A 144,179-nucleotide genomic window follows, 5' to 3' on the forward strand; every position below is an offset into this window, starting at 1 on the left:
TCTATTATACTTCCTGGTGCCCCTGTTCTCTGCAAACTGTACATTATATTTTTTTTTTTCTTGCCCAGCTTCCTTCTTTTCTCGTAGATATACAAAAGAGTGACCACTAGTAACCACATGACAGAGTCAATATTAGGCTGCCTTGAAATCTCTCTTGCCAAACTCTTGAATATAGCCTCAGGCAGTTTTTTTTGGGGGGGGGGCAAGGGCAGAAAGTACATTCCTCACCAAAATATTACAAGAGTGGTCCCTAGGCCATTTACTAATATTCCTCTCCTCTGAAAGCTCTCATTGAGCAGAGCTGTCATCATCTACACTGCTCTGGGCACCACTCTCTTCCATTTTCCTACTAGTCTGGCTCATTTAGCTCTGCTGTACATATTCAACTTCTTTCCTAATCTAAAGTCCCAAAGTCCACATTCTGTCAACAAGCAGCCTCTCCAGGCCTATTACAGCAATACTCCACTCTCTGGTACCAACTTCTTTCTTAGTCAGTGTTCTATTACTGTGAAGAGACACCAGTTAATAGAAGAACAAAGGAGTCCAGGTTCTGGAGAAAGTCTCATGTCCCTTTCTTATTTCCTGAAGGAGACATGGGCTCCCCTTCAGCATAACTTATGCTATCATCTCTTCTTTCAATAGAATCGTTTCATCTACTGAGTGATCAATCAAAACCACAAACCTCCTTAACCCTGCTTTGGACTTGCAATGTGCAAGCCTGATATTTAACAAAAGTTTTTTTTTTTGGGGGGGGGGCTGGCTTATAGTTTCTGAAGTTTAGTTCATTATTATCATGTCTGGAAACATGGCCACATGCAGGCAGACATGGTGCTATAGAAATAGCTGAGGGTTCTACATGCAGATCTGCAGATTATAGGAAGACAGAGACTGTAGGCCTGGCTTGAGCTTTTGACACCTTAAAACCTATCCAGTGCCTTCTAATCCTTTAAAATGGTGCAACTCCCTTATAACTAAGCATTGAAACATACGAGCCGCCGGGCGTGGTGGCGCACGCCTTTAATCCCAGCACTCGGGAGGCAGAGGCAGGCGGATTTCTGAGTTCGAGGCCAGCCTGGTCTACAAAGTGAGTGCCAGGACAGCCAGGGCTACACAGAGAAACCCTGTCTCGAAAAACCAAAAAAAAAAAAAAAAAAAGAAACATACGAGCCTATGGGGGGCATTCTTACTCAAACCACCACACCTTCTAACAGTGCATGTGCCCTGTGTGTGGGCAGCTGAGGTCTACTTTCTCCAGGAAGCTTGGTGGAAGGGAAAGAGTAGGGTCTCAGAATGTATTCTAAGAGTCAGGAAGCTGACAGACATTGCAAATGCAAAGCAGAGGCCGGAGCTCAGTGGGTGTGATTGATCACTCACTAGATGTAACGATTCTATTGGAAGAAGAGACCAGAGCTAATGCTAGGCTCCTACAGTACCAAGCTGAAGGCAGCTCATGTCTCCTTCAGGAAATAGGAAAGGGGCACAAGACCTTCTCCAGAACCTGGGTTTCTTTGTCCCTGGAGGACAGTGATGACTATCGCATTGACTGTTTGCTCCTGGGCACAAGGTGGTGGAATTACATGTTGGGAAGTCTGATCTGTGTCCACGATCTCTGACAAAGATTTCACAGCACTCTTTTGAGGTAGGCTTGTCATTTACTACTTTTTTCTTTCTTTTTTAAATTGTAAATAAATACACCGTAGCTGTCTTCAGACGCACCAGAAGAGGGTGTCAGATCTCATTACGGGTGGTTGAGAACCACTATGTGGTTGCTGGGATTTGAACTCAAGACCTTCGGAAGAGCAGTCAGTGCTCTTACCCGCTAAACAAGTTCTGAAAGAATGAGTTTCAGGCCCTTTTGATTTCATTTACTACTCTTTAAGTGAAGCCAAAAGAGCCTGAAACTCATTCTTTCAGAACTTGCTTTTAGACTGCTGTGCTAGACATTTGCTGCTGTCCATGGTGGTACACACAACTGCTCTGAGCAGGCGGAATGCATGGCTTCCTACATCAGCAAGAATCGCCTATATGTGGAAAGAACAAGATCAATGCTATTCGAATACACAGTAGGTCTTGTCTGGAACTGATGAGTGGCCTGCACTTCCCTCTCCTTTGACCCAGCAAGTGTCCCTGAGTAGGAAATCTTCCCACTCTGTGATCAACAGAAGTAAAATGACATCAAAGACAACCGAGAGCCACAGCAGCTCAGATCATAATTCTAAGTAGGAGCCTGGGTCAGACTCAAGTAGGTCTCACTGATTCCCAAACATCAGAGAGTTGAACTAGAGTAGAGCAGAGCAGAGTCTATCAGGCTTGAGTTCCTATGTCAGTCTACACACCTCTGAACTAATACAAAGCCACTGAAGTACACACATGTGAGTCATTAGACACCAACTACAGTGAGTCTTTGCTTTGTGCCATTATATGAATGTTTCTTGTCCTTAGAGCTCTAAGAGGAAACCAATGGGTGAATTATGTGCCACTACAGGTTTCGTTTTGCATTCACTCAGAGTCAGCCAGTAGCAGCATCAGCATCTCTTATGTGGGTTTTCCATAGTTACTCAGAGTCTCGGGATCTAGTAGCTAGACAGGAAAAGTGAAGCTGCCACAGCAAGTTACCACAGCTGGACAGCTTAAACCACGGGAACTTATTCTTTCCCAGATAGAGAGGCTGGAGGTCTCCGAGGAGGATAGCATCTGTCTGACTCCGGCTGAAGCTCTCTTAGAGCTGCTGATGCTTTTACATCCTCTTGGTCTCCTCTTGGTGTATATTTATGCAAAGAGGTCACTTTCCCTACACGCCACAGGCAGGGGACCCTACATGCCTTTGTCTCAGGTCAGGAGGATGCAGAAGCAGCCAGCCATTTTGAAAGTTCACCATCTTCATTATCTAGCCATGGTCCCTTCCCTTATCTGTCTGACTACCAGAAAACCAAACTCTTAGCCCTATTATCTTTTGGATGTGGGTTTCAGGCCTTTGTAGCCAAAAGTTACCTGAAAGCTACTTGTTTAAGAAAAGCAATTTAAAAGCCAAAGCAGAAGTTCCTACAACCAAGCAAAAGAGTTGTAGACACACGACAAAGGCCAAGTTTTTGGAATTATTACTTTAAAATCACATCTATCCCAAATTAGTAGAAATAACTAGCAATACATCATTTGAAAAGTTTCAGGTAAATCATTAGTTGACAGTATAAAAGCCATAGGATTCAGTCTGTCGTGTATCAGACTCAGTAAGAAAAAGTTATCAGAGGATGCAGAGGCAGATCCTGGGGAGCCAGGTACCTGCCCCGGCCTCTGGGCCATTTCAAAGACTAACCAGAGTGACCGCACTTTCACCTCACAGCTACTTGCTCAAGTAGCTGCTCTATCAGCTCTCACCCAAACCAAGACAACTCTGTGAGAAAAGTCCAGGAGAACTGGCTGCCTGAGGAAATTCATGTTTGCCACCCCAGCTCCTGATTTAGGGTTTTCACACACAGACTTCCGGTCACATTTTCCTCTATTATTTACTTATTGTCCTGGTTTTCTCTAGTAAGAAAGCTCTGCACACCAGCCCCAGCTGCAAGCTCTGCTAGGGCTGTGGCTGGAAAATGTCAAGTGGGGAGCACGGTGGGACCTCTAAGACTCCCACAAAGGCCACTTTGAGGACAACAGGATTCCTGCAATATTAGCTCACCACAAAACCATCATCTAAATCAGAAAAGAAGTTCTTACCTTTCATCTTGCTGCCCTCCTGGTGGTGGCTACGCAGCACCTCTCCCTTCCTCACCCCTTTCAGGGATGCCTCAGCCACACAATCCTCCACACCTGGGCAGTTGTGAGTTCCTTCGGGCTGTGTGAGAACAGGGCTAGCTTTTGATCTTATCCACAGGGCTGTTTGTAAGCAGAGGGAAAGAAAGGAGGTGAGGTAACTCTACTCCTCGGGCAAGTGCAAATGGTTTAATTTTATCAGACCCTTGAATTCACAAAGGGGCTTGAAGTTCAGGTGGGTCCCTGGGGCTGTTCTTGGAAGTAAGAATTGGCCAGGGAAACCTAGCAGCTCTGTCCAAGAGGGGATAGGCATGAGAAAGAATTCAAAATGTACTGCTTCCTGTAGGAATGCCTTCCTCTTTACAGGCTAACGGTTGGGTTTCCCTGCAGAATGTCTAAGAAATTTCAGTGTTTACTACGACTTCATATTCCTATTTGACAGGCCTGGAGACATGCTTTTCTGGTTTTCTTTGCAGCACACAAACAAGACATTGGGTTGTTAGACATTTCACCAAAGCTGAGCATCCTGGAAGTTAGGGAGTGCTCTTATGACCCATGTGACAGTTGCTGGTTTTGGTCCTTCTGCAGGAGATATTTGAGGTCCAGGGGATCCAGGGAGTGGGAAGCAGAATGTATCCTGCCTCTTGAACTGAGAAGTGTGTTCTTCTATCAGGGCAATTCAGTGTCTGCACAGAACATTCTGGGCAAGCACTTGTTCCGTGGCTCATCTTAATACCACTCCCTGGCACTTATATTCCAAATAGGTCTGTCCATTCCAAGCACAGGCCTCTCTGAAGACAATATGCTTTCTGGTCTGTTTGAAGAGTAGATACTATAGAATATGCAGTCTTCCCATCCTTTCCATTACACCCTGCTGTGCCGGGTCAGAGAAGACCTTCGCCAGGAACTACAAGGTTCCGGAAGAGACCCTAAGTTTAGACAGTGAATGCCATCTGTTTAGACTGAAAGGCCATGAGGTGTGTCTAGAACACAAATCCTACATAGCCCTTCCCATTTACAACAGATATTTCTTTTTCAAATCTACATGCTCCCATCTCAAAGGGAACCTTGGTTCCAAAGGCCACCACAAGTGACCCAAAGTCATTTGCTTAAGGAGATTTCATATGATCAACATGAGATGATGGGGGTTGAGGGTAAGCCACTGTCTGCTCATGTCTTCTGCCTTATAGACATCCAGGCTTTGGGCTGCTGACCAAGGATTACACTTGATCCATGCCTTCATAAATTTTTACTAGAGCCATAAAATCTTTCTTAAAAGGGTCCCGGGTGCCTCCCATTCCCCAAATCCACATAACTGCCTGGTCCAGGGTACAAGACTGTAGTAAAGCCAGATTCCTTCTCCCAGTCCCATCAACCCTCAATGAAGCCCTGGAGGTGATTGTCCTTAGTTAGAATTATGAAAGAATTGGTCTGCTATTGATGTTCAAATTTCTTGGATTTTGGTGGATACTGGAGCCAAGTTTATCATAATGTATAGCAACCCAGAGAGTACCTAGGACAATGGGCAGCTGCCATGCATATGGAGACAAAACAGTAAAGGCAAAAATGACCAAGCTTGTCTTAAGGGTCAACACTTCTACCATTGTTAGCATTTCTTTTAGGCTCCACCCAACAATTACCTAGCAACAGTCAGGTACAGCATCTTGCTATAAAAGGACTATTTGGCCTCTCTCTCTCTCTCTCTCTCTCTCTCTCTCTGCCTCTCTGTCTCTGTCTGTCTGTCTGTCTGTCTGTCTCTCTCTCTCTCTCATAAGTTTGTGTGTGTGTGTATGTGTGTGTGTGTGTATGTGGTCTTACTCTCTCTGTCCTCTTCTTCTGTCTTTGTCCTCTCTCTTTCTGTCCCTCTCAGCCCCTTTTCTTTCTCTGTGTCTACTCCCTTCTTAACCACCCTTCTCACCCCAAAATAAATGTCATTTTATACTAGACCCCTGGGGGGGGCGTGTCTCAGCATGGGCCTGCTAAGACGCCCACTCCTGCCGCATCATGCCACCACATTACAGAACCTAAACCATAAAGTACAATGGTTCTCCATTGTGAAGAGCATTCTGGAAGTGGATGAATTGCTAGAGTACACCTGAAACGTTAATTTTTCTCCTGAGGGCTTGAACTGTAAAGGTAAGTGGTTGAACAAAATGGCAGCTTGTAAAATTGCCTGAGTAGGTGGTGAATATCAAACAGTACAGAGTCTAAGAAGAGCTAGAAAAAGTGGCGATTATTTACCCAGCCAAAGGCCCTTTCAAAATCCCAGTGCAGTTTGTGAAGAAGCCAGGTGGCTCTTGGAGAATAATCATGGATTATAGAGAGCTCAGTCAGGCCGATCGACATTTATTCCACTGTTCCCAATGATGTTCTTTTGATTGAACTACAGATCCAAGTAATGGGTGACTTTCTATACTTCATTAGACTCTGATAGAACATTTTTCGTATCCCTTGGGCTGCTGGACCTTGAGACCAATTTTCAGTCACTTGAAATAGTCCATAGTGGATCTTCAGAGTGCTACCTCTGGGTTACCTTCACAGTCTCACCATTTGTCATGAGATAATGGACTGAGTTCTTGCTTCATATCCTTGCCACCCTCTGTGGGAAAGTTTCATTACATAGGTAACATAATACTAACCTCGCATGTCTTCACACATTTGGAAAAACATCTAAAAGACATACAACATGCTTAAAGGGTGGGTGATCAGTCCACACAAGGTTCAAGAGTCAAACACAGCTGTAAAATTCTTGGAAGTATTATGGTCTGGGAAGACATATATGGTAACTTACAAAGTTATTGAAAATATTTTACAACAGTCTTATGCCTGTAAATGTAAAAGAATTTCAGATAGTCATGGGGATCCTGGAGTATTGGTAGGTGGATTTTCATAGTCTAATCTGCTCAAGTTGCCAGTCCTTGGCATAACTTGTTAAATGGGGGTGACTTGTAGGATTGAAATAAAAGGTAAGAGGCTTTAGAGCAAGCTAAGATTCTGATATAACAGGCCAAACAGCCCTTGTGCCTCATTCCCCCGTGTTCCTTAATGTTAGAAATTACTAGAAACTCAAATGATTTTGCTTCAAACTGTGGCAAAAACAGGATTTTTTATCTAAGTCATGGCAAAAGAAAGAACCTCTGTCTATAGTGCAATATCATTATTTTATTATGAATACATTTATTTTGGGTAATAAGATGGCTGAGTACAGGTAAGTCACATGACACTAAGCCTGATGCCTTAAATTCAATTCCCAGAATCCACATGGGAAGGAGAAAATCAGCTTCCGAAATTGTCCTCTGAGTGCCACATGCACAATGGTGTAAGCAAGTAATATACACACGCACACAGACACACACAGCAAAAATACACACGCACACAAACACACATAGCAAAAATACACACGCACACAAACACACACAGCAAAAATACACACACACACAAACACACAGCAAAATTTAAAATTAATAAGAAAATTTAAAGAAGAAAACAATTTTTAAATTTTGTAAGAAAATAGCTATCAAATAGAAAAAAGGAATATTAAAAGTTATAGAAATGAGATTTTTTTTTTAGTAAAGAAGTTTAAAGAGAATGCTTTTAGATTTAAAAAGATTTTAGATGACAATTTTGTTTTAAAGATTGTTTCAAAATGGAAATAAGAAGGTATGGGGGCAAAACTAGAAAACATAACCATGTTACAGATGATGTAAGGAAATTACAAAAAAATTATGAAAGATAAAACTTAAGAAAGACAGAATGTGTGTGATTGTCTTCATTATAATTAAAGCTTATTGCTTTGTGAAGCTTGTCTTGAAATTCTTCCCTGAAGAGAAACATCAGATCTGGTTTCATCTGCGTCAAAGTCACCAAGGGATTAAATGAACCCTTCAGGCTGCTATGACTTCTTGCTTGCCACCACTGCAAGTTGCATCAAAATCCAGAAGTTCTCCGGTAGCCTTCACCTCAAGGACAGTGCGTGGGTGGAATAAGGGACGATGTCACAGCTGTGTCTGCTTATATTCTGTCTCTGTATGTTTGCCACTGCCAGAGATTTTGACTCCGTTGAAGCTGCTGACAGCGTAACATGACTTCCTGGCCCCGAAGACCTTTCGTCAGCCCACTTCTCTTCTGAAAAAGCCTTGAGAAATTCCAGACACCCTTATTATACAGACCCATCTGCACCCCCATCCTGAGTCCTCTCTCCTGCATTAAATTCTACCACAAATGCTTCCCATACAGTGTGAAGGAGCAAGAGAAGTCAGATTAGAGCAGACAAGGCTGGGGGTGAGGAAGGGGTCAAAAGCGCCCTGTGGTCTGGGTTAGAGAGGACCTCGGATCCCAAGGGCCAGCGGCAAGCTCTGGGAAGGGCAGGACCAGGTAAAACACCTACCAATTTCCTGCTAAGCTTGAATTTTAAATAAGCATCTTTTTTTTTTTTGTTTTTGTTTTTGTTTTAGACAAGCATGTTTTACATATTGTATTCAGATATGCACAGTGAAGTTTTTTTTTTCTTTAACTGAACTTTAAATTTTAACTGCTAGACTCCCTACTTTTTTCTTTCTTTCTTTCATTCTTTGCTTTGTTTTTGTTTGCACGGCTGAAGGCTGAATTCCTAGCACCCTTATACCTCAGTGAGGACCCAGCCCACATGGTGACACAGGGTGTAGTGGGTGGCAGCCGGTGTGTTTGCAGGGTGCTGTGTGGGGCTCTCATTCTCTAAAGCTTTCCACAGTATTATTGGGAGGTCCCGTTGCTGTGTTTTATAAAAAAAGAAAGAACCAGGAATATGTTTAGTGGAGGCACGGCATGTGGTGTGGGGAAGGGAGTGAGTGCCTATGCAGGCCCATACTGGGCCATCCTTTCCCCCTGAAGTACCAGCCATAGGACAGATATAGTATAGAATAGAGTTTATTTAAGGCGTGGGAAGGGGAATTGAGGAGGGAGGGAGGGGGGAGAGAGAGAGAGAGAAAGAGAGGAAGAAGAAGGAGGAGGAGGAGGGGGAGGAGGAGGAGGGGGAGGAGGAGGAGAGGCTGACCATGAACAAATGGGGAGAGGGGAAAGGGGAATGTGGAGAGAAAGGATAGAGAGGGAAGAGGGTAAGAGAGTAAGAGCTTAAGGAGGGGGCAAGCAGCACCTTTTATAGTGAGTCAGGCATACCTGGCTGTTGTGAGGTAACTGTGGGGCGGAGCCTAGAAGGAATGCTAATGCTTGTTGCAATTATTTCTGAGTTTTGCTTCTGAGGGGGTTCATGATCTTCAGCAGAGAGGACTCCCTGGGCTCAGGCTCTGTGTGGGTGCTTCAGAAATTCACAGGCACAGCTGTGTGTGCCGAGAGGGCAGAGGAAACTGCAGTCAGTTTCCTCTACCTTCCTCTACCACCTAAGGACCACAGTAGCACCAGTCCTCTCCTGTTCCTGGCTTTAAGAAACAAGTGAGACAACAAGAGATGGAAAAACTGAAAACACTGGGGGTGGGGGGAACCAAGCAGGAGACACAAATCTCCCCTAGATTGTTGTTCTGTCCAAGGGCTGCACAGAAAAGCTGGGCTGCCCAGGACACAGGCTCAACAGGGAGGGTGTTTATTATCACAGGAGATCCTTCTACTACACTGGTGCTTGGGGCACTCAGATGGGTAAACAGGGGCCTTTCCAGGACTTTTCGCTTAACTTGAAGTCACCAGGCTCCACCAAGAACTGCTTCTTTCCCCCCAGCCCTGGTCCAAGATCCAGGAGACTTTCCTGAAGCCTGCAACCTTCGTTCTCCAATGAGCACTTTGCGCTGGCACGACTGTATCTTGGCCTATGCATTTCAGTGCTTTGCTTCAAACAGGACCATGAATCTGGACACTAAATACGGTAGTGGACACCAGAGTCTTTACCTATCTGAAAACTGACTCACATTCACTCATGCACGTGCTCGTGGCTCGGCGTCATCTTGAAAGAGTGTGGCACTCAGAGATGGAGATGCCACTGGATGCTGGGTCTCCACTAATATTTTCATATGTCATGGAGACATTGAGCGGTACAGGAGGAACAGGCAGTATAATAGTACTCTTTAGAGTGTGGGCAGACCGTGCACAACACGCTAAACCCCTGAGCAAATTGGTTTACTGGGTGACACTCCAAGGGGGCACTAATTTATTAGTGACAGAGCAGCACAACCATGGAACAAGCTTGGAGTGTAGCTGTGTGGTCCAGGTTACATCCATTTCTGACTTTTGGCATCTGGGGGAACACAAAACTGTTTCCTGTTTCCATGCTTGGAGAAGATGTGTGTGGATGCCAGGGCTCCCACAAGCAGTCAAGCCAGACATATTCCATCCCCCTGGTGGCTTTTCTGGAGGTAGGCGGTGGACAGAGTGGCCAGTGTCCTGACATTTCTCCCATCTATGACAGACACAAGTGCTGCCTCTTATGGAACAATGTGCACACTGTCTGCCTCTTTTTGTTGTGGTCTGAGACATTGTGGTCAAATATTTTTGTGTCGTTTTTCACAAAGCTGAGAGAGTTCTGGGGAGTCCTTTGTACTGTGCACTTCAAAGGGAATGCCCACAGAATGCTCATACTGCATAGAAATCTAGAATAGAGGAGCACCTGCCGCCCCTCACATAAAGTATTCTCAGCTTCACAGGCCGTTCGTTATAGGTGCAGAGAATGCAGGTTTAACGAGGCTTGCCCCTTTTGCTTCTGAGGCAAGTTGGGCAGGTCTCCCATTGTCAAGAAAGAGGGAAAGTTGAAGTGTTCATGCTGCACTCTGAAGGAGTATGTGGGACATGAGGAGGCTCTCTGTTAACTAATCCTTGGCTCAGCACACTCTCCTCTCCTCTCCTCTCCTCTCCCCTCCCCTCCCCTCCCCTCCTCTCCTCTCCTCTCCTCTCCTCTCCTCTCCTCTCCTCTCCTCTCCTCTCCTCTCCTCTCCTCTCCTCTCCTCTCCTCTCCTCTCCTCTCCTCTCCTCTCCTCTCCTCTCCTCTCCTCTCCTCTCCTCTCCTCTCCTCTCCTCTCCTCTCCTCTCCTCTCCCCTCCCCTCCCCTCCCCTCCCCTCCCCTCCCCTCCCCTCCCCTCCCCTCTCCCCTCCCCTCCCCTCCCCTCCCCTCCCCTCCCCTCCCCTCCCCTCCCCTCCCCTCCCCTCCCCTCCCCTCCCCTCCCCTCCCCTCCCCTCCCCTCCCCTCCCCTCCCCTCCCCTCCCCTCCCCTCCCCTCCCCTCCCCTCCCCTCCCCTCCCCTCCCCTCCCCTCCCCTCCCCTCCCCTCCCCTCCCCTCCCCTCCCCTCCCCTCCCCTCCCCTCCCCTCCCCTCCCCTCCCCTCCCCTCCCCTCCCCTCCCCTCCCCTCCCCTCCCCTCCCCTCCCCTCCCCTCCCCTCCCCTCCCCTCCCCTCCCCTCCCCTCCCCTCCCCTCCCCTCCCCTCCCCTCCCCTCCCCTCCCCTCCCCTCCCCTCCCCTCCCCTCCCCCCTCCCCTCCCCTCCCCTCCCCTCCCCTCCCCTCCCCTCCTCTCCTCTCCTCTCCTCTCCTCCCCTCCCCTCCCCTCCCCTCCCCTCCCCTCCCCTCCCCTCCCCTCCCCTCCCCTCCCCTCCCCTCCCCTCCCCTCCCCTCCCCTCCCCTCCCCTCCCCTCCCCTCCCCTCCCCTCCCCTCTCCTCTCCTTTCTTCTTCTCTTCCCTTTTCTCTTCCCTTCCCTTCTCCTCCCTTTTCCCTTCCCTTCCCTTTCCCTTCCCCTTCCCCTTCCCCTTCCCCTTCCCCTTCCCCTTCCCCTTTCCCTTTCCCTTTCCCTTTTTTCCCTTTCCCTTTCCCTTTCCCTTTCCCTTTCCCTTTCCCTTTCCCTTTCCCTTTCCCTTTCCCTTTTCCCTTTCCCTTTCCCTTTCCCTTTCCCTTTCCCTTTCCCTTTCCCTTTCCCTTTCCCTTTCCCTTTCCCTTTCCCTTTCCCTTTCCCTTTCCCTTTCCCTTTCCCTTTCCCTTTCCCTTTCCCTTTCCCTTTCCCTTTCCCTTTCCCTTTCCCTTTCCCTTTCCCTTTCCCTTTCCCTTTCCCTTTCCCTTTCCCTTCCCTTTCCTTTCCTTTTCCTTTCCTTTCCCTTCCCTTCCCTTCCCTTCCCTTCCCTTCCCTTCCCTTCCCTTCCCTTCCCTTCCCTTCCCTTCCCTTCCCTTCTCTCTGTGTCTCTGTCTCTGTCCCATCTCTGTCTCTACTCCCTTCTCAACTCTCCTTCTCATGCCCCCACATAAACTTTACTCGACCTATTGTTTGGCTGGTACCTCAGTACTGGCCCACTGAGGTACCTCCACCCACCACACCATACCTGGGCTCTAAAAAATATACCCTTGACTTTAAAAAAAAAAAAAAAAACCAAACAACAACAAAGGTCAATAACCAAGCTCCCTTGCTGTTTATACAGGTTCTGCCACTTGGGCCCAGCGAGTGGTACCACCATCCCGCCTGTGAGATTCAAACATGGCCTGGCCAAAGGACATGATGTCAGAGAAGAAATGGCGCCTCAGAACTAGTTAAGAGGCATGCTGTGAAAGAGCAAATGCACTTCAAAGCCATCAGCAGCACTAAGATACTGCGAGTCTCCCCCCTCCCCCACCCCCATCCCTTTACCACCTGGCCACTGCTGCCAGGGCATCAGAGATGCTTCTGTTGCACAAAGGCAGGCTGGAACACCCACCAGATGACACCCTAATCTTTTCCTTCTGTAACAGGGACTGTACAACCAGGCCTCCCTCCTTTCACAGCATGTTCTTAATCTTTGGAATTTTCATGGGGGAAATAATATTTTTGCCAAGAGATAGGGAGCAGAACATAGGTGGACATAGGTAGAAATGGACCTATGGTCCCCCTCTGACTTATACCTAAGCTTCTCTTTTACTTATAAAAGCTAAGTGAGCTTATAGAAAAATCAGTCAATAAGGGTGAAGAAATGTGTCCCTGTTCCACCACTCCACACAAGAGATGCCAAAGGACAGGTCTGATGACCTGCTGTCTGTCATCTGGGTAGACTCTCTCAGCTGTCTCTCCCTGCTCACATGCAGCTCCCTACCTGCACTCAATCATGCACAAACCATTAGGCCAGCATCCATTCATGTGTTACGCATATCCCACTCTTCATTTTGTCTTGACCCTCATTATGCAACAAGTTGCCTGGGCTGCACATGTAGAGTGTATAGAAGACAGATTGTAGGCAGCTCATTAGAACTACACTGAAGCAGCAGCAGTCTTCCTTGCTATCCTTGAGCCAGGAACTGCCAGGTAGGTAGGTAGGTATAGGAGGGCCCTATACATTGATATGTGTGGAGCCCTGTGTCACTCTGCCGCAGGAAACAGGCTCACAGCCACAGTAGATGTCCTGATGTTAGATGTACGTGATCCAGCACAGAAGGTGTGGTCAACAGGAACGGGAGCTCTCATAGAGAGTAGTTTGGGCCTGGAGAAGTCCAGTGGTAAGACCTCACTGGCCTCTGATCTCTGACTCCATCCCCAGGGATGGAGAATGGTTAAGCAGAACGCTAGCCCCAGGCTGTGCTCGCCCTGGGATCCTTCAGTTGGTTGTGTTTATGAGCAGGAGATCAGAGCCCATTGTCCTGACTCATAACTCCTGGTAAAGCTTGGATATTAGAACTGAGATGGGGAGAGAAGAGGTCAGGATATGGCAGATTTAGAAGTAACAGCAGGAGTTAGTCAATAACTAGGAACCCACTGTGGTACCAAAGGAATGGAGGTGGAAGAGGCTAGGCTCCTGGGAGCACCTCATATCGATGTGTATTTGTATGTGTGTGGCATGTGTGAAAAACATGTGTCATGTCCATGTCAACTATGTGGGGTATGTGCGTGTGGACCATGTGGTGAGCATGAATACATACATGTGTTGAATGTTTTTATGCATGGTGTGTGGACACATGGCATGAGGTACAAATGTGTGATGTGTGCTTATAGTTGTTCATGTATCTGTATAACATGGCTTCCCTTTTCACTTATGAAGTATGAAGGGCTGGCTGAAGCAAGCCTTGGCAGGGGCAGGGGAGGGGGCAGGGGAGGGGGCAGGGGCAGGGGAGGGGGCAGGGCGCTCCCAGGTCATAGTTTGTTCCCTTGAATGTCTGGGCCACAGCAGGGAGGAACTCTGAACACTCAGTGAGGAGCTGCTTAATACAGAGGGTAAAGAACAGAGAGGATGGGAAAATGATTCACATTCAGGCAGGAGAGGAGCCTCTGTGAAGCTGTTGAGGAGAGAGGCGGTTGCTAGGGATCAAGGAGGAGAATCAATTTAGAGAGATCGAACTTGTGAGAGAATTCTGTGTATGTCTAATTCTGATGGATAAGGACAAAGTTTCTTCCTCTGAAAAGGGATGAAGTGCTGGAGAGACCCAGCTTAAATCTGTGGGCCACAAACGTAGCCTCTGTGGGGCAGTGTGCGGCCACTCGGCTTTCAACAGGCGCTGAGCATCTTGTGTTTCTCCCATAAGCCGTTGCGCTCCTTTCCTTTTTTGCAGTAGGCAGAAATATTTTTAACATGTGCAATACTATTTATTATTATTGTAGCTTCTGGTTGTATTATATTTAGACCACTATGATTCTGCACAACAAAAACTTCTCCCATTTCTTTTCTAGCCCTCTAGGTTGCTACCTGCCCCCACCGTACCCATAGGATTTAAACCTGCGATCTTCCTAGAATTAATTCTGATTGAGTTCAGTCAAGCTTTGTCATATTTTTAGAAAATTATCAGCTTAACACCGTGGCAAGGAAAATCCTGCAGTACTTTAAATATCTTCCTTACATAATTTGAAAATTCTGTATTTTCCAGTTACTTGTTTGCTACTAGCATATTTAAATGGCACATCAGAGAAAGTTAATATCTGATAGGATAAATTCCTTTATTACTTCCTCCTGTTTATAGAGTTGTCATATTTATTCTTGGCTATTTCTTCTCAGACACTTAGATTTAGTCTGTCTGCTTAAGGAAAAAAAAAATCCCTTAATAGGTGTTGCATTAGTTATGTCAAAGGATGTTGCAAAAATGGCTAAGTTGTCTTGTATCCTAACTCTGTGTGTCCCTTAGAAATACTTCAAGTCTGGCCTGTGGGTCTCCAAGACTTCTTCTTAGTTATAGTCTTATCCCTTTAAGATCAGTGGATATTCCATTTCTGAGCCAGAAGACTTCTGACTTTTCTAATTTTACACCTGCTAATTCTCTCACGTATTTTTTTTACAGTTGCCTCCCTGGAATTATCCAGATATATAGTGCAATAATCTTCAAAGGACCCTCACTTTTCCCATTTTCCACCTTTGCCCTTTCTTCATCTTTTTTTTCCCCCAAGGAGAGCACACTCCGGTGTTCCCTTCACATGAGAGCATATGCCAGGATCCCACAGCACACCCTTAAATCCTTAGCAGCAGCAGCAGCAGCAGCAGCAGCAGCAGCAGCAGCAGCAGCAGCAGCAGCTGCAGCAGCAGCAGCAGCAGACAGAGAGACTGGGTAGACCCTGACTTCATCTTGTCTGTCAGTGTCTAACTCTGAATGATCATGCTGTTGCTCTTGCTTGTTCTATTAAATAGTGATTCTACAAGCCTTTACCAGTAGGTGGTCTGGCTTTCAGCTGTGAGATGCGGTTTGCCAAGGCCTTATGCAGGACTTTACACAGCTATTGAGACAAGGGCTTTTAGAAGGTGTCTTTTAAACTCATCTCTTGGATAGAAATGCCATGCTAGCTCAGTAAGGAAACTTGAGGCTTTTTGTCTGTGTCAGAAACACCAGGAGTGGAATCAGAGGAGATAACATGAAAACTGAGATTTCTCATTCCTCATACTAATGATCGGAGAGTGAGTATGGTTTATTTGTTTGTTTGAAAATACAGGGTATCATGTGACCCAGACTGGCTTCAACCTTACTATATAGCCAAGATTATCGTGTACTCACCCTCCCTCTCTGCCTTGGAGATGGATCTTTTGTGAACACCTACAGAAATTAAAGTGTAAATGATGTGAAGAAATTTGTCTTAGTCTAGTTGTGATAATGTGTAAACTAGGAGTTGGTAGAAATTCCAAGTTTGACTTATTCTCACATCCATTTGGTGCCCGACACATTTGTTTTTTGGAAGTTGTTTAAATATATTTTAATTTAAATGATGCTATTTAGGTTCAACAGTTGCAATGATAAGGGACTTGACTGAATATGCAAGTCTTTGAGGAAGGTGATCGACATATTACGAAATGAGGTTCTTACAGGCTTAGCTAGGCGCTGAATAGACGTCTGGCTATGGAGGAAGGAACGCTGAAGACACAAAGGGTGGTGTTAAGGTCAGAAGAGGTCCTTTGGCCTTGGAGGACTCAGGAGATAGGAGAAAAGGCAGGCCTCTACTAAACTGGGGAAGGACAAACTGATAATATGGTCTGTGAGGCCCAGGTCCTGATTGAGATCTGGGCATTTTCAAATGCCACAAAGAAGCTTTTTAAAATAGATTTATCAAGATTCTGGAAGTTGTGATCACAGGGAGATACTTTAGGAATATGAGGCTTCAGGCAGTGAAGGAATGACACCATTCTGAGACATGGCTTCTCCTCATCCTAAATGGTTACTTACTGGGGACGTCTGGAAAACACTGGACAAAGAGGCTCCAGAGACCCCAAGCAGAGCTTGGACCAGTCTGTGGTTCCAGTTATGTGAGAAGCTGGGCAATTAGACCACAGCTGTCTAGCCTTTCCTTCTGATGGAGATGCCAACAAATTTTGCCCATTGAGATGAAACAACAAAGTGGTCCCCATGGTCCTATGTGCTTAAATGTACCCTACATATTGGCCAGTTTGCTATCAGAATGTGCAATGGCAGAAGAAAATAGACTTGAGACTTTGTGACCCTTGATCCCCAAATTTCTAATAAAAAAAGAACAGAGAGAGCCCACTTTGACTCCGACTGTGTGCTAAGGTGACAGTCCTATGCTGGGATTGCTGCAATATAAATGGGGTGGCTTATTATAAGGTGTGGTTCCAATTTCCTGACCCTTGACAGAGGCCTGGAACTGCTAGGACCATAGCAGAGCCCCCTCCATCACTCAAACTAAGCAAGGGATGTTTCCCAGGACTGACTGTTGTTAATAACAGCTTGTTTGTCCCCCCCCCCCCCCACGCCAGATCCAACAGGGTGGGGGAAGACAGATGTCCTATCATGAGGCAGAGCTGGGATGGAAGGCCGAGACTCCACAGAAACAGGCCAGTGCTGGAGCCAGGCCCAGTGAGCCCTTGGGAAAGAGAGGCAGACCCCTGCTTTCAGATTCATCAGCCCCACCCCCAGCTGTGCCTGAGTCGGGGCGGGGACAGTGGGTGGGGTGCTAGGGAGAACAAACAGGAATGCTTAGGAAAGAAGCTCACCGTGGACCCCACCCCTCCTCCAGCCTGTTCCCCTTTGCCTGGCCTCTCAGCTCACATGTCCCTCCAGCTTGCCCCCCCCCGCCCCGTCCCCTCGGCCTCCCCCAGCCCCATTCCAGAGCACAGATAAAAGTGGAACCTGAGCAGCAAATGTTTGTGGTGTTGCGCCAATCAAGGGTTCCATCACCAAGGTAACGGGCACACTTCACAGCTCTGTGAACAGATGGCCAGTGAGCAACAGGCAGCATATGTTCCCGTGAGCCCTGACACAGGCACAGATGGAGGGTGGGCAGGAGGTGGGCCTGGGACATAACCTGACATTTCCTTGTCTCCCTTCTCATTGGGGTGCATTGTCAGAGGGCACTGACTGAAATTAGCGTTCTGGGGTTGCTGTATGGCTACCAACACCCCAGTGCAGCTTTGGTCTTGCTTAACCAGAGGCCACATCAGTAGCCACGGGAGCCACCCCCGCCTCATTTAGCAGCTGTTGCTTTGCCTGTCTGCGTTTCCAGCTTCTAGTTTATGTGGCTGTTTACAGCAGAAATCACACTTTCCTTTGTGAATAGGATCAAGGGAGAATTAACGGTGTCCTGAGAGGTGGCAAGAACTTAAAAGTTGGAAATAAGGTCTCATGATTGTTGAGTACTGGCTTGTATGACTCAGTGACCTCAGCTTCCGGTGGCTCAGGCACTCTCTGCAAATGCTGACTTTCGTAATGGCCAAATGAGATGTTAAATGTTTCTCTCCATCATCTTGAATATGGGATTTGTTCAAGGGGTCTTGGTAAAGAATCAGTAATACAGGTACTATTGTACGGCTATTTCATACTGGTGTGCTCCACCGAGCCTTCAAGGATACATCTCTAGGTTCCCACAGCCACCAGCTAGCCAGCTCTCACAGTCTCTATGTATCCACCAGGGTTGGTGAAGGATTGGACATGGGGCTTTGCAGCCACTAGAGGTGGAACTTTCTCCTTGGACTCATGACTGCAGAATCTGCTAGCTTTTGACCTAACAAAGCTCAGTGGGCAGTGTCCCTACGACTTCATTCTGTCCCTGGTCTCTACTCTCAGGTCTATTGTAACATTGACTGGATTCATGAATTTCCTGCTCATTTGAAACCAATACCTGCAGGACTTTTCCTCTAGTGACCCTGGCATATTAGTTGGGTTTACTATTGCTGTGATGAAATACCATGACCAGAAGCAACTTGGGGAGGAAAGGGTTTATTTAGCTTATGTATCCTGAATCAGAGTCCACTGAGGGACACCAAAGCAGAATGCACACCATGTGGGTACCTGGAAGCAGGCGCTGTTATCTCCTGGTTTGTTCTTCCTGACTTGGTCAGCCTGCTTTCTTATAGAACCCAGGACCACCAGCCTGAGGATGGTACTGCCACACCAATCACTAATTACAGGCTTGCCTACAGTCTGATCTTATAGAGGTGTTTTCTCAGTCGAGGTCCCCTCCTCTCAGATAACTCTTAACTTGTGTTAAATTGACATAAAAAACTGGCCGGGCCCCTTAGGCAATATCCACTGTCTCTTGCCCACTGCAGGAATGTCAACAGTAGTTATCAGGCTTGAGAAGGGCCTAATAACCTGTTAATATGCCTTCAGATTTCTGTTTCTCAACACACGATAGAAAAAAAAAAACCTGCATGAATATGTTATCAGGAGGTAGACGGAAGAACTCTCAATAGTACTTTCCATGAAGATCATGTGGAAAAGGGGTCAGAGGGACTAACTCATTTTAGTTACTTGGCAGGGACGAACATTCTGTGTCAGTTGGGATATATGCACCTCCTTTAACCCCCTCCCCTCCTGCCCAGTATTGGGGATTGAACAGAGCTGTTGTGTAAGCACGACAAGCACTCGCTGCTGACCCCTTTCTCCTTTTTGAGAAATGGTTTTCCTAAGTTCCCCAGGCTGGTCTTGAACTCCCTCCAGAGCCCAGGCAGACGGTGAATTCGCAATCCTTCTGCTTCAGCCCTCTAACTAATTATAATTACAGACCTGAACCACCAGGCTTAGCATATATATGGGTTCAATTTCTAACACCCACATGGCTGTTTAAAACTGTCTTTTAGGGCTGGAGAGATGGCTCAGCAGTTAAAAGCACTAACTGCTCCTCCAGAGGTCATAAGTTCAATTCCCAGCAACCACATGGTGGCTCACAACCATCTGTAATGGGATTTGATGCCCCCTTCTGGTGTGTCTGAAGACAGCTACAATGTACTCATACACAAAATAAATTAATACCCCCTGCCCCAAACCCAACCCAAACTCAACCCAAAACTAAATACCTGTCTTTTTATCCAGTCTTAGGTGAGCTGATGCCCTCTTCTGGTGTCTGGGCATCAGGCATGCAAGCAATACAGACGTACAGACAAGTAAAACAAAAACAAATTCACCTTTACCAAAAACGAACCCACTTTACTGGTGTTGCACACCTGTAATCCTATTAGGAGGCTGAGGAAAGAGCACTGTGAGTTTGGCCTCTGGCCAAGGATTACAAAAATAAGCAAAAATTTACATTTTGTATCCCCACAAAATGGCCTGTCATAAATTATCTCTTCACTTCCTCCAATATTTTTAGAGTGATGTTTTGATTCCTTTATCATTTCCTCTTATGTGGACTCTGCAGCTAATTCATCTGCTTTCTGTAGAAATTACATTTATCTTCCCAAAATCATAACAACCCAGTCTGAATGTGCCCTGTAAATTATTTCTTCAAACATCACATGGCCAGTAACAGATTGCACTTGTCTTTCAAAGCATATAGGAAAAGCAGAGTTGTAAATCAAAATTACAATAAATTTAGCTTTTGAACTGCCATGTAACTACCTTTACTGGGGGGTCTATAGTTCTTCATTTGGTTTTGTTACGGCTGGGCTTCATTTCAATCTGGGGGACTGTCTTTTGTGTTTCTTCCTTTAAAGATTTTAAGCTGTTTATCATTTTTTTATTACGTGTGTGTGTGTGTGTCTGAAGACAGCGCATCCTTGCCTGAGTTGGCTCTCCTTCCACTGTGCCTGCGTAGGCATCTGAGGTAGGTTCTCAGGCTTGCACCAGGAAGTGTTACCTGCTGAGTCAGCTCACTGGCTCATTTTGCATTTCCTACAAGGCTGGTATGATGATAAAGGAATCTCTGTAGCTTATGCTTACTGGGAATACCTTAACTTTGTACTTATTTCTAGGAAGATAGGTTTGCCTGATAAAAAATTCTCAGTTGACAAGTTTTCTCTTACAATAACTTAAAAAAGTGATTTGTGTGAATGGGCCCGCTTGTCTGCATGTGCACCATGTTCATGAAGTGCCCATGGGGCCGAAGGCACTGGATCTCCTTGGTACTGATGTCATCACAGGCAGTTATGAGATGCTGTATGTGGGTATTGACTGCTGTGCCACCTCTCCAGTCTCTCTTTTGCATTTTGAATATATAAATGTATCATCTATTTCCCAAGACTTCTTAAAAAAATCATTGATAATCTTGGGAGTCCTTTGTATCTGAGAAATTATTTCTCACTTGCTATTTTAAGATTCTATGTTGCTGGCCCTCCTAAGTCTCTCTAGACGTGTCCTGTTTTCTTTTTTTGTTGTTGTTATTGTTTTGTTTTTTTGTTTTTGTTTTTTCAAGACAGGGTTTCTCTATAGCCCTGGCTGTCCTGGAACTCACTCTGTCTACCAGGCTGGCCTCGAACTCAGAAATCTGCCTGCCTCTGCCTCCCAAGTGCTGGGATTAAAGGCATGAGCCACCACTGCCCGGCTGTCCTGTTTTCTTGGACATACACATTCTTTTTTTTTTTTTAAATATATTTTATTACGTATTTTCCTCAATTACATTTCCAATGCTATCCCAAAAGTCCCCCATACCCTCCCCCCTCTCCCCCATTTCCCTACCCACCCATTCCCATTTTTTTTTTTTTTTTTTTTTTTTGGCCCTGGCGTTCCCCTGTACTGGGGCATATAAAGTTTGTGGGACACACACATTCTTATTTGGGGGAGCTTTGAACATTTTCTGTGCTCTGTGCTCCTTCTCAATTTGTATTCTAAGTTTTACAACAATCTTACAGCACAGTGGAGCCTCTGGTGGTTTGAATGAGATGTCCCCCACAGCCTCAGACACTTGAGCACTTGGTCCCATATATATATATATATGGTCTTGGTTTTATTCATACATTTCTTAATAGATGTTATTCACACCTCTTTTGGAGTTGTAAGCATCTTTAAGGAAGTCTTGTCCTATGACTCTGATGCGTTGATTTCTTCTGGGACACTTTATCTATCTTTTGAATACACTACATTTTCTTGATTCTTTGTATGTGTAACTTAATTGATGGAAATTAAAAATGTTGAGTCATGAAATTACACCTCTGAGAATCAGTCTTTTTTTTTTTTAAAGATTTATTTTATGTATGTGAGTACACTGTAGCTGTATAGATAGTTGTGAGCCTTCGTGTGGTTGTTGGGAATTGAATTTTTAGGACCTCTGCTCACTCTGGTCAACCCTGCCTCTCTGGTCAGGCCTGCTTGCTCCAGCCAAAAGATTATATGTAAGTACACTGTAGCTGTCTTCAGACGCACCAGAAGAGGGCGTCAGATCTCATTACAGGTGGTTGTGAGCCACTATGTGGTTGCTGGGATTTGAACTCAGGATCTTTGGAAGAGCAATCAGTGCTCTGACCCGCTGAGCCATCTCAAATCAGTGTTGACTTTTGGGGTTTGAAAGGTATCTTGGTGCTGCGAGTCAATCTGAATGAAAAACCGGGAGCCTTTTATTTTATTTATTTATTTATTTATTTATTTATTTATTTATTTATTTATTTATGTTTTTCAAGACAGGGTTTCTCTGTGTAGCCCTGACTGTCCTGGAATTCACTCTGTAGACCAGGCTGGCCTCAAGCTCAGAAATCTGCCTGCCTCTGCCTCCCAAGTGCTGGGATTAAAGGCGTGTGCCAACACCACCGGTCCCCGGAGCCTTTTATATTCCTTTGGGTCTCATCCTTTTCCTGACCATGTATGACTGACTTCTAAATTTGCCCTTTACACTAGGTTGCTTTTTTTTTTTTTACACTAGTTGAATGTTATGATCCTTATTTTATATGCATGGGTATTCTGCCTGTGTGCCTGCCACATGTGTGCTTCGAGAAGTTCTTGCTGGCTACTCCGTGGGTGCCAGGAACAAACCTGGGTCTCTGGGAGAGCATCCAGTGCTCTTAACTATTGAGACATCTCTCCAACCCCTAATTAATCTTTATCTACAGGTTGTTTTAAACCTTGTGGAAGTTACTTAAGCTAGGGGAGTTGACACATGATGGCCAGCCTCTGTGCCTGCTTCTCAGGAAACCAAAACAGCAGTTGCCACACAGCACCCCACTATTTGGAGGGCAAAGTGTTCTGTTTGTTTGGCCCTGGCAGTCTGAACCAGAAATGTACACGGGGCTGTCCCTGGCTGAGTAACTGAAGTAGAAATTAACCGCACTGTACCAAGCAAGCTTATCTTGGCAGCCAGCTTCAACACTTTGACAAGTGTGATGGCTCTCAACTGGAGATAAGGACATCCAGAGTGACCCGATTTATCTCCTGTGATATCACTGGCCCCCAATGAGTTTTATTAATCTTTATGTGCATCCGTGTTTTGCCTGTATGTGTGTGTTTGTCAGATCCCCTGGAACTGGAGTTAGACAGTTGTGAACTGCCATGTGCTGGGAATTGAACACAGGTCCTTTGGAAGAGCAGCCAGTGCTTTTAACCACTGAGCCATCTCTCCAGCCCTGCAGTGACTTTTTAAATGTAATACCTTTATTAGTCCAAAATAAATTTGCAAGCGATTTCCTTGATAATATTTTAGAATGGCAAGATAATTGATATGAGCAAAGACTTGTTTTTATCTTTTTGTTGCTGTTTATGCTATGTTCTTATAGGCAGAAAATGTGATTTTAGTAAATTAGCTTTTTATTATTTTGTCTGAGGTTTACTTTGGGGCCTAAATCATAGTTATCCTATGAACTACCCACATGTGTTCAAAAAGAATATAAACCAATTCACTCCTCTGTTTCTATTAGAGCACACTTACTTATTAACGTGTTCAAATGAACGTCATTGCTTTTGTTGTACCTGACCTGTTCGCTGCTGGAATGAATGTGCCAGATTTATCTTGCATTTTACTTGTGTTTTGAAATTGATTCCAGCATAGAATGTAAGTGGCTTTTCTTCTCACCCCCTTTCTAGTTCATATTACAAAACATTGACAGATAATATAAAATATTGTTTTCTAAGCAAGAAAAGGCAGTGTGCCTTTCTTTTTGTCTCACTCTGAGGCACCTGTCACTTTCCTTGTAACAGTCAGTCTATTGCTTGTCGGTTTATTTGCTTTTACAGTTCAGAACTGCTTAGTGGCACCTACCTGCACATTTCACGGATTTCTCTGCCCAACGCTGGGTCATACAGTCTCTGCATTCCATGGGATGGAGCTTCAAGCTGAGCACACCCATTTCCTCTTAGAAAGGATATATATGGGTCAAATTTTTGATTCCTGAAATTGTGTTGATTTTTTTTCCCCTACTCTAGGAACAGTGATTATAGGATTCTGGACTCAACATTATTTTTATATAATGTGATATGCCTGCTAAAAAAGGTAAGAGAAGGCTTGACATAAAAAGGCAGATATGATACAGAGGGCTGTCTGGGCCACAGAACAGGACCTTGTCTTAAAGGAAAAAAAAGTTAAGTATGAGTTTAAAAAATGTATTTTTATTTTATTGTGTATGTGGAAATTCTATCACAAGACTTGACTGGAAAACAACGTAAGCAAATGTCACTGGAAAAGCTCTAAAGGTGATAAATATTCCATCAACACTGGCTTATTTAAACTTGTGACTGACGGACGCACGCATTTTATTGACAAGTGTTGGGATGCAGCTTCTGTGATGGAAAACAACTTAGAAATAGACTTTCAACTTAAGAGATCAGAATCTTAATTAAAAGTTACACAAGTAGACAGCAAGGAAACAGGATTTCAAACGGCAGCAATGTTTGAAGAGGACAGTGTTCGAGGGAAGGACCAGAAAAGCCAGCTCCAAACTAGGCAGCAAAGTCATGACAGCTACAAGATCTGCAGACACACTATGCTTAAGTCCTTCAGAAGCAGAAGGAAGCTGAACAAATACAACCGTGTTCAAATGCAGGCGATATACCTATACCTTTCTGGTAAACACAAGAATCTCAAGGAGAAACGCAAGGCCTCTGCACAGCATGGTTGAGCCAGTGGTCTGGGAAACTGTCAGCGTAAAGGTGACAAGGAACATTTTTAGAAGCTTATTAAAATCTTAGACAGGAGCACTGAAAGGATACATCTTCCAGTGACCAAAGTGCTTGCATCTCCTGAGGGAACTAAGTGTCCCCAGAGATGCAGCAGGGCCATAAGGGCCCTGGACAGGCCCAGATACTCTTGGATCCCCAGTGGAGATGGATAAGTACCTCAAAGAGGATCTTACTTTTTAAGCTTAACCCACTATGCTTCTTTAAAAAAAAAAAAAAATCCCTTTTTTTTTTTTTAAACTTATTTCATCTTTATGGGTGTTTTGCCTGCATGCATGTCTGGGCATTACTTGGGTGTCTGCTTCTCACAGAGGCCAGAAGAGGCTTTCGATCCCCTGGAACTGGAGTTTCAGACAGTTGTGAGCCACCGTGTGTGGGTGAGGGGAATCTGGAAGAGCAGACCCTGTTCTTAACCGCTGAGCCAGGTTTCCTCCAAGCAGAACCAACTCGCCCGCAAGAGAGCAAGAATTTATTTAGTTGCTTTTTTTTTTTTCTATCTAAATACTTTGTGGATCAAGAAAAAAAAATAGATGAATACTTACTTTTGTTAGATTTTTCTAATGAAAAAGTAATTTCTGACAGATTGTATAGCTATTAGATATCATGGTTGGTGGTCTGAATGAGAATGGCCCCATAAGCTAGTATGTTTGAAAGCTTGGTCTCCAGTTAGTGGAAAGGAATAGGAGGAGTGGCCTTACTGGAGGAGGTGTGGCTTTGCTGATGGAGGTGTGTTGCTTGGGGGAGTGCTTTGAAGTTTCAAAACCCTGAGCCATTCCCAGTTGGCTAGTCGTCACCTGGCTCCTGTCATATACCCCAACATGATGGACATAGACTCTACCACCCTATGGAACTCTAAGACCCAAATTAAATGCTTTCTTTTGTAAGTTGCTTTGGTCACAGTGCCTTTTCACAGTAACAGAAAAATAAGGAGACATCATGAGTTCAAAGACTAATGATTTGAGGAAACATTTTCACAATTTAATAGTAAGAAAATGTTTGGAATTAGACTCCTGCTAAGGTCAGGAGAGCATTCTCAATGATAGTGTCAAGTGTTCTGGATCATGGAGTCAGGAGCAACCTCTGAAACAAACCAATGGGATATTTTTATAGTTTGTGTAGGAGAAACCTCTGAAAAGCAATTTTTCCTTCCTTTAAAGGGTTGCCCCGGTTGCTGTCCTTGTTGCTGAGACTGGAAGGCAGAGTCCGGGCATTGATCCTGTTTCCACACGCTTCTGGAAGAAACAAACATCTTGGATTAGGTTGGTAGATCCCAATCCGGAAGCTGGCCCATGTGACATATTAACCACTTGGCCCTCAGCTTTAAAGACAGAGCATCTACTGGTTCACTGAGAGGCTGGGAAGGACTTTACCTGTACAGCATCTAGTATCTTCTCCAGTGGTTACGTTCATGCTGTCTGCCCCCTGTACCAAACAGAGATGAACACCAGAGTAAGAAGAAATGTCTCCAAACACCAACTCAAAGAAGTGGCACGGCTCTCAGCACGCATAAAGACGGATTGCTGAGCTGTACTGGAAGACAGAACATTTTTCAGTTGTGACCACCTGTCATTAAATTTTGCTCTATAATTATTCCATTAGATGGAAGCAATTAATTAGGAGGCATTGCTATTAGTAGAAGGAAACTGTCAAAATTGTTTCTCTTGGTGCCAGTTCTGACCATCTGCAGGACATCTAGATGTTTATTACTGCTAATGACTTTGGAAATGGAAATTCATATGCAGATGGCTCTCAGAGGACTTCCTGCCAAGCACAGAAAAAGCAATGTGTGGCTTTTCCAGGGCTGAGCACACAAGTGCCCCAACCCCACAGTGTAGCTGGCCACTTCCTGCCTCTGACAGACACGGGGGTTGGGAAGGGGCTTGGAGCAGAACTAGCCTTGAAGGAAACAGAGTTTCCACATCTTAAAAACAACCCTTTTTTGGTGGAACTCAGGACTCGCTGTGAGTCCCGGCCAGGACAATGCCACATAGTGAGATCCTGGCTCAACACCACCACCACACTTTTCTGTAAGTCTTGCTCCGGGCTTTCTTTGGTACCTGGAAGTGATGGCTTTAGCATGCACTGCCTAATGACCCCTAAAGTGTGAGGGTGACAACCCAAACAGGTGTCCAGATGAATACAACCTTCAGCACCTCTGCTGCCATCCAAGCTCTCACCCCATGGTTTCCTAGTGTGCAGGCCCCTCTCAGTCACCCTGAGAAGAGGGAGAGTGAAGAGTCGCATGAAGTTTACAGCTCTTAATGGAATGTAACACATTTTTCCTCACCAGCTGGGCTAAATAATAGCCAGGGACAGGTCAAAGCTTCAACTCAGGCACCATTTGTTCACAGGGTGACTGAATTGGCCCTAGACTTTGATGTTGACTACCTGTGGGGTGCACCCCCACCCCATCTGCCAGGCCATAGTCCCTGCAGTGACCCTGACGGCTCTCATTCACGCAGTTATGTTATTATTGCATGTTGTGAACATGTGTCGACTATGCCCACGGTGAACACTGCCATTTTGAACATAAGCATTTTGAGCCTTTTCTAACATGAAGAGTTTTGTCTATTTTTTTTCTAATCTTGAAATAGTAACACCTTTCTACTTTATATGTTGTAGAAATGAAAAAGTATTAAAGTTAGGGAAACCCCACTAGGAAAATGTGCTGGCCCAAAACACAAGCCCAGTCATGTCACCAAAAAAGTAGATTGCTTCATCTTTAAAACAACAACAAAAAGCTCCAATTAAGGACCAACTGTACAAAAGAGCACATAAGCAAACTGTGTAACACAGCAGTAGCAGCAGGTGGCCTGTGGACTTTCTTCCACACGGGCAAGGTGCCAAGGAAGCTCTGTCCTTGCACACACACTGCCCCTAGCTGCTTCTAGACTCACCTCTAGCCATTGAGTCTGACATCAATCCAGCACAAGGCCACTCAAACTGGCCTTTTGGTCTCAGGTCCCTAGAACTTTTTCTAACCCAACCTTCACAATCAAGACTGTGATTATGTTTCTATTATAACCCACCCCAATAAAGTGGCGATGTCCTTCAAAGTTCCAAATCTCAAACCAGGGCCCAATGTCTATGTAGTTTTTTGGGCCTTAACTAATGTGGCCAGTGCCACATTTCAAATGGGATTCTCTGGTCCTGAAGCTAGATAATACTCCCAATGTGTCCCGTTTAATGTGGCCACACAGGTGGAGGGTAGCAGCCACTCCTGGAAATTTCCAGCCTGTGAATCGGCCAGTTGTGTAAAGAGATTTTTGCTACTGTTCATTATTCACTGGACAGGATTAACTGTCCAGGATCTGTGTGCCCCGCCCCCAGGGCTGCACATCTGGAACTGTGATGATGACCTCACAGTGTTCTTTTCTGGGTCAGAAGAACTGCTTATTGGTTTTGACTATGTGGCCTTTTCTTTATATGTGTAAACAAAGGCTTTAAGACATGTATGTCAGAAGTGAGATATCAAAACCTTGGTGTTTATGGATGTGGTCACTGGATTTAGAACAATAATCCTAGGGCACCTGATGGAAAGTGTGACATCACTCACTGAGTCCAAGAGTAAGACCTGCATTTTTACTGCTCCATGGAACTGAAGAACCACCCAACATGCATGCATCCAACATGCATGCAAAGTGAACCAACGCAGAGTGCATACAATCAGTCTGTTTCATTAAGCTGGTGAGTTCCAGGGTTCCAAAAAGGCATGACAATGCTGGGCTACAGGACTGTGGCTCAGAATGCAGATAAGGGGCCAGGAAGTAGCCTCATGTAGGATACTGAGGACATAAGAGTCCATGGCTCAGGGAGGACCAAGTCCTGAAGGTGCAAAAGATCCAGAAAGAAGTGTATCTTCCCAGGCCAGGCCACGGCTGAGTCCACTGATGTGTGTGCGAAAGCTGCAGACCAGCTGGGTTGAAAACTAGGAAATGAGAAGACGTGTGACATGCATATAAAGAACTAGAAGAGTAGTGGCTGCTGCCCTGGGTTCTTCACTATGCTCCCAGTCCTCCTTGGTAGTAGCTGCTTTTACAAACATGAATGGAGCAGTGCCCTTGAAGACATCTACAGCTTGGATAGGATTACCTCTGAGGAGCTAGCTGTTCTGGGGACCACTGACGACCAGCCTTCCAGCTCACCCATGGGAATTCTCATCTTAGAATTCTGACTTCTCCTGACCTGTGGTTTCCTTCTCAGGGACAGGCCCAGCAGGTTACCACCATTCTGTCACCTCAGTCTTACTGCCCTAAGACCTGTATCCACTCTACATGTAGCTAAAGGCTGCTAGCCTTATATCACTGTCCACAAGGATACCGTCACAGGCATCCTGGTGCCATGAAGATAGGAGTGGGACAGATGCCATGACGTCTCTGGGCTATTGGAAATGCTGAGTGATGTGGGATCCAGGGTGGACAGACCTCTGGACTCAGAGAACATCTGTCCTAGGGAGCAACTGTATTATTTTCATCTATGATGACATGCTCAATGCTCTCCAGAGGATGTGAAGAAATGAATACCCTTAATGACCAACAACCCAAAGGAGGATTGATTCCCCTAGTGTATCTGAAATATCTATATCCCTGTAACTTCTGCCATGGTACTAGCAGTGAGAATAATCAAATTCTTGTGACACTTTTTCTGGGACAGGATTCTGCGGTATGAACAGATCTTTGTAGGACTGGTGTGGGCTATGAGATGGTGGTCACTGTCCTAAGAGTGGAAGGTGAAGTGACTGAGACTCAGGCTACCCAGGGAAGACTGGCATGGGCTTGGCTCTATGGCACCTCTGGAAATAGTACCTTTCTCAACCACCAACCATGAATCAAAGAATTATAACCCTATAGAGCTACACGTACACAGACTTACTGATGCCAGCATCTGCCTGACAGAGAACAAGGAGACAGGACAGTGCCTGGACACAGTCATCAGACACAGTCTGAGTGTGAAGATTTGAGAACACTGGTGCTATTCTCCTGTAGCTGGTGAGGATGCTAGCCTCCCTAGAGAGCTACTGCCTCTTACTGCTCATAAGTGTGCAGTTGTCATCTGGTCTAGCTCTGAGGTTCTGGACATGGGAATGGGACAATGGCAAGCCAGAGAGGACAAAAGGAAAGCATCCTCTTCCACAGCATACTCGGCAAGCTGGCCTGCTGCTGGCAGGGAAGGGCAGGCTGAGGAAACAGTGACATGTGCAGGGGAGAACCACCACTAGAGATTGGCTGCCTTAGAGGGGCCAACAACGTTCCCCTCAGTACAAGGGCAGTAGCCTGACTTTCAGCCTGATGCCTTGCATCAGAATTCAGGCTGCCCAAACATTACCAGGGTGGAACATGCAGATGGCCAGGCTTAGGCCTGGATCCTACAGGTAACTCAAGTGGCTAAAGCCATGACCAGTGTTACAGTCGGCGTTATGAGAAGACCTATAGATGCTCATTACTTTTGGTGGCTGTTAGCTTTTTTTTTTTCTTGAATTTTTTTTTAATTTTTAATATTTTTTATTACATATTTTCCTCAATTACATTTCCAATGCTATCCCAAAAGCCCCCCATACCCCCCCCCTTCCCTACCCACCCATTCCCATTCTTTTGGCCCTGGCATTCCCCTATATTGGGGCATATAAAGTTTGCAAGTCCAATGGGCCGGCTGTTAGCTTTAATGGATAGCTATCTAGTCAGATAGGTAGCCTTTCCCCTTGCCATTTTTCTGGACAAGCATCTGTCTGGGTCAGCTCAGAGTTGTGGGGCAGCTGGTTATCGTGGCAGGGAGCCCTAGGAATGGTTTGTCCTGGAGAGTTGAGGGAATTTCAGCGGGGCCACCACAGGCCCTAGAAGTCAGTGAGAGGTAGGATGTGGAGAGTACTCTCTGTAGCTAGTTGTTCAAGGAAACGGAAAAGCCAATCCAAGTCTGCAGTGACAGAGCCTCTCTCCCCTGCCCCTTGCCCCCTCCCCTCCTCTCTCCAGGGAGGAGCCTCTTAAAGGTGTCCACAGGAACAGAACTATTGTAAATGACACAGCAGCTTCACCATTTGCTCATGTTCTGTCTACAGCCTGGGCACTGGACATGCGTACTGTTGTCTACAGCCTGGGCACTGGACACACGTGCTGTCAACAGCCTGATGAGGCCCTTTCTCAGCAATCTGAGCAATGTGTAAAGCTGCACACAGTTCACAAAAGTTAAGTCACATTTGCGTTTCCATAAAAGGACAAAACCATAAATTTTAGGTAATTTCAGTCAATTACCAAGTTTAGCTCTGAAGTCTATAAGGGATTTGAATTTAAATACTGATGAGAGGTTCTCTATATATTTAAATGTAAATAATTACATATTAAAATAAATATAGTGTGATTTTCAATACATCTGCACAACACATAAGAAGCTGCACTTCCAACATTATAAATGTAATCCACGACATGGAAGATGGAGCATGGAAGATAACATTACTATTTAAACCCTCTATCCACAACCTTTTGAAAAATCTTTGAATAAATTGTATAAAAAATGAGTTTTTAAGAGATGAACAAATGGGCAGAAAATAAAGCAGCAAGGCGAGACATAGCAGCATTGAGCGAGATCAGTGTTTATCTCTATCCCATTAGGAATTAGGTACGCTAACATGCTGGTTTGTTTTCTGATTGTAACTGTTTTGAAACACAGGGAAGGGTCTTCAGCACATGCCTAGTGTGAAGGGATGCAGTGCCTGGAGCACGCAATGGCTGACGTGGTAGCCTCTTACCTGAACCCTGGTTTCTCCATGACTGCCCAGAATGGCCATGTGTGGAGTCTGTCCTGTAGGAGCTGTAGCCCTGTCTCCCTTGCCTCCCTGTGGGAACATGGGCAACACATCAGCACATGGCCACTCACTCTGTCTCACACTTAATGGTGCAGCAAGTGACAGCAAGCCAGGGGACGTTCAGTGTGTTCACAGCAGCAGAGTGGACCTGGAGGACCTCCGAAGGCCGAAGAAGAGATGCAGCCAATCTGTGCTGGGAGCTAAATGGCAGCCTATGACAGAACTAAGAAGTAGCTTACCATGTGCCTCTGGGATCTTGTTTCTCACCCAGACTCCTTCCCAGAGGCAACAACTGTCAAAGATCATTCCTCCAGCAGGGAGGCCCACTTACAGTTGCTTTAGGTAACACAATGATATGGATGCTTCTCCCTTGAGCATATTCCTGGGATGTGGTGTGCTCTTCTACGCTCCCCACAACTGCATGAACACATTCCTTTTACACTCTGACGTCTTCCTTGGATCACTAACTTCCACTCATATGTGCGACCTTGCACGTGAGGCATCTTTGTTTCATGTGCTCCACAGGAGGATGAGTTCCTGCCATAAGTGCCAATCACCGACTCCGGGGTGGGTCTGGTCACTGTGCATTTGGTCAGGAACCCCCAAGCACAACACATGTATGATATGACCTTCAGAGACTGAACTCCTCTTCTGTTTGGAGGCACTGTGGCCAGAAAGGATAAGGAGCCACGCGCCCATACCACTAAATTCACCCAGCAGTGACCAAGAAGATCACAGCACAACAGACTGATGCCTGAGAGGACCCAAGGATGCTGGCACTTTCCCCAGGGCCACCTCTTGTCTGGGGCCCGGGACAATCCATGGGCCATCTCCTGATCCCATTTTCTTCCACTGTCAGAGCAGTCACTATCCTGATAAGAGCACTTCAAAACCTTTAAAAGCGCCCCAATTTGTAATGGATATAGACATCAACTCTTTTAAATGTAGTATTAAGAATTCTGTACCCAACTCCAATTGACCTTCCTTGCTCTTCCTCCTGTTGTAATTCACCCAAATCAATACCCAGTCCTCCCCAGACCTTACTCACTGAGCAAGGCCTCCTGACTGTGGCTGCTGACAATCGGCCTATTGGGATGCCCATTACTGACACCCTCGCTGCAGAGCTCCTTGGATGTTTAGAGCCCATTGGCAGTGTGGAACTTTGCAGGAACTCCCAAGTACAATAGATGTTTGATATGACCCTCAGAGGCATGGACATGTGTCATGGACAACAGTGAAAGAAGACTGTCCACTGTTCAGCATGGTGGGAAGTGCTGTGTAGATGGCTGAGTGAGAACCTTGAAAGGCATATCAGAAATTTAACATCTTTCAGCAGGTCTCATTTTAGGTCACAGAGCTCTAAGTCATTTTACAGTTCTTTTTAAATGCTTTCCTTTTGAGATAATTTAATTGTGACATTTCTCTCTTCCTTCAAGTCCCTCCCATTTCCCCCTCCCTACTTGCATTCAAATTCATGACCTTTTTTTTTCACTGTTATTCTGTACATATATGTATAGAACATACTGAATTTTTCTTTGTTATGTCCCTTTGTTATGAGAAAAACTAAATCTTAACTTTTGTCAAGTAGACAAATACTACCCATATAGTCTTTAACTGGGGGAATTGTGGGAATTCTCCTAGGGAGACATTAGGGAAAGAGTTCTTTATTCAATTAACAAATGAATCCTTTTTGAAATGTTTTTCCTTATGGGACCAGAATTTAGGTTACCTGACGACAGCCCAGTCATCTTCATCTGTCATAATCTTATCATTCTCTTTTCAGGTAAGTCTACCTGGGCCCCAGCACTTTAAGTGACAGGAAGAGAGAAGCAGCCAGCCCTTGCCCACCTGTGTAAGGAGAGTCCCAATGTGTTCTGCCTACGATGCGTCGGTTCTCCTTGGAGCAGGCCTTGCAGACCACTGCCTTCAGGTTATGGAACTTGGTGAGCCACGATCTCTGCAAACAGATCAGATGAAAGAGTGGGATTGAACAGAGCAGGGTGTGAGGTGGCAGTGGTAGGATTCAACCTACTAGTAGTCTCTGTCCCCACATCAAACAGTGTAGAGTCATGCTCTGCACCAGGCGAAGAGGCTCTGCGTCTCTGCATTACCATGATCTGAAGAGGGTCTCAGATGACTGTTCCCCTCATGAGTCCCCTGGAAATGGCAGCAAATACCTATGATGTCTGCCTCTATCTTGTGTAGATTCAACAGTCATAGCTAAAAACTACTCCCCTGACAATCTACGAACACCGAGTGGAGGTGTTGGGGTCAAACACCAGCAGCAGACGGGGGTCTGATCGTTAGCTGTTCTGGTAGCTTCTTGAATTACTAGTCAAATTTCATCCTAGATAATTCTTTTAAGTGGGCTTGGTGTGAGATGGAGTGCTCAATTGTGCATTTTGAGGTACATAGACAAGGATAACTGGCAGCGGTGTTCCGGGGCTGCATTTTCTTCCGCCACGGCTGCCAGAGTCGCACCCAGATCTGAGGGAAGGGCTGCCCACTTGTTCTGCTCCTCTGAGTTCTAAACACTCACAGACCCGGCCACACCCTGGAACTGTGGTGAGAAATGGTGACGGCGACACATTGCCAAATGTTTTCCCTGTGGTGTGAAAACTTGGGAGTGTTTTATCTAACAGATCAGCATGTTCTCTCACAATCACACCGCCTTCTCATCCCTGTGGGTAAGAAAACATTCCAAATGAGCTTGGCGGGAGGCCTCATTTGGAAATCTTCCAGGAATCATGAAGCAATTCTACTGAGAAGGGCTGAGTCAGCAGTCGGGGTCCCCAGGCCATGGGCAGCCTTTCATAGCAGAAGGGTCTCCCCCAGCTAGTCTGCTGTCTGGGGGAACCCCTCTATAGATGGTGCAAGCCCTCCTCTCAGCTCATTCTCCCTACAGGAGCCACTAGCTAGATGAACACCAAGTGCTGCTGCTGAGCACGCCAACCTCATGTGTGGAGAACAGTTATGGAAATGTAAGCATGGTCCTAGCAGCTGTGTGAGGTGATGGGGGTGATGCCAGAGAACATGCCTGCTTTCCTAAAGCTTCCTACAGTGAGATGGGCAGACCTTCCAGGCTCATTACAGTGACTGACTTCAAATGTACTTGTTCCAATATACAAGAACCAGGACTCACATTTTGTTCCAAAAGAACTTCCACGGCATATCCCTTTTCAGACTGCAGGTACTTCTGATGGAAAAGCTTGCCATCAAACACATTCCAGGGCATAAACTCACTTGTTGTCCAGGGGAAGCCACATGCGCTATTGACTAGTACCAACGTGGTGAGGCCACGGACGAGGAGGGATCCCAGCTGCACAGCTCTGGAGTTAATGTAATCCAGCTGTGGAGACAGATGTGCACCAATAGCTCAAAACAGAGAGCTCAAGGTAGAAGTCAAATGTGAGAAACAAAAAGATAACTCAAGGGTCGATGCCTGCGAAGTCCTGAATAGGATGCTTGGCCTCCTGACGCTTCTGAATGAAAGAGGCCTGACAAGCAAGCTACACCAGAGAAGGATGACAGGAGCCCCTCCCATCGCCCACGAACACACCTCTGTTCACCATCCACCCACTAGGGCAGCAGGTACTCACATGGGCTCTCTCGTTACACAGATCCAGAATAGTCATTCTGGTTGTAGTGGTTTGAATGGGACCAGTTTCCATAGACTCTTTAAATTTGAAAGCTTGATCCTCAGTTGGTAGAACTGTTTGAAAGGGATTAGGAGGCGTGGCCTTGTTGGAGGAGGAGGTGTGTCATTGGGAGTGGGCTTTGAAGTTTCAATAGCCCACACCATTCCCAGTCTCCCCCCACCGCTGCCTGCCTGCCTTGGCCTTGTGGATCATATGAGCCCTTAGCGACTGCTCTTGTGCCGTGCTCCCTGCCTGCTGCCGTGCTCCCCACCATGATCATCAAGGACACATCTGTCTTGTCTCAGTGACAGAAAAGAAACTGAGACACTGCTCTAGGAAAATATGGGCTATCACAAGATGTGGCCACCAAGTCAAACTTACAAGATCACCTATTGTTAGGTTTATTCTCCTGAAAAACACAGGAAGAGAAGTTCCCTATGTTTTTAAAAATCATACTTCATCTCATTTCAATTGAATACCATTAAGAATAAAATGCCACATGGTAAAATCTCAAAAGGTGCCCAGGTTTTGACAAATTAAGAATGTCTTGCCTGAGCTCTGGAGAGATGGTTCAGTGGTTAAGTGGCTGCTCTTCCAGAGGACCTGGGCTTGATTCCCAGCACCCACACGGCAACTGTCTATAACCTCAGCTATAGGGGGTCCAAGGCCCTCATCTGGCTTTTAAAGGTAGAGTACAGAGGTGTGCATGGTGCACAGACACACATGCAGGCAGAAGACTCATACACATAAAATTAAAATAGATAAATAAAAAGTCTCAAAAAGGAGAATCTCTTGCTAACATGAAATACTTCTTTTCTTTGTAAATTCCATCTGTACATTCAACTTTCTTTGTTGTTGTTCTTTATGCGGCATAAGGTTCCACATCCCACAGGAAGCCACGCGTATTCCCCTGGATCTGTGATGCTGACCATGCTGCAGGCATCAACACTGCAGATGTCCAAGAAACCCCATTGAAAGGGGAGCACGAGTAAGCCAGCCCCTCTGGGCATCTATTTTGCTCACACTGACCAATGCTACCTTGAACACCATGACATATCTAAGAATTAATAAAACCGAAAAAAAGGTTAGAGAGGTGATCATTGTTTTAACCATTTTAATACACAAGGCCGCACTTAAATGAATTTGACAATTATTTTAAAAACTATCGGAAGTACAGTGGTGCACGGCTGTAGTTCCAGAATGGAGGAGGCTGAGGCATGCTGACTGTCACAAAGCTCATGACTCCCCGGGTCTGCGTGGTGAGTTCCAGGCCAGCAGGGGATACAGTGTGAGACCCTGTTTCTCTAAATAAAAAGTTGCTTATTGTGAGCCTGGATCACGGCAGACTCAGCCTTTAATCCTAAGGGCTCAGCTCCAGCTCCATAGACTGTTTATAAAGAGGTCTGGCTCCGAGACGCTCATTCCTTAGACAGAGCCACTAGGGGATACTTTGTAGGCTCTGATGGGGCTCTTCACTAGTGTAAAATTTCCATGCATGGGCTGCAGAGTCTACTATGAGCAGAACTGAATTTAACGAACTATTCTCAAAGCCCATTAATACCCGATTTTCCTTTCATCAACTCTATGAGTAAAGTGAGCAGACGTCCAGAGGCATAAGGTCTTCTTTCATGTGTTTTTTATCAAGGGTACAGTCTCTGGGGGAGGGCTCTCTATGTAGCCCTGGCTGCCCTGGATCTTGCTATGTAGATCCTGCCTCTGCCTGCCTCTGTCCCAGGAGCTGGGATTAAAGGCATGCACCACCACACCTAGCACCAGGGCAAGTCTGGACCTACAGATCACACTTCCGTTTAACTTGTACCTAGGCAATTCAGCTTAGTAAAACAGTTTTGAGGGTATTGCCTTCATAGCTCAGTTTCTATGTGCTCACTGGTAATACATGGACACTGACTGAATTCTGTATGCGGGGCTGTCATCCTGTTTTGTTTTCGTTTTGCAATTCCCTCAAGACTTTCCTTTTAGAGGACTTCTGGATAAGACGGCAGAGCAGAAGCCACGTTGGATGCAGTCACTGATTACAATTTGGGAATTAAAGGGAATATGAATATTTTATCACTCCATCTGCTACTTTTCCAAGCCTGAAATAGATTTGATCAACACCTCAACCAGCCTCTCTACCAGGGGACCCGTGGGACCCGTGGAATACGATGAATGGATTTGCTGCTGCCACTCAGACAGCGACTCCTACCCCTTCCTTCCAAAGCAGCATTTCCTGTAAGCAAACTGGGCTGAAAAACTCCTACCAGGAAATCTACCAAACATGCGGTGGTAAAAATGTCACATAAGCAGTTCCTGGTGGTTGCTACCAGGAACACTGTCAACACTCCAAATGAGGAAATGCAAAATTTCTGAGGGAGCTAAACACAAACTCTCACAGTGCTTTGGGTACAGCTCCCCGTCCCGTGGGAAGGCAGGAACTTTAGCTGCACCAAGTTTACCTCAGCTCTCCACAGCCAACAAAACAGTTAAGAAAACTCCATTCACCAGGGGGAGCTGGAAACCCACAGCAGAGAAAATGGGGCCATTTAAAACCAAAGGGAACACAACCTAGACCAGAACCAAGGGGACAAAGCGGCAGAGCAGCCAAGGAGAAGAAACCAACACTTGGGCTCTGCTCACATTTTCTTTTATGACAGACCACTCAGCTCTCCTTCCCCACGACAGCTATTCCTTATCTACATAGCACAGGCATGCATGGTAACAGGCCAACACTGGCCCCTACATAGGATGGGGAGGCACGGTAACAGGTCAATGCTGTCCACTACATAGCACAGGGAGACACTGTAACAGGCCAACTCTGTCCCCTACATAGCAAGGGAGGCACTGTAACAGGCCAAGGCTGTCTCCTACATAGCCCAGGAAGGCACGGTTACAGGCCAACTCTGTCCCCTACATAGCACAGGGAGACACTGTAACAGGCCAAAGCTGTCCCCTACATAACACGGAGAGGCACTGTAACAGGCCAATGCTGTCCCCTACTGTTCATATTACACATTCTTACACTCTTCTTTCTTAACCTGTTCTTTTCTTTTAAATCTTCCTTTCTCTCTTCTGATGCTTATTCCACTTGGTTCTACATCTCTGAAAGCTGAGAGGCTGACTTGGTTTACAACCACTGAGTATATATATTTACTTTTTCTTAGTCTACAACTAATCCAAAGCCCCACATATCCACCCCACTTCCCCCTTTGCCCTGACTATCACCAGGCCTATTCATGCCCCTCTCCTCTGCTTCCCATCGAGTGGCCTAAGCTTACTGCTAGGTTCATGGTGACTGTCCAGCTCTTTTCTACTTTGCATCCATCCTAGCAGTATTAGTATTCATAGTACTGCCAGGGTCCATTCACTTTCTACACTAATCCCTACCTAGCAAGTGTGTTCTGTAGTTACCTGCAACTCCATCACTGGAGTGGTGTAACTACTGGAAGTATAGTTCCCAACCCACAGGGGCAGAGCATAGACTGAGCCTGGCGCTTAGAACAACAGTCTAAGAGATGAAAACATAGCTATAGTACAACCCCTCTCTTCCAAATACTGCAAATGTGACCACTCAGAGAAGAGAGGCAAGCTGAATTCACAGAAAACAGCCAACACGTCTTATCTTAACCTGTACTCTGATCACAGATGGGCAAATCCCAGGGCAAGACCACAAGGAACATGAAAAATCAAGGCAACTCATTTCCAGAAATCATCAACTGCATACTAATGACTCATAACTACTGTTATTTAGATGAAACTCTGGATGTATGATTGAAGAGAATGATTATAAATATGGTAAATATTATGAGGAGGACTCCAGTATTTTCTGAGAACACAAACAGGCAACAGAAAGGAATAAGACGCCAATACACAACATGAAAGGAGAATAAGAGATAAATACTGAAGAAAACCTAAACCAGAATGGTAATGGAATGAAAAACACAATAGGAAATCAAAGTCCAGGGGGTCGTCAGCAATAGAATGGATCACAAAGACACGGACTATCAAGGTACGAACTCTGCTCCTTGGTGGGGACCCAGGGTCTCCCTAGATTTCTCCCAACACCCCTCCCTTTCAATTCTTTCTTCTAGCCCATCTCCACTCCTCTGTGACATTCACAGATCCACAGTACCACTTTCTACAAGGGAGTCCCAGTGCCCGCACTAATCTGGGGCCCAGGAGGCAACCTTGACTATCCTATCTGTCCTCCATTGCAGCCTCTCCAGAGCTCCTTCAGTCCTGCTGAAGTCTGCAGCAGGAGCCCTTCCTCTCACCCCTGAGGACTCACTCCACCTCTTGGTGCAGACCTACTTCTTTCCCACTGCCCTCTTCAGCCTTTCATGCCCTCTTCATGGTTACATCCATGGCTGTGGTGACTGACCGTGACTATACCTGTAAGTGCATGAGCTGGGAGGTTGATTTTCCTTGGAGGCACAAGGCCTGAGCGATAAATGCATGCAGATCTTCCAGGGAAAGAGTGTCCACCTGAAAAGCACAGGAAAGGGCCAGCGTGAGTATACTGAAAACAAGCAACGCTTTTTATAAGTGGGTCTCAGTTGCCAAATATGGGTGTGTTTATACACACAAACACACACACACACACACACACACACACACACGAAAATGCACAGGTGTACATACAGCTACACAGTGAGTGAACCAGTGGCATGGGAAGATGGGGAGAGCAAGCCTCTGCTCTCGTCATCCACAACTCTAGGCCACAAAGCTCTCAAGTGGGGCAAACACTTCTGTGTAAAATGTACAAAACAGATGGCTCGGAGGCTGAGGTGGGGTACCCACGGCTAGCGGAACACCCAACTTCGACAATCCTGGATGTAGCCTATCCTTGGATCCCAGCAACATAACTCGGGCCCCCCCCCCACTCTGTGGAATCAAAAAGTCAAAGTGTGGGGGAAAAACCCAAATGGAGACAGCGAGAGATTAACTCGGCCTTTAAAGTAAGTTATGTGATGAGGAGACCCAAGGACATGGTGTCTCTGCCCACTCAGCTTCACACACTCCTGATGCTGACACTGCCTGCGCTTAGCCACGATGATAGTAGTCGTCAGTGCCAACTCTACTGGACTTTGGATCACTCTGGAAACATGCTTGTGGGTGTGTCTATGAGGGTGCTTCAGCAATGTGACCTGCTGTCTCTGACTTCCCTGTTGCCCTGCCTTCCCCACCATAATGAACTACACATCCTCAAACTGTACAAACCAGAATAAACCCTTCCTCACTTAGCACTGCTTCTGTCAGGTGTCTGATCGCAGCAATGAGAAAGGCGACTAACCCACGTGTCTAGTTAGCTGTCCAGTGCTGTGATGAAACTGTGTCACCAGAAGCAGCATGGGGTGGTGGCGGGGCATTCGGGGCATCATCAAAGGAAGCCAAGCATCCAGTGGCAGCCAGGAAGTGAAAGCCATGGAGGGTGCTGCTTACTAGCTTGCTCCTATGGCTTGCTCTGCCTGCTTTCACATAGCATACAAGATCACTGCCCCACCCCCACCCCAGGAATGGCATCACCAACAGTGAGCTAGACCTCCGCCCCCTCCCACATCAATCAAGAAAATGCACCATGGGCTTCCCCACACACCAACTTGATGGGGGGATTTTCTCAATCAAGGTTCCTTCTTCCGAAATGACTCTGGCTTCTGTCAAACTGACATATAAGTGGCCAGCACAGTGACCGCACTGGTAATCAACTAGGAACAATATGCTAATCACTCATGCAATTCTACTCTTACACAAGAGCTCTTCTGAGGGAGGAGTACATAGTGGCAGCAAAAACCAGGGGGGAAACAACAGTGACAACCCACTGGTAAAATTTAACCAAGATCACCTGGGAAATAAAATGCTTGCATGCCTCTGTCTGATAAAATGGTCCCTATAAACCAGAAAAAATATGGGCTTTATACCCCCCCTCACCCTGAAAACCCCCTGGAAAGATACTGTACAGGGCTTGACTCAGGTACGAGCTACCAGTCACAGGTCACGAGTCATGGAGATCTGGAAATTCAGACCTGCCACTCTCCTGTTCCATGTTTATTTCAAAGGATGCACCATTATTAGACAAATCCTGAAGACACAGGACTTATGACAAGGCCAAGCACACATATAGATTATAAAATCCATGAGCTGCCATCTCTGCTTAGACTGAGGTCCACTGGTATGTAATTTTACCCACAATTAGTCGCATTTGGAGTCTGATTTTTTTTTTTTTTTTGGTTTTTCGAGACAGGGTTTCTCTGTTTAGCCCTGGCTGTCCTGGAACTTACTCTGTAGACCAGGCTGGCCTCAAACTCAGAAATCTGCCTGCCTCTGCCTCCCAAGTGCTGGGATTAAAGGCGTGCACCACCACGCCCGGCATGACACCAGCCAACTCTCATTTGTCTTTTCTCACAGTTAACTAAGCATGATTGTTAATTTGATGGGATTTAGAATTAACCATTGAAACAAACATCTGGACATGATTGTTGGAAGTTTCTAGACTGGGTTAGCCAAAATGGAAGAACCAACCCCAATGTAGGTGGAACCATTTTGTGGGCAACAGTCCCAGGCTGAATAAAAACAAGAAAATACGCATAGCACCAGCATTTATTATTCTACCCATGAATAGGATCAACTGCCTTGAGCCCATGCTACCATGGCCTTGCTGTTCTCCCTGTCATGATGGATTTGTCCCCTCAAACTCTGGGCCACAGTAACTTCTTTGCTAATGTGGCTTTGGCCAGGGATTTTACTGTACCAATAATCAAAGTAAAAACTATAATGCATGTCCAAGATTTCCTCAAACCAGACACACCCACATGGTGGCTCACAACCAACCGTATCTCCAGTTCCAGGGAATCTAAACCACTCTTCTGACCTCCCTGGGTACCAGGCACATAGGCAGTGCACACAAACATGGGACGGGTGGAACAAAACACTCATATACTTAAAATGAAATATTTTTAAAAAGGCAATTTAAGTTCAACCATATAAAATTATATTTTATGATTTATCCTTCTAGGTTTGCCACAGTATTCTGAGAGAAAAGTCAACACTGTGAACAAATATGTACACCACTTACTTATCGATACACTAATCCCTTGCTGTGAAAAGTCCTGACTTGTCCTCTCCATGAGCACCTTGAAGGATTAATTGTGTTCTGTGGAAAGAGACCACGGGACCTGGCCATAGAAACACGTGTGCACAGCACTCCGGGAAGGTAAGGACAGAGACAAAGGGCTTTCTATATCATACAGAACCGTAAGCTTAGCGTGTACCTGGACAAAGAGGTAGATCAGGAGGCAGCACAGCGCTCTCAGTGGGCTCTCAACTGCTTGCAGCTCTTCTCTTGAGGAGGAAAGGTTGAAGCAGGCTAGCAACGTGTCCAGGCGCCGGGCCTGCGCTGCTGGCTCTTGGCTCAGCCACAGAACTTCCAAGCTAGGTGTTCCTCCTAAAAAAAAAAGAAATCCGTACAGCATGATCGTAATACACTTTTGGAAGTACAGTGAAGAATGGTTCATCTCTTCCCTATCTGATTTACGTGGGCACTCAGGGGTTAACAGAACCAGAGGGCAGAACGCAGCTTCTAAGTTTCAAAGAAAACAGACTTTAAGTGCCAGCACAGACCCACTCAAGACCCGGCTGATAACTAGTGTGTGTGTGTGTGTGTGTGTGTGTGTGTGTGTGTGTGTGTGTGTAGGAAATGGGGTTTTCACCTGTGCTCACGCTACACACCACACTGAGGAATGTTTTTCAGAAAAGACAACCTTCCCTGGAAGGACCTAGTAACAGGATGGTATGTTCTAGGAAAAGGCCACCCACCTACCCCGTCTGTCAGTTAGTTAGCGCTAACTAACTCCTCTTAAATGGGTGGTTTCAAAACCTTTATGTTCAAAAGACTCAGTTGTGGAGACTCTGGGATGTATATAAAGCTCCTGATCTGAGAGGTCTATGTGCCAGTGATTGTGCATTCAAAGATCCTATAGCCTGAGATGCACGTTTCCAAAACCAACAAACAAAAAGGCCTAAAAGGTAATTTTTAGTGTTCTATTGCTATGTTATGCAGGCCCATCGAAACAATTACTAAACTTTTGAAAAAAAGTTAACTTTCCTGTTAACTTGACGATGACAAACCGTCCTGAATACGGGTGACAAACAGTGGCAACGCTACACAAACATGAAGGTGCTGGCCCTAAGAACTGAGGCAGCACCTCTCCAGGCAGCTGTGGGCACTGATTGAAAGTCCAGAGCAGCCAGGGTGAGACATCTCACATGTTCACCATGAAAACAAAGCACAGAACCAAATGCTCTCAGAAGCCAGGGACTCGGAGGAAACTCCTTCTCACCTCTTCCCACCTCAGAAGCAGAGCGACATAGTAAGTCACTTGCTGTCCTGAAAAGGCTAAAGTATTTCATTTACCAAACACGTCTTCTCTTATTAATTTTGGAAAGAAGGCCATTTTCTCTGAGAGAAAGAAAATGCTTTATGGAACTGTCCTCTGAGACATGGGTACTTAAGGACCCCCCCACACACACACTCCAAGGTCAGGGTGGGTGTCTGAGAGCCTGTTAGAAACTGCTCCCAATGTGTGTGAAGGGTTGCTGCCTATGCACTTGTGAACGAAGAACTGTTTTGTGTTTTAAATGGTTGAAAGGGCAATCAAAAGAAAACTGCTATTTCCTGGTACAAGCAAATATAAAATTCTAACGTTAGTTCAATGTTCGTCTAGTCTAACTGGAAGCTTGCTCTGCACCCTTGTGCACACATTATCTGTGACTTCTTCCAATTTGATGACATAGGTAATAAATAACAGAAAGCCACAGGGCCCACAAAGCCAACCACACTTACTGTAAGACATTAGAAACAAAAGACTTGCTAACAGCCTCTGATATAAGGGAAATGCTACGTTTCTACTATCATAGTTATTTCAAATATTAAAGTACCTAGAAGAGAGTCTTTTAAATTATAAAAGTCAGAGGTTACAAATTCCTAAAAAACAAACAAGCAAAACCCTTCCACCTTTCCACCCAGACATTACAGTATTTAAAACACAGAGGAAAAACAGCATGGAGACCATCGTCTATCCCACCAGAGCACCAAAGTAAAGAGTGAGAGATTCACTTCACTGCTCAAGACGGTAAAGGCCATTTCTTCATGAAAATGATACTTCTGCATACGTCAGAGTTTAATATTAAAGAAACCCGGCGATTTGTGAAATATATCCAGAATTGGAGATGGCAGAAGTGGTGAGCAAGGGACTCCCAGGCTGAGTGAGTGGTGACCATTTTCATTCCCAGCCTTCAGTCCCTGGAGTTCAGGGACTCAACTCCAGGAGACAGCTTTAGATGTGGAGGTGAAGACTGAAAGTGGCTGACAAGAGAGTGCCCTGGGGCTCCTCAGCGGTACCGTGCTGACCAAGCATCCAGAGGGCCTAGGTTTGAGCCTCAGCACTAAAATAAGAACAAGTCAACTCTTAATTTCTTCACTTCTTGTCACAGAAGTTTCTGATCACTATGTACTGATGTGTGTAACCACTGGTACATTTATACTGAGCAGATCCATAAAAATGACTGCTGCCTGGGAAGAGCTCGCAGCAAACAGATTCTCCATCAGGTGTAGTGGTGCACGCTTTGAATCTCAGCACTTGGGAAGTAGCAGAGAGAGGTGGATCTCTCTCTGTGAGTTCAAGGCCAGTGTGGACAGTCTAGATAGTCCAAGACAGCCAGGGCTACAGAGAGAGCCTGTCTCAAAACAGCAAAAAGACTATGCAAGCAAACTGAAGTTTAATAATGCAAAGATTAAGGGCTAGTGTTTAACCTTCTGGCAGTCAGGTGCCTAACATGCAGAAGTCCCCAGGTTAAATCTCAGTTATGAAAAAGAAATTTAAATTACTTCAGGTCAAATGGAGAAAAGGTGAACTGGGGAAGGGGCTCTGAGGAGGTTTCAAGAGGAAAGGCAGGCTCATTCGGCCTGGGCGCTGTTGGAAGAACATGGCTTCTGGAATTGTAGGCAGACAGCAATGAGCACGTGCTAAGACCCTGTCCCTTCCTTCCCTTATAACCAAACATCATGTGCAGGAGAGCAGAGAGTCCACTGACAGTGGGATCACCTGGTGCTCCCTTTGCTGAGAGTCCAGACACAGTGGGATCACCTGGTGCTCCCTTTGCTGAGAGTCCACTGACAGTGGGATCACCTGGTGCTCCCTTTGCTGAGAGTCCAGACACAGTGGGATCACCTGGTGCTCCCTTTGCTGAGAGTCCACTGACAGTGGGATCACCTGGTGCTCCCTTTGCTGAGAGTCCAGACACAGTGGGATCACCTGGTGCTCCCTTTGCTGAGAGTCCAGACACAGTGGGATCACCTGGTGCTCCCTTTGCTGAGAGTCCAGACACAGTGGGATCACCTGGTGCTTCCTTTGCTGAGAGTCCAGACACAGTGGGATCACCTGGTGCTCCCTTTGCTGAGAGTCCAGACACAGTGGGATCACCTGGTGCTCCCTTTGCTGAGAGTCCAGACACAGTGGGATCACCTGGTGCTCCCTTTGCTGAGAGTCCAGACACAGTGGGATCACCTGGTGCTCCCTTTGCTGAGAGTCCAGACACAGTGGGATCACCTGGTGCTCCCTTTGCTGAGAGTCCAGACACAGTGGGATCACCTGGTGCTCCCTTTGCTGAGAGTCCAGACACAGTGGGATCACCTGGTGCTCCCTTTGCTGAGATTCCAGACACAGTGGGATCACCTGGTGCTTCCTTTGCTGAGAGTCCAGACACAGTGGGATCACCTGGTGCTCCCTTTGCTGAGAGTCCACTGACAGTGGGATCACCTGGTGCTCCCTTTGCTGAGAGTCCAGACACAGTGGGATCACCTGGTGCTCCCTTTGCTGAGAGTCCAGACACAGTGGGATCACCTGGTGCTTCCTTTGCTGAGAGTCCAGACACAGTGGGATCACCTGGTGCTCCCTTTGCTGAGAGTCCACTGACAGTGGGATCACCTGGTGCTCCCTTTGCTGAGAGTCCAGACACAGTGGGATCACCTGGTGCTCCCTTTGCTGAGAGTCCAGACACAGTGGGATCACCTGGTGCTTCCTTTGCTGAGAGTCCAGACACAGTGGGATCACCTGGTGCTCCCTTTGCTGAGATTCCAGACACAGTGGGATCACCTGGTGCTCCCTTTGCTCACACACAGTAGTATCACAGCAGCTACATGACAGAGCAACTGAAAGGACAAGGGTTATTTAAGCTCACAGCTTCAGAGGAGTTCACAGCATTACAACAGTGACCCGAGGCAGCAGCTTACTCACACTGCAGCTACTCACACTGCCACCCACAAGCTGTAGACACATGTCATAACCCGAAGCAGGGAAGACCCGCTGTTATAGACCCACTGTTTCAGCCAGACCCTACCTCCTAACGCACTCACAGCCTTTACCACAGCACCACGATCCAAGGACCAACTGTTGGAAATATGAGCCTGCAGGGAATTTCAGATTTAAGTCATAACATGTGATTTGTGGAGAATGTTCAGAAGCAATTACAGACCATCCACGTGACATATGCTTCTGACAGTGGGTACTAAGCTGGGAATGAGACAGACCCAGTGTGAGCGTTTAGCGAGCTCACACATGGGCTAGGGGAGCATCGGAAACTGACCAAATGATGGCTGCTATCGCAGAGTCTTATCAAGAGAGTTCTGTGAAGAAGACAGATGTGAGCTAAGACTGAAGACAGAGGCGTCAGCTGGGGCGAAGAGACACTCAGGGATGGCAAATGTCTCAGGCCTTTAGGGTGGAGTCCTGGGAATGAAACGGAGGTGAGCACGAAGGGAGGTTTGTAATCCCATATGTGAAAGAGGACTCTGGCTGAAGTGGGAGTGCTGAAAAATCAAACCGGACACAGAGGTGGGAGGGGGACAGACACAGCAACCCCAAGGGAAGCTGAGATGGTATTCTCTGCACTGGCAAACAGAGGTGCCCACTTCAAGTATGGATGTGCAGTAGAGCCTCCTCACAGGGACCAGGATTGTAGGCAGCAGAGCATGAGTGGACAGGCTGTCTCTGTGGTTCCTGGTTTCCACTGGCTGTGGCCTCACTGGTGGGGTACCAGCAAGGAATAGACACAAGCATGGAATGGGGCTTCATTCTCTCCTCTCAGACCTGGGTCTTTTTGTAAGAGTAGCAACCGCAGTACAACCTGGTAATGCATAAGTACGGTCCTCAGCCCATCCTGCTCTACACACCTAGAAAATCTTGGCAGTCAGCTAGCAATTTTGTTTTTGTTTTGTCTTGTGCTCATACCAGGAGATTCTGATCCATGTAAAGTGTGAACACCACCAGGCATCCTTTAACCCCTTCACCACGTACAGGCCATTAGAAACTGGTGCTCGAGAAGCCTGGAAATGTAAGAGATTACAGAGAGCCACCAGGGCGCAAGACCATACACCAAATCTCTCCTTTAAAATTATTATTATTTTTAAGGTATGTGTCTGTGCTTGTGTGACTGCATGGAGGAGCCCATCAGCGTCTATGGAACTGAAGCTACAGACTGTTGTGAGCGTCCATGTAGGTGCTGAGAGCCAAGGCAGGTCTCCTGTAAGAGCAGCTGTATGGCTCTCTTAACTGCCAAGCCATCTACTCAGTACCTTAAAAGCAATTCACCCTACCTCTCCCTCCCTCCTTCCCTCTCCCTCTTTTTGGAAGGACAACTTTTTATAGTATTTACGTTCAACAGGAAACTCAGCACTGCACATTTAAACCAGTTTGGTGGAAAAAGCTCTTTGCCGGTGTCTTTTCCAGTTTGCCATATCAAGGCACAGATCTTGGACCTAGGCTGTTGCCTCTAGACAGATCTTGTCACATCTGCTCCTGTAATTAGTCCTGATAGCTTCCAGCAGCTTAGCTAGGGCTCCTTTGTCTTCTGATTAACTTGTGTGAAGGCAATGGTGGTGGTCCAGTGCTCCAGGCTGGCTTTCTCCTTGATGATCTAGTAGGAGACACCACCGTCTTGCTACCCAGTAAAGGCAGAAGACGAGGACCGCAATGGGATCTATATCCCAGGCGACCACCACCAGCTCATACTTCCTGTTCTTCAGGAAGGTGGTAACAGTGCTGCCCCCTACTCAAAGGACAGGTGGTCTCTCAGTGGCGTTGTCCCCTTAGCCAGCAGCTTTTGTCTCAGCATGAGACAACAATTTTGCTGCTGTTTTTCTTGCTGTCTTTGGCTTGCACTTGTGGGCGAGCCTGAGAAGGTGAGTAGGTGTTGGACGGTCCAGAGGCGGGCTGTTAACTGCAGGAGGTACCTCAGCTACTTAAAGGCTTTGCCGTTGCAGCTCAATGGGGCGAGATCTCTTATCCAAGGCCAAAGTTCTCAGGCTTTTTTCCAAACAGGATTCAAAAGCAGGCCTCCTTTTGGCCCCCTGCTTCTCTATAGCAACAGCTGCAGGGGCCGCATTCTTTTCCTTGGTGTTCTTTTCTGTCAGCATCTTGGTGGGGTGGGAGAAATAACCCCAAATCCCTTAGTGTCAGAGAATTTAATTTCTAAATGTAATCAATAATTTGTCTAGTCAATAAATGCCAAATGTCCATGTAGGAGATAAAAGGTTTTAGTCTCCTCCAGGTTATGGGGTCCCTCTGGTGTAGCTATATGAAGGCTTTGTCACAGGGCTTTTCTCAACTTCCTCCCATAGGTCTTTAGTTTCATCTTCACCAGGGCAGGGTGGGGCGTGTTTTGAAGGACACCTAGATGAAGTCTTTGTAATCATAACTAACTGGTTGCTGAGACTGCCCCAAAAGAGAGGAGATTTTTAGTTTTAACTAAAAATTGTACTTTAACAAGGAGTATGATTAACAAAACAAAAAGGGGATCAGCTCAGGAGAGCAGTTTGCTTACGAGGGAAGTGTACATATTCACTCTTGTCCACCGATGGATGTGTACGTGTGGGCACAACCACGCATGCGCACACGCTTTCAGGCACTCATTCTCTCTCAGTTCATATACTCACATCCATGTTCTCGTCTAGAGTCTGGGCTAAAAAAAACCAGTGTAGAAGCAATGGGACCCCTACATTTCATGTATAAGAAAAGGGCAGCTGGGGTTTATACCCATAGTTCAGAGGCCATAACACACACCTCGTCTCCAGACCACAGAGGGAGAACATCAGCTTCAAAATCTGATTATTAATGTGGTAAAAGTCTGCGTGAACAGTAAAAACCAGGTAAATACGCTTTAGGAAGGATGTAGTTCCAGAGGCCACTGCTGAAGCCCGAAAGACACATCTAGGGGGCTACAGTGAGGTTCCCCAAATAAGCACAAAGCAATGCCCAGCTTGTGTTCTCACAGCTGTAAACACAAGTTCTTATATGTGAATAACACGAGATGGGCAAACATGAAGATGAGAAACCAGCCTCTCCGTACTCCTCATAAGCAAATTAACAGAAACAAGCAAATTAAAGGTCAGAGATTTGTAGTTATCTTTAAGGGTTTTCTCCTTATTTATTTCTAAGGTGAAAAAAAAACCAATAAAACAAACAAAAATCCCTCCAAACAAATATAGAACTGTCCGTCTTATGTCCACAGAGGATAAGAAATGTGAAGCCTGGTTAAAGAAAGGCAGTAAAGAGCACCCCATACCCACATGCAAGTGAGTCTTAGCTGAGTACATTTCAACCATCTACTTCTCATAATTAAACAGTCTTCATATCTAAGTGCCCAGATTGCACTAGAACACTGACTTCCATCTATGCACAGCTAAGCTGTCTAGTTTTATGCTTGCTTGGTACCCTGTTTCTGTCTAGTGCATTCGAAACAGTCACAATGGATATAAAAGGTGTAGGTGCAACCCTGGTCTTGTAATACACATTTGTGACATTTATTTGACAGCTTCCCTTTGTTTTTATACATGGTCCACACCAATTTGTCGAGGGATCTGCAGAGACAGATAACCTCCCACGTGCTTGCCCGTGTTTGGGACACAGAAATCTCTCCTGACCTACTCAGGACAGGAGGAACTGAAACAAGAAAGTGGGAGCAAAAGGGTTAAAAACAGAACCTTTCCCAGCACTTGGGAGGCAGAGGCAGGCGAATTTCTGAGTTCACGGCCAGCTTGGTCTACAGAGTGAGTTCCAGGACAGCCAGGGCTATACAGAGAAACTCTGTCTCGAAAAACCAAAAACCAAAACCAAAACCAAAAAACAGAGCCTTTTCCACAAAATGTATGGCTTTACCTTCCTTTGCTCTATGGTGGGCTTCTCAGACTAAGCCCATGATAAGTCAGATGTCCCAGGTAGCCAAAAAGCACTGTTTACTTACTAAGTGCTAAACGACACTAACAGTTGTTCCAGAGACAACTAGCTATGTCAGTGTCTTCAATCAGCTTCCCTAAGCTTCTGGAATAAAGACTTACTTCTGATTCAAAAACAACACCGAGAAGAAACTGCCAGCATTTCAGGTTGTCTAGTTCTGGAGACAGGCATGGCTATTCTCAGACTCAACACCCAGGATTCGAAGACCATAAATGAGGTGGGGAGAAGCTGGAGAGGCAGCTCGTGGGGGAGAAGCTGGAGAGGCAGCTCGTGGAGGAACCTTACAGTCCTTAAGCTGGAGAACAAAACTAAATCCCTTTCTGTGTTGCCAGAAAGCCACCTTTCTCAAGGTATTGCCACGTGAATGCTGTGCACACACATGCGAGCACATAGAGACACAAGGGCCAAGAGGGGAAGACTGTCAGTGAGCTCTATGGAAGCAGCAGACCCACGCCTTCGCCCACTTGGGCCGCTTTAACAAAATACCACACACTGGGCTGGTTATAGCAGCAAAGCAGTTTCTCAACACTCAAGCTGGAAGCCGTAGAGCAAAGCACTGAGGGCCTGTTTCCTGGTGCAGACAGTGTGTCCCCATGGAGGAAAGAACAAGGAAACTGCCTGGGGTGTCTTTTTATAAAGGCACAATCCCACTTAACCACCCACCATTTCCCAAAGGCCCCTGCCTGTCTTGAACCATCGTGTTCCTGGCTCTGCTTCCAGGACCTGAGTTTGGAGGACACATTAGAACACAGTGAGCTGGGATGCGATTCCTTTCCTGTCTCCTTGTTGGCCAACATTTAATTCCTCCTCCTTCCTTCCTTCCTTTGGTTTGCTCCCTCCTTTTGGAACCCCCTCTTGATATTATTTTCCCGTTTGAGACCGTGTCTCATTATGCAGCCCACGCTGGCCTTAGACTGGGGTACTGACTGAGCTCACAGGCATGCCCATCACCTCCAACTCTCCTTCCTAAGTTTTAAGGGATCTCTTTTTTACTTTTTCCCCTGCAGTCCTCTATTTCCCTGTACTTTGCTAAAAACACCTGATTTCTTTTTTTATTTCGGGAAAGCAAAAAGGGAAAGGCCTTCAGAGAACTATAGAGATGACCCCTCAAAGTATAGTCTCGGGGGGCCCCCTGAAAAGTGAAGCACCATGAGGCAGCCAGTGAATGCTACCTTTGAAGAAAAGGAAAACTGACATCTGACATGGAGACAAGACGCTCCAGGCTACGACACAGCATCTTTAAGTTTTTCCTGATGACGACAGGTAAGGATGGCTGAAAGGTTCTGTCTAATTCACATGCTCTGTGAGGAGAACGCCTTCAAAGGCATACCTCAGGTAGCCACCTCCCCCAACCTGAGGCCCAACTGCCTAAGTTCCCAACAATATTGTCAAATTATGACTCTATCAATGGCCTAAGCCATCGATTAGGCCAGAGCCTTAATGGCTACCCGAGCAGGAGGGCATGAGCCCTCCAGAATCCCCCACCCCCACCCCAAAGCCAGAGGCAACGGCATGCATCTGCAACCCCAGGGCTGGGGACATGGAGACTGGGCAGTCTCTATAGCTCACTGGTCAGCAGGTCTAGTCAAATCAGTGAGTTCCAAGTTCAGTGAGAGACTCTGTCTTTAAAAAATAGAGTGGACACGGACTTAGGGAGACCCTCAGTGTTGTTAAGGATGTTAAGGTGATCCTCTGCATCCCTGCCTATGGAGGCTTTCAGGGCACAGGAATTAAAAGGAACATCAGCCAACGTGTGTGGTGGCTTGAAGATGCTTGGCCTGTGGAAAGTGGCACTATCAGGAGGCCTGGTTGAAGAAAGTATGTCACTGTGAGGGTGGGCTTTCATGTCACCTATGTCCCTATGCTCAAGCTCTACCCAGTCTGGAAAAGGGCCTTCTCCTGGCTGCCTTCAGAGGCAGTCTCCTGCTGTTGCCTTTGGATCAAGATGTAGAACTCTTGTCTCCTCCATGTCTCCCTGGATGCTGCCATACTTCCTGCCGTGATGATAATGGACTGAACCTCTGAAAGTATAAGCCAGCCACAACTGAAGGGGCTGCCTTGGTCATGGTTTCTCGTCACAGCAATGAAACTCTAACTAAAACAACGTGTAACTCTGCAAACAGAAAGTCATATAATGTATTCTTTCTTGAGCTGACATTCTAAAATGGATAGCGTAAAGCTCTACATACCTTGAATGGTCATCTGCAGAGGCCTAACTAGGTCTGGGTGCTTCAGGGAGTTACCGGGGTACACAAACCACTCCTTGACCACTGGGCCAGTGCTGGCTCCATCTGTGTGAAGACAATGGGTCAGTAAGTACAGGTGGAACACAAAGTCCTTGCACACCATTGGCCTTGTGACTTTCCTCTAACTCCAAGGATGAACACAACCATGCCAACAGCAGCTGCAGCATTTTCCAGGCCACACTGCTTTGTGAAAAGGGGTAAACAACAAAAACAGAAAACCCAGGGTCAGCTGAAATTTTACAGTAATTACTCACCAAACGCATAGAACAACTTTCATTTTTAAAAGAATAATGTAAGTTTTATAAGTGGCTTCAAATACTGAGTTCAAGACCAGAAGGAATGAGCTGGAGAGATGAGTTGGTGGTTAAAAGGACTTATTCTTACAGAGGACCTGGGTTCAATTCCCAGCACTCAAATGGCCACTCTCAAACACCCAAAGCTCCATTTTCAGGGGAACCTGACACCCTCTTCTGACCTCCACAGGCACTAGGTACACACGTGCACAAAGATATACATGCAAGCAAAACATTCATATATAAAATTAAAACACGTTTTTTTTAAGACCAGGAAGGACTGTCATAACCTGGCAGCAGTTCTTACTAAATGTTTTCACCACCATGGCAAGGGAGAGAAGGCAGCAAAGGGGGAAGACGGGGTGATCACACAGATGTGTTCACACTGGGCCTGGGAACAGGCGTTCACAGCACCTTTCCCGAGGAACAGCCCAAGGCTGTCTGTATCTAAACGAGCAACCTCAGTTTGGGGATGGACCCTCCTCAGGGACCTCCCTCCCAGCACTGCAGTTACACTGTGAAAACTCTTTCCTATTTAGCCTGCACTTGTTTTTCCTAGGACTATTTAAATATATAAGTCTGTTTATATTTCCGGTTTCTTGTACATATTTCCAGACGATGTTTGGCCTCTTTACGCAGGCAGGGAGAAGAGACACTGATTTCAACCACCTGGGAAGGGGCTGGCATTGGGCAGGAGTAAAGAGCAGTGTTAATTCTAAACCATTATTTCTGGGATGCTCCAATCTGATAGTAATCCAGGTTTGTTCATTTGGAGGACCAGGGCATCCCCTAGCTTGCTTGTTGAGGCAGGGTCTCTCTCTGTGGTGCTGGCTGTCCTGGCACTTGCTATGCAGACTGAGCTGGCCTCAAACTCGCAGAGATGGTAATGTTTCATGGCATTAATTTTTTTAAAAAAATTTATTTTATGTATATGTATATGGGCACACTGTAGCTGAACTGATGGTTGTGAGCCTTCATGTGGTTGTTGGGAATTGAATTTTAGGACCTCTGCTCACTCCTGTCAACCCATCTCCACCCCCAACTGCCGCTCACTCTGGCCCAAAGATTTATTTATTATTATATATAAGTACACTGTAGCTGTCTTCAGACTCGCCAGAAGAGGACATCAGATCTCATTACGGATGGTTGTGAGCCACCATGTGGTTGCTGGGATTTGAACTCAGGACCTTCGGAAAAGCAGTCTGTGCCATCTCACCAGCCTAGCATTAACCTTTCATGGTGTTCTCAAGTAGATTTGACAGACAAACAGAACCGGTTTTTTGCTTGTCCTGAGAGAAAGCACTCTCCTTCATGTCTCAGAATCCAGTTCCAGAGAGAACCATTGCTGAATCAGACCAACTGGCCTCCTCACCTTTCCAGTCCCCGAGTAGGAGTGCGTAGACGCGCTGCCGGACTGGGCGGTAGATAAAAGCTTGGCTCGGGAGCGCTTGGTCCAGCTCATCCTCTAGGGTGTTGCTGCACTCTATCTCCCCACTGCTCATAATGTTGTACACTAGGTAGCTTTCTGAGTGGACGTGATGCATCCTGGCAACCTGTTCAAGGATTCAAATGCAACACATTTCTCCTTGGAAAAAAAAAACCAAACTCCTGAGTTTTACAGAGAAACGGTCAACACCACTTATCAGTTTAAAATACGCAGACAGGGGACTGTGTAGTTCAAACACATGACATCAAGTGGCATTTATGTTTTGTTTTGGGGCTAACAAGTTCAAAACTTCACTTCATATTACTCTTCTCCTGGGTCCTCCAATCTAGCAATTCTATATTTACCTGTGCAGTACCTTATTATTCTGTCTGCTGGAGGGCTCAGCTCTCCCAACAGGCATACGCTCACCGAGTTCCTTAGATTAGGGCTGTTACAAAGGGCTCCTAACTGAGCTTCCAACTCCACGGCTTTCTAACATCCCACTTCATTACCCTCTTGGGCTCACCTCAATCATGACTTACCTGCTCTACAAACCTACCCCTCCTTCCCAACTGCATCCGATAACTCTGCTCACGAGCCTCAACCTTTACTTCTACCGAGCGGACTGTTATTAGAAGCTGTATCATGTGCTCAATTTTTCTCCCTCCCTCCCTCCCTTTTTTCTTATGTTTCATTGCATCTGGCTTCAATTATTAGCAAAAGCCATGGTCCAGCATACGCATTTGTTCTCTTCATATCACACAGGAGGCCAGAAGACACAATTTATATTTGCTCACTAAATAAGCAGTTTAGATCAAAAGGTCTACAATGATCTTCATGTAGGGTCTTTTTTTTTTTTCCTTGAAAAGAACAAATCTCATTATTGTGGGAATAAAGGTTATGCTCTGTCTACAGTATTACTCCAGAATTTTAAATCTAAACTGTCTACCAAAAGGCATTTAAAATGTCATGCTAGGATGACTTAGGTGATCAAATCTTTGGACCTAATTTATATGCACCTATGTAGATCTAATTATACAGACTCATCATTGAGATCTGAGACTTAATGACCATATTGTTGCTTTCTTTATAACACACACTTTATTTAAAAAGCCGCCAGATCACAGAGAGGTTTGAACGAGCTGGTACACAGAAAGCACTTAAAATGTCTGACTCCCTACACTATCAATGAACAGCAATGGTTGACTCAAGCCTAGTCAGTTACCTGTTCTTCTTACTAGACACATGACATAATGCCTGCGCAGCTGCTAGAGTTTCTTTAAACCAAAGCAAACCTACAACCAGGTTGTTTTTGAGATTATGGTATAATTAAAATGTTTCTCTCTTCCCTCTTTCAAAAGCCTCCCATACAACCCTCCCAACTCTTTCAAGTATAAGGCCTGTTCTTTCATTAACTGCCACTGTGTGCGTATAGATTTGCATATACGTGCATACTCCTAAATATTGCCTGTTGAGTCCATACTTACATGTATGTTTTCAGGGAGACCATTTGGCACTGAGCAACCAATTGGTGTGCCTTTCCCTTGAAAATGAGAAGCCAGCCTGAATGTTGGTGGTGCACACTTTTAATCTCAGCACTTGGGAGGCAGAGGCAGGCAGATCTCTGTGAGTTCAAGGTTAGTTAGTCTGGTCTATGGAGTAAGTTCCAGGACAGCCAGAGCTACATAGAGAGGCCCTGTCTCAAAAAAAAAAAAAAAAAAAAAAAAACAAAGAAAAGAAAATGAGAAACACTTTTAATGCAATCTCCAATATAAATGTTCATGGATTTCACAGTGATATTATTTAACAGCAAAAAATTACTTCTAATTTTTAAAAAAAAATTATTTATTTCATGTGCACAGGTGGGAGGGTGTCAGATTCTCCCCTGGAACTGGAGTTACAGAGACTTGTGAGCTGCTACAGGTGGTGGGAATTGAACTGGGGTCCTCTGGAAGAGTAGTCAGTGCTTTTAACCACTGAACCATCTTTCCAGCCCCACTTCTAATTTTTAATTCCCTCTTTCACTTCTGACTTTTTTGTTGTTTGGTTTTGTTTTCTGGCCACTCCTGTGGATATCTACCTTATCTGTATGACCAAGATAACAGGACTGTGGATCTGGCTCAAGGGTTTAGCATATGCTTAGCGTGAGTGCAGCCATGATGGCAGAGCTAGGCATGACTACAAAAGTACCTATTTCACAGGGCTGTTGTAAGAGTCGACTGAGAAAATGATAAAGCCCGTGTCTAGTGTGAAACTGCGCTCTTTGATACTTACATAATGTTAACTTACAGTTAGCCCAAGCTCCTAGCATTTACAGCTTTTAGAGTGTAGCTGCACCATATTGTTTCCAGGTTTTTCTCTCCTTGATCCCTAGGCTCCTGCCTGGATAGTTTACCTATATGCCTCACAGTGACACAAATTTTAATCACTGCATCTGTAGGGTTCCTACAACCCCACATTTGACTTATTCAAAGCAAATGTTGTCCTCCTAAGGGCCTGACTCCATGGGGGAAGCCTTCTCTTTACACCTTAACCCTCAACAGTCCCTCCTTAGAATCCTACAGCTCTTTCCCATCCTATTCACAAGACAGTATCAGATGTACTTATGAAATGGTTTCATAAATCTCCCTAACTAGACTCAAGAGGTTTCTCGTCTGTATCCTCCTACAGTCCTCTTCTCACGATCAAACCCGTTAGTAGGTACGCTTTCAATCACAACATTGTGGATGGAGGTGGGGGAGGCACAGTCACTTGCCTTTAAGATCTCAGACTCGGAAACCATGGTTACTTGCTTTATTTCAGGTTCCATATCCATGACATCTTCTTGTTTAAATTCAGGGTGTGTACACATGAGTGCTTCTAGGTTAAATTCAGTGTCTATTCCTGAAGGTAATTTTTGCTTGCTCTCTGGGTTTGTATATAGGGAAACTTCTGGCTTGGATTCGGAGTCTGTGCACATGGGAACTTCTTGTTTGGGTTCGAGATCTGTGCACATGGAAGCTTCCTGGTTGGGCTCAGGATCCATACACATGGGAACTTCTTGCATGGACTCGGGATTAGTACACACAGGAACTTCTTGCTTGAATTCAGGATCTATACACATAGGGACTTCTTGCTTGGATTCGGGATTTAAACTCACCATTTGCTTGTCTGTTATCATGCCTTTGGGTTTTTGAACTAACCATGGAGATTTCTGCCCTGGCAAAAGATATGAGGTTACTCCTTTATAAAAAAGAGCTTTGTTTGGCCCCAAGGGTAGCATCTCTTCTATCTTCTTCTCACCTTGATACAAATGAAGAACTTTGGCGATATAGTCTGAGACAGCTAAGATAACATTTCCTTTTTTGCCAGCATTCTCTTTCACAGAAGCATAGGATGACAAGCACTTGTACCGAAAGCTTTCAAACATGCCCTCTGGAGTGATGTCATTGCCAAGCAGACAGGCCAGCAGAGGAAGGTCTGCCACACGGAGGCCCAGGCTCTCACAGAGCTTCTCTCGGCAGAGCATGATGGTCTGGAGACTCTCTAGGCAGAGATCGCCAATCGAAAAGTAGGGGCAAGTGTCATAAATTAAGTAGTCAGTGTCTTCCCCAAGGATCCCCAGACAGTTGTGCTCGAGGCCATAAGAAGCCACCTCGTAGTCTGCCTCCTGTAATGAACAGAAAGTCTCCTGGCCCAGTGTCTTCAGGGCGAACCGTGTGAATATGGCCAGCCCGGAGGGAATGAAGAACATGTTTCTGCCTGGCTGGTCTCTTTTCGACTTGATGTAGTGAAAAATCTTGGATATCTCCCGGTTGTTTTTGAGTCTACGCTTTACCCACTCATCTCGCTTCCCTGGCTCCACCATGCCATCAAAGAAGAATATCAACTTGATGCCGGCAGAGGTGAAGGCTGCAACAAAATTTCTCAAAGCACAATAGTATTCTCTCCACTGGCCGCCGCAGACCCACGACTCTGCTGTGTACCAGTATCGGAGACAGCACATGGCGTCCACCACAATGGTAGGCGTACATCCAGGGTACTTGTTTCGGTGACGTTCTGCCAGCTCGTGGATATTGACTACGGTACATATGTGTGGGCACGTACTCCCCACAAACCCCTGCAAACCTCTTACACCCATAATTGGGTCCTATGAATCTGCAAAATAGAATAAAATAAATCCACGATTAGTAACTATGGCATTATTTCTAGACACTCATCAAAGCAAACACAGACAATATTTAATGTTCTAAAAAAATGTGTGTCACCAAGCTACCTGGTATACAGACTAGGGGTGTTTTCAACGGAAGACATTTACGAAGCATATATTGATTTCTACAGTGGGACTTTCACAGAGACAATATATGGGACAGTAGTCTTTTCAAATTTCACTTACTAGCCAAGGCATTTCTTAGTTAAACACAAAGAGGTAAAGTTTTTTATTTTATTTATTTCTTTGGGGGGAGGGAGAGGTAGGAGGTGGCATGCATACACGCTATGGTGCATGTGTGGAGGCCAGAGGATGAGTCATGTATGCAGTTCTCTCCTCTACCATGTGGGTCTCAGGAGCAGAACTCAAGCCACTAGGCCTGGCAGCGGCCATTGTCACCCACTAAGCCATCTCATCAGCCTGAGCTAAGTTTTTAAATGGGTAATTATCTCCTACCCAGGACTTAAGTAGAAGTTATTTTTAAAATCAAAACTATAGATCGAAGCATGGGTAACCTTCAAAATACTAACTTTTTGTTTGTTTGATAGAGTCTCACCATGTAACTCTGGTTCTAGACCAAGCTAGCCTTGAACTTACAGAACCCACCTGCCTCTTTCTAGTGAGTGGTGGGATTAAGGGACTATTCCATCACATCTGGCTTGACTTATTCTTGATAACTAAATGTAGCCAGACACCCTCCCTGCCCCCATGGAAATAAAGAGCATACTGACTTAATGCACATAAAATTCTAGTTCACTGAGAGCAAATCTGCAGTGATAAACATGGACTAGTGATTGTCATAAATAATAGTAATAATAATAGTATTAGTGATAATAATAAAAAGTTACTGCTTTGTAGAAAAGAGGCTGACATGATTTCCATTCAAATGGGAGCATTATTAAAGTTATAGCTGGGAAGGCAGCTGTAAGCAGCCATATGATGGAACAATGGATTAGGAAAGCTAGCTTCAGGTCCAAACAAGAGGTTCAATAATAGGAAGAGCATGACAGAGGTGACTGAAGCAAAGAACCAGATTGTTCAGTTCCCAGAATAGTAAGAGAACTATAGCCCCAAACCGTAGACGGCATGATGAGGTCTTACAGGAAGACAGAATTCTTTCTGATTACAAGAAACAAAGGAAGTTTCTGATTGCGATTTTGTGGCTCTGTGTGTATAAGTGTGTGTGTGTGTGTGGGGGGGTGTTAATTCCATACCATGTGACCAACCCTATTTGCCAGGAGTCATAGGCATGAAGGCACCGAATAAAAGTATAATTATTATTCAAGGTTTTCTTGAGATTTGGCATGAGAGGTGAGCTCCTTTCTATGAGACACAGCATGGGGTGGGTTTGTGGTCTAACAGTGGATACTCCTATGACCATGCTGATAGATATAGTTAACGTAAATGTTAAAACTTATCAAACTAGGTAAATGTGTCAAGCACACCCAATTAAGGTGTTAAAGAGAGACTGCATTAAAAATGTACTATACTAAATAGTTGCAACATTTGAGATAGTGACTCTATGAAAAACTGAAATATAGATACAAAATAATTCAAGAGTCAGAATTCTGAATGTGGGAAAGTATCACTGAAATTCTTTATTTAGTAAATTCTTATGTACTTACCTAAGTCTTAGTACATAAATAAAAATCACTCTTCAGGCAGACAATGTTCATCAATAGTAAAAAGAATTCCAAAAGAAACCTTGCATCTTAATGGTCTATTTTTCCTATTTTTTAAAAAATATGGCATCAACCCACTAAGTCCTTTGATAAAATAGTAACAACAACAAATCCTCAATATACAAAAAGCAACGCAAAATAATGCCTCTTGAAGACCTAGGACAGAGAGATTATCTCATCTTTAGAGTGTACTAACCAGTCAGGAGCATACAGACATGGACACACACACACACACACACACACACACACACCTGTGAAACAAACTTTCTGATGTATAGTAAAAGCTCTAAGCACCATCATACCAACAAAGAAGCTGTAAAAACTCCAGGCTTAATTAAAAAAAAAAGGCACTCTCACAGGACTATCGTTTTAATTTACTGGTTACTAATAGATACTAGCTCCTACTGGTAGAATTTGAAGTTGTCTTTAGCAATTTAGACATCAAAAGTCAGGAGGATGCAAATATAACACATTTTGTGTTAAAATTTAAACGAAGCCTTGCTTATATTATTATTAAATATGATAGACACATAAATTGTCTATCATCAAATTGTAATGACAATATTTGGGTTACTGTGGTACCGAGCCTGGTTACATGAATCAACTATCAGGGGATCGATTGATTGGATTCCTGGGTCTGGGTCCCACATTCAGGAAGTTGACACTTTCTGCTGCTACTCTTGTTTTACAGTGTAGTGTGAGACTCCAACATGCGGGCAAACATTCTGCCACATTCATCTCTTGAACAGGGTGGGTTTTGCCTTAATATGATACAACACAGAATGGATAAGGCAGACTTCATAAAGGGAACCTATGAAGACAAAGGCTAGACAGTACGGACAGATGCGAGCACACAGCTCGCAGAGGCTCTGTCGGTCTCTGCCTAGCTCTGGACTAAGCAGGACTCTCGCAGTTTACTGGGGATGGACAGACAAGTGTAAGTCTTTCCCACCCAGAGACTATATTTCTATTCAGTGAGGAAATGACACCTTTCCCCCAGCTCTTCACTGTGTGCTAGGATCCAAGAGACTCGTCCTAATAAGATACCAGTAATAGCCACACGGTTCATGCCAGTGATTACAGAAGCCTTCCCCATCACTCCCAACACATGTGTGGACAGACTGACAGGAGCTTCCATTCCTCCTCTGGCCTGGCACAGCACCAGTGTCTTCCACGTTTGAGCTGCTGCCCTCTGTTGTCATAAAGATGGGGGCTGGTGTCTTTTTTTTTTTTTTTTTTCTTGTCTGTTTCAAGTATTTTCTACTAAAGCTGCTAAGACAATGGGTTTCTTGATATATTCTTATTTTCCAGGAAGCCAGGCTCAGTATATTGCTTTGGCTTTATTCAAATGTTTCTGCTCTTCCCTTCCCCCCCATAATGGAAAGCCTGCTATTTTAACAGAGCAGGAACCAGTTCTTCCTAGCTTTTACCCTGTTAATTTCTCACACTGTGAACCACAAACTACCTCAGAAAAGTGGCATGCACACAACACATTTAGAAAAGGTGTGGGGACTTGTGACATTAGAAGATATCTGGTATCAAAAGGGTCTTCAATTGCTAGATATTCACAACACCCAATTCCTTCCTGGAAAGAAAAGGGAACCTCATAAGGCTCAGGAAGTTCCCCAAACTTATAACATTCATAAGGACCTGCCCCCAAATTACAAAAGCAGTAACTGCTCAGGAAAGAAGACTCTCCAAATAGCCTGGGGGGCCTGCGAGATTGTGAAGAGAGTTTCCTGGATGCAGTTTTCTTGAGTTCTTATTCATGCTAGAGTGGGCTTTCAGTCACCCACGTTCCTATAAAGAACTTCAATAAACATACTGGTTTGCTAAGCTAGACTTAGTTGGAATCTATTTTTTTGTTTTGTTTTGTTTTTTTGTTTTTTTGGTCTGTTGTCAGTGGTCTACCTGAGGTGAACAGGCATTTCTTTATACTTCCAGAGGCATCATCTATCACATAGCACACAATTAGTACATTCTAAATCAATCAATCAATCAATCAATTACCAAAAGACAGCTGTGGATATTAAGTTATTATTGTTTTTCTTTATTGTTAAAAGCATGTAATGAAGTTCTTTGTTCCCTAAAGGAGTTATTACAAGATGACTGAAAAAAAAAAAAACCAACATACAAATAAATTAGGAATTTTACAGCTAGACAACAGGCTAAGTCTTAATAGGCATATAAGAAGTAAATAGATGCTGAGACAAGGAAACTCTCCAAATAGCTCACTCCTACTCCTACAGCATAGTCGTCCTTGTAGGCTGCTCAAAATACAGCCTGAAAGCTCTGAGAATTCCAAACAGTAGGGTGGGCTTTTCTACCCTGAAATGTCTCCCATACGCTAGGATCAATGCTTATTTGGAAAAAAATAAATGAATAAAACCAGGGGCAGATGTATGTATTAAATGAGATCAAGAACCAATTCAGTTTATAGACTCCCATTATTGCCAGAGAGAGCGATGGAGAGAAATCACGCCTAACAATAAAATTAAAACTATTTATACTTGGTATTAAATTCTGTAGCAACAATTGATAGCGTTATGTGGAATGCATCCTTCTTACCAAGGTGGAGTCAGCTCAGAAAGTAAATGAAATTAGTATCTGCAACACAGAAGTTACAGTGTTCTACCCAATGACCAGGCCTTTCTTTCAAATACCAAGCACACCTTGAAGATGGTGGAAATGGGGAGGGGGAAACTGGGACAAGAACACTTGCAAAGCAGCAACATAAGATAAATAGCAAGTTGTAAAGGCTCTATAATATTCAGTCCGGAGATACTTCTTCTTCTTCTTTTTTTTTTTTTTAAGAATGCCAATTATGAACAGAGGGGTGTTGTATTCACAGTACACTGAAATCAAAGACTCCAAAGCCAAAGCTTGGATTCATGAACTTTTCATTATCAGTTCTATAAATATATCCAGACTCCAGTTCAGAGATAAGAGTAGAGTCTCTGAATGTGGAAAATAAATGATTTCAAATGCTCTCCACTTAAGTTTTTTGGGGGGCCAAAGGTGTTCACAGATATTAACGTCTGGAAGACTGGCTGAACAGTTTTTTTTTTTTTTAAACTGGGAGGTGCTATAGTCAAGGTGGGGGCAAGAGAAATAACGCATCTGTTGCTGGTGCCTTTCAAAAACAGGTAAAGAAAAAAGTAGCCAGGCGTTCGTACACTAACCTAATGTCAGTCGAGGTCAGGAGCTATCCTCTAATGGATGGGAGATAGGGAAAATGATGAGAGACGACTTGAAGACATTGGTCGTGGGTAATAGCAAGTCCCTAAGACGGAAAGATCTGAGAGCATATGTAGATACGCTGAAATCAAACGAATGGTCCCCTCCCCAGAGGAACTCAACACAGCTGAGGCCCAGCCCCTTCGCCTCTCCATCACTTAAGGTCCTACAACCTCCCAACCTGGTTTCCAGTTACCAGTTCTTCCCTCCCCAGCCGCTACCAGAGTCTGAGAGTCTACCTCGCTGGTCCTCAGTGTCCTGCAGCTGGGCTCAGGAAGAGTCTCCACCCCGCTCCACCTGCAAGTGGATGGCTGCCTCTCCCCTCCACCCGGGGAGGAACAGCCAGGAAGCAGAGCAGCCAGGATGCAGAGAAGACAGGCTGCGGAGGGGCGTGGCCACGGCGAGGATAGTAGACTTGATGCTGGAAGGTGTCCGGGGTAGGGAGATGCGACAGCAGAGATCCAGGGCCGATCCCCCAGCCTGGCCTACCCAAAGCTCAGCAGTGGCCGCAGACTGCGTCAACCAGATTTCAGACCCACAGTCTACGGCGTGCTCACTTCCGCTTCCGTTATTGAACTTCCGCCCGGAGAAGTGTCTGGTTAGACAAAGTGAAGCTTGTGCTTATATAACTGGAAGTAAAGGACGAAGAGACGAAAGGGATGTAGTACGCAAGCGCTAGAGCGGGAGGCGAAATGGGTGGTGCTCAGGCACCCAGGAATAAGGAAGCTTTAACCCGTTGCCTAGCAACCGGGGAATCGCCTAGGACGCCTGCCCGCAGCTGGATAGCCCGACCGGGAAAAGTGTGTTTGTCCCATAGGCTGAGTGGCGGCCTGCACCAGCACTGGGTGCCTTGCTCCGGTAATGCACGCACACAGGCTGCAGCGGATAGTCACTGGAAACCCTTTTAAATGCCATAGACCACAGCTTACAACCACGCAGAGTATGGGAAGCTGCGAGGATCCTGATTTGGTCTTGAATCCCCGTAGGAGTACCAGTACTGAAAGGCGGCACAGCTTGGACAAGGAGCATCAAGGGCTGAGAGTCCACTTACAGAGTTGTCATGGCAATAATGCTGGTCACTTTATTGGGTGAAGTGGCCATCCTTGTGGGCTAGATTCAGGCTGTCTAGTATTTTGGATGGAAATCTCCAATAAGCTAAAGCACCCTTTGTGTCGGTAGCCCCCAACTTGGGGTGCTGGAAACATTTGGATCTCAAGGTTACAGTTTTAGCTGTTGAGTCACAGCTTGTGTTAGCCTTATGGTATAGGGGTTCTCAGCCTTTAGCTTTACAGCTCCAGGATGCGTCCTCAGCTGCCAGAGGTAGCAACTCGGTGACTTTCTGGGACTCTTCTTAGAGCAGCTGGCGCTTGCATTCGGTAGTGTTTTATCTTTTGCAGTTTCTGTTCTCCTCTATGCTATACTTTCCCAATACTCCCGTAGTCCTTCACAGTCTTAGCACTCCATGGCCTCTACAACAGCCCTCTATTGGTTTCTGTTGGGTGTTGTACCTGTTCTTTATGCAACCAACGCAAGCTACCCTACCCATGATCAAGACTACAAGGAGGCATCAGAACCACTTGGAGTAAATTTTATTGGCAGCACAGGGGCAACTTGCAGGAAAAAAAAAAAAAAACCAAAGCGAACAACAACAACAAAAAACGTTCTCCTGTATACTGCCATTGGGCTGGGGTCACTGAATAGGGTGATCTAAGAGCCATCTCAAGGTGTCATGGTCAGTTTACCAAGGCCATGGCACTGCAGGGTGGTGGTTGATTGTAGTGGTTCCCCTGACTGAAGCAAAGTCTCTGTGGCATCTACAGTTGCCAGGAAGTCTTCTCTGGACATTGTTAGCTAGAATAGAGCAGTAATCATTACAGTTGCCCTGACAACAGGCTGAGGAACCTCCAGGGGCAGCTACTTGATTTATAGTTCCTGCTTGATTGACAAGTCCCAAGTCTCCACAAAAGGTGAGACTAAACCTGCAACTGCCACCACCCTTATAGTCCTTCAGTTCTTCAGGAGTGGCAGCAATATCATTCAGTCTTAGAAGGTTTGGGAATGGCTCCCAGTTGAGCCTTCATCTCTGCCTGTCTTGGGGTAGTGTCTCAGTATTTTAGTTACTTTTCTGTTGCTGTGTCATAACATCATGACTACAGAGTCAGCCACCTTCCCAGTGAGGAAATGTGACCGGAGCAGCTGAGAGTTCTCATCTCCACATGCAGGAAGAGTGAGAAGTGGGGATGATTTCAAGGTTTTAAAACACCAAAGCCTACCCCCTCCCCAGGGACAAACTTCCACCAACAAGCCATCAAATCTACCAGAGCTGTCACCAACTGAGGACCAAGTATTCAAACATCTGAGCCTATTAGGGGCATACTCATCCAAACCACTAGACTCGGTTTCTCCCTCAGGCAACTGATGCTCTAGCCTGATGACAGTTGACAGTATAGAAACCAAACTATTCAATATGTCTTGGTTGAATTTAGTACACTTGACACAAGCTAAAGTTATCTGGAAGGAGAAACTTCAACTGAGAAAATACTTCTATCAGATTTCCTGTAGGCAACTCTGTAGGATATTTTCTTGACCAATGATTTCATGGTGAAGGTCCCAGCTTACTGGTGGCAGTAGCACCCCTGGCCAGAGGGTCCTGAGTTGTATAGGAAAGCAGGCTGAACAAACCACAGGAAGCAAGGCAGTAAGTAGTATCCCTCCATGGCTTCTGATTCAGTTCCTGCCTCCAGATTCCTTCATGGCTTCCCTCAATGGACTGTGACCGAGGGTATATAAGCCAAATGAACCTATCCCTCCCCAAGTTGCTTTTATTATGGTGTTTTATCATAATAGTAGAAACCCTGACGAAAGATTCATGGGATATTGCTGTGACAGACCTGACTGTGTTTAGGGAATGATCATGGAAGGACTTTGGAACTTTGGACTGGAAAGCTATTGAATGCTCAGAGCTGGGCTATTGTGGGAACTTAGAAGATAATGCTGAGGTCAGAGCAGATGATGTAAGTCTGGCTTGTGAATTTTCAGAGGGAGGTTTGAATGTCTCTTTAGGATTCTGCCAGGGCCATTCCATATTTTTAATTAAGAACTAGGTGTAGAGAATTGGCTCAGTGGTTAAGAGCACTTGTTGCTATTGAAGGGGACCTAAGTTTGATACCCAATATACACTGGAAAACTTACCACAATCTATAATTCCAGTCCCAGGGGATTTGATGCCCTCTTATGAATTTCTAGGGCATCAGACAGACAGATACGTGTGCACACACATCCAAAATCGCTCATTTACATAAAATAAAATAATAAAAGAATCTGTGGTTCTGTTCAGCAGAAACCAAATAGGCTATGTTTAACAAGAGACCAAAACCATTCAAGTGAAACTTGCTTAGCTGGGACAATAAATACTGGCCAGCTGGTGCTGAAGGATCCTCCATGACTAAGAATTGACCAGCATAATTGAAGCAAGACCTAGGATGTGTTATATACCAGTGTCATCATATAGAAGTGCTGTCTAGCTGGGGTCAAGTACCTTGTACTAGCAGCTGAATTTGGTGATATATCAGAGTCTTCCAGCCTTCCAGTCTGGGCCAGTGCCCTGAGCAGACCTTGGGCATGAACTCCACAGCCAGTCCTACAACACCCAGAAGAAGTTCCACTCTCAGGCTCTCTAACACTCCCAGAATCACAGGATCAGAGGTGTCCTGAGCAGGCCTTGGGTGCTACATCTGCAGCCAGTCCCACAATACCCAGAAGAAGCTCCACTCCCAGACACTCTAACATGCCCAGGATCCCAGGAGCTTTGTCACACCAGGATCTCAGGGTCCCAGAAGCAGCTTAACTCCTCCCAGGAGCCCTGACACACTCAAGATCTCAGGATCTCAGGATCCCAGAATCTCAGAGACAGCTGAATTCTGAGTTCTGACACAATCAGGATCACAGGAAGGACAGGCTCCAGTCAGATATAGTGAGGGAAGGTAGCACTAGAGATAATCAGATGGTGGGAGGCAAGCATGAGAACATAAGCTACAGAAACCAAGGTTACTTGGCATTATCATAACCAATTCTCCCACCATAGCAAGTCCTGGATACACGATCACACCGGAAAAGCAAGATTCGGATCTAAAATCACTTCTCATGATGATAGAGGACTTTAAGAAGGACATAAATAACTCCTTTTAAAGACATACAGGAGAACACGGGTAAACAGCTAGAAGCCCTTAAAGACAATACACAAAAATCCATTAAAGAATTACAGGAAAACACAATCAAACCAGGTGAAGGAAATGAACAAAACCATTCAAGATCTAAAAATGGAAGTAGAAACAATAAAGAAATCACAAAGGGAGACACCCTGGAGTTAGAAAACATAGGAAAGAGATCAGGAATCATAGATGCAAGCCTCACCAACAGAACACAAGAGATAGAAGAGAGAATCACAGGTGCAGAAGATACCATAGAAAACATTGACACAACAGTCAAAGAAAATGCAAAAAGCAAAAAACGCTCCTAACCCAAAAGATCCAGGAAATCCAGGACACAATGAGAAAACCAAATCGAAGGATAATAGGTATAGATAATGAAGATTATCAACTTAAAGGGCCAGTAAATATCTTCAACAAAATTATAGAGGAAAACTTCCCTAACCTAAAGAAAGAGATGCCCATGAACATACAAGAAGCCTACAGAACTCCAAATAGATTGGATCAGAAAATAAATTCCTCCCGTCACATAATAGTCAAAACACCAAATGCACTAAACAAAGAATTTTAAAAGCAGTAAGGGAAAATGGTCAAGTAACATATAAAGGCAGACCTATCAGAATTATACCAGACTTCTTACCAGAGACTATGAAAGCTAGAAGATCCTGGGCAGATGTCAGACAGACGCTAAGAGAACACATGCCAGCCCAGGCTACTATACCTAGCAAAACTCTCAATTACCATAGATGGAGAAAACAAGTATCTCATGACAAAACCAAATTTATACAATATCTTTCCATAAATCTAACCCTACAAAGGATAATAGATGGCAAACACCAACACAAGGAAGGAAACTACCCCCTAGAAAAAGCAAAGTAACCTTTCAACAACCCCAAAAGAAGATAGTCCTTGTACTGGCTAGTTTTGTGTCAACTTGACACAGCTGGAGTCATCACAGAGAAAGGAGCTTCAGTTGAGGAAATGCCTCCATGAGCTCCAACTGTAAGGCATTTTCTCAATTAGTGATCAAGGGGGAAAGGCCCCGTGTGGGTGGTGCCATCTCTGGGCTGGTAGTCTTGGGTTCTATAAGAGAGCAGGCTGAGGCAAGCCAGTAAAGAACATCCCTCCATGGCCTCTGCATCAGCTCCTGCTTTCTGACCTGCTTGAGTTCCAGTCCTGACTTCCTTTGGTGATGAACAGCAATGTGGAAGTGTAAGCTGAATAAACCCTTTCCTCCCCAACTTGCTTCTTGGTCATGATGTTTGTGCAGGAATAGAAACCCTGACTTAGACAGTCCTACAAACCTAATTCCACCTCTAACAACAAAAATAACAGGAAGTAACAATCACTTTTCCTTAGTATCTCTTAACATCAATGGATTCAATTCCCCAATAAAAAGACATAGACTAACAGACTGGATACGTAAACAGTACCCAAAATTTTGCTGCATACAGGAAACGCACCTCAGTGACAAAGACAGACACTACCTCAGAGTGAAAAGAGTGGAAAACAATTTTCCAAGCAAATGGTCCCAAGACACAAGCTGGAGTAGCCATTCTAATATCAAATAAAATTGACTTTCAACTAAAAGTTATCAAAAAGGATAAGGAAGGACACTTCATACTGGTCAAAGGAAAAATCTACCAAGATGAACTCTCAATTCTGAACATCTATGTTCCAAATGCAAGGGCACCCACATTCATAAAAGAAACTTTAGTAAAGCTCAAAGCACACATTGCACCTCACACAATGATATTGGGAGACTTCAACACACCACTCTCAGCAATGGACAGATCATGGGAACAGAAACTAAACAGAGACACAATGAAACTAACAGAAGTTATGAACCAAATAACAGATATTTATAGAACATTTCATCCTCTAGCAAAAGAATATACCTTCTTCTCAGCACCTCACGGCACCTTCTCCAAAATTGACCATATAATTGGCCACAAAACAAGCCTCAACAGATACAAGAAGATTGAAATAATCCCATGCACCCTATCAGATCACCACAGACTAAGGCTGGTCTTAAATACCAACAAAAACAAAGGAAAGCACACATACACATGGAAGCTGAACTCTACTCAATGATAACTTGGTCAAGGAAGAAATAAAGAAAAAATTAAAGGCTTTTTAGAATTTAATGAAAATGAAGACACATCATACCAAAACCTATGGGACACAATGAAAGCAGTGCTAAGAGGAAAACTCATAGCTCTGAGTGCCTCCAAAAAGAAACTGGAGAGAGCATACACCAGCAGCCTGACAGCACACCTGAAAGCTCTAGAACAAAAGGAAGCAAACTCACCCAAGAGGAGTGGATGGCAGGAAATAATCAAACACAGGGCTGACATCAACCGAGTAGAAACAAAAAGAACTGTACAAAGAATCAACAAAACCAGGAGCTGGTTCTTTGAGAAAATCAACAAGATAGATAAATCCTTAGCCAGTCTAACCAGGGGACACAGAGACAGTATCCAAATTAATAAAGTCAGAAATGAAAAGGGAGATGTAACAATGAAATATATCTTAAAATAATTATTCTGCTTGTTGAATATTAACAGTTGAAAATATTAAAATCATTTCTACAAACATCATGGAAATATTGATAATTTTTCTCACTATGATTGAAATTAGCATTTTCTTAATGTTTAATTTCAAAGAGCTTTTGCTATTTTGAAATTTTTAAAATATACTTACTGATAAAATAATTTCTCTCCTAGAAACACTGATAATCTTTTTTAGGTAAACATAGACAATGTACACAGATATATAATGCATTTTAAATTCTCACTATGTCAGGTGATATCATATAAGGGCTTTTGAATATATTTCTTAATGATTCATTTTTAATATTTTATGCTGTTTTACTATGCTTAACTCCCAAAGAATATTTTATATGTTTTGAAACAATTTAGTATTTATCATTAGGTATAGGATCCTGAGTTGTGGATAGTATTAAATGTCCATTAATGATATTTTTAGGGTATGGAAAGATATGAATATAAAAGTTGAACACATTTTTATGTATTATTTGATTCTCAAAATACTCAATATTATTAATATGTTTGATGTATAAAATGCATTTAAATAATAAAAAATTAAGAAAAATATCAACATTAGGATTCTCTCCCCCCCTCCAGAAACGTCTTCCACATGGTACTGGTTTAGAAGGTATGAAGGAGTTATGGGGAACAGCTAAGGCTTAGCACTGTGAGAAGCCAGGAGAAGTGCACAGGTAAAGTTGCAGCCCAGTTCCAGCAAGAACCCAAGCATTTTGGACATGGCAGCACCGTAGATATGGCCACCAAGGACAACAGCAGCTGTGTAAGGCAAGCAGTCTGAGCATGAGAAGTGTACTATGTGTGCTGTGGCCGGCAGAGCTAGAGTCGGGGTTGCTCACACCCTTAGAGCCCAGGTGATCATGACTCCCACACATCTATCACTGACCGCTACACCTTTGGACTCGATTTTGTGTTGATTTGAATGTAACTGCGCCCTGATTTTTTTGCTCTTGGAGTAAGAAAATATTTAACTAGTTTCGATTTTACAGGAGCAGACAGTTGAGAGACTTTGGACTTTTAAAGAGTCGTTGTGTTTTTAAAGGGAACTTTAACTTTTTAAAGTGTTGAAAAATATAAAGGTGTGGAACTTGTAACGTTATTTATGTTTTATATTGTGATATTGATATTAACACGAGATCTTGGGGATAAACAAAAAAGGGTAGGTCTATGGTTTAAGAGTAATGTATTTGTATGTCAGATTGATAAAAGATCAATTACCCTGATTGGTTTTGTTTGTTTGCTAACTTAACACAAGCTAGAGTTATCTGGGAAGAGAAACTTCAATTAAGAAAATATTTTCATAGATTGCCTGTAGGCAAGTCTACAGGGAAGTTTTTGCTTAATGATTCATGTACAGGAGCATAGCCTGCAGCAAGGCCACCCCTGGGTAGAGATTCCTGACTTATATAAGAAAACCTATTAAGCATGGTATGGAAAAAAAAGCCAGTTCCTCCTCGGCTCCAGGTTCTGACTTTTAGTTTCTGCCCAGGTTTTCTTCAGATAGAGGAATGATATGAGAGCTGTACCCAAGGTGTGCAAAGACACAGCTTGGGCTGAGCTCAGAATGTCTCCTCTGTGCTAACTATCCCTAGGCCTAGGCCTGGAAGCTTGTAGCCTCTGTACAACCTCTGTACAGAATCTTCCATTCTGACTGATTCAATCTGGCTTCTCGCTGCTCCTCCCTGGACTGCTCTGCTTGGCCTCATACTAACTTTAGCAATATATTCCAGTCTTCTGGCTCCTCATTCTCTGGCTCATTCCGTCGTCATCTGTGTTTAGCTTGTTCTCCCTGCCTGTTTTTGTAAAACTGTCCTGGTAACACTGTCATACACCCCCATTCTCCTCTCTCTGAGCTTAAGTAGCCTCTCCTTCCTATGCTATACTCTCATGTGAGTTGGGCATATCATATCTCTGACTCATTCATCAAATCTTTCTCTGATTGGTCACTTTGTCACGTTTGAACATGGCTGCTTCCTTTTACAAATGAGCCTTACCTTGATTGTTAGAAGTTAAAGGTTTGCATTCCAGCCAGATCATATAGACCTGGAAGGTTTTTGGATGTGATCCCTTGTGAGAGCATCCATGTTGTAAGGTTAAATTCCTCTACAATGGAGTATAACCTGAGAGTCATAAGATGAAATAAACCTTTTCCTCCCCAAGTTGTTTTTGGTCACAGTGGTTTTTTTTTTTTAATTTATTTATTTATTTATTATATGTAAGTACACTGTAGCTGTCTTCAAACACACCAGAAGAGGACATCAGATCTCGTTACGGATGGTTGTGAGCCACCATGTGGTTGCTGGGATTTGAACTCCGGACCTTCAGAAGAGCAGTCGGGTGCTCTTACCCACTGAGCCATCTCACCAGCCCAGTCACAGTGTTTTATTACAGCAATAGAAACCCTAAATAAGACACAAACACTAAAGGATACTTTACTGAAAGATTTCACATGTGGTTAACATTTTTCGTCAGTGGACATTTCCTTAATTATTAGCCTCCATCATGCAATAAGTTTAAGAAAGATTGATTTCTGATCTATCTAAGTGGGGTCATGTACACTCAGGACATTCCCAGACTTATCCATTTCACATGCTCTGAGCTCTGAGTTCTTGATAACATACAAGTTCATTCATTTCTGTAGTTTTTGTTTGTTTGTTTGTTTGTTTGTTTGTTTTTTCAAGACAGGGTTTCTCTGTGTAGCCCTGGCTGTCCTGGAACTCACTCTGTACACCAGGCTGGCCTCAAACTCAGAAATCCACTTGCCTCTGCCTCCCAAGTGCTGGGATTAAAGGCAAGGTGTGCGCCACCACTGCCCGGCTCCTCTCTGTAGTTTTGATCTCACCTTTCTTCTCGACAATCAGGAGAGTATTTGTTCAGCCTCTTGAAAGACCTAGTGGGCTTGAAATCAATGTGATTGTTTAATGTAGACTCCTGACAAAATTCAATGATTGATAAACCAAATTGATTAAGGTACACCCCAAACTCATGTGTTCCTCCCAGTGGGAACTTTCTGGTCCCTCGTGAACTAATGAAGCCTCACTCAACGAAGTAAAGTAGGGAAAACAGTCTATTATTTCCTTTAGAACCAATGGTAGGATGAAGCACTCAAAATACATAATTAAATTCAAGTTATATAGTGGCTGCATTAGAGGGTTTGGAAAGACATCTTTCTGATAATCAAGTGTCATTCCCTACTGAAATTTTTCTTTCAAGTAAAATCAACAAACAGTGCCCAGAACTTGCTGGTAGGGGATGGTTGGGTTCCACTAAAAATATGTGAAGTGGACTCTAGTCTTAAGGAGTTAACTATGGTTGAGGACACAAGCAGACACACCAGATACCAGAACACAGTAAGGTTTACGATACTTGTGCCCCAAATAGTTCAGACTTTGAAATCTATGATGTTATCTGAGGTGCTTTGGAAGTGGGATACTTTGGAGGTGGATGGATCCTTATGGTAGATTTGATCCTGTGAGTCCTCTTGCCCTTTTTCTACCATTCAGGGAACAAGGTGAAGGCAAACAACATAAAACAGAGACCTGACCAGAACACTGGCACTCTGATTTCAGACTCCAATGCAAGGTCTTCGAGAAAAGCTTATGTTCTGTCTGCAGTACTTAGACTAGCCCCGGACCGAGGGCATGCTGAGGAAGGAAAAGGGACACAGTGGAAGGGTGGATGGGTTGTGGGAGGGTTTGAGAGAATTAGAAAAGAAAGAACCAATAAGTAAAAGGTATAATTCTAAGGGAGAGCTGAGGGTAAAACCTTGGGTGTTATGAGACTGAAACCAAGGGGACACAAATTCTCTAAGAAGGGGTGGTGCACAATGAGAGGCAAGAGGGAATTATGGGTAGACTGTGGAGGTAGGCAGACCAAAGTCCCATGCAACTGCCAATCTGACAGTCCTCATGTACTACCCAGAGCTTCCCAAAGCATTTGTCTCCTAAAAATACACAACCAAGAAAGAGAAAAACTAACAAAAATAAAGTTATTAGGAAAAATAAAACAAGCAAGGAAGAGAAAAATGTTATGCAAAATTATATCTGTCATTGCAGAAATGTTGCACTTATGAAAAAAGGACACTTAAAATAAGGGGAATTTTTTTTTCTGTTGTTATTTTTCTTTTTTGTTTTCTAGACAGGGTTTTTCTAAGACAGCCTGGGCTGTTCTGGAATTCAGAGCTATCAGGCTGGCCTCTAACTCAAGAGATCCACCTGCCTCTGCCTCCCGAGTGCTGGGATTAAAGGTGTAGGTTACTACCTCCTGGCAAAGGGGAATCTTGAAATTTAAAATGATAAATACACTTATTAATAAACTAATGTGTAAATAATGATAAGTAGGATGGCATCTCTAAGATGATGGAAGACAAAGAGACTGAAAAACAAAATACAAGATTAAAATGTATGGTCTGGTATCCAAAAATGGAAAAGAGAAAACTTTAAATGAAGGGAATAAAAACACCCAAGGAATCTCTCAGGAAAACCTCTCCTATCTGGAAGACTTGCTTTCATGTTGAAAATGACAGTCAGTGCTCAAAAGGCAAACTTCAAACGATCTATGCAAGCTACATCCTTACAAGACTTCTAAACACCAGAAACAAAGGATTTTGAGTTGCTGGGTATGTTGGCACGTGACTTTAATTCTAGAACATGACAGGCAGAGACAGGTGAATCTTTTTGAGTTTAAGAATGTCTGATCTACATAGTGGTAACTCTGTCTAAACCAACCAACCAACCAAATAAAATCTCTAGAAGAAGAAACACAAAGTTCCAATTTAAGAGACAGGAAGTCATGCGGACAAAGAAACTCTTCCTGAGCCCCCATGACTTGGATACAATGGAGCATTAGCCTTAAAATTCTAAAGAAAGCAATGCCAATATATTGAACCCAGCTGAAAACCAAATGAACCAGACAAAGAAACATTTAATGAAGCCCTCAGAATGCACAATACATTAGAACACTAAAGGGGATCTTCAGAATTTGGTAGTAATAGCTACAAATGGAAATCAATAAGGAAACAAACCAGATATGCATTGAATCCAATAAAGACAAACAATAAAAAATCCCTTATAACCACGCTTACACATGAATTCTAATTACATGGTTTTTAAAAAGATTTATTTATTTATTTATTTAATGTATGTGAGTACACTGTAGCTGTACAGATGGTTGTGAGCCTTCGTGTGGTTGTGGGAATTGAATCTTAGGACCTCTGCTCACTCTGGTCAACCCTGCTCGCTCCAGTTGGCCCCTGCTCACTCCGGCTAGCCCCATTCACTCAGTCTCTGCTGGATCTGGCCAAAATATTTATTTATTATTATATAAAAGTACACTGTAGCTGTCTTCAGACACATCAGAAGAGGGTGTCAGATCTCATTATGGGTGGTTGTGAGCCACCATGTGGTTGCTGGGATTTGAACTCAGGACCTTCGGAAGAGCAGTCAGTGCTCTTACCCGTTAAGCCATCTCTCCAGCCCTAATTATGTGGTTATAAGGTAAATACCAAATTGTAATTTAATAGGAAAGGATACACAACCACACAGCCTGTATATATAATCTGATAGTAAATTCTAATGGTAGCTGTGAGATTAGAGTAAGAGGAGCTATTGGACAGCCAAACTTTGGATGGAGCTTGGGGACCCTTATGAAAGAGTTGGGGGAAGGATTGTGGGACCCGAAGGGGACAGGAACTCCACAGGAAGACCAACAGAGTTAACTAACCTGAGCCCTTGAGGCTCTCAGAGACTGAAGCACCAACCAAGAGCATTCATGGGCTGGACCATGTATGTTCTTCTAGTTGGGCTGCTTCTCTGGCCTCAGGGGAAGAGGATGCACCTAGCCTTGCAGGGAGTGATATAACGGGGTCGGGGGATATCTAGGGGCCCCTCCAGTCTCTCAGAGAAGGGGAGGGAGGATGGAGAGACTGGGATGGGGGCAGCAATTGGGATGAAAAGTGAATTAATAAAATTTTTAAAACAAAAGAAAGAAAAAAGAGGGGGTGTTGGGAGCAGAGCAGTATGGTGTGGTCAAAGGGCTACTTTTGTTACAAATCAAGAACTACTTGAATTTTTAATCTATTAATGTGGTAAAAGAAAAACATTTGAACATTTTAAAGCGATTGAATCAGCAGCAGTAAGAGTAGTAGGTAGCACACTCTTACTCAAACTCCAACTTGTCTAAAGCTTACAAAAATTATTATACACAGTTGGGCCTGGTGATGAATGCCTTTGATCCTGGTACTCAGGTGGTGGGGACAGGTGGATCTCTAAGATCAAGGCCAGTCTGATCTGCAGGGCAAGTTCCAGAACAGCCAGGACTATATAGAGAAACATTGTTATTTGAATGTTTTATAGTTGGTAAAAGGTATCATCTAGGGAGACAACACCCTTCCTTTCTGAGAGACCATGCTGTGTGAGAGATTCCCCAGGACATAGGAGCTCATCAAAACGGGGCAGATGGAAGCCTTGGGTTGGGTAATAAGCTGAACCGTTAAATTATCCACACTTAGACCACCCCTCCCTCCTAATAGAATAAAACAAAGTCTCTTCATACACTAATAATGGAACCAGGGTTTTCTGTTACTTGCATCAAAAGTATCTGTTTCGGCTTCCACCTATGAAGGCATGATTCCAAGGGAACTTTTCCTCCCACTTTAAACCGCCACAAAGCTTGACAAAATTTGAAATTACCATATTCAGACATCAAAAACAAATGAGCTAAGACTAATGGCTGTCCCAATAGCTGCCTAGATCCACAGAGAAAAAAAATTAGTGAACAAAAGATTGGTTCTCCGAGATAAAAAGAGAGACATAGATGACCCCTACTAACAATGTCACAGTATTACCACAGACATTATCATAGTAAAGAGAATAAAGAATATTTAACAACTTAAAAGATGTGTGCGTGTGTGCATGTGTGTGCGTGAATGTTTTGCTTGCATGTATGCATATGCATCATGTGTGTGACCTGTACCTGCAGAGGCCAGAAGAGGGAGTCAGGTTCCTTGAACCTGGACTTAAGGGCAATTGTGAGCTGCCAAGTGAATACTAGGAATCTAACTCCAGTCCTCTGAAAGAGCAGCAAGTGCTTTTAACAGTTCTCTCTCCAGCCCCAACTCTTTGAACAATTTTAGACAAAATTTCTTGAGCCATATAACTGACCAAATTCAAAATAGAGCTGAGTATCCCTATGTGTATTAAAGAAACGGAGCAAAGCATTTCCGAGGAAAACAGTACTGAACATTGATGGCTTCACTGGCAAATTCTGCCATGCTTTTGAGGACGCATGATAATCTTGCACAAACCCTTTCAGGAAATGGAAATACACACGCACGAGCACACACACACACACAGCCTTTTGGAACTCATTTTATAGCTATTAGAGAAGCAGACAGTATGTCTAGTTTCAGATGGACTCTAAGCCTTGAGACTCGGGAATGAATAGCCTTCCACTTCCTGCCATGCCTGACCCCATCCCTGCCTCTGAGTGACTCTGATTTCCCATTGACCTGGTGAGCGGTCACGGGACTCCATCCATCGCTGAAGAATGAGGGATCACCAGCTAACAAGTGATGAGTGGCCACGAGGACCTTCATAACTGGAGAACAATGATATTCCTAGTCTTAACTTACCAGTGAGGACAGAAAGAGTCCCAGTCAACACTGGCCCGGGTCACAGTTGGGATCATAACTTAAAGTCAGCACCACATTCTTCCTGGCTAGCTTTTATTCTGAGAGCTCTGGGTGATGGGCATGCTCCCTCCCAGGCCTGGTTCTCATTTTCCTAAAAGAAAATATCACACTTGGAAAACAAATGTTGATGGTGGATCCAGGACTGTCCCTCTGTGCCTCGATGGATGCAGAAGAGCGAAAAGAGAAGACAGAAAAACTTAAATGTAACACGAGGAAGTATGTTGTACATTTTGTGATGGAGAAAATGTGCTGATGGAGGTGAAAAAAGTGTGGCCTGTGCCCTTTCTTTCCTCTCTAGTCCCTGGGCTGCTTTTTTGGGTCTCTTTCTCCCCAGCAGATTTACTGGAGTCGAGCTTTGCAAATCTGGTCTCCTAGCAGCCGAAGGCAGCCGAAGGCCCATTCATAAGACAATGAACAGAAAGGAAAGAAAGGGTTTGGCTTGTTTAAACTGCTTCTGTCTTCATTCACAGCCTGATGTCCCTGTGCATTGTGACATCTACAATAGCACTAAAAGATTCATTGTGGCCCAAAACAAATCAAAATGGAATAAGGGATGCTAAGATAAAAGAGTTCTGCAACAAAAATGTTTTTTTTTTTTTTAAAGACATCTGAGATTTATGTTACCTTTGGGCTGTATAGCCTATTGAGTAGTACTTTTAATAACCACTAGAGTTTAATAAACACAGAGATAAATGGGAACTCAGTGTATATTTTTAAAGGTGCTTACACAGGCAGGGTGAGTGCACGGAGTTGCTTTGGAAGCCTGTTTAATAATTATTGTTCTTTGTTTGCACAACATTTGGGGAACCACACTCCACACTTAGTATTCAGTTTCCTTTCTGATAAACACACCAGAGCCATGCTCATGTGGCAAGCAGTTTTCAGCGCTGTGCCTTCCATTCACCCCCTGCCGGAACCAACATTAGAAGGTGCAGTTACCCGGCCCAATACAGCAGGCAACAGGTGGAAAGTTGAATAACTTCACACGTTTTTTTTTTTTTTTTTTCCAGCGGAGGGGGTGGGCGGGAGGGAAGGCTTTTGGGAGCCGATTTAAGGATTAGATCAGATGTTATTGCTAGTGAAAAATTAAACAGCCCGGTGCTCTGGGGAGTACAGATTAATATATTTAGTGACTCTCTGCACACAAAAGCCGCTCATTGTGCCACGTCTGAATGCCTGTGAATAGGGCAGAGCATATGCGGCCTGTCACTGCAGGTGCCCACATCTGTTCTCCAGGGCAGATGCTCATAGAAAAGGGAGGTGGGGGAGGCCAGGGAAGCCTGGAGCACTAAAAGCTTCCTTGGTGCCTAGGCTTCTCTGGGGCATCTTGGGAGTGGCCTTTGGGTGCTGCTGTGTCCAACAGGGACTTCCTTGGGGAGGCCATGAACCACACGTGCTCACACAGCAAGCATAGCTCAGACCCTAGTTAAGCCTGAGAGCGCCAGGCTTTTGAGGTTATTGTTTAAGAAACTGTTGGGAGCCTAATCTTTAAACTCTCCCGCCCAAGGCCAGAGCCTGGGCAATTAGACACTGGGGAGGAGAGAGGACAGGGAGGGGAGCGAGTAGGGGTAGCTTGGAGACGATGTTATTCTGACATCGTTTGCACAGCCAGCTGGTCCTCCTGATACCAGGTGAGGTGAGAGAGCTGTGGCCCGGGCCCAGCTGCATGGAACCGGCACGACTTCGTCTCAAAGCTTTGTGACTCAAGTCGCACCCACATCAACAGGCCCAGCGACGGCCAGCTCTCTAGCACCGCCACCATCCAGAAGCCCCCAGGGGCGCTAACTCTAGTTGAGAGTCAGAAATGTATGAGCAAACTAAAAGCAACCCCTCCCCTGTTAGAGCCTTCTTCCCACAAACCCCTCACCCCATTGCTACCCATTCCAGACCAAAGGCCGCGGAAAGTTCCGAGCGAAGTGCACGCGTGACTCTCTTCGGCTGGCCACGAGCAGCTGCTAGGATAATCTGATCCTGGGACAAAGGCCCGCCCGCCCGGGCTGCAGCCGCAGGTAAACACGCGCTTTGTCATGGAAATCAGCGCAGGACAGCCCGGAGCAGACAACCCACGATTCCGAGGAAGGAGAGGCATAGGGGGAGGGGCCTCGGGTGGGGCGATCTGTCATCTGCGCGGCAGCCGCCAGCTGAGCCACGCGCCTCCCCTTTTCTCATGTAAATCAGCACATGCCTTTGCAACTTTCTGCAGCCGGCTTCCCAAGACCCACGCACCCCAGGGTGAGGTGTCCTCGGAGCGCATACAATGGCTCTGAGTTTCCTATCTAACTACCCAAAGGAAAATCACCAACTAGGTGGGTAGAAAGGGGCGGCAGCCGGTTCCATCAAAGAAGAAAGGGCTGTGATCCTACGGCATGACGGAGTTAGGACCCCGATCCTCTCTGAAGTTCACGGGGCGCCATGCCGGAGTCTTTTGGGTTCATTACTCCTTTTGAGTGTACTGCCCACAGAACGCAGAGGAGGCTAGGGCTATCGGTTCCACCTGGTGGGTGTGAATCTGAGGCTCGAAGTCTCTAGTCTAATTGGAAGCCAAATGCTGACTGCATTCAAGTGTGCACATGTCTGTACAAACATTAAAGTGTGTGCGCCAGGATTATGGTTGGCATGCTTGTAATCCTAAAATTCAGGAGGTTGAAGCAGGAGTACCTTGAGCTCCAGGCCAGCCCTGGCACCCTAGAGAGAATTTAAAAGGGGAGTTGTGCTGCGGATTTGGTTGATCACACCAGACAGGTGGGCCACAAGTACAGGCTTCCTTTCCACGTCAACGCAAGGACTCCCCCCCCCCCTAATATTTTAACTGCTTGTGATTCTAAAACTGGCTGAGGAAAATGGACAGAAGGGCTGTTGGGCAAGATGTGATACTAGAACTAATTAATACACAGGCTCCTCCTCCTCCTCCTCCTCCTCTTCCTCCTCCCCTCAAGCAAGCTGGCATGTTTGATCAACACCAGATTTGCTGCTTGGAAGTTTCAGTTTTGTTGTTCTGAACAAGGATCCTAATTCTTAGGACTAAGAGAACCCTCTGTTGTGTATACAGTGTTCAGTGGGTCTGAGAAAACACAAATCCCGCTCAAGTCTCCAGATTTGTTTACACAGGAAACTGAGCCTGTGCTGGCCTAGTCTGAAAACTGTTTGGGAGCTATGCATGGATACTGCCCTATCTGCAGCCACGGTTAACTCCGCATCTTGAGAACTGAGCCTTTTAGGTGTGTGCATGAAGGAGTTTGGTCAGGACTAGGTGACCTGTACTGAGGATGGGCACGTCTAATTCAATCGAATTGTGCCTGGGAGTTTTTATTACCACATGGACCAGTAAAATACAGAAAACAATCAGGATCAATAACAGACAGAACTCCAGATGCATTTGTTGTGGCTTTAATTCTGATTATTATGCAACCTGAGTCTGCCCTATCCACCCATTGCAATTATTCAGATTGGGGCTGGGGGGGGGGGGCATGTGGAAAAAAATCAACACTACCACCAGACAACAAATCCTTCCTTCTAGTCCTGTATCTGATGTATTCGGTGTCTTCTCAGTTCTAATGAGTCACACTTTGTACAGTAAATTTGCTGAAACATCAAAAAGCATTTAAAAGAAAGTTTCCTTCTTTCTTCCAATGGTGAAGGTGAGGATTTATGGTGTGTGGGGAGGGGAAATCTGTTGGCTAGGCCAACATTCAGGCAAATCTATTTAACATACTCTGGCTTAAGCTCCCTCCTGCATTTGGGGGGTTCTGAGTGCTTAGCTGTGGGAGTATAGAGACATGCAGTTAGGGAGTGAAAAAACGCCATTTGGTTCAGAGCAGATGGCTGGCTAGGGGGCTGATGGCGTCTAAAGGCGTGTCATCCCCCTCCCGGCTCGAATCCCTAAGGGCTCCCCTTGTCTTCCCAATCAATGAAAATTAAAGTGCAAAGAAAGGATGAATAGCTGGACCTCGAGTCTGTCCTTTGTTCCTCTCAGCTACTGGTACGCAGGAGTTAAACTACAACAGGCTCCTATAGAATCACTGAAGTTAAACAGTCTCCCCGTTAGCTCTGTGTTTGAAAGAGAAGGGAATAGGAACCAACTTAGGGGTGGACGATTGAGAATGGGGAGACAGGAGGATGAGGAGGAGGAAGAAGAAGAGCAGAAGGAGTAGGAGGGAGGAAAAAAAGAGCTTTCTGCTTGATTTCCCCAATACAGAATGGTGTGGCATAAATTAAGTTGGAAAAGAATGAATGCGTTGGGCAGGATTCTGATGGATTTTACGATGCCTTTCAGAACTGCTTTGCCACTGTAATCGAGAAATCTGTGCCATGTCAATTTAACAAATACTTAATACTAAGGGGGGTTTGTTAAAGATTTGGGACAAGTCCACCCCTCTCAAGGTCTAAGCCCTTGCGCGTGAAACTTTTCATTTCCAGTTTTCTAAACAGGCATTCAAACAAGCCTGGTTTCCACTTCCATCTTCTAATTAAAAGGTTCCTGATATTTCATTTCTTCTTGTAATCTCGAAGGCACAGAGGCATCTGCATCTGACCTTGTTTCTTTTCTTCTTTGAATTCCCTCTGCTGTAGGAACCCCCTCTCACCTGAGTCCCACTCCCAGTCCCAACAGAGAGCAGCTTCTGAGCTCTGAGAAACAGAGTTCTCAGAAAGTAACTTTCCCAGGAAACATTAGCTAGTGAAAAAGGAATCCTGACACTAGGTGGCAAGATTAAGTTAGGATTCAAGCTAGCCCAGCCTTGTGGTGATGTAGCAAATCCCTACACAGTTTACAAAGGACAGGGACTCTGTTTTCACCATGGCCATGGGGGTGTGCCTTAGGGGTGTCAGTATCTTTTGAAGCCTCCATTTGTTCTATAATAAACAGGTTTTTTTTTTTTAAAGTGGGATACAATCCTGCTTTTCTCACCTCAGCCTTGAGTATTATACACACGTTTTTTTTGTTAACTCTTTGATTGTCTGTGAGTTGGCGATGACGATGTGAAGTGCAGAAATTCCTGTTGATTCTGAAACTTTGAAAGTGTTTGGGAGACAGGGTAGCAGTAGGCAGGCTGGGTCATCAGAAAAGGAGCTGTAATTTCAGTTGCCAGATGGCCCAACACAGATGATTCTGCCAAGTAACTGCTTAGATTCTTGTTAGCAGTGTTTCTCTGGGCATGTGAAGGTTTTCCTCTCGTTCTGTGCATTATATACATCTTGCTCCAGATACTGGCCTAAATGATCAAGATACTCTGCCAGGACAGGGCCCATTCTCACCAACAGGACGGCAACACCTACAGTGAGGACACCTGTCAGGTACACCCTAGGGGCTGTGCTACAATCAAAGGAACTCTAGCTCCAAGAATCACACCTCGGGATTCTAATGAAGCTGCCTAGGTGGTGGGGGTGGAGTAAAGAGGCCCCTCCAAAGATGGGAATACACAGCTCATTGCATGCTCAACACAAAGCTAGGTGTTAAGTCAGAGACTATATCTCCATCTACTTTTCTCTGGAGCTTGTAACCAGGGGAGCCCTTTAGGTAATTCATTGTGATACGTGTGTCCTGGGCCCTCCCAATAAACTCATTTCCCTTAAAAGAAAAAAGAAAACAAAAGTTCTAGTGTCTGATGGATGTGTAAAAACCTAATAAGGTGACGGTTGTGTAAAGGTTATGTGTTGGGGGGTGAGGTGGGGGGAGTCTTTCAAACATGTGCCGGACATTGTCGCAGAGGCCGCGGCGTGCGCGGAGGGGAGCTCTTTCTCTCCGCATTGTGCAGAGAGCAGGTGCTGTCTGCATTACCATACAGCTGAGCGCACAAAGAGCCACTGATTCAGCCTCGCACAATAACAGACTGCCTTAATGACAGCCACGCGAACGACACACACCAAACTCACTTTTTACTAAGCAGAGGGAGGCCTGAGGGGAATACCCAGGAGAGTGGGACCGGACACCAGTGAAGGTGGTGTTGGTTGAAAATCTCCCGGGAGAGGGTGTGTACACCGGGAAAGGGGTAAGCTTAGCTTTTGGCTCTGCTGGCTCAGGGAATACACTATCCGGACCCCAATTCCCCATTTCCAGTGATCGTGGTCAACACGGAGACAGCAGCGCTCCGGGACACTGCGGTGTCTGGGGGTGTCCGGCCCGGATCGCTAGCCCATCGGTACTCTCCGAGGCTCAATCGCCAGGCTCCACCAGAGGTATAAGCGTGCCTAACCTCCCCAAACTTCCCAAACTGCCGGGGTGCTCTCGTCACCCTTTGCCCACCTCTTCAAGGGTCCCTTTCCTACCGGGCACCCCGCCCCCGCCCCCTCCGGGAGACTCCTCCTTAGAAAGAGGCTGCCAGGGAGGAGGGGCAGCAGCAGGGACGCGGGCCTCTAACCTCTCCCCGGTTCCTCAGTCCCTAGGACTGAACAAACGAGGAGAGCCTAGGCGGCTAGTGTTGGAAACGCCAGGGTCCGGAGGCCGCGTCCTGCGAGCGAGTCTAGCGGTGACCGCGAGTGGGAGGCGTAGGCCGCCCAGCGTGCCTAGGGTCTTCGGGCCTGTGGCGGTGGGGAGGTGGGCGACGCGGCCTCAGCTCCAGCTCCGGGAGCAGAGCGGTTCGTCTCCGAGAACGTTTTGCAGGAATGTAAATGAGCGGGTTTTGCGCTGGGGGAGGGAGGCGAAGGGGCGAGGGCGGAGGCAGAGAGGACTAGGGGGCGGGGAGGTGGGGGCGGGGAGGAGGGTTGCACATTTTACAGCTCACTGACCATTTGGCGATCCATTGAGAGGAGGGTTTGGAAAAGTGGCTCCTTTGTGACAGCTCTCGCCAGATTGGGGGGCTGCTCATTTGCATCTCATTAGTTATGCGAGCGGCCGGCAGGATTTAAGGGTGGCAGGCGCCAGCCCCGGCCAGATCCTCCGGCGTGCACCCGCGGTTACCCTGTCTGACCAGGGCAGGTCACGGGAGAGCACCGGTGCAGCACGGAGCCTCCCACGCTTCGGCCTCCGGTCCTCGGTGTGTGTTCTCGCATGGCATTGGCTGAATTCTTGAGGAAGACGCGAGGCTTGGCGATAGTGCAAGAGATACCGGTCTAGAACACTCTGGGAGCGGCAGCGGCCGCCGAGTGACGCCCGGCCGGGAAACCAGGGCGCGCGCCGCAGTCCTTGCCACCACCGTTCCCACCGCGCCCCTCGGGGCCCCGGATTATCGCCTCACCGGTGGGATTTCCAGACCGCCGCTCCCTAATAGGCCTGCGAAGGAAGCCACTGCAAGCTCTCTTGGGAATTAAGCTGAACATCTGGGCTCTCTTCCCTCTGTGTCTTATCTCCTTTCTCCTCTTTCCCTCCGCGAAGAAGCTTAAGACAAAACCAGAAAGCAGGCGACACTCACCTCTCCGTGGACTGAAAGCCAGACGAAGAGGAAACCGAAAGTTGTCCTTTCTCAGTGCCTCGTAGAGCTCTTGCCGGGGACCTAGCTGAAGGCACCGCACCCTCCTGAAGCGACCTGGCCCTGGTAGCACACCTGGAGCCGAGAGACGCCTTTCCGCCAGTGCTCCTCGGGTCATATAGACTTTCCTGGCATCCCTGGGTCTTTGAAGAAGAAAGAAAAGAGGATACTCTAGGAGAGCAAGGGCGTCCAGCGGTACCATGGGCCGTCGGAGCGCGCTAGCCCTTGCCGTGGTCTCAGCCCTGCTGTGCCAGGTAGGGGGCCGGGCGGGGCTGCTGCGCGGTGGAGGGAGGGGAGTCGGACGAGCCGATCAGCTGTCCATCCCCAAGTGACTCCGGCAGCGACGACCCCGAGAGCTGCCCGGCAGCGGGCAGCTCCGGATGGGCGCCGAGGTGCGCTCGGCCTCTGCGTCCTAGCAAGGGCCCGCGCGCCCCCGGGTCCCTCCGCCGCCGGCGCGACCTCACGCCCCTTCCCCGCGCAGGTCTGGAGCTCCGGCGTATTTGAGCTGAAGCTGCAGGAGTTCGTCAACAAGAAGGGGCTGCTGGGGAACCGCAACTGCTGCCGCGGGGGCTCTGGCCCGCCGTGCGCCTGCAGGACCTTCTTTCGCGTATGCCTCAAGCACTACCAGGCCAGCGTGTCACCGGAGCCACCCTGCACCTACGGCAGTGCAGTCACGCCAGTGCTGGGTGTCGACTCCTTCAGCCTGCCTGATGGCGCAGGCATCGACCCCGCCTTCAGCAACCCCATCCGATTCCCCTTCGGCTTCACCTGGCCAGTGAGTGGGCACCTGCGCGCACTCGGCTGGGCCTGGAGGGGTAGGGGTGGCTGGCTGGTGGTTGGCAGTGGGAAGAAAGCAAGGGCCACTGATAAGGGTTGGGGAATCCCACAAAGACACGCCTGAGGTCTTGACTTCTTACTGGGAACTGACTGGCAGTTGAGGAGGGGGTGTGGAACCCCAGAGGCTTTTGCAAGCCCTGGGCATTTCTCACACACCTCCTACTTACCTGAAAGGTAGAATGCTTCCCTCCCCTACCCCCAAAGTTGGGAGAGTTCTTGTCCCCTAGCTCTTAGGCCTTGGTTGGATTGCTACCAGTGCTGGGGCTGCTCTCCATCCTCAAGGTTCCACCCCCAAAAAACTAATGACAGCTGTCCTCTCCTCTTCCTGCACCCCACCTTGCTCCTTCCAGTACTCTCTCCCTTTTTTTAAAAAAAAAATACAATTTCCCGTATTAACATGTTTTTAAAAAAACCAAATCCACACACGGTGGGGGGGGGCACTCTTTGAAATTCTTCTAATTAAGGAAAGTGATGGGAGTTGACCTTCATTGGCATAGCACAGAGATCTGAGAGCCTCTGTACTTGGTTCTCTTTAATGCCTCCCCTCCTCCTTGAGCTCCTCCTCCTCCCACTCCTAGTCTCCCAACTCCTCCTCCTCCCCTTCCTCCTCCTCCACACTTCTGGTTATCAAGCCTCCTCTCCGTCTTCCCTAGGGTACCTTCTCTCTGATCATTGAAGCCCTCCATACAGATTCTCCTGATGACCTCGCAACAGGTAAGACTCCAAACCCCTAAACTATTCATTCTCCCCATTGATACACACTTTACCCACTCACCCCAGGCCTCTTATCTTCACTCTGCACCTGGAGTTCAGAGAAGAAGGGTCCTTGGCTTGGCAGCATCCATACCACTCTCTCGGTTCCTAGCATCTAGGTGTTATCATTACCAACCTGAGCATCTTCTCTCTCAGAAAACCCAGAAAGACTCATCAGCCGCCTCACCACACAGAGGCACCTCACTGTGGGAGAAGAATGGTCTCAGGACCTTCACAGTAGCGGCCGCACAGACCTCCGGTACTCTTACCGGTTTGTGTGTGACGAACACTACTACGGAGAAGGTTGCTCGGTGTTCTGCCGACCTCGGGATGATGCCTTTGGCCACTTCACCTGCGGGGACAGAGGGGAGAAGATGTGTGACCCTGGCTGGAAAGGCCAGTACTGCACTGACCGTGAGTCCTCTGGAAAATGACCCCTAAGGGTCCATTTATGGGGAAAGGCTTTGCAACAGGAGATGGTAGAGATGGTGCAGTGGGGAAACTGAGGCCTAAAGAGAAGTGTTTTGCTAAGGCTGATGGCAGTTAGGCTGGATTCAGGCATTTTAACAAGGGAGACCTTGTGTCTGCTCTAGCAAGCTGCTTTCCTTCACAGGGAGGAGTTCAGAGACAAGGCCAGGGGTCAGGAAGTAAGGCTGTGCTCTCCCTAGGGCCTTTGAATTAGAAAGGGAAGAGAGGAAGGAAGGGAGGGACAGAGCGGGGATGTGGAGGGCTCATTTTCCAACAGTTCTCCTTGCTGCAACAATGTCCCATTGGAAAGCCCTCCCTTTCCTCCACAGAGTTAGGGTGCCTGACCTGCCTACAGAAATCTGTTTCCAAAGATTCCCTGTGGTGTATTCTGTGTGCCCTGTCCTTTAGGGAATCCTTCAATCCTGGGGGCCGTGGAAAGCTAGCAGGAGTGCTGAGGCAGACTGCAGGGCTCCATGGCTGAAGGGCACCTTGTCTTGTCTAAATGAAGAAGAGCAGTAACTGATGTCCTATAATCCTCTTGCAAACCAGGGTACCAGGGCCACAGGGAGGACTACTGCTTTGGTTCTGGTCTATTTGTACCGCAGGGGGCCTCTCTCCAGCAATCTGAGGCCTCATCTGCCCAATCTGTAGGAATGGCATTTCCTTCCAACATCAGAGCCTGGTGAACTTTTGTTCTTCTGCCCTGCAGCAGTTGAACATTGGACTCTGTGAGGCCCAGAACCTCTGTTCATGCCTGGGGGAGGATATTGAGTCACTTTCTAGCTTTAGTTTTTGCCTGAGGATGATGGGGTCCACACTTCAGTAAGAGCCTGGACATATTGTTGCCTAGTTTCCCATATCCTTTGAGGCCCCCCTTCTTGGCCAAGAATTGGCTGTTTTCTTAAGAACTGGAGTTGCTGATCATTAATGAGTTTCATAACTGGGGAAGTAAGCCAGCTCAAAGCCTCAGCCTGTGGCCACCCCTGCCCCCCCCTACCTCTTTAGGCGCCTCTAACCTCCCACAGTAGCTTTCCTCTCTCAGGGCCAATAGTTCTAGGGTGGCTAGAAATCTAAACTTTTCTTATTCAAACACTGGGGTCTCTCCCCGCCCCTACTTACACGTGCCATAGATTAGATCTCTCTGAGGATAGGCGGTGGGGACACTGCCTGCTCCCATTGGTAGAAGGCTACGTGCGCACACGAGCTTGTGTGAGCGCATACACACATGGCTAGGGCCAGGGGGTGGGGTGGGGTGGGGTGGGGGCAGCATTGTTGTGCTGGGGCAGCTGCGGGAGGGAAGACACAATGGAGCAGCTGTCCTGCCCTGCACGCTGCACACCAGCTGTCCACTCTTATCTGCACACACACTTTCTGGGATATGAAGAGGTGGGGCTTTGTGCATAGAATTGGGAAGTGGGGGAGGAGGAGGGAGAAGACTTCTGACCCTCTTTTAGAAGAAAAAGGGACAGGGGTAGGAGTAGGGGCTTCTGAGAGCCCTTTTGTCCTGGACGCACTATGTTAAGAAGAATTCTCATTCCTTGCCTGAATGAAGTCCAAAGCCACCAGCCAGGGTGGGCTAGGCTCTGTGACCTGAGATCCACTCAGCTTGGACCTACAGAGTAGGTAGTGCTAATTTCCCTCAGTTCCACCTGGTGATACTGGGGAATCTCTGGGCTGGAGCTCTAACCTATGTTTTTATTTGTTTGCAGCAATCTGTCTGCCAGGGTGTGATGACCAACATGGATACTGTGACAAACCAGGGGAGTGCAAGTAAGTCTGCAAAGTTGTTTTTGTCCGTTCTTCTTTGTTTTTTGTTTTTTTTTTTTTGTTTTTGTTTTTTTCCTGTGAGACTTTCTATGTTGCTCAGGGGCCTTTCTATGTAACATGGGCTGGCCTTGAACTCATAATCGTTCTCAGGCTCCCTAAAGTCACCATGCCTGGTTCACCTTTTCTTCTTGATATATCTCATATATAGGCTGTAAAACACTCCAGGGAGTTAGTTGAGTGGGAGCTGTTACTCTACTGAAGGCCTGAAAATGTACGAGCATAGGTTTCCATTAACTTAAGCTCGTACATAATGGAAATATACAGGCTTCAGTTAAAAAGCTTGTATGGAAAATGAGATTCCACATCCATAATCCTTGTGCATGTGAAAGGCAAGCAGGGTACCCTGTGCCCTTCATCTGAGACTCTGAGAGGGGATGGCTAGGGGCAGGGGCAGGGGAGTTAAAGCTTTTAAATGGCCTGATGTCCTGCCTACTTCGAGGACCTTATGGTAGCTTATGGGTGCTGTGGGATAATTTTGGTGTGCTAGAATACCATGATGAATCTAGAAGGTGGCATGATCGTGTTTTGCTTCTTCCAGGTGCAGAGTTGGCTGGCAGGGCCGCTACTGCGATGAGTGCATCCGATACCCAGGTTGTCTCCATGGCACCTGCCAGCAACCCTGGCAGTGTAACTGCCAGGAAGGCTGGGGGGGCCTTTTCTGCAACCAAGGTAAGGCCCTCCTCTAAGATTGCCAGGTCTCCTCAAAGCAGCCCAACATAGATCCTTCCTGTATTTGACCTTGGGCTTCCTGTCCCCTTTCCTGTCTCCACCCGGACAGACCTGAACTACTGTACTCACCATAAGCCATGCAGGAATGGAGCCACCTGCACCAACACGGGCCAGGGGAGCTACACATGTTCCTGCCGACCTGGGTATACAGGTGCCAACTGTGAGCTGGAAGTAGATGAGTGTGCTCCCAGCCCCTGCAAGAACGGAGCGAGCTGCACGGTGAGTTGGGGGCACTGCGCTGTGCTGACTGAAGATGGTCGGTTTTAAATAAGATGTGTGGGTTCATAGAACACTGTAAGAAAGCCGCGTGTGGTCTCCTTGCGCAGGACCTTGAGGACAGCTTCTCTTGCACCTGCCCTCCCGGCTTCTATGGCAAGGTCTGTGAGCTGAGCGCTATGACCTGTGCAGATGGCCCTTGCTTCAATGGAGGACGATGTTCAGATAACCCTGATGGAGGCTACACCTGCCATTGCCCTGCGGGCTTCTCTGGCTTCAACTGTGAGAAGAAGATGGATCTCTGTGGCTCTTCCCCTTGTTCTAACGGTGAGGGGCAATGGGGAAATGTCTAGAGGACTGGCTCCAAAAGCAGGTGCACTTATTAGGGAACACATTGCTCTGTGAGTCACCTTGGGTTTGTGGATCCCCAAGTCAATTCCGCGAGGATTCAGGAGGAAGGAAGACAAAAAGGGGGGTTGGTGTCATACTCATAATGCAAGGAATGGCCTGGTCAGCAGCCCACAGCTTGCTCGGGGCCAGTTGTGTTTTGGCACATGTCACTCCTATCCATGGCTCTGCAAGCTCTGCTTAAACAAAGAAAGCACAGCCATGGTGTTTTGGGAAGGAAGTCTAGCTTCAGATGATAATTTGGGTACCACGTATGAAGAGGCATGCTTTGTACACCAGGAGCTTCTTGCTAGTGAGAGAGAGGTACCTAAAACAGACTTAGAAGGGAGGCTGAGCCAAATAGATGCTTTCCTGTCTTTCCCTCCTTTCCCCACTCCTTCTTCTCCCGCCTTCTGTATTCTGGTCTGTCTTCCCTCTTTTCAGGTGGTTTTCAGTTCTGACTTTTCACTAACAGCCAGTGAGCATGACATTCTCTTGAATTCTTAATTTCTCCACCTGTAACCTAGATCTAATACTGTGTTATCGCCTGTCTGGTGGTTGGGAGGTGAATGTAGTGATCAGGGAAAATGCTTTCTATAGTGCTGTCAACACACTGATCTAGAGCCTGTAATCTGTAAACTCCAGGGACTGGGACAGGACCATCAAGTTCCAGGCCACCCTGGCAAATCTAGCAAGACCCTGTTTGAGGCAGAAATGGGGGGACCATTGGTGATGTAGAGAGTTTGCCTAATATATGGGGGGGGGGAAGCTCTTACTGTTTCTATTGTGTAGGTCTCTACCTGGAGTTCTCCCCACAACCTTGGATTTGAGATTCTAGGCTATGTAGGACAGGACTAAACTGTCACTGTACCTGTGGTGTGTGTGTGGACTTACATGTGCTATGTCTGCTCGGTCTGTTTGGTGAACAAACTTCTGTGTGCCCAAATATGACTGTGCTTGCCCTTGGGTTCTAGGTGCCAAGTGTGTGGACCTCGGCAACTCTTACCTGTGCCGATGCCAGGCTGGCTTCTCCGGGAGGTACTGCGAGGACAATGTGGATGACTGTGCCTCCTCCCCGTGTGCAAATGGGGGCACCTGCCGGGACAGTGTGAACGACTTCTCCTGTACCTGCCCACCTGGCTATACGGGCAAGAACTGCAGCGCCCCTGTCAGCAGGTGTGAGCATGCACCCTGCCATAATGGGGCCACCTGCCACCAGAGGGGCCAGCGCTACATGTGTGAGTGCGCCCAGGGCTATGGCGGCCCCAACTGCCAGTTCCTGCTCCCTGAGCCACCACCAGGGCCCATGGTGGTGGACCTCAGTGAGAGGCATATGGAAAGCCAGGGCGGGCCCTTCCCCTGGGTGGCCGTGTGTGCCGGGGTGGTGCTTGTCCTCCTGCTGCTGCTGGGCTGTGCTGCTGTGGTGGTCTGCGTCCGGCTGAAGCTACAGAAACACCAGCCTCCACCTGAACCCTGTGGGGGAGAGACAGAGACCATGAACAACCTAGCCAATTGCCAGCGCGAGAAGGACGTTTCAGTTAGCATCATTGGGGCTACCCAGATCAAGAACACCAACAAGAAGGCGGACTTTCACGGGGACCATGGAGCCGAGAAGAGCAGCTTTAAGGTCCGATATCCCACTGTGGACTATAACCTCGTTCGAGACCTCAAGGGAGATGAAGCCACGGTCAGGGATACACACAGCAAACGTGACACCAAGTGCCAGTCACAGAGCTCTGCAGGAGAAGAGAAGATCGCCCCAACACTTAGGGGGTATGTGCCCTGAGCTGGGCAAGGAGGGCAGGGAGACCAGTCAATGTTCTGGGTATATCCGCGTTCAACCACTTTCCTGTGTGTTTACTGTGGTTCTCTCTAATTTTCCTTTCAGTGGGGAGGTTCCTGACAGAAAAAGGCCAGAGTCTGTCTACTCTACTTCAAAGGACACCAAGTACCAGTCGGTGTATGTTCTGTCTGCAGAAAAGGATGAGTGTGTTATAGCGACTGAGGTCAGTGTGCGGCCCTCTTGTCATGGACGGGAGTGATGTGGAGAGGGTCCGTTTCTGCCTGCAGTTAACTTCCTGTCCTGTCTCCTGGGCCCTTCTAGGTGTAAGATGGAAGCGATGTGGCAAAATTCCCATTTCTCTTAAATAAAATTCCAAGGATATAGCCCCAATGAATGCTGCTGAGAGAGGAAGGGAGAGGAAACCCAGGGACTGCTGCTGAGAAACAGGTTCAGGCGAAGCTGGTTCTCTCGGAGTTAGCAGAGGCGCCGGACACTGCCAGCCTAGGCTTTGGCTGCCGCTGGACTGCCTGCTGGTTGTTCCCATTGCACTATGGACAGTTGCTTTGAAGAGTATATATTTAAATGGACGAGGGACTTGATTCATATAGGAAGCACGCACTGCCGACACGTCTATCTTGGATTACTATGAGCCAGTCTTTCCTTGAACTAGAAACACAACTGCCTTTATTGTCCTTTTTGATACTGAGATGTGTTTTTTTTTTCCTAGACGGGGAAAAAGAAAACGTGTGTTATTTTTTTGGGATTTGTAAAAATATTTTTCATGATATCTGTAAAGCTTGAGTATTTTGTGACGTTCATTTTTTTATAATTTAAATTTTGGTAAATATGTACAAAGGCACTTCGGGTCTATGTGACTATATTTTTTTGTATATAAATGTATTTATGGAATATTGTGCAAATGTTATTTGAGTTTTTTACTGTTTTGTTAATGAAGAAATTCATTTTAAAAATATTTTTCCAAAATAAATATAATGAACTACAACCTCAGGTGTTACTTTTTAGTCATTGCTCCTCCACGCATCCATTTCATAAGACCACGAGAAGACAGGCCAGCCACATCAGTGTCTTCATGAAGGCCCTTCCTGGTTTCCGTGGAGCATGGTCAGCGTTTCTTCTGCTCTCTCTGGAATTCCTGATTGGCCATCGCAGATTGTTTCCATTAGAGTGACACTTGCTCTTTCAATGCTGTAATTTGTATGGTAATGAAATATTTCGGAGACCTTGTGACTTCTCCTAAACTTTATATATATATTTTAAGACTTTACCAGGTTCAAATGTAAGTCACTTTTCTATCACTGTGGCAAAGGTGGTCCATCTTAGAACAATGCTCATTCAATTCCTAGTGGGTTTACTTCTGGTTCATTCAAAAAGCTAGTTGCCTGCTAATTTAAGCACAGTCATGCACAGAAATAGTGGTGAGTGTATTCTTTATTGAGCATCTGTTATATGCCAGGTCCCCCTTATCTCCACCTATAAGGCTATTATACCGACCTGACAGAGAAAAATGGAGTTAGTGGGTGAAGTCACTGCCACTGGATTCATAAGTAGCCGTATCAACATTAAGACCCTTTTGTGTGAATGGGGGCTTCCAAGGAATCAGTACAGCCTCGGTTCTTAGATGGCAAGTCCACACTGGAGAAAGGGAGGCCTTATTGCTGTGTACAAAGGGCAAGTAGTGGGAGAAAGCTTCATATGGCTATCTGGAGGGAGCAGACAGAGCAGATCACATATCAGTCTTTGTATCTTTGTATTTGGGGTTGGTACCGAGGGACTGAAAGCTGCTAAGAAGACCCAGGCTACAGATTCTTCTGTCTTGAGCATGACGAGGCACTGTCTTCATTGAGGACCACCTTGGCTATTGGTTTAGAATAATGCCTTCATTCTACAATGGGGAAGGTCTATAATGAATTAGTGCTGAGCTCAGTTCCTCCCACCCCACCCCACCATATAATTAGCCTCTCTCTTGCTTACTCTGGGGCTCTTGGCATCTGGGGACCTGGGGAAGGATAATGGGACAACTCTACTTTTCCTTCTATAAGTGGTTAGGGATGTGTGGTACCTGGTACGTTGATCACACCAGTCTCAGGGCTATGTAACATGCCAGGATTCTTGTGAAGCCCAGTCTACAAAAGTGAAGCATCGCTTTCATCTTCTCGACCTTCTTGTAAAACCAAAGGATAATTCATCTTTTATCTAGGGAAAACAAATGATCTGCTTCAGAAGAAAGTAGACAGCTTAAAACTTCCAGCTGTGGATCCAGGACTCTACTAGAAGCTAACACATCTGTGTTCAGGTGGTTTTCTCAGAGTCTGAGTCCATGCCACTTGCAGTGGGAAATTCAAGTATATCAGGTAAAAACAGCCATATAAAAACATAGACATGAGAGGGCCAGTGGTGACTCACCACACCAAACAGCGCCCAGCCGTGTTTAGCCTCTGGTCATGCCTGCCAAGGCCTGCACTGTGTTTCTCTCCAAGTATGCCATAAGGAACGAGGAAGGAAGGGACAATGGATGCACTGAAGATGATGGTGTAAAAATAGAAGCTCCTTCTAAATGGGAATCGTCTTGAGCTGGATCTCAGTATTTTTTAAGTTCCGAGGAGTGCTGGAGTATGGCTAGCTGCCAGCATAGTAGGAAAGATGTGTGCCAACACAGATCTAGTGGTCAGAACGGGAGGTTCCAACCCATGCCCCCCACTTCCTCCTATCAAACCCCATAGCCAGTATCTCTGGATTTCAGTAAGACCACAGGTCGGGAGAGAGGAGAGAGACATAATCTCGTTTATAGATTTTTCTTTCTTTCCTTTTTTTTTTTGTTTGAGCTTAACTTCATGCTTCCAGAAATGTATGAATACTGGGAAATTTTTATTTTTAAAATCATGGTCTCTGAGGGCTTTTCAGCTCATCATTCACCACACAGGTCAGGTACTTTACAGTGAAGTGACTGCTTGCCTTTTTGCTTATTCACAGCCACATGGACTCCTGGGAAGTGGTCACCCAGTGGAGGCAGTTGTGGCCATCTATCTTGCTATCACAAAGGAGGCAATGGTGCTGAGTGAGGTTGAGTGAGCTGCCCTCTTAGCCAGGGCTGTCTCATGAGGTCTTGAGTCTACTTCCTTCTTTGCAGACTCTTTCTATGCTTCTTACAATTGACCTTTCTTTTGCATCCCTGGTTCCTTTCAGTGCTGGAAGAACAGCAGTTACTTTGTTAATTTGTTAGTTACTTTGTGTTTATGAAGCTCAAAGTAGTGGCAACTACCAAAATATAAGTGTGCTGACATGGCAAATGCTTGTTCAAGGGCTCCATGCATAACCTTACTCATCAGATGAGCAGGACTCCACAGGTGTACTTCCGGCTGTGAGCTGATGCTAGAAGCAGGGGATCACAGGTGACTAAGCTCATCCTGAAGGCAGCTAGCATCTATATTTAGCAAACCTGGGAACTATGTAGGTCAGATAAGCTGTTGGGAGGACAAAGAAATTGATAGAGAACTGACAAATTAGAGGGGGCTGATATGTATCAATTGACTGCAGTGTCTAGACCTGGTTCCTGTTTCAAACAGTTTAAAAATGTATGAACAAGCTGGAGAAATGTAAGTGCTGCCCATGGAGGTCAGCGGCTGAAAAAGTGTACTTGTTTTGTGTTTAGTTATGATATGCTCTTACTGTTGGAGTCAGCAAACAGACGAGTCCTTATCACGTAGAGAAAAAAAACAACACTCTCAAGCCTTCATGAGTGAAACAAGTTAGAGAATTTGTTTCAATCCCCGGGATGGGATGTTCCGGCAAGTGGGGGTACAGACAAAACAGGGGCTACACCAAATGCTTAAAACTGGATTCAGGTAGTTAGTCAACTCCACTTCTTTCTTGCATGCTTGAAACTTCCCACAAGCAGAAGTTCTAAGGTGAACTTTTCAATGAACACGTGTCCAGTGATCTCCATGTGGGTCGTGACAGACTAACAGGTGGTATGCGGGTGATGGGCTTAATTGAGGTTTCCATCTTGGCCTATGCATCTTTCAGATGAAAAACTTAACAAAACTCAAAGTAAGCAGTCTATGTTGGGTGGAGAGAGCTGTTTGTTCAAGGACTTTGGTGCCAGAATCCTGGGTCTAAACTCTACTACATGCAGGCTCTGCACGCAAATGACGATCCGTCTGCTAGGGTGAGCCTAGGATGGGTTGGCAAGGCAGTGTTGAGGCTGTGTGAAGGTTCTATTCCTGCTGCTACCACTGTGCTTTTCAAATCACCAATCTGAGCATGTGCTAAGATGAATGATAGTGTCTGACTCCTTTCAGCACAGGGTTCCAAATTCTTAACTTGGCCTCTTGGGCCTCTGTGTAAGCTGGCTCCTGACTGTCCCTGGAGTTTCACTCCATGCTCTTCTCCCTTTGACCCTTTAGCCCTTGGCTGTAGCCAAGCAGGCTGTGGGAAGCTCCCTAGACCTGGGACTTTGCAAATAACTCTCCAGCTGCTTGCCTCCTGTGTTCCGCTGTCAGTCCAATCAAGTTTCTACAGAACTTCCTGTTGTCAGAGAGCCTTGCCTGAGCTCTGGGTCATGATCAGGGGTCCCAAGAACTTGTAACCATTACATGAATCCAAACATAGACATTATCTGTGTGTGTGACTGCTGCATTCATTTGTGTTTCTTCTCAGAGCTGGTTACAGAGACTCAGCCCAAGTACACAGTGAGTGGCTGTATTTTTTCACCTGGTGTTAGGTGAGCAAAGTTGGCTATTTTTCGGTCTATGGACTTTATGAAAAACATCAGGGGTGATGATGGTTTCCAAAATAGCACCCGGATACTTAGAACTCTGCAGAGAGACGGTACTATTCTTTCTATAACATGGCTCACACACAGGAGGTGTGCTATGAAGCAGGACTGACAGCCACTGCCCTGCAAGTGCAAGATGCTTGAGGATTCCCTGACATTTCTGATGGTTGTCATCTGAAAGCAAGTCAGAGATGACATTTAAAAAGAATATATTTGTCCCTGAAAAATATTAAGTATGTATTAAAACATGCAACAGCTTGTATTTATGTTCTGTTATACAAATAAACAAATGTTTCCATCTTATATCACGGTCGATGGGAGAGTGAGTATCATCATCAGGTCTCCCTTTGAAAAGGAAAACACTCATTTTTCTCGCTTCCTAGAAAACATTTATGTCTCTTCAGCCAGCGTTTTCTGGATACTCATTCTTAACATTCCAACTTTAATAGAAATGAGATTGAGTGTTGGAAGCAACCCGAACGAAACTGTGTTGTAGGGTGTATCATATCCTGCCAAAGCACAGATGGGAAAAATGACAAGACCAGAGTCACTCATTAAATTCTTAACAGAGAAACTGAAGCTACTGGAGAGGTAACTGCTCAGGATGTCAGGCTGAGCCTCCTGCTGCCAAGGAGGGAAGATGGCACATTGTCCATGACTGGCCAGGAGATAGGTGACTCTCAGCAGAACATTCAATCTGAACCAATGTTCATGCAGAAAAATGGCAGCCACAACCTTTCTTAGGCGGTAAAGCTTCTCCTTGTCAGAAATTCTTGGTAATGTTTTTATTATTAGATATTTCCTTTATTACATTTCAAATGTTATCCCCTTTTAAAAAAAGACTTATTTATTTTATATATGAGTACACTGTAGCTATCTTCAGACACACCAGAAGAGGGCATCAGATCCTATTACAGATGGTTGTGAGCCACCACATGGTTGCTGGGAATTGAACTCAGGACCTCTGGAAGAGCAGTCAGTGCTCTTAACGCTGAGACATCTCTTCAACCCCGGTAATTTTTTAAAAAGTTAACTTGAACTTCAAAGTTATCAAAAGAAAAGGATAGGTATATGCTGGATGTTCTCTGGGAAAAATCTCTCTGGAGACAGAGTCAGTAGCCGTGACTTTCTATTCCTTGGCCTGATGTCTGAACCCCAGCCAACCTCCATGTGAACACTGCAGATAGCAGTGGTGGTTCTGCTTTGGTCTGAATGTTCAGGGTCATTGTGCTTTTTATTTATTTATTTATTTATTTTTATTTTTATTTTTATTTTTATTTTTATTTTTATTTTTATTTATTTATTTATGTTTTTGGTTTTTCGAGACAGGGTTTCTCTGTATAGCCGTGGCTGTCCTGGAACTCACTTTGTAGACCAGGCTGGCCTCAAACTCAGAAATCCACCTGCCTCTGCCTCCCGAGTGCTAATTGTGCTTTTTAAAAAAGTAACCTGAGATAGATCTTTGATAGGATTAGTATGGCTTCTGAGTTCCTCTAGCTGCACTCCAGCCTAAGGAGTAGGGGAGGGAATAGGTGGAAGGAGGGAGGAAAAGAGGAAAAAAAGAGGGAATAGGGAAGGAGGGAGAAAGGGAAAGCAGGTGGGCTTCTGGATTCTCAGGGACTTTTCTCACTTTTGGAACCATAGCATTTCTTTATGAATTAGAATTGTTCTGGGTGTGGTGACACACAGCCTTAGTCCAAACACTAGGGAGGAGGAAGCAGGCAGATCTCTATGAGTTAGAGGCCAGTCTGGTCTAGCAAGTTCTAGAAAAGCCACATAGAGACTGTCTCGAAGAGAAAAAGAAAACGAAAAAGAAAAAAACAAAAAGAAAAAAAGAAAAAGAAAAGGAAGGAGGAGGAGGAGGAAGAAGAGGAGGAAGAGGAGGAGGAGGAGGAGGGGGAGAAGGAGAAGGAGAAGGAGAAGGAGAAGGAGAAGGAGAAGGAGAAGGAGAAGGAGAAGGAGAAGGAGAAGGAGAAGGAGAAGGAGAAGGAGGAGAAGGAGAAGGATAATTAGACTGGTGTTAACCCAGCATAATCCCTAGCTGCATTATAAATACTTACAACCAAAGATAAATGTAGCTCTCCCCCTTCACAAAAACAGTTTCTCTTTGCTTAAGATGGAGGCCATCACAAAAATCCCCAGCTGGTTAAAATGCAGAGACCAAGTGGACATGAAATACCCCAGTCTCAGTGGGTACAGCTACATCACAGATACTGCTTCTAAGGCTCAGAAGAAGGGATAGAAAGACTGCAAGAGCCACAGCAGGGACTCTGCCATACAATTGCATCTCCCACAAATGTCAGGGAAGCTTCACCCATGACATCTCAAAACTTTGGCTAGTTAAATAAGATCTCAACAAGGACAACATTAATAGATACACTAACATGAAAATCATATGAGGGTCTCACTCCTAGACAAAAATCCTATAGTCAAGGATTAGATAGAATTTTGCTTCCGTCAAAGTTGAGGTTGCATGTGTCCCTGTGATTTCCCGGCCAAGGATCCACAGTGGAAGAGATGTAGGCACCTGGACTCAGCAGTCCATGCCGAGCTGGGGTTCTGGACTCTATTTGCTCATCCCCAGAGCCCTGGCATCTTTTGCTGCACACTATATCCAGTCTTACAAAAATAATATGACTTTAATGCTTGTCAGCTAACTAGCCAACAAACCAGTAAAATAGACCTCACTAACATTTTGCAACCGGTAAAAATCTCAAGTGGGAAGATTACTTCAGTGTACCCTGCGTGTGCTAAGATACCATTATATTTATATTGATTCAAAATAGTGACAGTCTAATAATGTTTTACTGAATAATCATACATTTGACATGCCGATTATCTCATTGTTAATTACAATAAATTGCTAGCAGTACATTGTTTCCTCGAGAGCAGTAAACACTCTAAGGACATTACATTGTTCTGAACTCCCATCAGATTTATACCAGTTTGGATGCGGCCAGCTGTTCTTTTACCAAAGAGATACTATGATTTTAAAAAGTTCATTTTGTCAATGTGAGAAATGAAAATTAGCACAGTTCTTTCAAATCAGTTTAATATATTCTGATAAAGACAACCGCTTCTAGCTGAAATAATGGATGTTCCTCTACAGACCACTGGGGAGCCTATCTGAAATAACCAGATACTTAGAGAATACTTTCATGTGCTTTGAACTTAATTAATTTATTTATTGATTAATTGATATTATTTTGTTGGTATGGTTTTATCTTCTTCCTCCTGCTTTTCTCATTTCCTTCTTCTCTCTTTCTTCTCTTGCTCTTTCTTTTCTTTCTTTCTTTCTTTCTTTCTTTCTTTCTCTCTCTTTCTTTCTCTCTCTTTTTTCTCTCTTTCTTTCTTTCTTTCTTTCTTCCTTTCTGTCTTGCTATATAGTCCAGGCTGACCTTGAGCTCTTATTAGTTCTCATGCCTGACTTCTGGCATTACAGATACTTGGCTAGTCTTTCTTATTAAAACAAGCATTATTTTAAGCATGATTCTCATACACACACACACACACATACATATATACACACACATATATAATTGATTTGCATTGAGATTTCAAACTATCCACAATTTACATACACATGAATGCATATATGTTTCTGATTGTTATATGGTGAAGTGGATGTGTATCTGTGCTTTACACATAGTAGAGTGGCTGTGTGCCAATGATTTACATACAGGCTGAGCTCAAGGTCAGCCTGGACTATATAGCAAGACAGAAAGGAAGAAAGAAAGAAAGAGAGAGAGATGTGAGTATATGCCAATAGTTTATATACAGTAATGTGTTTATCAACACTGTGATGTAGATATGTGTTTATGGTTTATATACAGTGAAGGGAGATGTTCTTCTATGAGTTACGTATAGCTAAATGAATGTGTCATGTGCACAAAAGAGCATATACTGAGACCCAATCTGTGATCTAGGCAAAACATATCCATTGCACCTAGAGAATAGCCTTGAGCCCTCTGGGTAGTCATCTCCATCAAGACCACAGATCTGACCTCTACAACCAGCTAAAAATGCTACAACATGTGGGAATTTTCTCTTGTGTATCTATCTGAGTTACATCTCAGCATCTGTAGGAGTTGGTGCTGTTTTAATATATTGTTTAAATACCATAGAATTGTAGAATTGTGGGCAGGACAGATGGTTAGGACTCTAACCTCATTCCTCACTCACATGAGAAGATGCAATTTGGTTTCTCAGCTCAATCTGTCTAATAACTGTCTTGTGGTTCCCTTAGATTAATGCTAATAGCTCCATGTCCCATTTCTTGAATCCTTGAATCTGCTGATTTTGCACTTAATGGGCCATTCTGCTTATTAAGGGCTACTGCTCCTTGGTCAAAGGTCTTGGGTTCACTTGTCAGTTCTTCTAGGAGGTTTGGAGGATGAGGCTAGAATAGCAAGGAATGGCTCTCCCAGTGACTTCAGGAAGGAGCAAGCACTGCCACTCCCTCCCTCCTCATCCACCTGTTTGTCAGAATAAACCATTAGTTCTGGCTGATATCTAGGACAGCGACTTGAGGACCGGCATGGGAGAGGGGCTCAGGCACCTGGGGCTGTTGACATGCATTAGCATCTGAAGCATTATTAAGTATGAGAATGGAGAACACGCATGACCTGGATTGCCTCCCTACCTCTGATACCACTACCTAACAGGTTCTACCATCAGAACTGTGGCCTCTCAGGTTATCTTCAGAGCCTGAATCAGAACTTGATCATTGGGGTTCATTAAACACACCTCAATGCCTATTGTCATGTCAAGCAAGAGAGAGTTTAGTCAATTATCCATTCAACTTGATAAAGCATAGCTATATAGAGAAACTCTGTCTCAAACAAACAAACAAACAAACAATCCACAAAGATTGCAAGTCAAGTCAAGGACTGAGTAAAGAGATCTGTGGCATGGGATGACAGGAACTGGTCACTAAGCATTTATGGGGAATAATAATGTCGACAGAGCAATAGTTCCCTAGGATGCCATTGTCTTAATCTTGGAATCTCATATGGAAGTGGGTTGTTACAGATGTGACTTAATTTTCCTTTAAATTTCTCTGTATGAGTGTTTCGGCTGCATGCATATAGGTCCAGCATATACATTCTGTGCTTGACCCGCTCAGAGGTCAAAAAAGGACATCAGATCCTCTTAGCTGGTGCTATAGATGGTTGTGACCTATCATGTGGGTGCCAGAAACTAAATGAGGGTCCTCTGCAAGAACAAGAGAGACGAGTGCTCTTAACCACTGAGCCATCTCTCTGGCATTGCGATGCAATTAAATCAGGGATTTTCCCTGAAAGGACCCGAGTTGACACAGGACATACCAAGACTAAGTTCTCAGCCAGAACAAAGGAGATTTATTTGCCCCAGAGAGACATGGGGCAGGGAATGGGAGACAAAGTCAGGAAAGAGAGGAAGAAGGGAAAAGGAACAAGGGAGAGGGGGAAGAGATATTTGCCCCAAGAGACAAAAGAAGTGCCTCTGCACTGACTCCTTGTTCCCCATCATGTGAAGCCCTCTAAGATACAGGATTTTATTTCTTGTTCTTTGAAGGCTGTACTGGTTAGTTTTGTGTCAACTTGACACAGCTGGAGTTATCACAGAGAAAGGACCTTCAGTTGAGGAAATGCCTCCATGAGATCCAACTGTAAGGCATTTTCTCAATTAGTGATCAAGGGGGAAAGGCCCCTTGTGGGTGGGACCATCTCTGGGCTGGTAGTCTTGGGTTCTATAAGAGAGCAGGCTGAGCAAGCCAGGGGAAGCAAGCCAGTAAAGAACATCCCTCCATGGCCTCTGCATCAGCTCCTGCTTCCTGACCTGCTTGAGTTCCAATCCTGACTTCCTTGGTGATGAACTTCCTTGGTATGGAAGTGTAAGCCAAATAAACCCTTTCCTCCCCAACTTGCTTCTTGGTCATGATGTTTGTGCAGGAATAGAAACCCTGATGACTAAGACAAATGCTTTTGATTGCTGAACTTTCATACTTTGATGGCTGGACGTTGGTGATCTGTCTCAATAGAAGTAGTCAAAGAAAAGACGTAGGCCTTGGTGCTAGCTTTAGGGATGTAATCTGTGGTTTAGCCAGGGAGAGACAAGGGGGAATAGCAAGGCCTGACAGTGCTATGTTTGCTATGCTTGTGTCTACTGCATCTCCTTTATTCCCCAAATAATGGGGACCCTCAGAAGAGGCAGGCATGAGGACTGAAGTTGGAGAAGGAGGCAGCCACTGAGGCCAGTGACTCAGAGTGTCTGGAAGAAGAGGTCATGAGTTTTGAAGGTGCAGAGAAACCATGATGGAAGCCGAGATAGAACAGTGAGAGGTTCTCTCTGAAGTCATTAAGAGGAAAGATATCTAAGGACCCCTGGACTTTACAATAAGGCTCCAGTGTAACTCCTGACCTTCAGACTCTCGTGATAACGTGTGGTGCTAAAGTCACTGCTGTGATATGATCTTGCAGCAGCCGGGGAACTAACATACAGGTCAACTCCTTGGGCAGGACTATAGGTAGACAGATGGAAATTTCCAGAGCAGGTTCCTTGCACACCATCTTGTGAAGCCTGCTAAGATATTGGAATTTCATTTCTTGTTCCTTGAAGGCTTCTGTTACTCCAAACACTCATGATAGTAGAGGCCAGTCTGGCCTACAGGACACCTGTGCCCTTGCAGCATGGGCACAAAGAGGGAGGGAGGAAACAAGGAAGTTTGGGGTTCATGTCAGCAGTGATTGGTTCTGCTGTGGAGCTACCTCTCAGCCCCTTTGTCTGCACCCCCAGTTAGAATGCAGCCAATTGAGTATCCAGAGCCCAGGGTACTCCTCCAGCAAAAATGCACAGTTCTTTCCAAAAATGACATTAGAACTTCAACAATGGGGATAAATAACAGGTGCCAGGAGCAGCTGTGGGTGATTAGTAGTAGCTCTTCTTTCAGATACATTTTGTGTGGAGAAACCAAGAACTGCAGAGGTGCTTTGGTCTGGAATGTTCAGGGCCATTTCCTGACTTTGGCTACTGCAGTAGCTTTGGTATTTGTGAGCTGAGTCAGGAGACAGGGCACTGGGAAGCCACGGGTCAGAAGGGAAACCTCAATTACTAACTCCTTGCAGTTGCTTTGAAACAACATTTGGTTCTTCCCTGGTATCTTTTTGAGACAAGTTGTTGACTCCATTGCAAGCCTAGTAGGCTAGTACATGTTCTCAGAGACAGTGTAAATTGTTCTAATGTTTCAAAGACATGAGGGAGGGGCAAGGAGGGCTATGACCAAGCTAAGAGCTGGTCTGGTCTCTGGCAGACCCCTCCTGCACTACTGTCACAGCACTTCTAGCACTGTTGGCTGTTGTGTGTACAAGCCAGGACACAGGGAAGATCCCAGGCTGTAATCGCACTTGATCACTCACTCCACAAATATTTATTGAGTTACCTGGCACTGGGCCTGTGCTTGCTCACAGCAGAGCATTTATGGCCCCCGGGACAGATGTGCAATGTGTCTACTGTACAGGGGAGATAAAGTAAGGCCCAATGCCTGCAAGCTGGAACCTGGTTCCATGGCCTCACAGCACTTAGACTACACAGGCAAATCAACAATTTCCACTCTTGATTTTCATTCAATGACACCGTTTCTCTATGTTGATGATTCAACGCCCTTGTTTTCGGCTGCATCCTTGAGGCTGGAGGACTGTGAGGAAAGTGGGCTTGCTCAAGGCCCTTAAAAACAGGTGCAGCATGTTTAGCTCTCTCAGGGGTGGAGGGTCAGTGCAGGGCCTTGAGAATAAATAGTTTCATAGATATTTTCAGAATTGACAAAGGATATTGCCTTCAAGAACCCAGACCCTGCTGAGCCTGGTGCATGAAGGCATAGTATGCCATTCTGCAGTATACTGCCCCAGCTGAGACTTAGAGCTTGACCCCTCCCTGGGCCTGCTACAAGCTAAGACCGTTAGCTTTTAGCCTATAACCAACTAACTAGTGAGCTTTAGGTACAATCTCCTGGTTTCTGGGTAGAAAGACTGGGATCTGGACTTTTATTTTCTTGGCTGTTATAATCCCAGAGTAAAATGTAGAACTGCCTAGTTAGATCTAAGCAACCATCTCAGAAATTACTCTGGAAGGCTTAGTGCTTTGAGCTGACACAGGGGCTCTTCATTCCCACGCCATCACTAGCTCAGTGCTAGTGTCAACTTCTTAGGGCCCAGATTTAAATAAGAATGCCCCTCCCCCTCCCCCCAGAGGCTCATATATCTGAATGCTTACTCACCAGGAGTGGTACTATTTGGAAGGATTAAAAGGATCATTAGGTGTGGCCTGTTGGGGAAAGCATGTCACTGAGGGGTGGGCTTTGAGCATTCAAAAGCCCATGCCAAGCCCAGTGTCTCTCTCTGACTCCTCAGCAGGATGTAGCTCAGAGTTGCTGCTCAGCCTCTGCCTGCATGCTACCTTGCTTCCTGCTATGATGATAACGGACTAGACCTTTGAACCAGTAAGCAAGCCCTCAATGAAATGTTTTCTTTCATAAGAATTACCTTGGTCATGGTGTCTCTTCACAGCAATAGAACAATGACTGAGATACCAGGACTCTGGAAGCTCCTCTGGGGTGAGACCTTCTCCCTGTGGTGCTGAGGACATGGCTGGGATTCATCTTCTATAATGGGTTTTCTGTGGTAGATTCCTTAGGCTCTTTATGATATCAATTAATTTAGGGGTTCTATTCCATTGTAGACTAGCCTCCATCAAAGGAAAGCCAGGCTGTGCGGGGAATGAATAGTCATTTTACCCAGAATGCTTCACTCTCATACTTGCCACTCTGCCTTTGGCATTTCCTAAACGATCTCTATAATTAACACCACAGTTTTGGTAGGCTAGTGTCACAATTCTCTCTTTCACAATGGAAGGGAACAGATGTCTGAGGTCTGATAGGCAGGATATGATTTCCGTGAGGGTGTCTGTTCTGTTCTCCTTGGGCCTCTGCAGATACTCGAGTCTTTTGTTCTCCTCAGTGTGTAGACACATCCCATCTCTCTGTCTTTCTTCTGCTTAATTACCTCAGTCTGTATTTAGAGCCCAGTCTAGTCCAACCTGATCTCCCCTCTACTCATAACTACAGCAAAAACTCTTCTCTGGTGAGGCTCATATGATAAGACCTGAATGGACTCAAGTTTGAGAGGCTTTATCATCTACAGATGCTTGATAACTATCTTCAACCGAGGCCTCACAGCTCCTCTGTCCTAGGCTTTTCCTCAGGCACTGACTTCTGAGACCTCCGTGTTTAAATACCCAGGCAAGTGGACGAAGGTATAGCAATGTTCTCCAGATAAACCCGTGCTAGCTGATGGTGTTCCTGTGACTTTCTGCAGGCCAGGCTGTATGAAAGAATGTTCTAGACCAGATGCCACATGTGATAAGTACTGCAAACAGTCCAGGAAACTCCCCACATGTAGCAGATTGGTTCCATCAGCGCTGTAGACAGGTGCCATGCTCTGCTGAGCCTGCTTAGTCCAGGGAACTGTCCTAGAACCACAGGAGCTGCAGCCATGGCTGAAGATGGCCCTGGGCAATGGAGAAGCAACCATATGCCATCAGTCTAGAAAAGTCCATCTCGTAGCTTTCTCCACCCATAACTGACAAACAAATATTTAAGTCCCTTTATCTGGAGACAAATAAAAAGAGCACGCCCCCGTAGTGAATGATTTAAAGTGATATTCTTGCCAGCTGTTGAGGGGACATGGGAAGGAAAAAATGAAAGCTAGTGACATCTGGTTGGCATTGATTTCTTTTGAGACAAGTGATTCTTCTGGTAAGGAGGCTGGTAAGCCGCATTGGGTCTCTGGCCTCTTCATCTTAGGTCTCCAATCTTTGACCTCTTTGAAAAGCAAAAGGGAAAGTTAATGCCTATCTCACACAACTAGGCCTAAACTACAGTCATCATGGGTGAGTGGGGGTCAACTCAGATTATAGGGTGAGCAATCTGTTGCATCCTGACTCCCTTCTACTTTCTCAGGCTCCAGGAATCAGAGCTTCACCTCTGCATCCCCCTCAGCCCACCCAATGCTTCTCCTCTCAGCCTATATTCTAGAGCAGTGACACTCACCCTTCCTGTCTCTGAGACCTGTAGCTACTTGTATTCTACTGCTAACTTGTGTCCCCTCCCCCACTCCCCCCCCCAAAAAAAAAACCTGTTTGCACAAGAGGATCTGTATGTAGCTCCTGGAAACCTGCTGCCCACTTGATTCTGATTGGTAAATAAAGATGCCAGCAGCCAGTATCTGGGGAGGACAGACAGAGACAGGATTTTAGGTTTTCCTGGGAGCGGGCGGGGGGTGGGGTGGGGGAGCGGGGGGGGGGAGTAGGTAGGAGGAGAAGGAGGAGATCTTCCATGCTGCGAGAGTGTGGAGGAGAAGAGCATTCTAAGATGGAAATACATTTGTAAGAAAGTTTACGTCCTAGGCCAGCAGTTCTCAAACTTCCTGATTCTGTGACCCTTTAACACAGTTTCTCAGGTTGTGGTGACCCTCACCCATAAAATTATTTCACTGCTACTTCATAACTATAATTTTGCTACTGTTATGAATCATACTATAAATACCTGACATGCAGGATATCTGATATGCAAACCCTGTGAAAGGAATAGAGACCCACATGTTGAAAACCACTATCCTAGGCATGTGTATCCTTTTTGCTTCACTTCCACTCTCTGAGTGGTTACATCTGTGCCCGAGTGAGTAGGCGTGTCTGTGGCAAGAGAGGGCTCTGAGCTGTTTGAAGGCAGGAGCCATGCATCAATGACCTGCAGTAGCTCTTGTGAGAGGGCTGTGGTGTTGCAAGAGGCAGCATTATCACAGGCTGGAAACAGAGCATAGACTCTCCCTGTGTTCGTCCACCTTCTCAGTTTTGCAGGCGTCAGATGAGGGTGGAGCCGTGTGCTCGGAGTGTCTCAGCTCATCCCCAAGATAGGTCTATGTGTGGCAGCAGTAAACCAAAAAAAGAACTTCTATTTTCATTTGCTCATTTATTGGCATGAAGGTTTATTTTTGCCCCATGTCTTTTGTGCTGATGACAGCCCTGGGGAGGCCCCAAAGTGTCATGTGCCCTGGGCCGACAGGAACAGCTGGCTGTATGGAGACAGAACCTCAGTTTCCAGGGAGTTTAGTCACTCCAGAAACCCACAGCTGCTATCTGAAGCTAGCACTGCTGCACTTTGAGGCTAACCCGAGGAAAACTCACCGTCACCAGTGAGCTCCTGACTAGGTGCTGGTCATATCCTGCGTGTGATTTTATATGAAGTGGAATGGAGAGGAAGGACTAAACGACAAGAAGCAGAGTGAACGTGAACATCTGTAATCCCACCACTTTGGAGATGGAGGAGGGAAGATCAGTAACGTTTCACTTTTCACTACATAGTGAGTTTGAAGACAACTTGGGCGATGTGAGAATCTGCTCTAAAGAGATTAAGGACGAAAGGTGGGGGCTGGAGAGATGGCTCAGCAGTTAAATGCACTTGGTATTACAGCAGAGGTTCTAGGTTCAATCCTAGTAACTATATGGTCGACAATAATCTATAACTCCAGTTCCAGGGGATCTGACTCCATCTTAGGAACCTCCTTGAGAAGCAGGCATACATTTGGAGTGCATATATATAGGTAAGCAAAACACTCATACAATAAAGTGATTTTAAAAATGTCAAGAAGTGAGCCTGTTTTTTCTTTCTCGTATTGTGTCCTTGAGCACAGAGCTTTGGTAAATAGAGTCAGCGGTTTGAAAATGTCTATATGTCACAATTATAGCTTCCCAGTATGCTTATACCCCCACAGCCTGAGATGTTCATGTGACAGTCAGGTCTCGGGTGTCATCAGGTGTACTACAGAATGATTGCCTACCTGCCACCACAGGTTATCACTGGGGCCTCGTCCCCGTTAAGCTGGGGCCTGCATTTTGCCTGGCCCTAGTGTCTGGTGTATACTATCTGAGAAGCTTATCTTGACCAGCTAAGATGTTACTCAATGGAGTCTGAGCAGTTATTTAGCACGGAGGGAGAATGTACCTCCTCTCTGGAGGCTTAGCCAATCATAAGCTGCCTGCTCTCTGTTAGCCTCTTCTCTTACCCACCATGACCTAATGCTCATGGTGCCGCATTGTCTCAGTCCCACAAATGAAAGTGTGGAGTGGCACAGAAAGAGTTCTAAACAAATAATCTTGTTGGGCAGGTGAAGGCAGGGAAACAGGAAGGGATGCGGTAAGTAGTGACTGCTCTCTGTCTAAATTGTCTTCTCGACATTTCACAAAAGTACTCCTGAGGATAAAGAGTCTGCCCACAGCACACAGGAGATGGACAACGGCTTTAATAGCCTCTGGTACTGACGAAAGGGTTCCCTGCCGACAATGGTGTTGAGGAGTCTGTTCCTGGCTTATTCTTCTAGGTAAGTGCCCAGAACTCACAGACCTTAATGTCCTGCTAGAAACAGAAACGTTTGTCAGCACTAAGGTCCAGCACATGCCATCTGCTTGACAGAAGGAGGATCATTAAGATAAAATGAGAATGCACATTTTTTTTTTGTGGTAGAATTTAAGAGGACCATGCTCCCATCGCGCCAGTTGCTCATTTAGCTGCACAAAGCACTTTTGATCTCTACTGTATGAATGGGTAGCTCCAAGAGAGATGTCAGCCTACATCGAATGGTTCATTATAGAAAAATGAGATGCAGAGGTGTCATCTCAGAGATGCAGAGGTGTTGACACCTCTTTGAGGAAGGGGGAGGGGGGAGAGAGAAGAGAATGGAAATGAGAAATGAGATGGCAAACCAGATAGTAAAAGTGCTAATGACTCTTGCCCCAGGCCAGTGTCCTCCACTGCTGCTGCTGGCTGATCTGATGTACTAATTCATCTCCTATCCTGAAATTATGGATAACTCCCTGCTTCTGACGTGTGTGTGTGTGTGTGTGTGTGTGTGTGTGTGTGTCTCCTCTCAAGATCTCAGTCTTCTCTGTGAGTGCCATGTTTCTTCAGGCTCTCTCTTGAGTCTGTTTTAGAACATTCACATCCTATGAGTGGTTTCTTTGGGAGAAGCACAAGGAAATGTCCCCTGGGGATCAGGGTTTTCACAAACTCTAGTTCAAAACCTACCACAACACTGGCCTTGCTAGTCTGTGGTGTTCTTGGAAGGAGGTTAAGTCAGTGAATGAAGAGTCCTTGGTGGCCCATATGTCCTCAGCAGATGGATACTGAGTCCTGCATGGCTCTCCTGAGTTGCTCGCCTTGGCTTGCCTGCTTCCTTGGCTGACCTCTACACACTGGCTGGGTGGGTCCAGATAATACCAACAGTTTTGTTCCACAAACTGTATTTCTCAAGATGTAGCCCTAAGAAACTCTGATTTATCCTCCATGTCTGCTTCCTCAGGAAGCCTCTACCCATTAGCAGTGTGGGGTTAATTTTCCTCCAGCCAGGCTGTAGTGTGTATGTCTGCATCTTTCCCATAAATGAGTGACTCTCTATCTCTTTCCTGCATTTAGAACAGTTCTTGACCATACAGGGAACTCATTCAGCCTGTGCTCAGTCAATCCAAAAGATAAAAAAAATTTACGGTGTCAGTGTATGTACTAGTAATTTTCATTGTAATTAGATCTGTGACCTCTATCCTACGGGGAACCAGTTCCTAAGACAGTCAGGGCACTTTCCCATGCTGTTCTAGCTTCCACAAACTGAGCAACCACACTGCTGTGAGTCTATCCTTCCCAGCTGCTCAGCTAACAGTGGTTCCACCTGTCTCTCAGTGGTATCTGTAGTGCCACAGACAAATGAGTGGCTCTATTACCGTGACTTTTCAAGGATAATTACAGGGCTCTTGGCTTGCCATTGCTAGCTGGCAAAACTCATAGCTGGAGACCAAAGGAAGGTGGGAGTTGAAAACTCATAGGTAACACATAGCTCTGTGACCATGTAGTTTCTTACACAATATTGTGGATGCAGCAGACAAATAGATGTCATTATAGTTTGGTTCCCTTGTGAATATCAGTGAAGAACATGCAGAAGAAGCTTACAGGGTTAAAATTATAAATCCTTGCTTTGGGTTATGATAATGGTCAAGCCTCACCTGACATGACCTCACCTGCATAGTACCTGAGCTCTGTGTGTAGAGGCTATACTACCTTCTCTGTCAGGGATCAAGGGGTCTAGTGAGTTCACAAGCTTAGTGAATAATGAACAGCCATGAGCTGTGATGTTCCCCATCTGCGGCTCAGTAAAGGTGCCCCACTTCTGACTTTGGAATAGTTTACATTTCTCCAGGGTCCAAAGTCAGGGCAAGGGTGCACTGGAGAGTTCCATCTTATATATATGCTGGAGTCAGCTCTATACAAGAGGATGAGGGAGCTCCCAAGGTCTGGACTGTGACTGTAGGGTTCCTGGTCTTCTGGTCACTGCCAGCCATGTTGCGACATTGCTCAGGACCATCCCTAGAGTCACATGCCAGATTCTTCAGGAAAGGGCCCCTCACCAGACCCAAGGCAGTAAGATCTGTCAAGAGTCAAGCTATGGGTTTGAGAGAGGTAGTATCTTGTAGACCACTCTCATCTGTAACAAAAGTCAACACTGTGACTTGGGTTGGTAAATATCCAGCTTTGTAGGACTCTCCATCAAAGAGAAAGTGGAGTGAGGGCAGCCCTTGTGGATCCTGCCTGAGGTTCAGGATGATCTCTGGAAGTCTCTTTGAGTCTTAAGGGCCATGATTTGCTTTTTGCTGAAAGTCTACACTGGGAGCTAGGAGCCAGGCAGAAAGCACCTGTGTCTTTTGCTTCTTTTCTTTTTACCTTAGACTTTTCAGCCCATCAAATCAATCACTGAAACACAATGGCCCTATTGAGTAGGACTTGTCACCTCTTGTCCTAGCTTGCTAGAATAGGACCTCATTGTTGAGTGGGGGCATAAGGAGATTTCTTAATTAAAACATAGCATGCTTAAAATTACAAGTACATGATTTTGCATACTCCAAGAGTTTTTCTCCTGTCACGTGACTTTCTACCTGGTCTTAAGTATCTTCTCCTTGTAACTTTGCTTCTTCTCTTGAACACTACCTTTAAAATCATTTCCACCTTCTAGAAAGCAGTAGGATGAATAGGCCATCTCTGCCATCTCTATGTGTCGTGACAAGTTCGTGAACCTGCTCTGAGCTCTTGGTGGGCCATGCATGTGTGAGTGCACACCGCCCATGTGTGTGCACTGTATCCACCCATAGAGCTCTCTGGGTTCTCAAATGAAAGACACATACATACAATCTTGATAAGTCTTGACTAGCTCAGTGGCTGGGCACTTCTAATCCACCCCACAGCTAGCATATATTTCCCTCTGGTACTCTTGGCTTAACACTTTTTAATTTTATGTTTTATCTTTGCTGTGCTGTTACCTTCTGGGCAGCTCCCCCATAGGGCTGCTTTCCTCTTCCATGTACATTTTGGATGATTTTTTTTCTTCGGTAGCTCTTAAATCCAATCCCTCTGTCTTCAAGTCATGGCAAATCTGCCTCGTTCTCTCTCTTCTATCTGTCCCAAGCCTGAGAATCCTAAAAGTCCTGCCTCTGTCTGTCCTACCAATCATTGGTTGTTCATATCTTTATTTATCAATCGGAACCAAATGGGGGGAGGGTCCCTCAGTATCTTATGTGTAGACACTTGTTTAAGTAATTTTAAGGAGCAGTATTAACATTATAACACCAGCATTAGGCCAAATCCACTTTACTTCTCCCTTTTTGTCCAATTAAAAAGACTCTTTTCTCTTAGACATAAATTGAGCACAATCATAACAATTATGTAAATTATGAAGTATGATATACATATTTGTCAATTAGATAAAGCATCATCTATCCTAACTTAAAGAGCTTATAATTCTATATCTGAATTATATTCTGATTTTAGCCTGTATCACTATTTGAAAACTATCCTTTGAAATCTATATCATCTCTGTCAATGCTAAACAACTTGAGTTTGATTATGAGACTATAGCTGGTTTTTAACCCTGACAGAAATCTGAGAATGAATTATTACCTGAATATATAAGAAGCACAAAAACATAGCTTTCAAAGCTTAAATTATAGAGACAGCTGACTATATGGACAGTCCCTAATCTCTTATAACATTGGAGCATCTGTCTTCGGCCCTCTGGCCCAGAACCATTTGACAGATTTTGAAATGAAGGAGGAATTATGAAGGACCAGTTTGCTTTGTCTTGGCAGAGCCAAGCTGTCAACTATCCTGCATTGGGTGCCCTTTCTTGGATAGTATTCTTTGTCTGTAGATGAATAGGGCAATTTTTGTCCAGTGGCTACCTTGTCATAACTGGCACAACTCTATACAGAGAATTTGATGCTCAAATTCTTCTTTGAGATTGGGAAGCTGTCAGGAGCAGATGTCTCATCGTCAAATGATCCTTTAATAATGAAAGAACATTAAATGTCATATTCTGTGGATTTCTGATGTTTGTGAAGCCTATCTATCTATGCAAAGTATATCTGAACTGTTAAACCTGCTACCTATATCTGACATGGTAACTACTCCTAGCCATTTCTATTTGAATAAATTGAAAAAGCTTTATTATAATTAAATCAGAATCTAATATAACCATGAGTCTATAATCTGTCCCTTAACTTGTGTTACTTAATCATCTTAAACAGTTTGTAACAGCAGCTATAGAAGGACTGGGTCAAAGCCTTGTATTCTTAAATGAGTTGTATAAGCACAATGCCTATCTAAGTGCAACAATATTAATTTCAAATTTTGTATCAGTATGTAGATTTATATCAATGAGAACCTTAATTTTATATCAATATGTAAATTTTGTACCAATGTAAGAATATTGTAACTTTGATTTTATATCAGTTATAAAGATTTATATTAATGTAAGATAATGTCTATACAATGTTTTGTTCAGGAATAAAATTTGCAGTCCATCCCATCTATTTCTTTCCTTTTCGAACTTATGACCATTTCTAAATGATCCCTTAAAATGACGACCTATCTATAATTTATAAAATAAGCACAACCAGACACCCAAAGCCATGAGACTAGGATGGTGACTCTCCACAACCTTTTCCTGCTGAGTAGGGGTGACAAAAATTCTTTAAAGGGGTGGGGAGAGGTAGGAAAATTAGAAAATTTGGTTAGACTTAAGAAAGCTAGCTTTAGCGTCTGTTATCCATTTAGAAGGCTCAGGGCTTGACTGAAGCTCTCACTGGTTTCCTCTGAAAGATGCGGTGAAGTGAGGTCATCTGGAATCATCAGCTATTCTTGAAGCTATTTTGGAAGTAATTTTCAGGAGGTAGGGGGCTGGGACAGCAGGTCATTTTAGCGTTCCAGCAGATGAATCTTGTCAGAGTTGTACATTCTATAATATACATGAGTAGCATAAGTAGAGCCCAGAAGGCTAACTACTGATAAAGGTATCCAACATCATCACCTCCATCATGAGGGTCACCCCAGCTGGCCAACCTGCCTCAAGCCAACCCACAGACCCTAAACCTGTAGCTAGGTCCTGAGCTTTGAACTCACAATTTCCCTGACAGTCTCGTCATAGAAAACAATTACTAAATTCCTATTCCTTTAAGGAAAGTTAATAGACTTCCTGCAGAGTCTGTTTTCTGGGTCTGGCATGTGAGTATCTAAGGGGTTGTTACACTTATAGTGCTCTTCTGGGTGTTGCTGTGTCTTCCTTCAAATTTTCCTAGAGGTTTCCTGCAGTGGTTTTTGGTCACTTCCTCCTGACACCTCAAGGTTCTTTTTCTGGGGCCACCAGGCCAACAGTGCAGCTCTTGGTTCTGAGGGGCTAAGATGGAGTTTGTTGTTCATGAATTTCCTGTGGTAAAGTTGCAGCTGCAGAATGCCTTATGGGTGGGACTTGGAAGAATAGAGAACATTCCTAAGAGATCCAGTTTAGGTGATGTCTCAAACTAAGGGCAGGTCAATCCTCTGAGGACCCTAGAATGCCCACTGGGAACAGTTGACATGAAACTCACCGTCTACATTCTTGCCTGCCCTTCGCTGTCTTTCTGTATGTGAATGGGACACCTGAAATAACTCCAATACCATGACTAACTGAAACTACAGATTGTGATTTCATGGTTTCTGCCTCAGTTTCCCTACCAATCATCTCTTAAATCCATTGAGAAGAGTCACCTGACCATACTTGGTATTCAATTACTCCTAATCATAATGTTCAGGTCTGGTTTGGGTCTGAGCTGGCACTCAGGGCAGCAAGCATCCTCTAGACGAGGGACAGTAGACTTCTTAGATCTCTTGGTCCTCAGTGCTGACAGTAGCACCTAACACAGAGTAAGATGAGAAGACAGGTCCTGCAAGAAGACAATGTTCTGTAGGCACAGCCCACCCTGTGTCCACTTTATGCCCAACTATCTTGTCCCCGATAGGGAGGCTCACTCCTTAGCCCTACTATTGCTTCTTTCCATAGCCCAAGAGATATCTGAGTGGCCCTTGTTATCAGGTCGTTGCCCGTAAAGTGACACCACCAAAACTTGTTTCAGGGATTTTTATGGTTAATACAGTATGTGTATGTGCCTAGGGTCCTGCTGATCATCCTTCCTTGGCCTCTCTCTGAGAGTGAGGGTTATCGATGAGGGAGATTTGTGCAATCTATGATGAAAGGAATCCTGGTGCTAGCGAGGCTAGATTGTACCCATCCTATTTCCAGCAGGTAAATGTGGAGGGATCAGCTAACATCCTCAGAAGTGTGGTCTTCCAGGCTTACCCAATACTTTCTTAATGACATAGTTTTACAATGTCCCACATGAGAACTCTAGGACAAACCTGCTGACCAACACGGGTTTCTTTGTATCTCTGCTCCTGTGGAGAGTGCACATGCTTCTTGGATCCCATCTTATTATTCATGCCAACCCTTTTCTAGGTACCCACATGCCTGGATGCTTCCTAGTACTTACCAAGAGATTATTGAAGGCTTTGGGGTTTAAGGAATTTGTATTGGTGGGTTTTTATAGTATTCCTGGCAGTTATGAAGAACAAGATTTCTGCTTCCAGGGATCTACTGAGAATTGGGTGACACTCAGAGGGGAACAGGAAGAGGAAGGTCCTTTCTGTAAAAGGTCACATTGTACATGCCTCCTGCTTCGTGATGTAGCATGCTTGTGCCTTGACTGCTATGAACAGCTTTCCTCTGAGTGACATCTCAGCTCTACTTCATTGTATTATACCATGAATTGAGTTCAGTAGGGATACTCTTGAAGTAGGTATCAGTATATGTCCTGGGTGTAGAGGGTTGGGCATGCTAACTGTCTTAGATAGGGTTTTACTGCTGTGAAGAGACACCATGGCCAAGGCAACTCATATAAAGGACAACATTTATTTGTGCCTGGCTTACAGTCCATTATCATCATGGCAGGAAGCATGGAAGCATGCAGGCAGACATGGTGCTGGAGGAGCCAAGAGTTCTGTATCTTGATATGAAGACAGCCAGGAGGAGACTGAGTCCACACTAGGAGGAGCTTGAGCATAATAGGCCTTGAAGCTCACCCACACAGCAACAAGGGCACACTTCCTACAAATAGTGCCATTCTCTATGGCCAAGTATCTAAACACACGAATCAATGGGGACCAAACCTTTCAAAACCACCACATTAGCTGTAAACCTAAATCTAACCCTAACTCTGCAGAGAAGTAAAGGCCTGAAGCACCAGGAGACTCCTAATCCGTATCTGCCCCACAGACCTGTAAGAATCTGTTGTTCATAGGGTGGCAGAAACGGACACCCAGTTAAATGACCCAGGCTACTATGAGGTACGAGCTGGCATTTGTTTTGAATGTGTGGGTAGTTTTAGAGCCTTGAACCATGGCGTGCATGTGTAAAACACAGAATATCTGGGCAACGCCAGCTTCTTCTTTATGTTCTCTGAGGCTTTTAGGGGTTCAAAACCTCCCCACCCCACAGGGAGGGTAGCACCCAGGTGTGAGGCTTCCCCTGAACTCAGAGGCCAGAACAGGAGAACCCAATGCCCTTAATCCTTCCTTCTCTGTTCACTATGTGACTAAAGATAGCATTAGAATTAGAAATAGCTTTGGGAGGAAGGACAGACGCCAGCCCTGAAAGTCCCCAGAAGCAGTGGATGTGCCTGGAGTAGACAGGAAGGTGACAGCTTGGGATGCTGAGTGCATCATCAGTCAAGCTGCATCCTGTCAACAGAAGGTGTTTGAAAAATAGATACACGAATAATGGTATTCATACGCACTTTTTACAATGTTCAATACTCGCAACAAAATCCGGAGAAGACCCATGCATCCTGTGTGTAACATTTTAAGAGAAAAACCCAAGAAGGGACAGCAGGCCTGCCAAAGCCATTTCTGTCTGGACATGTTTGTGCCAGCACCCTGTGGACTGTCCCAAGCCCTCAAGCTTCCTGGGATAGAAACCTGCTCAATCAGAACCGCCTGCTTGTGAGCCTAATTGAATGTCCCCGTGCATAGGGAAGGGCTAATGGCATGGATCAATCACATAATATCTTGGATTACAGACAGACAAACAGCAAAGCTCAGCAGCATGGCGGCGAGGACAGCACCGTGGGAACAGGCAAGGCAGACAATGCGGGGATTGACAATGTGCAGGGGAAGGCCACCTTTGGGAGAAACCGTATCTCACAGCATGGTGGGGAAAGTGAGAAATAGTGGCAGATGCTGCCAGACCATGAGCAACAGATGCCTTCTGCTGGGGCCAGCCAGCCAACCAGCGAGCTGGTGCTGAGCCGGGAGCATTTCCTCCCCACCCCCACCCTTTGTCAGAGGAGGCAGCAGATACAGGCATTGCAGAGGAATTAAGCCAGCAGATGGTGGCAGCAGGGTTTGATGAGGTCAGGGTTAGGTGTAGGCATTAATCACTGCTCCTCAGGGAGCTGGGTGTCCTGTGCTGCGTTAAGCTGACCACCTCCTCTGCCTTTTACTGTGACCCCTTCTAGCGGATGCCTGCACTCTCTTTCAACGATTGACCCTTAAATCAGCTTTTGGAGGCCTCATCCGATTTAGCAGAATCTAAAAAGAACATATGTTGAATATTTTGTTAATTCAGTTTGCGTTTAAATAATTGATGCCGCTCAATGCCAAATGTGAAGTTTTAAAAGCCTTGCATGCTGGTTTTGATATGTTATCTATCATCTTATTGTACGGAGTCGGCTGTTTTCAACACAGGCTGGGCGCTCAGAAGCCCTGGCAATTTTTATCTCCAGGGTTTTACGGCGGGCATCAGCTCAATGTCCCTGTTTATGTCACCGTGTGCACCTGGAGGAAGTTCTTCTAAAATGCAGATTCCTACCCGAAAGGCTACTGAACAAACAGCAGGATCTAATTCTTGGGGATAGAGATTCTCTGCTAGGGACTTTCTTATGGGGACGCTTTATTTCAGTAGCAGCAGGTGCAGAGTTTGTGGGGAGGACCACAAACATGGTAGGATGCCATAGGTCTTCATGTGTGCATATGCCTGGGTGTGGCTGAACTAGTGTCTAGTGTGTATGTATGTGAGCAGTTGAGGTCTTCCTGGATGTGTGTTGGGTGAGAACACATGGACACATCCAGTGATGGATGTTATATATATAAAAAAGCTGTTTTTAGTTAAATATTTTTTACATTTATTTATTTGGGGTAAGGAGGAGAGAGAAGCACTTGTGCCATGCTTCACACTTAGAGGCCAGGGAACAATTTGTGTGACTCAGTTCTCTTCTTTTGTATGTGGTTCCGGGGACTGAATTCAGGTTTTTAAGGAGGCAGTAAGCGCCTTTGTTGAGCCATCCCACTGGCCCTAAACTGTTTTAAATGGTTTCCAACATGAGCTCAGAGATTCTCTGAAGTCTGTTTTGCTCCTAGGACTTGAACAATAAAGTGTGAAACAGGAACAATGTATCTTTCCTGTTTCAAAGCTCCTTCTGAGAAGTGCGGTAGTTGACAGAAAACACTGCTGGCTCAGAGGTAGGCACCTCTGCAGGCACCTCTGGGTTGAGAGGTGGCTTCTGCATGGCTGGCTGGGCTCTGAGCATGAAACGGTAGGCTTGTTGCAGAAGGGTGCATGCGAAAGGATCTAGGTTCCAGAGGGCAAGTGTGAAGGGCCTTCAAGTTTTGGTTTACTCTTAAGGTGAGAAGAAAGCTGTTCCTAGTTTTATACTTAACCACGAAACTTATTGATTGTTCCAACTCTGAAACAATAGCTGCTCAGGGCAATTTAGAAGCAGAGACAAGTATAAAAGTGAAGGTTTTCATCTGTGGGTCTGTTTCTGTGCTGGCCTGTACACATGGCTATTCTTTTTAGAGAGTTATGAATTATGCATTGTGTGTCACTTTATATCTTGCTGTTATTTACATAGCCGTGGGCACCTTTCTCTGTTTTGTAAACATTGGCTTGGAATAGTCTATTGATTTAATAGATTTTGTTGCATAACTTTTATCCTCCTTAATATTAACTAAATATTTGAAATGCTAAAATGCTCTCACAGATAATGCTAGGGTGAAGAAAATATCCTGACATCACATTTATTTCCTTAAGCTAATTTTTTAGAGGTAGAACAATAGATGACATGTAGAGAAGGGAATATAGTTTCTACTTCTGTTCAGAGAAGGGCCACACACCCGGGGCAGACAGACTGGACAGAAGTCACCTGGGCTGAAGGAGGACACCCAGCAAGCGTAGTGCCAATTAAGGACTCTGAAAGTCTGTTATGCACATTAATAGCATGTAAGTACTTGAAAAATCAGGTCTTCCTGTTCTGTTTGTTTTCGTTTTGAGACAGGATCTGCAGAGCTCTGTCTCTATCTCTTATGTGATGGGATTAAATGTGTGAGACATCATGGCCAGCCTATTCTGTTTTTTAAGGAATTTTAAAACCGACAAATAGAAAATTCCTGCCCCGAAAATGTCCATATGTATAGGAATACATTTCAACCAGGGGTAGACTATTTTGCAATGAAACTAGCATTTAATTTACTAAGTGGTGCTCCCAGTCATTGGATACTCTTTAAATATGGTTTTATAATGTCCACTGAATGTTCAATTGCATCAATATTCTAAAATATTTATATTTTAGAATAGTAAAACCCTAACTAGCTGTCTTAGTTAGGGTTTTACTGCTGTGAACAGACACCATGACCAAGGCGACTCTTATAAGAATAAGATTTAATTGGGGCTGGCTTACGGGTTCAGAGGTTCAGTCCATTATGATCATAGCAGGAGCATGGCAGCATCCAGGCAGGCATGGTTCGGGCAGAGCTGAGAGTTCTACATCTTCATCTGAAGGCTGCTAGTGGAAGACTAACTTCTAGGTAGCTAGGGTGAGGATCTTAAGCCCACATCACAGTGACACACCTACTCCAACAAGGCCACACCTTCTAATAGTGCCACTCTCCCGGCCAAGCACATACAAATCCTGACACTAGCTGTGTTAGTGTCCAATGTTGTGACAAAATACTTGAGCAAATTGACTTGAAGAAGGAAAGATTTACTTTGGCTCATAGAATTCAGAGGTTTCTGCCCCCGGTTGCTTGGTCCCTTGTATGGGAATAGATTGTAGAGTAAAGCTGCTCACCCAGTGCTGGCCAGGAAGGAGAGGGAGAGAGGGAAAGGGAGGGGAAGAGAGGGAGACAGGCATAGTGGGAGATCTTATTGAGAGAAACTGGCATCACTGAGCAGGTCTTTTTCTCTGCATGCCCAGCGTGTATTGTGCTTCCCCCTCAACCTCAAAAACAGCTCTCTTCACCTGCTGGCTCTGGCTCTGTGGTGCTACTGTTACACTTCGGATTTTTCTGCCTTTTAATTCTTTTTTAAAAAAGATTTATTTACTTACTTATTTATTTATTGTATAAGAATACACTGTGGCTGTCTTCAGACACACCAGAAGAGGGCAATGGGTCCTATTACAGATGATTGTGAGCCACCATGTGATTGCTAGGAATTGAACTCAGGACCTTTGGAAGAACAGTCAGCGCCCTTAACCACTGAGCCATCTCTCTATTCTTTAACTGGCTGAGAAAATGAACCTGATTCAGACTCCTAGACTGTATCGCCTCGGAGGCTCATCCAGAGTTCCTTTTGAGGGCTCCAGACGCATCAAGGTAAGAAATCAGGCCAAACCTAAAACAACAGGAAGACATGGCTACTTCTGCAGGCATCCTTCTCCCATCCTAGAACTGGGCTGGTAAACTGATTTTCTTCTAACAAGGAAGGTATACTCAGACCTGCTAACTCTGTCACTGAATCCTAGGAAGCCAGTTAAAATGTTTGGAGACCAGCGTTGTCTTAGTTAGGGTTTTACTGCTGTGAACAGACACCAGGACCAAGGCAACTCTTAGAAGGACAACATTTAATTGGGGTTGGCTTACAGGTTCAGAGGTTCAGTCCATTATCATCAAGGTGGGAGCATGGCAGTGTCCAGGCAGGCATGGTGCAGGAGGAGCTGAGAGTTCTACATCTTCATCTGAAGGCTGTTAGCAGAATACTGGCTTCCAGTCAGCTAGGATGAGGATATTAAAGCCCACATCACAGTGGCACACCTACTCCAACAAGGCAACAGCTTCTAATAGTGCCACTCCCTGGGCCAAGCATGTACAAACCATCACAAGAGCTCTGTAAGCAGCTAACCCCATACTATTAACCTAAGCTTGACAGTATCACCTCACTCTGGGTGCAACTTGATCAGGTGCCTGAAGGAGAGACATTTTTAAGGAAATTTTAAAAGTTACCTCTCTACCTGGAGACAGACAGACCTGTTTCCTGTGTCTTCTACAACACAGGAAGTAAGAAAGGCCAACTATTGCTTAAACTAAAATCGATTACATTTCCTCTCTCCCTTCCTCTCCCTTTTCCTCTCCCTCTCCATTCCCACCCCCTCCCACCTGCCCTCTGTTTTCCAAGAGACTTCAACCTGATTATATAGTTCCTCTGAGCTGAGGCTGAAATTCCTTCAGCTGGTTTCTTTATTTATTTTGCTAACTGGGGCCTGTTATAGATGCTTCTTTCTCCTTTATCAACGGATAACTAACTAACGCGTCTGTTTAAAGAAAAGAATATAGCCCATATTTCATCGGTGGAATAGGTGAACCCCACAGGGACTCATGTCTGATCTGAGCTGGGGCTCACCTTGAGCAAAAAAGCAGCCATGTTGCTTGCTGCCATCTTGGCTGGTGACTTCGTTAAGTTGGAGGCAGCCGTGTTACTTTGCCACCATCTTGGTTAATGTGAATCACATGACACAAAGCAAAATGGCAGCACCCATAATTCTTAGTCTTACTAGGCTCTCTGGTTATCGCTACATCTTTTCTTTTCTTTATTAGACTGAGACATCACTAGATCTCCCAGATGTTTTTTTTTTTATTTTCCTTAATGTTCTGTTTTGTTTTAATTTGAGCCTTTCAGTTAGGGTAGCAAGGATTAACAACAACAGTAACAACAACAACAAAAACAATATAGCCTAATATGATCCTCTTCTGAGTTCTTTCAAATGTCCTTTTGTTCTGCTTTGTTTCCTATGTTTATTAACCTAGATTAAAAGGACTAAAACCCAATTTACATATTTTAATTTGTAAAAAAAACCCTCCTAAGTTATATAATATTATTTAAATTTTAAAAAGTTTGGAGTGGTTAAAATGTTTAATTCCTATCTGAAATAATTATATATTTATAGCTTAAAAATTTACAAAATGGACAAGGCATCACAGAGACCCTAAGGCAGAGTGACTGATACTCCTTTTGCCCAGGGTACTATTTGAGATACAGAGGTCCTACTGTCCTGCTGCAGACTGTAAGGACTGCTTAAGTTTACCACAAGAAAGCAGTTCATTATTTAGATCTGGGGATAGGGGGATGGGTTCTATCTCTCAGAATCTACAGCCTCTTGACCTTGACCCCTCTGTCCTAGAGAGGGGGTTAGGAATCAACTAGCAAGCTCTCCACCCCAGTCTGTCCTAAGGAGAAGATTTGGAGGGAGCTCAGGTTTGCCTTTCAATGACACACCAGGGATGCAAGTGAAAACTGGTGGGGACTGGAATTACAGGCACAGGGAAGAGCAAACCAGTCCTGGGGTGTTTGGGTTTTGCCAACCACCCCTTGGGGCTTGGAGTCACTCCCTCCAGATGCTGGGTTGAGAGACTAGAGGAGGATTAGATGAACCTCCATCAGTCACTCCCAATCTTGTTTTTGCTTTACAGATTCTTTCAAGTTCCTCCCTGGCTCATCTCCTGGACAACTGGAGCAAGTTAGACCCTCCAGTGCTTGGGAAGAGAGGCTTAATCTCTGTCTCAACCCCATCATGGTCTAAATATCTTCTAGGAGAAAAGGTGGCCCCTAGAAGAAACTCTTAATTATAAATACCATCCTCCAATTAGAGTTATTCTGTAAATGAGAGAAAGGCCCCTAAAATCCCCCATGCCTAGTTTTTCTTATTACTGTGGGATCATCTAAATCCTGCTAACTGCTTACCAGCTGTAGTAGCTTTTGGTGTGTTTATCCAAATTTATTTTAAAGGTGTTTGATTTCTGCTCAAGCATCACTTAACCATTATAGATTAAGTAAAAACAATAAGGTGGTGCAGCTGGCCCTCTGGGTGATCAATAACCATATTTGGAGGCTTTTGCTGATATGGTCAGAGGAATTAAAGGGGAGACTATTTTCCCCTTGTCCCAGAGAACTGTGGGGCATCTCTGAATGTCCTGTAAACTGTGGGAAGTCACCTGTTCTCTTGTTCAGGGAGGCCATGGTGACAACACTGAGTGTGCTCTAATCAATCTTCAATGTGTAAAGTGGAGTGTCAATAAAGAGGAATTTCTCCACACTTCCAAATACAGCAATAGTCAAGCAAAACCTTGATTTGTCCTCACACAGATGGGTTAAGTGGAAAAAGAAGCTACTGGAGTCAGAGAAGTTTCTCCCAAGTCCACGTTACCTCCAAGGCCCACATCACCAACTACCCTTGACAGCAAAAAAATAAAATAAAATAAAAAAGTTATTAATTTTGACATCTACATGGTCTTCAATGCCCCAAAGGAAAGTGTAACCTTGATTAATATAGGTAACATCATTGTTTCTTTAACATTCCTCAGAGGTTGTGCTTCACCAGATGATATGTTACTTGGACAACTATTTCCCACTAATCTCTTTTCCAGATAACACTGTTTCTAGAAGAGCTTTGCTTACAACTGGGCTGTAACACGATGTCCTATCTACTAACCGATCATGTTCCCCAATTAAAGGAGACTGCCAGATACCCTGTTGTCTGACTTATATAATGTCAGTGTATAGGTGTGACTTCAACAAATGAAACCTTGTTTTTATTTAGTTTTGCCTCATGTTGTCTACCTCCTTGGACATTACAGCTGGTACAGGGCAGAGGTATCTTCTAATGAAAAGATATTGCCAATAGACCTTCTACGAGGTCCTGATAAAATGTTTCTGGTACACAGTCCAGCCAGTTACAAAATGGTACTTTACTTTATTAAACAAAATGCCATGATATCAAAACATTTTCCTCATTAACTTTGTCTCTTAATGTTCCCCTGGAGGTTATAAGAGAAGAAACCCAATGGCTAGCTTCTAAACTTAAATTGGTAGAAAAAAAGGCCCCTTAAACTCTTAAATCAGACTAATGGCCTATTCCATGATGTAGACCTTATGGTAGACAACAGCAACAAAGAGACTGTCGGGTTCATAGATAACTATGACAAAGTCTTATGTGGTATAGAGCTCACTCCACTTATATGACAAGCTTCAGAGATACTCAGCCATCGGATGTTAGACCTAATGGATGTCTACTGATCTGGCTGATCACCATCTCTTAAGTTTTATCATGGCCCCGTAGATAGATCTTCCTCTGAGGCATGTAAACTGCTGCCCCGTCCACCATTGTCCACCCTTTGTCAGTTCAAAGCAGCTCAAAGCAGTCATTCCTGTCCTGCACCCGATACCCCCTTACATGGCGAGTGGAGAGTTTCCAAGATGCCCAGATTCTTTCTCATCCTCCTGACTTAAGAAGAAAGCCTGAAATCTTAAAACAAAGACCTTATAGGCTCTGGTTTCTAATCCCCCCAGACCTTCTGATTCAACAAGCTTTAGGCCTACTTAGACATGCCGCACAACAGTTGTGGGCCATTCAACCATCCTACATTTCTTCAAATTGACCCACCCTAAAGGGAGGGAAACTCGTCAGTGGCTTTTAAAAGCAATTTTTAGCGTTACAAGTCCCTCCTCTGCTTGGCAGAGGGTCTTTTTCTTGCTGTGACTGTTTTATATGTGTTTTCTCATCTCCAGTTAATGTCTTTCTTCAACTGTTAAAACAAACAAACAAACAAAAACCAGGCCTAACTGAGAACTTTTCTCCTCGTCAGTAAATGCTGGTGCAGACTCTGTAGAGATGAATGTGGCCGTTCTCAAGTGTTCATGCCCTCGATTCCTCTCTATAAGGTACATCCAGTATGTTTTCACTGACAGGCCTGTGTGAGGGGACAGGCCCCTAAGTGTTTCCTGCCATTTGCATTCTGATACCTATTATTAGCTGGTAAGCCAAGCCCATGTCGGTTCGAGGGACATAGAACATCTGGGAGACCCTTCTGTGTGCAAGGAGAGCCAGGTAGAGGGTCACGCAAAGCTGTAGGTAAGCCCTGGCTGAGTGCTGGTTACAACTCACTACCCTGAAGAGAGAGACTCAGGTTAAGCAGTGGAGAATCAGGACAGGCCCAGGAGCGAGACCTTCAAAGCCAAGAGCAAAGGCACAAGGCCAGGGGCAGCTGCTCTTGTGGTAATTCTTCACAGGTGGTGTAAGTACTTAACAACTAACTTCCTTTGGGTAAGAGATGGCTCTCCCCTCTACTGCCTCTCTCAGGGTCTGGCTGTGAAGCCCAGCCTCCTCCCTGCGCCCCTCCCCCAACTTCTCTTTCGATGAAGTTTACATAGGGGATATTTATTTATTTATTTATTTATTAGGGGACTGACAGAGTTGTGTTTGTTTTCCAAGTTACCTTGCCTGAAAGAATGTCACAGATACAAGGGAGTTTGTCTTGTTTGATTTCAAGAACGTAGAGCAACAACATGTCACAAGAGGCCCTTGATTCTACTGACGGGCTCATTTGAGTGGGCACAGCTTGCAATGGCCACTTACGTTTTGGGCTTAACTTCCATGTGAGCTATATTCCTAGCAGTGTGGACTCTTCTCTATAAACCCAGAGGGGGGTGGGTCTCCCTCTACTATCCCAATACAGAGCTTCTTGCTGTCATGTCCCATTCAATGGATCTGTTCCACCTACCTACATAGACCATATACATAGAGGAGGGGACAGAAATTAGGTGGGCTAGTGATGAAATCTTTTTGTTTAGCAGGACTGAGGAACCATTAAGGAAATTCCTGCTCTTTGTTAGTGACTCAGGTTTTACCGGTGTAGGTGCTCTGGCAGAGCTTTGGCTAAATCTTCCCTCCTCTCTTTGGCTCATCCTGATCTTTGACCGTTATAGCTGCTTATGAATACAGTCGGTGACCACAGTGCTGTTGCATGGGTGCCTGTCACCTGTCACCTGTGGCCCTTTCTGAGTGTGAAGCCCTCAGACTCTGTGGAGTCTCTGGATACTCTGCTTCTGTGCTTGTCCTTCCTCCATCTCCAGCCATCTTGGTAGCCTAGCTAATGTCTAAACATCATGGCAATTGGTCCCTTGTCCTCGTGGATGGCACTTTGGGCTAAGTTGAAAGGAATGCAAGTGTTTTCACTCAAGGGCGATCTGGTTACTGGCAGACTTGGCCAGGGATAAGAATGCCAAGTGGGAGGGAGAAAGGAAAGATCAGAGAGTCTCATGCCAGGTCCCTTCTTGTTTTTGAGGTAGATGGTGGGGAAAACGGGGGTAACCTGTACAGAATGTAGCACTACCTGATGCCCACACCTTCTCCTCTGCCTGTCGGGGCCAGGCCACTGTCTTCTAGCCAGAGGCTTTCTCCAGTGTGTGCCTCAGGAAGGAAACAGCAGTGCTCCTAAGTGATGGTGCTAACGATCATGGAGAAAACCACATATGATGGAGAAGAGTCACACCCTGGATATCTCCTAAGCCCAGTACTCTTTATTTCTCTATATCCAATAGGAAGTCTCTTTGTTTTAATTTTCCCCGTCCAGGAGACAATTAATTCAGGCTCCTCTATGCAAGAGGTCCAGATGTCAAGGGCCTGCTCTACCAAGCCATCCTCGTGAATAGGAATTAATCAACACCATTAGAGAGAATTCTCCCACTTAAACTTCAGGGTCCTTTCTTTACAGCCCGATGGAGATTTCATACCTTTTATGCTGAGCAGACTTCAGAGCCTTCACCTATGTAAGGAATTTTTCAATTAACATTTCTTTCCCTCTGGAGAGACCAGGGCCTTTGGTTCTCCACAAAAGACTGGCTTTGCCTCTCCTATAGCAAATGTGCTCAGGCCCAGCCCTCTGAGCTGAAGGCCCTATTATTTGGCAATGATGATTCAGTTTGGCAACCCCCCCTAATCAATAGCTGATCAGTGCCCAGCAGGGAGTCTCCGTATTCAGACTCTCACACAAGCTAAAATAGTTTCCTTTGAATAAAATCACGCCTAGGTTGAATTTTAAATCCATCTAATTGGCAGTTTTTTTTTTTAAACAGAATAGAAAAGATGTGTAAGTGAAAGGAAAAAAACTGATGGCTTTGATGGCTGTTGCTTCTGCTTTTTGCAACCTCATATTTGCTTCAAAATACACATTATCCTCAGCACATGTTTCCTTAAATATCTTGCTAATTGGAGTTAACTTTGGATAAAATTCTTATTAAATCCTTTATAGATTTCAAAATCCTCTATCAGAATGTATATCTAATCTTTTTGAGATCATTTTAAACAGGAGTGTCTTTACCAACAAGCAACATTTAGCAAATAATTCAAATGATTTTGCTAACAAATTTGTTCAGTTACATTAAAGGGATTTTGAAAGTTCAATGCTGAGGGCCGTTGGCCAGGAGCATGATGCATAAAACCACCACAGAGTGAGGGAGCCCAGGAGCGAACGTTGCACCCAGGGTGAGCAGTGGGGTTGGCTCAGGAGGCTGCATGTTAGCAAGGGTGTTGCTTGTGCCCAAAACTAGCTATTCCCCTCTCAGCTCAGAGCAAAGGGGACACAAGGATGAGCCAAGCTTCCTTGAGCGGGAGAAGAAGAATCAGACGTTAAAAGAGAGACATTTCTTACATTCTCGTTTTGAATCCCAAACAATAAAATATTTTTAAAAAGTTGAACTGGATTTATGAAAATCTACCACGCAATGAACTTTCTGAATTAGGAGGTTTGGTGGGTTGGTTGCCTGATTGACTTTCTGCCTATGACTAAAATGCACGTGTGTCTGGGTGGGTGAAAGCTGTGGGTTCTAACTCTTGCTGTGTAAACCTGAAAACTAAGCTCAGCTCGCAGAACCTATGTGAAGTTGGAAGGCAAGGACCTATTCTGACGTTATCCTCTGACCTTTGACCTCTACACACCTACCACTTCATGGGTGCTCCTCCCACTCATCATGTACGCACACGCACATACACACACATACACACACACACACACACACACACCGTACTACTAATAAAGAAATCTATGCTTGAAAGTGATCTTTTCAGGTGGCCTTTGATCACCTAATGAAGGTGGGTAGGTCTGCAGGCTTTCTGATTCACTCTCTGCTCCCATTCTCCTAACCACATGACATTTGGAGACTGTTGTAAGCTGATGTTTTTGCTCACATGCAGCAAAACATTGCTCCTGAATGAAGGGTCTCCTGGGTCATCTGGTGGAGTCTACAGTCTCATCTCTGTCTTGAGTTTACTACTTTGACTGTGTCTTACCCCATGGTCTTTTCTGTGTCTCACAATGTTGGGTTCATCATGTCTAACCTTGTGGTCCTCCCTGTTTCTGAATCCATGGTCCCTCCTCTGTCTAATCCTATGTCTTCCCTATGTCTGACTCCATGATCCTTCCAGCGTCTCACTATTTGGTCCCTTCCATATTTGACAGTGTGGCCTCTCCTCAATCTGCAGCCATCCCTGTTATTGTCTCTGTTCTTCCTCATGTCTGATCCTGACATCCTCCCTTGTCTGACCCAGTGATCTTTTCCATGTCTGACACAGTGTTCCTCTTCACACTCGGTCCTCTTCTAATCTGAATTTGTAGTCATTCCATGTCTAACACTACAGTTCCTTCATGTCTGGTTACACGATCTTCCTTGTGTCTGACCCTTTGTTCTTTTCCAAGTCTATGTCTGTGACCTGGAAGCAGACAGAAAGTGAAAGCCCAAGGTTAAAAAAAAAAACAAAAAAACAAAAAACAAAAAAAAACAATAGCTCTCTGTCAGTGTTTATACTGAAAAAACTCTAGAGAACTGCAGAACACAAGAACTATGTCTGACAATGTGGTTCCCATGTCTGACTCTGAGACCAGCCATTCAGTGTTGCTAGGCACTCCACAGTCCAGCTAGGTGCTCTGCCTGCTGCAAGCTCACTGTCCTTCTCAGTCACAAGGCCTGAAGGGAGGGGATGCAGGCCAAGTTCTGTAGTATGCTTGTCAGGCCTGGACTTTTCTGAGCTTGAGTTCATGACCAGATGGTGTCTCTTTAGGACAGACCAACTATGAGTACCAGTGAAGCCTGTCATCCTTCTCTTTGTCTTTCTGAAACTCCCGCCATTCTCTCACACACAAATTAATCTTACTGGAGACTTGGAAATGACTCTGGGTCCATAGATGGTCTTCCAGAGGAAAGTGAGGATATGATCTAGAATCTGCACCATGCACCTTCCCTGCCAAGGCTTGCACACCCCTAAGAGAGCTCTCTCATCTCAGGAAATAGAAGAGGTGTGGGTTTAGGCTTGGGCTTATGCATTGAGATCAGAAAAACTTTAAACAATGACAGAATACAGGGTCTGACATAAATTAGGAATGTCAGTCATGTAATGAATAAATCAGCTGCTTAGATAACATTTATTATTTTAGGACAGACATTTTAAGTAAGTATTTGTCAAAACTGCCCAGACTGTGTGGAGCATCCCAATGGACTACCCTTGGTCCTTGACCTTACCTTGAACCCAAGCATCCATAGAAAATGAACTTTCTTAAGACGATAGGGGTAGAAGTCTTTTTAAATTTAATTTTTTTAAAAAATGAGTTATTTTTTTTTATGTATATGAGTACACTGTAGCTGTATAGATGGTTGTGAGTCTTCATGTGGTTGTTAGGAATTGAATTTAGGACCTCTGCTTGCTCCAGTCAAGCCCACTGGCTCTGGTTGGCCCTGCTTGCTCAATCCCTGCTTGCTCCGACCCAAAGGTTTATTTATTATTATAAATAAGTACACTATAGCTGTCTTCTGACATACCGGATCTCATTACGGGTGGTTGTGAGCCACTATGTGGTTGCTGGGATTTGAACTCAGGACCTTCAGAAGAGCAGTCAGTACTCTTAACCACTGAGCCATCTCACCTGCGCAGAAGAAGAAGAAGTCTTATCTTCGAAGTAAGAACTGAAAGGGCAAGGAGAAGAAGAAAAACTGCTATAATTAAAACAGGTCAGAGAAACAAGGAAGTTTTGATACTGTGTTGTGGCTGGTGGTTTTATGTTCTCAATAGTAATAAAGTTAATTGTACCTAGAGCTGGTGAGTGCTCAGACATTTGTCTCTCAGACTGTTTTTCTGACAGTGACATAGTAGTACAAGCGTTTGTACAGATCAGACACAGGTTTTTACATTTATATATTTATTTATTTATTTTCATGTGTGTGTGTTTTACCTCAACATAGAAGGGATCAATGGAGCAGAGGAGGCAGGGTGAAGGCAGGCAGCTCTCTGACAGGCAGACTTCAGGGAGCTGCTGTTTCTCCCTCCATTTCCTTTTCCTTTCGGAGCACACTCTATGTCTGCTCCCCAGGGAAACTTGCCTCCCTTTTTTTTGCGTCCCAATCTGTTGGTGGTAGCATTGGGAGTGGGGGAGTGGACGAGGGATGGTGAGTACTTGGCCAAATGGGATTGAGAAAGACCCAAGCAGTATTCGTGCTGGAATTCAGAGAGCTTAGTGGGTGGAGGGGACTGAGGAGAGCGAGCTCTGCGACCATGGCAGAGAAGAAAGACTTGCTGATGACCCGTGCATCTGAATGTGGCATGTGCTATTATTTAGGAGATGTTGGGATACGCTACCATGGCCACCAGAGATGTTTGCTGTTCTCTGGTGGGTGCTATCTTTCACTTCAGCTGAGAACTCTCAGGCATATCGTGAAGTTTGGTGTGCCTTAGGTACCAGGACACAGGCATGTTATTCAGGAATAAGGACTTCCGACTGGTAAGATGTCTACTTTCTCAGTGGGATTTTTTAAATTTTTTTTTCAGATGATAGAACTTTGAGATCCCCAAGCAGTCTCTGGGCTCTTCCTAAGCCCCATATTTCCCTTGGAGGGAGCCAAGTGTGTGATCTCTAAATAGCTCTGATGAAGCTGGGATCTAGTAAGTTGCTTTTTAACATGTGCTTTATCTGTGTGCAAAGCTGCCGCCTAGGTCCCTGCAGCCCCTCAAGACCCATATGGCTCCACACAGCAGGTGCAGGACTTTGTCTGGAGTCGAGATATGGATCTTGGCACCGGAGTGCCTTGCTTTCCAGGACTGGGATGTGGTACATGTGCACACACTCACGCGTCGGTCATCACAAAGCTAGGGTCTCAATACAGTCCCAAGTCATTGTTCTTGTGGCCACCAGGGACCACCAGCTGCAGAGCTCAAGTTACAGCCTCCAGCAGACCCATGGTGGTGACTTCCATCATCTGTCATCCTCTCTGGTGTCAGTGTCATGTGATCTACTGCTGGTTGCTTTTGCTTTTGGGCAAGGTCCTCCCCAAGACCATTCACTCACTCTATCCCTGAGCTCGTGGCCAGGCTGACTGGGAGGGTGACTGGCCCTGAAGTCCCACCCATTCTAATGCTGGCTCAGCTCATATTACTTCCTACCAGGACCTAGTTGCTGCTCACAGTCAAGTTCTCCAAGACCAGGATTGCTGGCTCTCAGGTTCCAGGAGCTTCTAGAACAACCAATGGAAGATGCTGGTTCCTGTACTTGTAAGTCTTTATCGTATGGATTATTTGGTTGCCAAATAGAAGGAAATAATTTGGAAATCACCATAAAAATCTAAAATTTTGCTCCTTTCTCCAGGGATTCCCATGTTTTCTCTGAGCATATTTAAGTTTTAGCATCAGAAGGTGATTTGTATTGCATTGAAGCTGAGAAATCAAGTCTTGTTTAAGAATATGGTGCAGCCTTGGGTCTAGAAAAAGACCCAGCAACCTAGGAAACCATCAACAAGTGATTACCTGGCCTTCTATCATTTCTGTTTCCTACCATGCCAACATAGAAGCTAGGAAGAGCTCAATGTCCCTCCACCCTGGGATTCATAACTTTATCCCCAACTGTGATAAGTTTCCAGACTTGTGGCAACTTCTAGGACCCACACCAGTGAGTACTGGGTGAGCCCGTATCTAGTATTTACCAGGACGAGGGGAAGAGGCTGGCTCAGAGCAAATGAGAATGCTTCTAGCTGGGAAAGGTAGTGTTGGAGGGTTGGGACCTGTTCCTGCGATGCTCAGCCCCAGCATCCTGTACTCTATACTCCTGGGAGGCTTCTGAAGGCAAAGAAACAGCTTCGAGGTCTGCCTTGTCTGGGTTATGCGGAGTAGTGTGTGAGAGGCAGTGTCTGAGCTGGCTGGGAGGTCAGATCTTCCTCTTGTTGTTGCCAGGAGCTTTTATGATCATTCTGTGGGCTACTTCTTTTTCCTTTCTTCTTTACATAATAATTTCTTGTCTTTAACCCTTTGCAGACAGCCTGCCTTTTCTCTCTTTTTCATGATTCATTTTTATCTATTATCACACAAATCCTCTGATCATTCTCCGCTTCTCTGAATGCCTGCATCTTCAGTTCTTTACCTGTGTGCACATGTGTGCTCATGTATGCACACATATGCACATGCCTGTATTTTCTCAGAGTCCTACTCATTGCCTCTCTCTCTGAGATCATAGTAGATGTCAGAATGAACTTTAGCCACACCCACTTCAGGTCCATTTCTCAGGCATCAGAAATCCTGAGATTAAATGGAAAATAGCATTGAAAGCTAGCAGTGGCTCACCCTAATGACCAGATGGTCACATTCCCTGTGACAAGCACAGGGCATTCCTGTGTCCTGCCCTGGAAACTGGCTGAGCAGGTGTCTCCTCTCCACTCCATGACAATGTGCCAGCTAGCACCCTCTGGGGGACAAAGCAACAATGGAAACTGAGGGTGCCCATCCTGTATGGGAGGCTCATATTCTGTGTGCTCAGGGCGAAACCCTAGCATCCATGTTCCAGACTGACACTGGTCCACTGGCCCTGGGTTTCCATGGGAGTTCTTGGAACCAGGAAGAGGCCAAGGCCCTTGTATTTGTAGGGTTTCACATCAAGGAAGTAGGCCCAGTGCACAGTCTGCCCTAGGAGTGATCTGTGGACCACAGAGGGCCAATTAGTAAGAGATATTTATGGTTGGATTATCTGTTTCTGTGATCTGACCCTTCTTGACCACCCCCTTGCTGGTTACATCTGAGAAATAAAGAAGGAAGATCTGTTGGTAAATCCTGTCTGCCTCCACAACCTGAAACTATACCGTACGTGAATGAGAGCAAGGCTCCTTGACGAGGAGGGTCGCGTTGCTGAGGGAGCCTCTTTTCTCAGGAAATGAGGTTGGTTCACTTCTCACTTCTTCCTAGCATGTTTCTCCGTCCTTCCCTAAATAAATTATCTTAAGGCTTTTAAAGGCTTTGTGTAAAAGTCTCCTCACTGTAATACAAACTAAACACACTTAATTTTGGACAGTCAGAGGGTGAGTAATCACACAGCGCATTGCTCCAGGGCAAGGGACATTTAGACTTAAGCTAGGGAAAGTCCTGGACAAGCCAGAGCATATGGGGACCCCAAATTAGGGCATAGATTGACAGGAAATAGTGGGAAGGATCTCCTGTAAAATAGGGGACTCCAGGAAATCAGAGGTCAGCGGACCACTTCTGGTCACATGGAGAAGTGCTCTTGTAAGCTGAGAGAAAATCATAGGTTTCTTCAGACAAGCATAAACAATAGTTAGAGGGAAACCAGGAGGACACAGGGAATCTAATGGCAGTGGGCATATTATGGGGTAGGCAGGGGAAGATGGCTGAAGAGCATCTCATTCCATTCTTGGACTCTGCTTACTGAGCCTCATGTCCTGGTCAAAGATAATCTAAGACTGTGTATGTTTTTGTCTGCACCGACCATGGGCTCCAGGAGTCATTTTGGGATGAGCTCTTCCTCTAAGCTCTTGGCTTGGCATGTCAACAGAGAGTATGGGGTTGCCGGCAACTGCAAACAGCAGGTTCTTGCCAGGTCATGATAATATTGCAGAAGTTGTGTGGGTGCCAGGAACCGGGGCCATGGTAGGAAGATTCCACCCGGCAAGTGTGAGCTTGCTCAAGGTTTAGAAAGAGGACTTATGAAATATAGCAGGCTCTGATTTCCAAGTTCACCCTCTGATGTGGGCCAGCCTCTCTTCTGCAGCACCTAGGGGCAGAGTGGACCCTACAGCCAAAGATGGGTAATAGGATGAAGGGGAAGAGTCAGCAATGAGGCAGACACTCTAACAGAGCTGGACCATGTCTCTTCCACCCTGAATGTCACTGATTGACAGTTTACACCAATCCACTGGTAATGGGTTTTTGTTGTGGCTTTGGACAGGCTGACAATTGCTAGTAAACAATTGTTAACTAAGAGAAGTATCATCTAAATGGGATGCTATTTATTAAGAAAAAATGTGACAAATGCCAAAAGAACAGCAATCAAAATCTATGTGCATGTGGAGAGTAACCTGAGAAGGTGACTCCAGGGTGGTGGGTAGAGATAGACAACAAGGGCTGGGCTTGTGGTGGTAGCACCCTGGATTCCTAGGCAGGGCCAGCCTGGGCCCTCTGGTAGCCAACCTTTTGCATCTGGCAGGAAGAGATGCTCACCAAAAGATTAGCATTGTAAGCCAGGGCCTGCTCCGCACCAAGCAAACACTGGGAGTGCCGGGTGTGACCCGTGTCTCAGGATTGCTCCAGGTAACTCTTCTGTCTTTTGCTGCTGTTCTCTCTGAGCTGTTGATTTTGGAAGCTGCACTTTTGCGCGACTGGATTGCTTCACATAATCTCAAGCCCTTCCCAGAAGATAACATTCTTGTGGGATGACAGCAATCCTCAAGTCCTATTGGTAGCTCCAGTGTCAGCTCTGCCTATGCACACCTGGGGACACCAGAGTGCTACTGACACCAGAGACAGGCTTGGAGAGACAGCCATGTGCCACCCAACACCTGTGAGCCAACTTGTCTTAGAAGCCTGGTATGCAGTGAATTCATTTCACCTTATTTGATGTTTAGAATGGGTGTCACCTGGCTTTCTGGGTCTAAAAATTAATGGTCTATAGCTCAGGGACTTCCCTCCCTGAGTCAGAGCCTGTTGATCTGCTTCCTGAGAGCAGTTGGCATTTATTCTAAACCCTCAGGCCCTTGGGCTCAGGCTGCTACAGGCCAGGTGAGAAAGTGAATTCCTGAGTCAAGCAGTCCTGCCTCCAGCATGGTAGGAATTTGAAGCTTCAGGCCAGACCAGGAATGCAGGGCAGAGGGAGGGAGCAAACTCTAGAGGGAAGCGGGCATGGGCTTGTCTCTCACCTGTCACACCACGGGCCAGGGGTCTGGGTTGTCAGCATCAGAGGCTGAGAGTGACCAGGCAGGCAGGTGGCAGCCTGTCTGAATGTGTGGCTGTGGTAGTTCCCTCCTGTTTCTGGGATTGCTCCTTCAGAGCACAGGCCCGGAAGTTTACTAGAACCCACTATGGGCAGAGACTCTTTCAGGAGGGCCATTCTGAGAGAAGTCCAGTCCATGGGGCCAGCCAGATGAAGAACTGTCCTTCCTGAAGGCTGTTGTGATCTCTGCTGACTGTCACAAAAGCTAAATGACCACAGATATTCCCACAGACCTATAAGCTATTGCTGCTGGCTAGACTAGAAAGTCCTGCCAGTTGTCACATTGGTAGCTTCAAAGACCTTACTTACCATGACAGCATGGGCCCTTTCTCTGCAAAACACAGAAATGTCTCTAGGCGGCTGCACTGGGAAAGTGTTGTAGAGTAAAAGTCTTCTCACTGAAACTAAATCTCTTCTTTTCTTATTAAAATAATGTCAAAACATCTCATGTGTCTCTGGAAGTACGGTGGACTCTGAGACTATAGGCATTATGGGGAGGCATAACTGTTCTCCAAGATATGGGGGTTTGGGAGAGTACCATAGAGCCCCACTTCTGCTCCATACATTGTTTCTGACCATGGGGAGACCATAGCTTCCTGAGCATCTCTGACCCTTATATAAAGCCCTTGGGTTTCCTTATGCACTTTCCTCTTTCCAAGGAACTGAGTTTGTAAAAGCTGCATCACATGGACATGAAATGCTGCAGATACCTTTGGCTAGAGAGTGGAGGGCCCAGGTGTGAAAGGTCTAGGTATGGAGGATATAGGTGTGGTTGGCCTAGGCGTGAAGACTGAACTGTAGAGAACCTAGGAGTGGAAGGTCTGGGAGTGTGGAACACTCACGTGTGTGCAGGGCCTAGGTGTGGAGGGCAGATGCTTGCCAGAAGAGCCACCGCATTGTGCAGAGCGGCCATTACTGAGCAGGCCCACTGGAGACATCACTGAGGTAAGGTGACCCTTGGCTTCTCCTTCTTCCGTGATGTATGTCTCCCTTTCTTCTCCTGTCACGGTTGTTGCCTTGTCTTTTAAATTCGTTCCCCCTTCTTTTTCATTCTTTTATCTAGAAATTTGTTTTTATTTTTAAATTTGTATATATTTTTATGTTAAAGGCAAAAGAGTAAAATTTTAGTTTTTAACTTATGTACAAAGTGATTTCATTCCAAGTATCTCAAAGCTTTGCATTTTATTAAAAAGTAATGTTTTTTAAAAGGTTCCCAGAATACACTCCAAAGTTAATGACATAAGACCATCTTTGTCTAACCATATTACCGACATTTATTAAGGGTATGTGAAAATGCCACTCATGTTTTAAAGTGGCTTTTCTCTGCTAGGAAAAACTTCCTCGCATGGCCCCTCATACTGCCGAGACGGTGCTTTTCTTATTTTAATTATTTACCTTTACTTTTTGAGATTATAATATAATGATATGATTTTCCCCTTCTCTAACTTTCCTCTAAACTCTCTCTCTCTCTCTCTATATATATATATATACACACACACACACATATATATAATGACTATATATGTCATATAACACATACATATATTCCTACATACACAAGTATAACCTACTCAGTATGTATAATGTTTCTTGTGTATATTTTTTCAGGGCAGATCATTTAGTTTTGGATAACCAATTGCGTGTCTTCCCTGGGAAAGGCTATTTCTCCTGCTCTCTGAATACCTCAGTTTCCCGTAGCTCTTTGTATAGGGTACAGGTTCCTGGGCTTCTCCCCTGCAAACCATCTCCCACCCCATCCATGTGAGCATGTCTATTGTGACTTTATGGGTGTAGCTTCTGACATTCCTGGGAGACAAAACAGAGATTTGTTTTTAAAACAAGATTGTTCTTTGCCATAATAGTGATGTAATATAATTAACAATAATACTAAGTCTTAAATGAAGGTTGGAGCAATTATTTGGGATGGACCCCCAGGTGGATCTATCTTTGGTTTAGAAAAAAAAACCAGTAACAACAACAACAAGAACAACAAAACCCTTTTGTTTTTACTGTTAGCTTTGTGGACTGTTGGTTCTACCCACTAAAAACCCTCTCCTGGTGCTGGTTAACCTGGTGACAGCCAGAGCCCAAGCTAACTGAAACTTGAAAAGGGGAAGCTCTGAGGGTCCCAGCTGAGTAGAGAAGATGGAAGGGCAGTGGGGAGACATGCCAGGCCCGTGGAGGGTTGTGCGCATCGAAGGTGAGGACGCTCTGGGAAGCCCGCCTGCATCCTTAGCTTAGGGAGCAGGTGGTCAGGGCTGTGCCCCATGGAGGGCTCTGCCTGTTTGTAGACAAACAGCCCTGGCACCTGTGCAGCCCAAGCAAGGCTTCATTAAACACAGTTTCTGCCTCAGATCATTAATTTGTTTTAATTAGGTGGCCATGGGTCCAAGGGGTTGAGAGGCTCTCCGTGTATGGTATGCAGCAGCCTGTGGTCCCCAGCTGGGCCTGGCTGGAAAGTGAGGAGCTGTTGCAGACAGGAAAGGGAGCGGGTGGCCTCCAGGAGGTGGGGTGATCCTTGCCCTTCTGGGTTGGAGCCTTCTCTGCTGACAACAGCATGGACTGCCTTGGGGTGGGACCTGGCAGGGGTCCCAGGCTGTCAGCTGTGTATTCTCAGCCACCAGCCCCTCATTAACCCTAAGCAACATTTTCTGTCTTGATCATTGCTTAATGAGCTTGGGTGCCTGTGGGCCCATCATCGACTGAGCCCAGACAGGGTGTTCTGTTTGGCCATCAGAAAGGAGGCTGTTGCTGGAGGTCAGTGGGTCCTAGACTCATAAACATTGTGGGGACATGATGGAAAGATGATGGTTTCATCTTCTCTTCCACAGAGATGCAGGGTGAGACAATCTGGTTTAGAGCCAACTTATGATTTAGGGAATTATTGACTTTAAATTGAGGAGGGGGGACGGTCATACAAATTCCACTTACCAGAGTTTTGAATAAACTATATTTCCCTCCACTTCTATTGCAGTAATGTACACATAACCCATTTTGCCATTTTAACCATCATCTCTCAAGCGAGCAACAAGAGCTACACTTGGCTCTGTTTGTTCCCGACGTTACAGATGGTTTGGAAGGGCAGGTAAATGACATCTGAGCTCTGCTGAACATGGTGGGCAGTTCATAGTTGTACTTTCTGAATTCCCTTCCATGGCTTCTGTTACTGGACAAGCTTGTTCCTCATTTCTGACACCCACTAACTGGAATACTTTTCCTTCTTTATTCTGTTGTGCGCTCTACCTGCTCCCATCTTCATAAGCACTCCCTGGATCTGAGCTCTGGATAGGTAGTACTTTTGTGGTCCCTGGTGTGCAAAGCTTACCTCACAGGCTTTTCCTGCGTGCGACACTCCAAACTGTCCAGCTGCCCCTCTGCCCCAGTTCACTTTGTACCTTCAGTCTTTGGTTTTCATTTGTGGATCTTCAGCATATGTTGGGCTAACATTTCACAGTGACCTTCCATGGCCAAGTCCACATCGGGAGTGTGAAAGCACACTGTGGCTGTCCCAGCTGTTGTGAGTCTAGCTTTTCTCATAAGAGAATGGTGAGTTTTCAGCATTTACCTGTGGCCACTTCTGGTCTTCTCTCTCCAGGACTGTACCTCTGGAATCAGTCTCTGGGTCCCCAGTGCTGTGTCATCCTAGGCTTGATGATCGCATCTCCTTATCCCATATCTCTGGTATTTCATCTACAAACTTTGGCACAAACTGTGTGGAGGATCCCTAGTCTGTATCTCTGCAGGGTTGTATGACACTCTTACCTTGGCTCAGATGGCCTAGAACCAGGACACTCTACATATGTAGAGGCCTGGGAAGGAGAAGACATCTGAGCATATACCCTCTATTTTCACACATGTGTTCTCCCCTCCCACTCCCCAACACCTATAAGGTAAGAGAAAGCCTAAAGTAGGGCTGGCCTGATGCCATGGTACTAGTCTGGGAAGGTTTCTGATAAGATGTGAAGGTGGAGATCCAAGATGGCGGCCAGCAGGAGGCTGATGAAGGAGCTTGAAGAGATCTGCAAATGTGGAATGAAAAACTTCCGTAACATCCAGGTTGATGAAGCTGATTTATTGACCTGGCAAGGGCTTATTGTTCCTGACAACCCTCCATATGCTAAGGGAGCCTTCAGCATTGAAATCAACTTTCCAGCAGAGTATCCATTCAAACCACCCAAGATCACACTTAAAACAAAGATCTACCACCCTAACATCGATGAGAAGGGGCGGGTCTGTCTGCCAGTCATTAGTGCTGAAAACTGGAAGCCAGCCACCAAGACTGACCAAGTAATCCAGTCCCTCACAGCACTGGTGAGTGACCCCCCAGCCTGAGCATGCACTCCGGGCTGACCTAGCTGAAGAATACTCTAAGGACTGTAAAAAATTCTGTAAGAATGCTGACGAGTTTACAAAGAAATATGGAGAAAAGCGACCTGTGGACTAAAATCTGCCACGAGTGATTCCAGCAAGTTTGAGCAGAGACCCCAAGCAGTGCATTCAGATACCTCGCAAAGCAGGACTCTGTGGAAATTGACACGTGCCACCAACTGGCGTCCGCTTGTGACAGTTTTCTTAATCAGAGGTGGTCAAGGTAACCTGTAAAGAAGGGTTAAAAAATTCAGATGGTCTAAAAAAAGAAGAAGAAGAAAAAAAGATGTGAAGGTGAATGGGGTGAAATATTTTTGGGTCTTTATAGCCCCTACTACAAGGGGCCAAGAAGGCAAGCTGGAGATAGGCTAGCCACAGCTGAAGGTTGTGTGTCTGTGTTAGAGGCTCCTGCCCTTTCCTATGGCACTTGCTACCCTTAAACCTGTCATCATTCAGTTTTGAGGCACTCCCTCATTCAGTATGGAGCACAGGCAAGGGGACAGGACTGGTCTTTGGTCAGCTGGCTCCAGTAGGGTTCAGCCAGTAGGGTATGGTCTTATGAGACCTGATGCTGAGACAGAAGACTGGCCATGACACGGGTGGCCAATATAAATTGCAAATTCTAATTTGGCAGAGGCCAGTTTTGGTTAGTGACTCACCATGTGTCACTATTTGTGTAGTTAAGGATCTACTAATGTAGAATGAGCACGTGGAGATGGAGAGGAAGCAGTTACTTTAGACACAGTATATGTAAAGGACAAGAAAGAGATTGGATGGGTGTATTATCTTGGCTTGTAAAGTGAATTATACATTAAAAGTTAGCCTCAAAAGAGGGGAATGATGGTACCTTCCTATAATTCTAGGGGTTAGGGGGATAAGATATGAGTTTGAAGCTAGCCTGAGCTATATGAGCTATAAAAAGAGATCTTGTCTTAAGTGGCTGCTGAGGGGGAAGATGGATTGTTTCCTGCACACAGAGGCTGTCTTTGAAGCAGTCCTCAGTACCTTGCTCTAAGTTGGAAATCATTCCAGTGCCAGTAAAAGACAGTTGGATGGCATGTACTTGATCTGAGGCACTTGAGGTGAATAGACGAGTCCCCACTCCTGGGCACCGTTGCTTTAGCATGGGGCTGACACTCCATGTCTGCTATTTGAGAGCTCTCCTGGGCAGATACCCTCCATTTTCACACATCCATGACTTCTCATTGCCCCTCCCCAACACCTACATTGTACCCATTCGGGTGGTGAATTAGAACAAACAAATTCCACTTTCTATAAGATATTTGTGAATGGACCAACTTCTCTGGGGACCCTTTCTTTCTTGTGTGGCACCCTTATTGGCCAGCTACAAGCCTTCTCTGTGCCATTTATGCTATGGGGCATTTGAGTGGCACCTCTCCAGCTTGGTTCCAAGTGGAATTCTCTGTGCATCTCCGTCTCTTTCTGGGTAGTCTCTCTTGCTTGTCTGTGTTAACCTCAGATACTAGGGGACAGGATGAGCAGCTTAACCTTTTGCCCATGTAGCTAGTGCTCTACCAACTTTCCAAATTTCTGTCAACCCAAGGACAGACATTGAGTTCTTCTCCTACTCTGGAGTTCTCTGTACTGAGCACACAGGCAGAACTTTGCTGATGCCTGTCTTGCATTGTGAATGTAAAATAAACCGCTGTGGTAAGACTCCGTCAGGAAGGATGTCTCTGACCTGGCTGGAGGCAGGTGGACATTCCTGATAGTCCAATTTTACAGGTAGAGGCAACGCCTGCTGAGGGCTTGAAATGGGGGTCTTCTGACCCTTTCCAGGGACAGGCACAATTCATGGAGATAGAAAAGAGAGACTGCACTTTCAATGTCTGACTTGTCCTTAGGTCAGACCAGGGCTGGATGACGACACTGTTCAGCTGCTGCAATCACTAAGTTACGTAGGGTTCTGTACTAGTGGAGTTCGCTAAAGGATCAAGAATCTGTTAAAAATAAGAACCTGTTGAAAGGAAATTTATTATAATGGTTTACAGACTGTAGTCTGGTTAGTCTACCAATAGAAGGAAAGGAAAGGCCAAGAATTCGAGAGTTGTTTAGGCCAAAAGGCCAGATGTCTCAGTGGTCCTAATCTAGATCTGTAGTTCTGGAGGATTCCTAGGGCTGCTGATCTCCAGTCTTTAGTAGCATCCCCAAAGAAGTGGGTTCTAATACCAGTGAAAGAATGCCCTAGTTGCAGGATAGATGAACTTGTCTTTGAGAGTGAGACCAAGCAGACAAAAAAAGCACATGTTTTCTTTTACATGGACTGTCATCAGAAGTTATGGCCCAGAATTAGAATGGATCTTTTCCCCTACAGGATCTGATAGAGAGAAAATTCCTCGCAGGTTGTCTGTCCAACGGCTTGCATTTTAGTTGTTTCCAGATGTAGCCAAATTGACAACCAAAGTTAGCCAGCTAGGCTCGTGTCTCTCTAAGGTTGGTGTTGAATGCATTCCCACGGAGCGGGGTATTGTACTTAAGGAGTTGTAGAGTCATGATCATAGTTCTGAAATCTCAGTAGGCCTATCAAGTCTACAACTACATGGTAGACCAGATCTCACGCACCTGACCTGTTGCCAGCCCGACTATGGTAGGCTTTCTGTGTTTTCTAAGTGTGAGAGTAGCAGAGGAATCTATCCCCAGGTTTCCTGTGGGCCTTAATTCTCTAGCAGGGACTACTGTATTCTCAGAAATCTTCCCACATCTGCTTGCCATTCAGGATCTTAGGATGGAAACTTCTGGAGAGCATGCACAAATCCCATGCCTTCAGCACCATGGTAGAGCCATCTTCTACTAAGCTTGGCTGCTGGTTTTGGATCAGAAAAGCTCACATAGAAGGCTGTCTGTTGTCCATCAGCTTCCCAACCTTCAGGCAGGCACTCCAGGATGGCACCATCCTTGGCTGGGGTTTCATTTGGGGAATGTTCTTGTCATTTAATTGCAAACTAGCAGATGGATGGCCCCCAGTGTTTGGAAAATGGGCCATGGCCCAGGGTGGACCAGTATATCCAGAAAGTGTGGCACTTGCTTAGAGAGCTGATATATCTGTGTCACATCTGATATATGTGTTTTCCCTGCTGACTAGCAGGGACACTGTGCCCTCAGAGCCTGCCAGAGAACATGTGGCTTACCCAGTGGCCATGTGCATGTGGAAGGCCCCCTTTCTACAGCCTACACTTCTCAATGGTGGAAGAAACCTTTGGGACATTCTTCATATGGAGAATGTCTTCTTATTACCAATCTGGGGCCATGCCAATGGGTTCCTCCAGGTACTTAACAAGTACTTACCATGTACTTGAGGCACAGTACAGAATCCATCAAGCTTCACAGAAACTCTATGAACAACAGGAAGAGTTATTCTCAGAGAGCAATATAAGGTATAAGGGAATAGACATATGTCTCAAGTCCACAAAGTTCACCTCTTTCTCTACATCTTGGACCTAAAGTTAGTGGACTAGACCTCTTCAACCCCTGTCTTTTCTTTAATGCTTCCAAGGACCTCTGAGGGACAGGAGATTTCAGTTAAAATCACAGTCAACAGCTTCAAGCCCTGCACTCTCCAGTAGAATTAGGACAATGACAAACTATCTTCTTGGTCCTAGAGACTGACAACTGGTTTGCTCTCTGTAGTGGTCAGCATTGCTTTGCAGTTTCCAGAAAGTACATTGGAGTTGTAGAACCTGGTCAGAGGATCTCCTGAAAAACCCTGCTGCCCTCAGCCCTGAGCATAGGTCATAGTAAGGAGTCCAGCATTACAGAGAAACACCAAGATGAGGACAGAGACCCAGGGCTGTTCTGGGGGTGGTGAGAAGCAGTTTTCTTCACTAAGTCCTGTGAAGGTAGGAAGGCAGGCTCTATTGTCATTTGGGTTCTGGACTGACTTATCAGTCAATCATAGTTAGAAAAAAGCCCAAGACCCATATCAACACAGCCTTCTAGGTCTTTCTGGAACTGGCCAGGCTGCAGGGACAATAGCTGAGGGTCACAGCTATGAGCCCCAGACCAGGGAGCTGTTGCTACCTTCCTAATAGAGATGATAGTCAGGTGACTGCTGAAGTCAATCAGCATATAGTATCTGTAACGTGTTTGTTTAGGTATTACTGTCCTCCTTGGGGGCATTTATGAGGTCTTCATGGTG

The 144,179-nt window shown here is 45.4% G+C and overlaps 2 protein-coding genes, 1 long non-coding RNA gene and 1 pseudogene across 6 annotated transcripts; 3 read left to right on the forward strand and 1 right to left on the reverse strand.

Annotated features, from left to right (window-relative positions):
* Window positions 1-17,282: 17,282 nt before the first annotated feature.
* Window positions 17,283-33,045, forward strand: LOC115029719 (uncharacterized). Its single transcript, XR_003835269.2, has 3 exons — window positions 17,283-17,342; window positions 25,565-25,666; window positions 32,987-33,045. It is a non-coding gene; the product is annotated as an uncharacterized LOC115029719 (long non-coding RNA).
* On the reverse strand, window positions 24,874-85,099 carry Fam120b (family with sequence similarity 120 member B). Of its 4 annotated transcripts, none has more exons than XM_029471055.2 (11): window positions 85,010-85,099; window positions 56,846-58,227; window positions 54,037-54,217; window positions 52,315-52,416; window positions 42,107-42,279; window positions 39,231-39,323; window positions 34,346-34,552; window positions 33,052-33,160; window positions 31,147-31,233; window positions 25,778-25,829; window positions 24,874-25,639 (listed from the first exon to the last, which is right to left on the reverse strand). In XM_029471055.2, the coding sequence occupies exons 2-10, from the start codon at window positions 58,208-58,210 to the stop codon at window positions 25,789-25,791; spliced, it is 2,358 nt and encodes a 785-aa protein (XP_029326915.1). In that variant the 5' UTR covers window positions 58,211-58,227; window positions 85,010-85,099; the 3' UTR covers window positions 24,874-25,639; window positions 25,778-25,788. The 4 variants fall into 4 exon arrangements, with proteins under 4 accessions (XP_029326915.1, XP_021042131.1, XP_021042130.1 ...); XM_021186472.3 differs by lacking the exon at window positions 85,010-85,099 and adding an exon at window positions 63,438-63,859 and having other exon boundaries at window positions 24,874-25,636; XM_021186471.3 differs by lacking the exon at window positions 85,010-85,099 and adding an exon at window positions 63,438-63,858.
* Window positions 85,091-92,970, forward strand: Dll1 (delta like canonical Notch ligand 1). Its single transcript, XM_021149251.3, has 11 exons — window positions 85,091-85,320; window positions 85,548-85,841; window positions 86,557-86,617; window positions 86,813-87,070; window positions 88,834-88,894; window positions 89,490-89,620; window positions 89,730-89,899; window positions 90,007-90,223; window positions 91,258-92,056; window positions 92,172-92,289; window positions 92,388-92,970. Exons 1-11 carry the CDS (start codon window positions 85,267-85,269, stop codon window positions 92,391-92,393), a joined length of 2,169 nt encoding a protein of 722 aa, XP_021004910.1. The 5' UTR covers window positions 85,091-85,266; the 3' UTR covers window positions 92,394-92,970.
* Window positions 92,971-139,633: 46,663 nt separating this feature from the next.
* Window positions 139,634-140,099, forward strand: LOC110284303 (ubiquitin-conjugating enzyme E2 L3 pseudogene; annotated as a pseudogene).
* The last annotated feature ends 4,080 nt before the right edge of the window (window positions 140,100-144,179 follow it).

Source organism: Mus caroli, unplaced genomic scaffold, assembly GCF_978045245.1.
Source record: "Mus caroli unplaced genomic scaffold, Mus_caroli_1 scaffold_18, whole genome shotgun sequence".
NCBI lineage: Eukaryota > Metazoa > Chordata > Mammalia > Rodentia > Muridae > Mus > Mus caroli.

Coding starts and splice junctions, on each gene's coding strand:
- Fam120b (XM_029471055.2), bottom strand. CDS start 58,210: ATGGGTGTAAGAGGTTTGCAGGGGTTTGTGGGGAGTACGTGCCCACAC. Junction 42,280..52,314: donor TCTGCAGATGACCATTCAAG/GTATGTAGAGCT, acceptor TTTTTTTTTTAG/GAGGAACACCTAGCTTGGAA. Junction 25,830..31,146: donor ATGGAGAAACCAGGGTTCAG/GTAAGAGGCTAC, acceptor TGTTTGGTACAG/GGGGCAGACAGCATGAACGT.
- Dll1 (XM_021149251.3), top strand. CDS start 85,267: ATGGGCCGTCGGAGCGCGCTAGCCCTTGCCGTGGTCTCAGCCCTGCTG. Junction 85,321..85,547: donor TCTCAGCCCTGCTGTGCCAG/GTAGGGGGCCGG, acceptor TTCCCCGCGCAG/GTCTGGAGCTCCGGCGTATT. Junction 89,621..89,729: donor GGGCCTTTTCTGCAACCAAG/GTAAGGCCCTCC, acceptor CCACCCGGACAG/ACCTGAACTACTGTACTCAC.